The 131,907-nt window shown below is 41.7% G+C and overlaps 6 protein-coding genes across 14 annotated transcripts; 4 read left to right on the top strand and 2 right to left on the bottom strand.

Annotated features, from left to right (window-relative positions):
• Nucleotides 1-25,965: 25,965 nt before the first annotated feature.
• On the top strand, nucleotides 25,966-39,617 carry SLC13A5 (solute carrier family 13 member 5). Of its 2 annotated transcripts, XM_068210806.1 has the most exons (13): nucleotides 25,966-26,070; nucleotides 27,245-27,352; nucleotides 29,714-29,842; nucleotides 30,624-30,760; nucleotides 31,171-31,385; nucleotides 32,670-32,841; nucleotides 33,977-34,099; nucleotides 34,640-34,852; nucleotides 35,567-35,688; nucleotides 35,969-36,087; nucleotides 37,239-37,400; nucleotides 38,399-38,536; nucleotides 39,177-39,617. In XM_068210806.1, exons 2-13 carry the CDS (start codon nucleotides 27,248-27,250, stop codon nucleotides 39,303-39,305), a joined length of 1,764 nt encoding a protein of 587 aa, XP_068066907.1. In that variant the 5' UTR covers nucleotides 25,966-26,070; nucleotides 27,245-27,247; the 3' UTR covers nucleotides 39,306-39,617. The 2 variants fall into 2 exon arrangements, with proteins under 2 accessions (XP_068066907.1, XP_068066908.1); XM_068210807.1 differs by lacking the exon at nucleotides 34,640-34,852.
• Nucleotides 39,618-47,501: 7,884 nt separating this feature from the next.
• Nucleotides 47,502-49,854, top strand: MED31 (mediator complex subunit 31). Its single transcript, XM_068210808.1, has 4 exons — nucleotides 47,502-47,578; nucleotides 47,968-48,045; nucleotides 48,652-48,748; nucleotides 49,490-49,854. The coding sequence occupies exons 1-4, from the start codon at nucleotides 47,569-47,571 to the stop codon at nucleotides 49,680-49,682; spliced, it is 378 nt and encodes a 125-aa protein (XP_068066909.1). The 5' UTR covers nucleotides 47,502-47,568; the 3' UTR covers nucleotides 49,683-49,854.
• Nucleotides 49,855-50,783: 929 nt separating this feature from the next.
• Nucleotides 50,784-52,973, bottom strand: TXNDC17 (thioredoxin domain containing 17). Its single transcript, XM_068210810.1, has 4 exons — nucleotides 52,795-52,973; nucleotides 52,004-52,085; nucleotides 51,656-51,731; nucleotides 50,784-51,069 (listed from the first exon to the last, which is right to left on the bottom strand). The coding sequence occupies exons 1-4, from the start codon at nucleotides 52,934-52,936 to the stop codon at nucleotides 51,001-51,003; spliced, it is 369 nt and encodes a 122-aa protein (XP_068066911.1). The 5' UTR covers nucleotides 52,937-52,973; the 3' UTR covers nucleotides 50,784-51,000.
• Nucleotides 52,974-53,283: 310 nt separating this feature from the next.
• KIAA0753 (KIAA0753 ortholog) lies at nucleotides 53,284-65,708 on the top strand. Of its 2 annotated transcripts, none has more exons than XM_068210817.1 (15): nucleotides 53,284-53,475; nucleotides 54,273-54,885; nucleotides 55,383-55,489; nucleotides 55,776-55,838; nucleotides 56,664-56,879; nucleotides 57,959-58,169; nucleotides 59,246-59,442; nucleotides 60,558-60,727; nucleotides 61,494-61,583; nucleotides 61,758-61,845; nucleotides 62,055-62,225; nucleotides 63,263-63,344; nucleotides 63,973-64,093; nucleotides 64,233-64,457; nucleotides 64,558-65,708. In XM_068210817.1, the coding sequence occupies exons 1-15, from the start codon at nucleotides 53,386-53,388 to the stop codon at nucleotides 64,673-64,675; spliced, it is 2,562 nt and encodes an 853-aa protein (XP_068066918.1). In that variant the 5' UTR covers nucleotides 53,284-53,385; the 3' UTR covers nucleotides 64,676-65,708. The 2 variants fall into 2 exon arrangements, with proteins under 2 accessions (XP_068066918.1, XP_068066917.1); XM_068210816.1 differs by having other exon boundaries at nucleotides 53,285-53,475; nucleotides 59,243-59,442.
• Nucleotides 65,709-66,815: 1,107 nt separating this feature from the next.
• On the top strand, nucleotides 66,816-119,436 carry PITPNM3 (PITPNM family member 3). Of its 5 annotated transcripts, XM_068210812.1 has the most exons (20): nucleotides 66,818-67,267; nucleotides 74,643-74,848; nucleotides 75,646-75,741; nucleotides 80,994-81,101; nucleotides 93,946-94,022; nucleotides 96,013-96,248; nucleotides 100,186-100,375; nucleotides 103,163-103,282; nucleotides 104,324-104,505; nucleotides 105,773-105,942; nucleotides 107,449-107,619; nucleotides 108,687-108,881; nucleotides 109,657-109,805; nucleotides 111,411-111,527; nucleotides 111,824-111,940; nucleotides 112,358-112,506; nucleotides 113,532-113,681; nucleotides 114,510-114,693; nucleotides 115,053-115,181; nucleotides 115,561-119,436. In XM_068210812.1, the coding sequence occupies exons 3-20, from the start codon at nucleotides 75,681-75,683 to the stop codon at nucleotides 115,867-115,869; spliced, it is 2,814 nt and encodes a 937-aa protein (XP_068066913.1). In that variant the 5' UTR covers nucleotides 66,818-67,267; nucleotides 74,643-74,848; nucleotides 75,646-75,680; the 3' UTR covers nucleotides 115,870-119,436. The 5 variants fall into 5 exon arrangements, with proteins under 5 accessions (XP_068066915.1, XP_068066913.1, XP_068066912.1 ...); XM_068210811.1 differs by lacking the exon at nucleotides 74,643-74,848; XM_068210814.1 differs by lacking the exons at nucleotides 74,643-74,848; nucleotides 108,687-108,881 and having other exon boundaries at nucleotides 66,816-67,267.
• A 3,585-nt stretch (nucleotides 119,437-123,021) lies between these two features.
• PIMREG (PICALM interacting mitotic regulator) lies at nucleotides 123,022-127,752 on the bottom strand. Of its 3 annotated transcripts, XM_068210819.1 has the most exons (5): nucleotides 127,423-127,752; nucleotides 126,276-126,607; nucleotides 125,434-125,529; nucleotides 124,548-124,594; nucleotides 123,221-123,343 (listed from the first exon to the last, which is right to left on the bottom strand). In XM_068210819.1, the coding sequence occupies exons 1-4, from the start codon at nucleotides 127,711-127,713 to the stop codon at nucleotides 124,564-124,566; spliced, it is 750 nt and encodes a 249-aa protein (XP_068066920.1). In that variant the 5' UTR covers nucleotides 127,714-127,752; the 3' UTR covers nucleotides 123,221-123,343; nucleotides 124,548-124,563. The 3 variants fall into 3 exon arrangements, with proteins under 3 accessions (XP_068066919.1, XP_068066921.1, XP_068066920.1); XM_068210818.1 differs by lacking the exon at nucleotides 124,548-124,594 and having other exon boundaries at nucleotides 123,022-123,343; XM_068210820.1 differs by lacking the exons at nucleotides 124,548-124,594; nucleotides 125,434-125,529 and having other exon boundaries at nucleotides 123,022-123,343.
• Nucleotides 127,753-131,907: the final 4,155 nt, after the last annotated feature.

Consider the following 131,907-nt stretch of genomic DNA (forward strand, 5'->3'; position numbering starts at 1 on the left):
TCTGGCAAGCTGACAGACAAATCTTAGTAAAAGACATACTTGATAAATATGCCAGGAGAAGTACTTGCAGTCTTGTTACAAAAAGAAAAAAAGAAGTGGGGGGAAAGATTAGGAAAGGAGCAAAAGAATAAATGTAAGAAAATACAATTTGCTCAGCTGCTCTGGCTCCATGGATAACTTCTGGAAAAGGCAGTGAGGATTAGCAAGAATGACAGTTTCAACAACTGAGTTAATATCTTCCAGCAGATACAAGATCTGTTGGCTACTGAGTTCAACTGAGCCTTGACTTGCACAGCCACACAGTGCAACCTCACTTCAGCATGGTGAGAAAATGATTGATTGATTGCCAAGGCTCTGGTACTGAACTTTGTTTTCTCCCTACAGTATTCACAGCAAGGTAAGCTACGTAAATAAATGGCCCTGAGGTACATTAACTCCACTGAAAGGAAAACACATGATCCTGTCGTAAAGCATTCATCCAACAATTCTTCAAAACCATAAGTGAGGCTGTAATTTGCTGTCGCTGTAATCCAGACATTCATTTACTTCTCCAAAATTGTTCTTTCCACAGAGATCATTCTGCCTCCAAAGCAAAACTCAAAATCGTATCACCAACCTGTTAGGTTTAGGTCTTAGTTTTGAGGGTTTTTGTTGTTTGATTTTATAATGAGAGGGATTAAACACTTCAAACCCCAGTTACCCCAGTAAACTCTGCATCTAAAACACCCCCAACAGGGTTAAACTTCTCCCAAGGAGTAAAAAAAAGGCAAGGTGAAGAGGGATGTTTCCATGAACCACACTTTTCAGGAGAAAAAATTTGTGACTATATAATTTTGACTGATTTTTTTTTTAACCACAGCTACTTAGAATGTATTTTAATAACTACTGAACCTTTATGAAAAAATTTAAACCCTGAGCAATACTTCCTCTACCATACATGCAGTCAGCAATGCTTCCCTGTGGCAGACTTATTCAGAAATGGAAATTCATTTAGCTCCTAATTGATTGATCATTATGCCACAGCTCTTCAACAAAATGGAATTAAGGGGACCCATGTAATATTGTTATATATTTTCCTTGTGGGGAGCGGAGTGAGACATCTCAGAATTCATACTGGTTTTTATTACAATGTCACTTGTTATTTGCAATTTGACTCCTTTTTAAATTGTTTTTTGGCATAGGATTTATTCATTGTATCATTGCAATTCCAATGGCCCTGTAGTCAAAGCAAAGGGACAGGAGTCCCTTGGGGAGAGCTGGCCCCACTGGCACGCACTCTCTGCAAGGACTGGCGCAGAGACACAGAGCCAAGTCACCACACCTTCCCTTGCAAAATTTTCCACAAGACTGTCAGATAAGGCAACCCCTCCAAGGAAATTTTTTACATATTATTCAGGATTATATTTGTGTTAATCAAGAATTTGTACATCAATGACTTTAAAAACCTTTAGGCTATAATTAAGCACCTGAAATTCACATGAGAATCAACATGGAAATTAAAACCACTTATATTGCAAAATAACACTGTGCCCTTCTGCAGTACCAAAAAAATCTTGTATTGAAAGAATTAACTCTGATTACAAGGGATTAAAAAACTCAAGATACCCATACAGTTAAATTTAATGTGCATAGTCCTACTGAATTTATTAGGCTTTGAAATCAGGTGGAGGGTTGCAGAGCCTTGGGATGGGCATGTCTCCCCTTGACCTGCTGAGATTCTGCAGGTTTGGGATCCATCCCAAGCAGCTCTGCCAGACACCATGCAGCCAACAAGCAGCAGCTTTCGGCTGCTGCACTCCTAAGATCAATGTTTCCCCTGTAAATCCTGCCATCTCACATCTCCCCTTGGATGTAGTATTTTAAAACATCTATTACAAGAGTTGCACAGTAGCTGTTCAGCATAAATCCAGACATTTCTCCCCTCATTTCACAGTAAATAAATTACATTCCATCTTCTCAAAGATTTTGAAATCTATTTCCATTTAAAAGTTCCTGTTGCTGGAGAAGTCCAACCCTGTTACAATGAGGACTATGTCTGAAACACTACTATAAATACATATTTTGAAGCTGCAGCAAAATGAAAGAAAGAGCACCACTACTTATCTTACAAAATCATTGAGTGCATGTGCATTATCTTCTGAAGACATGGCACCTGAGAACACATTAATGCTAAGTTCCTGAGAGAAGCAGAAGAACTTAAAACCAGCCAGACCAGGTAATGGGTGAGTGTGGGAAGTCACTCCAGTAAAAGAACCTTCTCACAATGACTGAAACCAGTGGGGGAAGCCAAATACCCCACTCCTTCACAAAACAAAACAAAACAAAACAAAACAAAACAAAACAAAACAAAACAAAACAAAGCAAAACAAAAAGGCAAGGTGAAAACTGGAGCAAGTGTCTAGAGAAAAGAATTGCTACTATTGCATTTACACATCTGGTAAAAGCCACCTTCTGCTTAAACTGTTTTACTTTATGCTCTTCATTTATGCCAGAAAGAAAAAGTTTAAAGCCAAAGCACTCCTAGAAGTTACTGCTGAAGCCCCATCTCGGCTGGAGCTTGTCCACGTTTTGTTGGGAGTCATTGTTGATACCAGCATGGAGCAATTACTATGAACCTCTTCAGTACCTCTTCAAGTGACACAAAAACCTACCCCCAAAATTAACCCCAAATGATCCTCTCAAGAACTGGGGAGTGTTCCTTGATTCTGGGCTGCTGTAACATGTGCCCGCTGTTTGCAGAGATAATACTCAAAGGCTTCCCCCCCTCCCTTTGAACCTTCAAAAAGAGACAATGTCAAACAAAAGGACAGCATGTCAACATCTCCTCGCTCTGGTGTCAGAGTCCACAGCAGCAAAGTGAGCAAGAATGACACCAAACATGTAAAGAGGAACTTCTCACTTTTTCCAGAGGGCTATGTAAGATACTCTAGGCAGATGCTCATGCAGCTAAAAAAAAAAAAAACCACAATCAGAAAATCAAGTTGGAAAGATCAGAAAAAGAATTTGTAAGTTTCTTTGTGTGCCAAGCACATGACTAAAAAGCTTCTAAAGGACCTTGCAACGAAGTGCACTTTGCTTCCTCAGGCTTATCACTGAAGTCCACTACCAAGCAACAAGAGATTCAGCTTAAATAAAGGTGTAAGAGGCTGGCTTTAAGAGTTAATTCTGGTCCTCATTTTTCAGTGTTCTGTTTTACATCACTGACCTTGAGCCAATGCCTTTACACAACAGGTGGGTGCATTTTCTACTTTTTCCAGAGTCAGCAGTCCTGCTGAAATAAACCTTCTGGGTTTTGTTCTCCTACAGCCTTCAACAGAAATTCATGGCAAACATCCCTCCTTACTGTCTTTCTGAAAATGAGGTACTTCTGTCCGACATTTTTCAGCTTCCCCAGCCACTAGCAGCTACTAAAACTGAAAAGTTGGATGCTATATAGCAGTTTAGAATTAAGATGCTAATGAATTCTCTGAAATAATTGAATCTAAGATTACAATCGATGGCACTAATTGTCTCAGGGATAGGCTATTAGAAAAAAAAGGATAATTAGAATCACTTCTGCAAACAAAATCCTTTGTTATTAATTAAGGTTAAAATTAACTGTCAATCATGTTTACCAGAAGAAAATTCAAGATTTACCTGATAATGATGTAATATGCATTCTCTCACTGCTCTAACAGGATACTGAGCAGACATCTCTGGGCTGAAGTATCCAAGCCTGCCACTTTTGAGACAATACACAGCAAAAGCCTAACCTTTAGCTGAGATCAAGAACATGAGTCATCCTAATTTTGATTGTTCAGTCAGTACAAATTGTATGGTTATAAATTTACAAACTCTATCCTAACCTTACATCTTGAAAAAATGCTAACTTGCAGGAGATAGGATACCTGATACCCATGTGTTTGCTAGCCCAAGTCACAACATCGCTGACACCAATAAAAAATAATCTGCAGGTGAGAGCAGAAGAATTTGATCAAGTCAAAACCATCTTCTATCTGAATGTTCTAAATCCCTGTCTGTCGTGAGCAGTCTCACATCTGTCACAGGAGCTTCCTGAGAGCCACAGCATGAGGCAGCCAGGGGCTTGCTCAGAACCTGCTGCTAGCAGAGCACCGGGTCTTGCAGGAAACCCTGGGAGTAAATAACCTTTCTGGGTCATACCCTGGCATTGCAGTCTGGATAAATGCATCAGTAGGAAAGCATTCATAGCAGTCCTTACTTCATAACCATTCACCTGGAAAACCTGGCAGCCCACAGCTTGGACAAGTTGAAGTAGCTCCACGGCAGGGCCCAGAGAGTGCTGGTGAATGGTGCCACATTCAGCTGTCATCCCCTGCAGATCAGCTTCCCCCCAGTGTCTCCTAATGCCCACCCTGCCTCTTCTCCCATGTTCAGCAAGCACAAGGGCTCCATGATGGGCTTGCAGTGGTGAAGCACCTCACTCAAGGTATCCCACTGGAGTACAGTCCCTGCCTCACACCCCACTCAGCAAACACATGAGCTCAATGTGCTATCAATCTCTAAACCTCACAGAAGAAACTTGCATATTAGACTTTAGCTTCAAGTCGCAGCAAGGTGTGAATTATTATCCCACAGTGACCATCTAAATCTCATAATAGCAATATGTGATGATAATACCTACACTGCAGATCCTTTTTCCAACAATAAAAAGGACATAATGATCAAATTAGTAGGTATAAGCCTGATGACTCTGCTAAGATTTTCAATTTGTGAAACAAAATTGGTATGGGTGTGCCCGTACTTCCTGACTGCTTCAAGTACAGGATTTATTGCTCTGCCTTATGTTTTTAACTCCTGCTATGGTTGGAGGAGGCATCTCTTACTTGGAATATGCATTAATGTATATTCTCTGCCTTTGAGCTTTCTGGAAAACAAGATGTAACTGCTGGAACCATTCCTTACTCAGTTTCACCTAATGACAGGCAGTGTTTCATAGATTATTCCAATGCTGGAAAAAGAAGAAGAATGAAGAATTTTAGTGGATGCCAGGATACAAAACACAGATGGCTATTAGTGGAAAGAGCTACTGATTCCCTTGGGCAAATTCAATGGCATAATTGAATTGTCTCTGTGACAAAAAAAAAAAAGCCTAACAAAAATTCCCTGCAAAACCAGTCTCAGAAGAAAGTGTCATGCTTTGATATAATTGTTCAAATGCAAGTATAGACTTAGACCACCTGCAGGCTCTGCTGAGTTTAGCAAGAGATAGATATTAGTTCATACAAATGAGAATTAGATCCAAGGATCAGCCAAGTGGCCAGTGGGAAGCAACAGATAGAGCCAACGTTTATTCCTCGAAATTTTAAAAATGTGAATCAAAGACCAGTGAAAATAATGTAAGTCCAATGACCTCACTGGGCTTTGCCAGGATGTTCATTTCCACATTGCTCCATACAACTTCTGAAGTACTGGTTCCATCCCAGAAACAGGGCCCTGGAATAAGTTTTCCTGAGTTTGAAAACAAGTTAGTATTTTTTGTCAGTTTTGTTTTCTTTGAATTTCATCAATAGTAAGTTCTTTGTCTGTAGGGAAATAAACAAATACTCTGAGTATTTGTTGTTTCTAATGTCTCTGGGTAAGACACTGTGAGAAAGCTGCACAGACCATAGTGAATGACCTGATGCATATTGCCTTTCCTCTTCCTCCCTGCTATGTTACCAGAGCCTGGCCACTCTGGCTGTACTTGGAGTCACTCTCTTAAAATGTTAAGTGTCATCTGGAAAATGGGTCAACTAGTTGCTTTAGGTAGACATTACTCTGACATTACTGAAATGTCAAAAAATATTTGTGTAAGTATGAAGTGTAACTTGTGGAGAGCCAGTAAACAGGGGCAAAGTAAAAGTTCAGGCTCAGTTTCAGACCCCAGCTTTCAATGAGGTGTTTAAACGAGAGACACTTGCATTAGTGCATAGTTCCCTCCTACTGTGTTAATTGACTTGAAAATTTGATGATGTGACTTTGTGCTTAGCTGAGCATTGAGTGGTTCTGAAATTCCAATTGTCCTGCTACCCTTTGAAGCCTTGGGGAATAAAATCACAAAAATCCCTCTGTGATGATTAACATCTTCCTCCCTGGTTTAATGGTCTTGAGTCACAGTGTGCAGCTGGCACAAAGACAACCCATGCTGGTACTGACACTGCTTGCGTCCGGGTGATGTCACTAAAGCAGCATCCGTCTGTGACTGAAGTCATGTTAAGGAAGAGCAAAGCTTATCTTCAACTGGCATGTCTTTGTAAGCAGGAGATTCCGGTGTTCACATTTGTTTTTAGACAACACAAGCCACATCACCAGCTGCAGGCTGTGGTGTGCTTGGAGAAGAGCCCTCCATGGGGGTGTGGAGAAGTGCTGAGGTGGCTCCATCCTTTCCATGGATTTCTGTTCAGAACACTGACTGGTGATTTGAGGGTGCTCTCAGCATAAGCAAAAAGTATCTGAATTTGTCTTGGATACTAATTTTTGCAGTAAATTGCAAAAATTATTAAATCAGCTGTGGCTCCATTTCTGTGCCTTCTTGCCCTTACCCAAGAGCAATCAGAGTTCCTGATTACTCCCAGTACTGCACAGAAAAATGGGGTTCTTCAGCCTACCAAAATACTGCTGAATCCCTACCCCCAAGGCACATCATGCCATGGTCCTGTTCTCCCCTTTTCATGAGCAGGATCAGAGGGGTAGAAAAATTAATTAGCTTCCCTAACCCTTCCAGAACAAAACCAAGCATAAAAAAAGAGACCAGGAAACATTGCCTCTTTACATACATACTTGGAAAACTAAAGAATGCTGGTGGAATTGCTGTTTCAGATGTTCAGATGTGACATTCACACACACCTTTCTGCCATTTGAAGAGTAGTGGCCCATGTCTAGAACATTATCTCCACCAGCAGAACAGAGTCCCTGGTGGAAGGAAAAAAACCTCTAGAAAATACTCTTACTCCTGTGTGACCAACACTCATGGGCTGCCTTCTCCCAGTTCCTGAGCTCAGGAACACTTCAATTAAAGCCAAGTGATATGCTCCAAGAGCTGGGTTTACTAGAGCAACCGTGGCTTGCCCTCTAAAACTAGTTCTTAGATGTTGTCAGCTGTGTGTATACAGATACAGGAAACTTCATGTGGCAAACCACTTGCCAAATACCCTGTGAATTAGCTATTTTCCTTGTGCTGAGATAATGCTGGCATTACCTGGTTTTAAACTTCAACACATCTGTATGACAGCGCTGCAGATAAATCCTCAGCTAAAAGTTCAGCCTTGAAAGCAATTCTTTGGCAAGCACATTTATGCTGAACACAAAGGACACCCTGCCTAGTATTTCTTTGCTTTTGAGGATCACAAATCAAAGCCACTCTTCTGCTCAGCCACTGCTATTTTGGGAACAGCCCTCTTCCTCCTCTGAGGAGGGAGGTTCACAAGGAGGAAGAGGCAGGAGGTCACATCATCCTGCGTGGTACAAGCAGGGTGTCTGGGAACATCACACTTCTGTAACCAAATTCCTGTCTTTTCATTACCTGCAATGCTTGACACGGTAAGTGTGTCACAGGCAGAAGCATACAGGAGATACAGAAAGTCTTGTCCATTATTCACTCTGGATCCTCTTAAGACATGGATAATTGCCAGCCTAAACCCAAATGGTGCTGGGCTAGAATTGTGGCTGAAGCAGCACTGATAGCACAGGGGCATCTCAACTATTACTGAACACTGAGGCACAGCACCAAGGCTTTTTCTGCTTCCCCTGCGGCTCTCAGTCAGTCAATAGGGAAAAGGCAAGAATAACAGGCTGGACAAACACACTGGGTAAGAAACATGTCTGTGCAGCATCCTACGGGAAGGAATCTATCATCATCATGGATTATAGACAGAATGTGAATCAACTCATGATGTTGCAGCAAAATATCAGCTGCAGAGAGGAATGATCTGAGGTCCCAAAATTGTTTAGGAAAACCAGATGAGAGAACAGTTTAGTCTAAGGAAGGTCACACTAAGGAGATTAGGTACAGATGTAACAGAGGGGAAAAGCAGTGAACATTAACATTATATGGCTCTTTTCAGAGGCATTTAGACGTGCTAAATATCAAACTCTGTCAGGATTATGCTCCAAGTCACTCATCCTACTACTGAAAACAAATTCATGTCTTAAATTACAGCTAAACACTCACACAAGAAAATGGCTTCTAGAAAGTCAGAAGCATCATCTCAACAGAAGAAGCAAGCTTCTGCTCTATGAACAGACTTAAATTCAGAGCAACTCAAATCAGACCTCGAGATCTTAACTCCAGTTCAAGCCACGTCTATGCAATTGATTCCAACAGGACTGCTGCATTTTATTCAAATGAAAAGAACAGAACATTACTGCTCACCTGCAGCAAGAGGCATTATAGAGTATACATTCCACATCAAGTACCTCTCAACAACTTACTAGAATATGATGGTTAAAAATTTGAGCAAGTAGCTGTCAAAGAATTTATCATTCTGATAACGTTTGAGGTACAGAAGTCAAGCGTTAATAGACCTGCTACAGTGTAAAAGAGCAGGAAGTCTCGGACCTTTCAGTTCAAAGGGAATAGTAACTCAAAGTCCTTTTGATCTGGTGATGACCTGCAAATCTGCACTTACCCACTCATTCTGCTGACTCCCAAGACAGTCAAGCAGAAAAACCTCATGACAAGCGGCTTGGCAAAGCAGATGTTACAGGATACACAATAGAAAAGCCACACAGCTGTAATAAGTTTATAGTGATCCCTTCCCAGTATGTTTCTTAATAATTGCAACAGTTTATCTTTTTCTTGATGTTTCAATTAGACCTGATCCCAGAACTAGTGAAACCAAGGAAAATATTTTTGCTGATCTCAGGCACTTCGGACTAGTTTCTCCTGGTTTGCGTTTCATTTGACAATGCAGGTTAAATTTGCGTTAATCAAAGCACTGGTGACACTATCAGAAAGACAATGTAACTTTCCATGCCATTCCACCACTGTAAAAAAGACTCCATGAAGAAGCTGACCTTTTCTCAGTCAAACTATAAATGCCAAAGTTGTGGTAATCTATCTTTCAGTTACTGTCACCTCGATAGTGAAGAATGCTCTAAGCGCTACACTGAAAACATTACCAAGACCATATGTATTTCAAAGGCAGTCTTCCCTTTCAGGGTGGATTCTCCATTTCTGAAATGCAATTAATATTATGCAACTTTTGCTCACAAATGTGACAATACTGGGGATTAAGGCTCACTTTAAAAGAGGGAAGGACTATGAAAATGCTGGGGAAGGGCAGGAGCGCCAGGCACTTGCCTGACTACAAGGAGGGGCTCCTGGCCACGGGCTGGCTGGGGCAATTAATGCCCCTCAGTCCGGCAGAGATCAGAACTCAGAGTCCCACCACATTGGCAAAGTTTCTGCCCGTGCTGTAGGGAATGCTGTCAGCCAGGGGCAGAAGGCACAGGCATCAGCAGCAGGGAAGAGGGGTCCCTACTTCCTGGGGATCAAGCGTCTTTCTTACCCTCTTCCCAAGGTTCACACTTTTGCCAGAAAATATGCTTCCAAATGAGTTCCCTAGGAAGCAGAAAATAACGCTCAAAACCGTAATTTTTAAAACTCAGCCTGGAGCAACCACAGAAAAGTTCTGGTTGAGAAGGAATGCTGTAAGGAATAAAATGCTGCTCTTTAAAGACATTTTTCCTTTTGCTTTCCTTCTCCTTTGAACTGAATGAGGCTACAAGTCCAGCTTGTCAAAAGAGTAGTAAATATCACTCTTGAAACCTCACCAGAGCTGAAACTTTACACAGGTTCAATTCTATTTCAGTTCCATTTGATATTCCAGATCAGGATTCTTCTCTGCACAGGTGAATGTCAAGTATTTAATTCATCCCTCTGTGTCACTGTATGTCTATCTCATTATCCATATACCCATGAAGTTACAGGATATTCACAATCATGATATATGAGCCTCTCCCCTTCAGGGAAAGGATTGCTACTTTTTAACATTGAGTTTTGGCTCAGAAAAAAAAAAAAAAAGTTAAAAAAAAAGTATTTATATCAAAGTGTATGAAGATCCCTAAACTTCAGTTATTGCTTCCATTTCCCAAAGAAGGCACATACTTGCAGTGCTAAGTGACAGCATAAAACCCTTAGATAGATTCATAATAATTTACTAATTACTTCTAATATAGACAGAAGCCCTTGGACATAGATATGATACAAGGAAACTGTCATGAATCACCCTCACAGATCAAGAAACATCTGGTTTTTTGCTTCCTCTTATCACTCATTCCATCTTTTTCATTTCCTATTCTTTCATCTCATGGTAGCAATGTTGAATACTAACAAGAAGTATGTATTTAACTGTGCTCACTCATTTCCATGCTAATTAATTCAGGCTCCAATATATGCATTTTGCACAGGTTTGATAAATCCTTCTTAAATTGGTAATTTGAGCCCAAATCTTCTTGCAGGGCAGAGAGAATCATTCAGCTTCCAGCTATCTCTGCATATGATGTCAGTGCAGGGATTATTTTAATTAAAATATAAGTGAGAAAATCAACCAAAAGATAAAAAACAGGCCAGATCACATATTACCTGTAGCCAGTATATATATATATATATATATATATATGGGATTGTAATCTAATTTATGAAGCTTTCAAACCAGTAAACCAATTAATTTTAAAATGCGTTTCAGTCAAGATGAAAAACTACTTTGTCTTGTGCTTTGTTTTTTAATGACACAAATGCAGTGATTACTCCTAAGTGATATCCATCAGAAGTCTCCTAGCAGTTTATATACAGCTTTAACAATAGTTAAAGTACCTCAAATACTTTGAGAGTGGTGTTAGCAGACTGTTTTTCCCCTGTTATTTGCTTTCATTCCGACACATTAAACCATGAGACAGAGGAATCTACTATGGTCCCACTGTGCTGTCCTTGGTGCCTTGCCACTCATAGATGTCAGAGGCTCTGAAAGCCTCCAAGGGAATGGTAAATATTCAGGAAAATATATTGAAATTAGTAGATATGGGACCATTATGCAAGTACCTAAAATACAATTACCTTACATCAGGTATTTCACTGAGCTCAAGACTGTAATTATTGTTTTGGGTTATGTTACCATTAAAAAAAAATAGGAAAAAAACAGTGATGCAGCTTAAAAAGCTCTTCACTATGGAGAATTAAGTGAAAGTTTTGAAAAACAGGATAGTGTGTAATTAGACATAACATATATCCAAGCAGATATTTACAGTCTTCAGGACAGTAAGACAAACAGGAAGCAAAAACCTACCCAAATACAGCAAAAGTCACCATCAGTTTGGTGTACCAGAGGGTAATTTCATTCTGCATCACCAAAAAAGGTTATTCAATTGTGATATATTCCGTTCTTCTGAGCATTTTTTCCCAGTTTTTCAGTTTGCTTTTTTTGTCAGAGAGAACAAAAATAGAAGAAGGAAGGAAAATGGGAACAAAAAAAATTTCTGTCTCACCCAGCATAAAATGTGTTTCATAGTAAAAGCACTCAGGAATCAGAGGAGAAGAAAAAGAATTCCTATTTTTATGCCAAAGCTATATCATAAAATAATAGTTTAAGAACTGCCTGTATTCATAACCTCAGTTTCAATAAAAATGCTGCATTCATAAAAAGAAATATAGGATGGTAGGGCTGGATTTATCACTGGAATCTGCACACTGCCATAAAGCATGTCCTCTATTAGTGACAACAGCTGTTGGTTTAATAACCCTAGAAAAGACCATTAAATTCCTTCAAATTTCCCATAAACAGATGGAAGAAATGCAAAAGTGTTAAAACATACGGGAGAACATATTGGAATTCAGCAGCCTCCTGGAGCGGCCAGGAATCCCAACAATGCAGCCTCCAGGCTGTCACGGGTCCCCCCAGAGCACTGGAGGTGGCTTTGCTGTGGAAATGATGGAAATGCTGGGAGGTGATGGAACAGGCTGGATGTCCAGGGGCAGAGGTTACTCTGACAGTTCATCCTCATGGCTTCTGCAGGCACAGATTTCCTTCCCACTCTTTTTCCTTGGGAAGTTCTTTGCACCCAAAACTTCAGGACATGCAAAATTTTAACACACAGAAGAACCCTCTTCCCAGTAGCTGGAACAAACCTGTGACTGTGGATCACCTCTGCACTTCCTAGAACAACAAAAAATTCATTTTAGGAAATGGGAATTTCCCAACAGCTTGAAAGAGAAACCACAACAGGTCACAGATTAAATGTTTCCTGTGAGGCGTTTTTGTCTTGCGCTGCAGTAAATCCCTCAGGCTGGGAGGGACCCCCACGACAGAGTGCCCTTTCTAGAGGCATTGGCATTGAAAACAAGATAAATTAAATCCTTCCTTGCCAACCAGGCTGCGACTCACTGCATGTGGCCCAGCCAGGAAAGCAGGAGCACCACTTCGCTGACCTCACTCAGTGAGTGTCTGCATGCCGTTATACACAGAAGTCTTTACATTTTTTACTCTTTATATATCATCTGCAATGGATTTTGCGAAGTTTTTATCTTCCCAGTGAATGTAATGCCCACCCAAACAAGCTGACAGGCAGTTCATGAGCCATCTGCAGTATGCTGCACCTTCCTTGTGTACACAACTAACGATAAGTTCGCTCTTTCAAAAGACTTTTTCTTCAGCAAAACCCAGTTACAATATTAAGTCATAAATCTAGGTCTTGTCTCATTGCTTATTTATGGTAAATTTAAATAAACAAATGGTTCTTGTCTTCTCTAAATTGACAGCACAAAATGAACAAGTTTATCAAAGTCATTCCAAACTCTATATAATGTAATCATGGTTTTGTAAATCCAAGTCAGGCACGTAACTATTGCAAATAATATTTCCTGCATTACTCACTTGAGCAGAAAGGCATTTCAGTGAAATTTTGGCTAATAATTGACTGTTCTGAAAATTCATCATTTCAACTCAAAAGAACACATGCAAGTTGATATGTTTTATTTATATACACATACTTCTACTTGCCATCTCACATGCCTGCCTACCACAGAGTACATCACCAAACCTGGAAATTCAATGGTTCTCAGTTCTATCCCAGAGAAATGTTAGAGCTTGAAAGGGTTTACTCCCTACACCTTTTTTTTGGCTTTTGGTTTTTTCAAAGTGCTGCCAAGCAGCACAGTCCTTGCTAAGAATTTCTGGCAATAGAACTAGAAATAGTTGCTCTCTTTTTTGAGCCCAGTACAAATGCCACCAACCCTGCTTTCTCCTTCTTGCCTCTTGCATTCCTCTCAGTTCTTCAGACCTATATTACAAACCTAAGTATTCTGTGACTTTCTTTTTGTAGTGATGACTTCATATTGGAAAACCAATTTATCATCCAAATCAATTGCTTGTGCATTCTTGCGGAGCAGGCTTTCAATACACCAGTAACAGATACAGGTGAGTTACAGCTACTGCTGTGCCTCTAGACCCCCAGGATTCCCAGCACCTGGCCAGCTGGGAAGCCAGACACAAATCTTTAAAAAACGTGAAACAGATGCACAAGATGCTTACTTGAAGGCCCTCATTCAGAATGGCCTTAAATTGTCATTCCTTATTCCTCCATAGCAGATGAAACCTAATTTATCTTTGAATGAAAACATCTGCAGGAGACCTAACGTGCTTTAAAATATGCATAGTGACCTCACATTGAGCTGGACCTCCTTCAGCTTTCCTGAGCACTCATGCAGAGATCAGCTGCAATGCAGGGATTGGAACTGCATCAGGAGCCCCTCTGACCTCCACTGCAGAGCCATGGGACAGAGAGATGGAGAGGAGCTGTCAAGGACTGCCTCCCCACAGAGCTAAGCTGAGACAACATCCTCCAACAGACAGAAATACCTCTGCCTATTTTAGTCAATGACCCAAAGAGACACTTCACCTATGGGCTGACTCTTGCAGTTTTAGAGGGAAAAAAAGTTGGTCCAAATAGGGCCCTTGAGCTGTGCCTGTGCTGAGGCTGAGCACAGTAGAGACCAGGTAAGCCTGGTGCCTCTGTGAGTCATGGCTTTGCTTGTTACTGATGCCAAATCTCCAATCCCTGCTTCCTGTGAGGCCAATTGAAAGGAAAGCAAATAAACAGAAAAACAACAAACAATTTTTAAAAAGTCAAAAAAAACCACAAACAACCAACACAAAAACTTCCACACAGAAACAGACTTTCCTCAACAGAATTAGCTAAAAAAGAATATAAAGGCACTAGGAGTTTTACTGAGTTAGGCTTCAATCCTTATCACAAAGTTTATCAATTATTGAATAATATTTATATTAATTATTTAGCGAACCTTTTATTTAAACAGGCATTTGGTAATAGAGAAACTGGAACAAACCATTTAAATCCTCAGCTTTATAATCTAAATAGGTAGGCTTAGCAGAGATAAAAGTCACATTTTATAGGAAAAATCCATTTGCTGGACTCATTTCACCTTCCAAATTTGTTTCCACTCCTCAGAAACAGCACGAGATGAAGTTAAAAAGCACCTTTGGTGCCTGGTGTGGAGCATGATACCCTCCCCAGCACCCCACAACCTCGCCACAGCTTCCCTAATAGTGATGGCAGAAGAGGCCAGTGGCCCCTGTGCAATCACCAGCACCATGGGGAGGCACAGGGTTTCTGCTTTGCCCCAGCCCTGCCCTGCCAGAGCAGAGGCTTAGGGGGTGGTCCTCATCATTCAGCTAGAATGAGCCTGCAAAACACAGCTCTCTTCTCACTCAGAGCCAGGGGCAGCTCTCACAGCTGCGCCTTTCAGCTCCATGGCAAACATTCTGATGGGTCCTCCACAGATCTTGCAGCCGCTTCATCCTGGGGCTGCAGGACCCATCCATTCACACAAAGGCGATGACTCCCTGAAACTGGAAAACTGAGGATAAGCCTGTAGAGCATTGTGACCAGCAATTCTGTCTTTCCAGTCAATATTTAAACCCCGGCAGTGGAGTTTCATGAGGGAACTTGCCCCCCAAGCTCCCTTTGAAAGCCCTTTGTGTGCCTTTCCCAACCCAGTGCTCTGCAGCCAGCACAGGGCTCCTTCAGTGCACAGGCTGTGCTGCACCTGGGCTTTAGGAGTGTTATCCTCAGGTGACACTGCAACCTCTGTGTGTGTGTGTGTGTGTGCATGTGTTAAAGCTCACCTTTCTCAAAGCAATCAAAGTGGTTTAATTACTTTAATGCTCTATATGCACAGTAATAGACTAGAACTGTTAAAGCTGAATTGTTAATCATTTGAGCTAGATCAATAAATAATTATCTGTGCCATACCACTGTGCTCATAAACAGAACCTTCCAGACACAGACACACTGGAAATAAACAACAGCCACACGGACATGTGCAAGAAAGAAGGAAAACAGACATTCCTCACAAAAGCTACTTTTCTTTCCTAAGTGTATAATAGTGACATTTGCAAAGTCCCAGAGCTGTGAACTGATAATTTATTCCTAAAACAATTAGAGGCTTTTGAAAGTTTTAGAACATAAAGAGGAGATTAATAATTATCATATCTAGTATTATTTCTGCACTATAATTTTAAAACTGACCAGACATGCACAAGGGCACACAAACATGAGCTAAGTGATCATGACATGCCAAGGAGCAGTGATGGGGGTCTTGACCTGTGTAGGAGTTTTATGTAAAAAAATTCCTGCAATAATCTAAAAGTTGTGAGAGAAGGGGGAAACAAAAGTAGGCATACAGTCACTGCCACCACTAAACTCCATTTTAATGCTCATGACATCTTGGAGAAATGCCTATTTAATTATCTCCTAATTAGGAGCCCTCCCACCCCCTCACATCTCTGCTCCCTTCTTCCTCTCAGATATCTCTGGGAACTGGAGAAACAGCAAGCACTGCAAGATTTTAAATAAAAATTACAAGACTTGTCAGCCCTGCTACTTGAGTGTTTTCCTGTTTTCAAAACGGAGCCCTATGTGCTCCACCAAGGTGCTCACCACCAGACAGGACATCACAACCAGACCCAGTATCCCAGCTCTCACGAACCACCCCTGCAATGTCCCTTTTCAGTCTCTCCAGAGACACAAGTCCTTTTTTCAAGAGGAACCTTTCTCTAGTTTCAGCATGTTTCCAGGTGTGAAATTCTTACACAAGATTAAGAAAACAAAAGTAAACAAACAAACAAAATAATCCCAATGCTTCTCTACTAAAATCTACATAAGAAAATGCAATTTTCATAGTGCATGAAAATAACAATAAAGATTCAAGTTCTTCTAGAAATCAATGATTCTCCTATTTCAAAAGCTTCTGTGCAAACAATATTTCCTTGAACTAATACAATACATCGAAGTAAAAGTCATAATTTTACTATAATTGCATCAATAGAGCATCACATTCCTCCATACAAAATTCTGAAGATGAAATTTTAAAGCATGGTTCATAAATACAAGAAGAGAGAACAAAATAACTTATTTTTTGATAATTAAACAGCAGATAAATTGCATTGTAATTGATTGGAAAATTGCTTTTTTAATGAGATTTAGTCATGAGGAAATGGCTTTTTTCTTCAATACATCCTATGTGCATTGGGGTAATTTTAAGAGCAAACTGGCTTCCTGGGCTCTCCCACAGAGATTGAACTTTCCCTAAGAAGAAGAGTCACATCACCCAGCAAAGGAGTCCCAGCCCTGCAGCTCAGCTGTGCTGGGTATCAGACACCTGCAGGGCAGATGCAGGAGTGCACTAAGGGCACGGCAGGTGCAGGGGGTGCAGGTGGGTACTCCTCACTGTCCCAGGAAATGCACTTGCGCACTGATAGCTCTGCTGTCTGTTTGGCTCATGCTGGAGTGGATTGTGAGCAGTGCTCTGGGGGAGGCCCCAGCCTGGACAGTCTAAATAGACAAAACAATGTGACAGAAAGTACTGAGTATCTTTTTAAAGACATATTATTTCAGACCTAATGTACTACTATGATTAATACAGTGCACAAAAAAGATAAAGTAGCCTTTCTTTGACACCAGAAAGGCCATTCAAATATCTGTTTTCAATGATATAGGAAACAGTCTAAAATAAATCCTGTCCAGCCACCTTAAGAGCACTGAGTACGCACATATTAAATGTAAATTATTATTTCACAACCATTAGTTACAGGAATTTTCCAAATGCTACAGGAAAAGAAGATTTCAAAGAATCCTGGTTATTGCAAACAACCTATTATGTACAACAACACATGCATTACACAGTTAAGTCTGATTTTTAGTGTTTAGTTTCCCAGATTTCTATTGATGTGACTTGGACTGCAATATAAACAGCAGTGATCGCAATCATTTGTTGCTGCCATAGCAACAGAGAAAATTAAAAGGGCAAACATTGAAGCTGAAGTGGCATCACAGTTGTAGCTTATAATTGCCTGACAGTAAAATGCTGTGTGCAGGGTAGCAGCAGCACTTGCAGGTATCTGTGAAGCAGGTTTGCTTGCAGAGATCAAAGTCATTTAGGTCAGGTTCTGAAATCAAGAGTGAGCACCAGCTCTCATTTTTCTACAGTTCCTTCTCTTTCTTTTTTTTTCTCTCTCTGTCATGTAGGTAGATTTTTAAAAAGGAGTTCAGAGCAACCTTATGGAGATTTAAGCTGTGTCTCCATTCTTCAGGCTTCTAATTTGGAACTCCAACGTAACTATTATTTGCCACTTCTGTTCTGGATTTTAGAATGTAGTGGAGAACAGAGTCCCACTATTTATGCAGATTCCACAGCACAGAGATGAATTTGCTTCTGCTTTGCTGCCTCTGCAAGGTTTGCTATCCCCTGGAGACATTTCTGCCTTAGTCCACTCACTGTCCCCTGCTGCTTACTTGCACTTTTACTGCATTTCTTTCTGAATTTCAGGGACATGTGTTCATATACTATAGGAGAAGATGGTGCTGGTCATCTATCTAATAGTTTACTTCTTGGCAGTTTTTTTTTCTAAATAATCAAAAAAGTACTTGAACTCAAGTTTCTGCCAAATTTTATCCCAATGTGACTTAAGACACCCAGAAAGACCTTCAGCAGCAGATGGAGAGATGTCAGTTATGAGGTACTACACAAGTTACATAGTTGAGTATGGTTCATAAAATACATGCTGTTTGTTTTAACATGCTGAGGCGGTGTGGGGGCCTTGTGTTGGCTCAGCAGATGACTTTTACCCTCTGGATTATTGAAAATCCACTCTCATAGAAGACAACAGTAAGACAATGAGATCCCGCATTGCCTTTTGCAACAGAACCACTGAGAAGCAGCAGTGGGCAAATTCAAAAATAGGTCATTCAGCTTCTCCCCATCAGCTCACTGCAGGGTATATTGTGAGTTTAATTTCCTCATTTAGTTCCTTCTGCTTCCCATAACACTGCTTTTGAATCACAACAGTGTTTGGGAATGGGATATGCCAGCTGGCTTTGCAATGTTTTGTGTATACACAAAAATCCTGCCTTCAAATGAGATTAACCTTTGAACAAAATTAATATACACACAGCACACAGCATAGTGAGAGGCAGTCACCAGCACATAGCACCTAGGAAATGGAGAAATATGAGGTGTCCTTCATCCTGGTTCCTCGGAGATTGGTGTTAAAATTGTCACCACAACAAAGGGTTATTTAAAAAAATACTGTGTAGAGAGGCATGTAGGTAAGGATTTACTAGGGAAGGAGGGTCATACAGAAATGGATTGCCTCCCGCCACTGCCAAAGTATAAAAACATGTCTTAAGCTTCAAGGTAGAACACTGAAATCCCAGAGTATGTGAAACTTCAGCAGTGTTTCAGGAGTATGATGCCATGTCCTCTGAGTACCTGTCCTGGTAAGGCTGAGCTTCCTTTTCTTGCACAGATATACATTTTTAATCTGATAATAAGTAAATACAGCCTTTTTTTGCACAGAAATACATTTTTAATCTGATAATAAGTAAATACAGCCTTTTTTTTTCGTTTTTTTTTTCTTTTTTTTTTTTTTTAGAAACAGGCAGTAACAAAACAAATCGTCATTACCGAGCAGAATGACGGCACACTTAAGTTCTTGGCTTCTCTAGTACCTTCCAGTTCTGTCTCCTGGGGAAATCCAGGCCGAGCTCCTCTGCTGCCCAGGGAAGAGCACGTTGGGTCTTCATTGCCATCTAGTGACAGAAGCGATTTGGAAACCGACAAGCGCTGCTTCTCTCTCAGCCTGAACTTCGTGGTACCCTGTTACCTGCATCCCCTACGGACCTTGGGCCTCAGGGTTGCAGACGTGTGGGAACTGCTGCTTTCATGCAGTCCCGCCGCTCTGCAAATGAACCGGCCCTTCACCCTCCCACCAGGACCAGCCACTTTAGACAAAGGCCACTCACAAAAACAAGGAGCCTTGTTTTGTCCCCAGGGAACATACCGAGTTGGGAGCACGAGGCCCAGAGCGTCACCTGGGGTGGCATCAGATGGTAACAGCCATCTCCTCACCCTGGGAGAAGTACAGAGACAGGTTGCTTACAAGTGTTTTGAAGATGCATCAGAGATGTGTTTTGTTTTGGAGGTTCTCTTAGGACTGACACAGACTCCTGGCAGCTGGTACACCTGCACACAAGGCACCAGAGCATGCCGGGGGGCTGCAGAATGCTCCGGGCCATGGACACCTGGATTGCTACTCTCTTTTTCCAGGTTGTCTTTGACTCAGCTGGGACCTGACGTTATGAATTACCGAATGGTCCCGCGCCTGGGCTGTCCAGGCTGCTCCCGGCTCTCCTCCTGCCTGAGCCCGAGCGGCGGCCCCCGCGCGGGGGAGCCGGTGCCGGTGCCACCCACAGGCACACGGTGGCACCCACAGCCGCACGGTGGCACCCACAGGCACACGGTGGCACCCACAGGCACACACGGTGGCACCCACAGCCGCACGGTGCCACCCACAGGCACACACGGTGGCACCCACAGCCGCACGGTGCCACCCACAGGCACATGGTGCCACCCACAGCCGCACGGTGCCACCCACAGGCACATGGTGCCACCCACAGCCGCACGGTGCCACCCACAGGCACATGGTGCCACCCACAGCCGCACGGTGCCACCCACAGGCACACACGGTGGCACCCACAGCCGCACGGTGGCACCCACAGGCACACACGGTGCCACCCACAGTCGCACACGGTGGCACCCACAGTCTCACACGGTGCCACCCACAGGCACACACGGTGGCACCCAGAGCCGCACGGTGCCATCCACAGGCACACGGTGCCACCCACAGGCACACGGTGGCACCCACAGCCACACGGTGGCACCCACAGGCACACACGGTGGCACCCACAGCCGCACGGTGGCACCCACAGGCACACACGGTGGCACCCACAGCCGCACGGTGGCACCCACAGGCACACGGTGGCACCCACAGGCACATGGTGCCACCCACAGCCGCACGGTGGCACCCACAGGCACACGGTGGCACCCACAGTTGCACACGGTGCCACCCACAGCCGCACGGTGCCACCCACAGCCGCACGGTGGCACCCACAGGCACACGGTGGCACCCACAACCGCACGGTGGCACCCACAGGCACACGGTGGCACCCACAGGCACACGGTGGCACCCACAGCCGCACGGTGGCACCCACAGGCACACGGTGGCACCCACAGGCACACGGTGGCACCCACAGCCGCACGGTGGCACCCACAGGCACACGGTGCCACCCACAGGCACACACGGTGGCACCCACAGCCTCACGGTGCCACCCACAGTTGCACATGGTGCCACCCACAGTTGCACATGGTGCCACCCACAGTCGCACACGGTGGCACCCACAGGCACACGGTGGCACCCACAGTTGCACACGGTGCCACCCACAGTCGCACACGGTGCCACCCACAGCCGCACGGTGCCACCCACAGGCACATGGTGCCACCCACAGCCACATGGTGCCACCCACAGGCACACGGTGGCACCCACAGGCACACACGGTGCCACACACAGGCACACGGTGCCACCCACAGCCGCACGGTGCCACCCACAGGCACATGGTGCCACCCACAGCCACATGGTGCCACCCACAGGCACACGGTGGCACCCACAGGCACACACGGTGCCACACACAGGCACATGGTGCCACCCACAGCCACACGGTGGCACCCACAGGCACACACGGTGGCACCCAGAGCCGCATGGTGCCACCCACAGGCACCGAGCGCCGAACACCCCGAGGGCCTTCGCGGAGGAAACGCCTCTCTAATAGGCCAGGTTTTGCCACCCCTCCAAACGGAAGGGCTGGAAGGCTAGGGCCTGGCCCTGTGACCTGAGGCAGTTTTGTGGCTCTTTTCAGGCACAGTCACCTTGGTCCTGGTGCTGCAGTCCGAGGTGTGACCCCATGGGTCCCAAAGGTTGGGAGTGGCAGCAGAATGTTGCAATAGTCACAGGTCACCAACATGTCAAAAGACTGAGTCTTTAAGAGCTTGAGGTGATGTGGAACGTGTGGCATTAGAGTCCCTGGGTTATTGTAGTCTCTTCTAGGAGAGAAGACTACGTTCTAGGAACGTAGCTTCTTCTAGGAGAGGAAAAGCTAAACATCTTTTTTTTTTGTAGAGTTTGTCCAATGGCCTTGCTACTATTCAAGACACACCAGGTTCTGTGATCCTCATGGCCTCTTTCAGTCTTCTGTTCTATGAGAGATGGCCAATTGCCCTGAACAAATAAACAAATGCTTTATCACTTAATTGCAAACATAACAAGAGAAAGAATCATCAGTCATGGAGGGAAATTGAGGCAGCTGCCGGGTTTGGCATGGTCCATGCACTGATTCCTCTCTCTGCCAGATACTGCAAAGTCGCCCATAGTGGTATTCTGGAAAGAGAACATGCAGCAGGAGAGAAGGCTGTGAAAGAAACCTCTGCACAGCAAAGTAGCAAAAGAGCAGGAACTTGGGAATGTGAAATGCATACAAACTACTTTTGTTTCCTACTCAATGGCAAGCATACTCCTGCCGTGTGGTTCTTCCTCTTCTGCCTCTCTTACAGGAGACCTAGATAACACTAAGGAAAATCCTAGAAACTCTTGAAATCCCCCCTTTGCAGGAGTGAAGATCTCTTGCCAATTTTTGCACAACTTCCTCTCTCCTGACATTTTTCTTTTTCTTCTGCTGGATATCCTTTCTTCGAAGAGCAGAGAGGGAAAAAACCCTGAAACTGAAAGGCTCTGTTGCAGTAACTCCACCCCAAACAGCTGTTTAGCCAAAAAAAATTTTTAAAGGAGAAACAGCAGTATTGCCAGATAAGTATTGGAGTTTGATTTTCAGTGACAGTTCCATACACAGATTAATTTGCTAATCCTTAGATAAACTCTGGGATCTCAGTTTCCTTCTTTCCCATATATGTTTGGTTTACATTAACTGGTTCAGCAGGTGGCAGGGGTCCTCTACCCCACCCCTGGCTGGCCTCTGCCCCCAGCATGCTCCAGCCCCGAAGCAGAGGGAGCCTGTGGCACCCCAAGGAGGGAGGCATGGCAAGAGAGGTCCCTCCAGGCTGCAGGGCCTCAGGGCTGGCTTGTGGTGAGCAGGAGGGTAAGGGCATGCTGCCATCCTCTTCACCTCTTGAGGGATGGTCATGGTAGTATTCGGGCCCCCAAACCCACCTTGGCCTCCCTGGGGCAGAGCTGCTTCCCTTGGACAAAAGCCACCAGCTCATGGGAGGTGTCTTTCCCCCATCTCCACCTGGGAGAAACCCAGCGTTGGGCCCCAGCCTCTCGTCCCCAGGCGCACGTGGGCTGCTCAGCTATTCCCAGCACATGCCCAGGCCTCACTGGTTCCCCAGTGACCCCTTGGAGCACTTCGGGACATCCGAGTACATTCCAGGTGAAATCTCCAACCTGCATTAGCCTTTCCTCCCTGGGGACACTTTGCTGTGATTGGGATGGACTGACAGCACAGAGGCCCCAGGAACAGCACGTCCTGTCTCCTCTTGGACCTCAGCAATGCATTTGTAAATAGGAAACTTCAGAAGATATATAAATTAGAGAGAAAAATGAACAGAACTTCATGTTTTCAATGCCAAGAAGTTTCAAGACTTTCTGAAGGAAGGTCGAGCATTTGGGTACCTGCTGCTACAAGTGATCCCTTACACCTGTATGATGCAAGTGGTGTCTCTGATGTGACAGACCCTACCCATTGTGGAACAATGGGATGCAGGAGATGCAGAAAATATTAACTAACCTTAGTCTTTCAAGTAGGGGCACTAACATTAATTCTTTCACTTTGCCAGAGTATCAGAAAAAATCATTCACTAGTCTTTGCAAAATGTATCATAATGTCATAGACAACAGCTGCCACAGATGTTTCTCAGAAATTGGTGTGGTTCATTTCCCATCTAAACAAGCCCCTTCTGTCCCCCATTTTTCTCTGGGAAAAAAAATGAAAGAAGAAGAAAAAGGAAGCGCAGTAAGCCATTATTTAGATCTGGGAATAATGAATGTTTATCTGGATTTTGTAACACAAATTATGTAATGAAGCAGAGAAAAGGCTTTTGAATAAATATGTTAATGAGATGGCAGCTAAGGGAGAGGTTACAGAGCTGCCAATTCTGAATCAAACTTTGAACGTGATTTTCTTTGGAATCTTTTTTCTTTTGTAGTCGTTAGCCTGCACAGCATTTGAATGGGCTTTAGGGCACAAACTATATGGGAAACACCAATTCTAGATCAAGAAAGACTGATCAGCAACATATACTGACTGAGAAAACCCCACGGACTCAAAATTCATAATGAGGGCTTTTATGTAGAAAGTTGTTGGGCACAGGGATTGCGCCGAAAGGACTGGTCATTCAGAGTCTTGAGAGCTTTTCCTGGAAAAATATCAGATGCTGCACTGGGAACTTAGTTGAAAGCTACTCCTGAAGCAGGACAGTGGACTGGCAGTAACTGGGAAGGACCGACTGGAGAGAAAATGGAGAGCAATGAAGGAGTGGTTTTCTCTGAAAGCTGGTAATAACTCTTTCTATTTAAATTCTGTGTAAACCTTCCAGTGCATAGCATTACCATACAAGACCTCTTCTAGGCATCTTTTGAAGGCAAGAATCATGTAGAGGTAAGTTCTGAGCTGGTTATTTTTTAAATGTGACTTTCAAAAGCCCAAGTAGAAAACATTCTTTTTTGACTACATCCTAGAATATCTCAGGGTCAGTTGTTCTAATTTGTGTTTCTCATTGCCAAGTATGATTCGACTTACAGTCCTTATTTAATTTTATTTTGTTAAAACTTTTGTACCGCTGGCTGTTGCATGGAACTTGCAACATGAAAGAACTTAAAAAAGAATGTGAGGAGCTTTTGTCTCGAAGGAGAGTAGCAGTTATCTAGGTCAAATGGACTGTTTAGAACAAGCAAACTGTACTTGTGTGCTTGGGCAGCATTTGAATTAGAGGCAGAAAATATGTGTGTCTGTAATTAAATGAACCAGCTTCTGCCTGTAAATCCACCTTTTTGCAGACCATTCCTATCTTCCAATAAGTGGAGTAACTGGGATAATTGCCTTGTAGAGAGTGCAATATATCAGAAAAGCAGCTTCTCAGGAACAAACTAAACTATAAAAAAAATCTATATTTTACATTTATTTTATATTTTTCCTACCTGGACTGACCCTGGAAATCCTACTTTCTAAGTGGGATTGTTTTTCAGTCCCTTTCTTTATGAAATAATACAGGTCAACCTTTCTTTACTAGTCTTCAGCGGTTCAGGTGCGGCTGCTCCTGCCACAGCTGTTCCTTGCCCAGCCATAACTAGCCCAGTCCCTTGAGCTGGCTCTAGTGCTCACTGAACACTTCACTGAACCTATTTAGCTCACAAACAGCAGAAAAATATTCTGCTTTCTTTGTCAAGTTAAATCAAATGAACCCCAGAGCCACCAGCTGACAAACGTTGCAAAGGCCAGGGAAAGTTGGTGGCAGTGAACCACAAGATGGGCTTGGCTCTGTTACTCAAACCCTTGATTCTTGACATGCTTCAAAATGCCTGTGTTTATTAGGACAGCAGAACAGCAAATGTGAGAAATGGTATCTTGCAACCAGGAAAAGGGATTCCAAGTACAAAAGACCTCGTTCAGCTCCTGGTTCCACCTCACATCACCACCCATGCCTAAGCCTCTTTGTAACCCAAAAATTCGAGTTCCTTTGAAAACTGATTTGAAACTTACTACCAAGAAGAACAAGAACAGCACATTATTCAGCACTAGGGTATCTAAGGATGCTACAGTCTTCTGCTTCTAAATTACGTCTGCAACCAAAACCTAGTTTTACCCACTGCTTTTAAAGCACTATTTAAAGCTATTGCTCTCTACTATGTTCAGAGCCATACTGAGATTCCTTTTTCTTGAAGGTGTGTAGTTAGTGCTCAATTAGCATGAGCTGAATTTCAGGCTGTGCGATGTTTTTGTTTGAATGCTCTTTGGATCACCTAAAACTCCTCCTGGATGTTTTGCAAGTGCTTAGGCTCTCTGCAGCTCCCTTCTATCCAGCTGTCAGACCGGTTCTGTAAAGCAAGCAGCCAAAACTTTGTCTTCTCCCTGGTACAGTGAAAAGGAAGCTCATCATCAAATTATATGAAGGCAAGTTTGCAATAATTCCACACAATAAGGGAATATTGATTCCCTTTTCTTTATTGACAAAAAAGGACTGAGGCATGAATTAGCTAATTTCATTGCCCATGGAGTCCCTTGGGCATTAATAACCCATTAATAACTCTCTATTAATAACCCATGTCTCATCCCCAGGTACAGCAAGCAAGTCTCCTTTCACAAGATTAGTCCATCTAAATGGACTGATTTAGATATTTTTTGTCTTTCTCTTTATTTTCTTTTTTCTTCACTGCATCTTATTGAAACAAGAAGACAACAAATCATATTTGCACTGGTCTATCAGAGTTAACTTTAGAACAACACCTTTAGAGTGACCTATTTGCATTTTCTTATTTAAATGCTTCTAGTTTGTTTTTTTTTTTTTTTGGTTTGGGTTTTTTTTTTTTTTTTTTTTTTTTTGACTAGGAACCATTTTTTCATTGGAGACAGGCCACAGGAATTCAAGTTTTGGCCAATTCCCCACTTTCTGCTAGACTTTGCACTGGTGTGAAGTGTGTTTCCTCTGTGTTGGTAAGTTACCCAGAGGGACTGCTCCGAAAGGTTTGAAGATTTGGAATATGTCCAGATCCGGTTGGGTACTGTTTTTCTTAGTGGGCATTCACTGCTTTTATAAATGAAAAGTAACATTGGAGTGTCTTGTTTTGAACTTCTGTCACTCAAGTTCCTCTGGTCAGCAGAGGACAAAGAGTGCAAGCTGTAGTCAGAGCTCCCTCATTGCTTGCTGTGGAATCTGAAAATCTTTATTTCTGTGAGTAACTGCTTGGTAAGAGTGTACTAAGAGACTGCAGGATCAAATTGTTGAGATATGATTTATGCTGATTTCAATTTCAGGTGGCTGTTGCCACCTGAAGCAAAACCAAAAATATCAACAATTTGTTTGTCCTCTGTCTAGCTGTCCCTTTCTGCCTACTCAGTCGTGCTGGCCACCATCAGTAGGGCTGTCCCTTTGGATTCCAAGGCTGCGCTGTAGACAAAGTCACTGAAGTCAACAACGTCAAAAATAACCTTTCAGGTTAACCTTCCTGGGTTATTTTTAACCCAGATCCAGAGGCACAATGCCTCTCAAAATAATAGCGAAACACAGCCATGCATGCCTGCACAGACCTTTGTTTTGGGGAGATCCCCACTGTGGTTTTAACTCTCCATCTCCCTGAAGGAGCTCAGTCCTTCCCCACCACACCACGGCGTGAATGAGCGAGGGACGATCCTCCCTTGGCGTCCCCAGCACCTCCCGAAAGTCCAGCTCCCGAAAGGGGCCGAGGCGGCGCCCCGGTCCCTGCCCGCGATGACAGTCCGTGCTTGCCGGCACCTTTCTGTGGGCTCTGCGAGCAGGGAGAACGTTCTTACAGCGCTCTCCGACCGGTGTGGTAGCTGGTAGACAGCCATTGAGCCGCTTTCCTTGGCACGGCGGTGGCCGCGAGGGAGGGGGTACGGGACCGGCCCCGCGCCGTGTCCCGGCGGCCCGGCAGGGAGGGCGGGTCGGAGCGGGGCCGGGGCGCCCCGGGAGGCTGGTGGAGGCTCGTTCGCTGCCGGTCCTCAGCCGCGCCGCTGCCCGGGGCGGCCCCGGCGGGGCGGGCGGGACGTGTCGCCCCCGGCCGGGTCCCTCCCGTCCCTCCCGCCCCGTACTTAAAGCCGCGGCGGCGGGCACTGCTCCCGCTGGCGCCCTGACCGTGTCACCCCACAGAACATGGCCCCGACGTGCCTGCAGCCCCTGCTGAGGTACCGCTCCTTCGCCATCCTCTTCCTTACGCCGCTGCTGCTGCTGCCGCTGCCGCTCGCTGTGCCCACGCGGGTAAGTGCCTGCGGGGCCCCTGCGGGGCCCCTGCGGGAACAGCCCGGCTCCGGGCCTGCTGCCCCCCGGCTGTCCCCGCTCCGCCCGGCTCCGGCCCTGCTCCCGGTGGCTCCCACGCATCCAACGCACCGTGCCAATTAGATGCAATTCATTCTGTGCCAAGACAAACCCGTCTGGACTTGTCCTGCGTTATGTCGTTGCGATTGGACTGGGCTGAGGGGCAGGAGTCCGTCCCCCAGCTCTCTGCTGAGGGTCTGGTACTCCCAGCATGTTGCTTGGTGCCATTCTCCATCCCGATGCAGTCAGCGTTGTGCTGTATGAATTGGTCAGGATTTCAAATGCCATGTCCTCCAATTCATCCATCTTACTCCAGGGGCGGCGATGGCACAACTCCTTTGAGTTCAGTGGAGTTACACCAGCATAAAATTGGAATAACCCAGGGAACTTTGGGCTTTAATGCCTTGTAGCCTTCTTGACCAAGTGGGAAAGCTCAGTTTGCAGTATTTTAGCCTACTAGAGCTTTGGTGGCTATTCTAATGCCAAAACCAGCCTTTCTACTGAGCAACTTGTATCGCTCTGTCTGTTTTAAAGTACAGGAAAATTTTATCTGTGTTTATAAACCAAATTGCCAACCCTTCTTGTTTACCTAAGTTATACCAGCCTGGCCTTTCAGTTGAATGGTGGTGCTTTATATAATGAGGAATTCCTGATTGTTAAACTCTACTTTGATCAAAACTAGGAAAGATAATTTCCAAAAAAATTAAGCAGGTCTTCAGTTTGCCAGTATTTGTAGGCATATTGTGTCATTAATCTAACCTAAGAAATTACAATATTTTGCAATGGGAAAGCAATATTTCTGTCAGTGACTGCTTTTTCATCTCTCAGTCAGGAGGCAGGTCACTGTGTTTTGTGTCAACTGTACAGAAACACCAAGGAGACATTCTGTGACTGTTTCCATAAATCACAGATATATAGAGGCATAAATACAAATATATATTTAATTCCAAATCTTTGGTTGTTTGAATTGGCCACAGTTGTTGGAGTTAAATTATAAGCATGGTTGTGTTTTTGAACTTCACATAAATTATTTACTCTCTACTCTCTAAAACCAGTGTTTTGAATTTTATTCACTTACAGTTGTTTATCTGTCTTTCGTACTAGCAACAGATTAACCACAGTCAGTTTTACCCCTGCATTACTGCAGTACAGCATGAATTGTATCATGAGCTGACCTTATATTTATAAAGGGAAGAGACTTCAACAGGATCTGCCTGATATCTTCTAGTCTGAAGAATTTTTCTTTTCAAAACTTGTGTTCTAATTAATCTGGAAACTTGAGGGGAAAAAATTCACATTACTTACAAAAGGTGTTTTCTGGTTCTTAAACTTCTCAACAAAATTAACGAAAACACAGCCCTACTTACTAATATCACCTGATGTCAGTTTCAAAGTGTCACTGTCACACCATTTATTTCAGCAATAAAGTCACATTTGTTGTATTAGAGTAAAATCCTATAAACACATGCCCTAAATAGGGGCATAGAGTGAATTACAGAACACTGACTTCAGCTCTCAAACAGTTCACTGTTAGCTAATGAATGCCTGCTTCTCCTGTCAACTTTTAGAGTACAAACCACAGAAGGCTGGGATACAGAAATGCCTGGTCAACAGCCCAAAAAGACAGGTTGCAACAATTCTAAACTAGGGAATCCCCTTTGCAGGTAGGGGCAGTATGATTTGGGAAAGTAGTTTAATACCTCTAATGTGCTTAGTCACCAAAAAAAAAAAAAAAAAAAACCAAAAAAACCCCAAACAAACAAAAAAAAACACACACGCACACAAAAAGAGTTTTACTTTAGGAGTTACTTTAAAAAGTGAAGAACTTTTAAATTATTCAGTGAAATATTTTCTGAGCTCAACTGTGTTACTGGACATCCATCAAGGACTTGTGAATTTCAGGCAAGCTCATCATCCACACTGGGAAATTTGGTAATCCATTTAAAAAAATTAAATCTATATTGCTGTTCTTGGCTCCTAGATGTAAAATCTGCTGACCTCAACCACTAAGAGGTACTTGCACACAGCAAAATGTGCACTTACCTAGTGGTGGAAGATTTGTTTTTCTCACAGCATTTATTTTATGTGGATGTATTAAAGCAAGCACTATGGTCTTCTTGGTCAAAAAGATCTTTTTATACAAGTGACTTCATAATTTAAAAGCACAAGTTTAAGTCCTCATTCAGCATAACTTGTTAAGCTACAGACAGTGGAGTGTGTGAGCCACTTGTAAGAGCTACCAATGTGTTTTTTATCTTTAAAAACAGTTTCTAATGCTTAAATGTGTCTTCTATTATGTTGCAGGAGGCCAGATGTGCATATGTCATCATCATCATGGCTGTGTACTGGTGCACTGAAGTGATCCCCCTGGCTGTCACCTCCCTCATGCCTGTGGTATTTTTCCCTCTGCTTGGAGTTCAGACCTCTAAAAAAGTAAGGAACTTGTGCAATCCAGGTCTGATACAGAGAAATCCAGTGCTCTGATCCCTCATCAATATTTAGCCAACAAGTCTGTATTAGTGTTCAGGGTTCTTATATGGGAAGATGCTGAACTACATACACATTTGCCCAAGCTGTTAACAGTGGGGGGCTTGAGGTGGTAGAGGGGAGGGTCTGTTTTGGGCATGGATCCTGCTGGAGAGCCTCCCACTAGTGCCAGCAGTTTGTGTGTTCCCAACCACAAAGAGAAAGAGGAAAGTAGAGCTGACAGTCTTCTGGGAGATCTCAAAATGCATGGGACAAACTTGTGAGAGGATAGCTGGCATGGTGCTGGCAGGTCTGCTGTGTCCTCCCTAGATTTCTGCCTGGGCTGTTTGTGCTAGAGGCACAAGGCACTGGCTGTGTCCAGATTTTGTAGCCCAGGTTCACTACTGCCTAACAAGCTGGTAAAGGCAGGTGTGGTTGCTGATGGTACTGAGAAAGCCCTTTTGGAGCTCAATATTTCCAGCACCTTCCATACTTTGAGCCCCCAGCTGCATTTTAGGAAACTGGAGTAATTTTGTACAATGATGCACAAAGAGCTCCTGCACAGGCAAGTCAACAGTTACACAGGAGATCAAGGGTTCAGGAAACTGCAGGGAGCTCACAGGCAGCAGCTGCCTCTTGTTCAAGTGTTGGTTGGGGCCTGGTCCAGTCCATGGATTTGAGAGGGTGGTAGGCAAAATGTACTAGTGAAGCAAGTATTTTGGCCTGACTTACCTTCTCTGTCTTTCAGGTGTGCTTGCAGTACCTAAATAACACAAACATGCTCTTCTTTGGAGGGCTGATTGTTGCAATTTCTGTTGAGCAGTGGAATCTTCACAAAAGGATTGCACTGAGGGTCCTTCTGATTCTTGGGGTGAAACCTGCACTGTAAGAGTATTACATTGTTTTTTTTATTACCTCTTGTTAGTTTAGCAAAGGCCTAGGGATGATATTTAACAGTCTGCAGAGAAAGGATCCTTCAAGAGCCAATTTAGCTGTACTTTTACAGAGTTTCCAGAAATGAAGTCTAGCAACAGGAGCAGTTTATTTGTACTTTATCCAAAACTAGCATCTGACTAAATTTTAGAGGCTTGCCATTGGGGACAAAATTATGACAGCCCTGGGATTCCGTCAGTGAACATGGCGGAGCTGTCCTAGAAGGGAGTCTGGCTCTGCTCTGTACTAGTGGCTGCACACATCCCTGCCTGGGCTTTGCTCTCCAAATTGCAGTGACTACAAAGCCTAGCAGCATCTGTTCACTTTCTTCCTCTCTCCTCTGTGTCTTTCTCTCTTTTCAGCCTGATGCTGGGATTTATGATAGTCACTGCCTTCCTGTCAATGTGGATAAGCAACACAGCCACCACTGCCATGATGGTTCCCATTGTCCAGGCTGTCCTGGATCAATTGGACAGCACAGAGAATGATGTGACCATGGTGGAACAAGCAACTGGGCAAACAAATACAGTGATTGAACTGGAGGAAAAGAGCATATCAGAGTCCACTGCAGTGCACGGTAAGGGCCTGCTCACCAATAAGCTGATGCTACTGAACTTGCTACACTCAGCTCCCCAGCCTAGGAGTGCTGTGTACCCTTTCCAATGATAGAGGATGGTAACCCGACTGAAATCCTGTAAATAGAATTAGGTTTTACAAAATAGCTTTCAATTTTGTTGGCTGGTATTTTGTATGCTAGTGCTAGATCCCAGACGGGTTGTTTTGCTCTTTCCTTAGAGCTGGAGTCATCCAGTTTCCCTAGACTTAACCACCTGTTTAGGGAACTGAAGAGCATATCCTGTGGGAAATAACCATCCAAACCCCCATCATCCCACTTTCAAAATCTTGTGATTATCAGTGGGGATTCAGCTTCTAGGCCATGTAGGACTATTTGAAAAAATTACATAAACACACTCTATTTTGGCTTTAGGGTAATAAATATCTCATTATTTACTAGATTGCACGTGGAGGTGGGGAGAAGAAAGAGGACTACTTTAAAAGCCACATGGAAAAGAGGAATTGGTGTAATTTGACTCTCAGTAGACAAACTGTTCTTGTGTGTGGTCTTACCCTGATGTTTGATTCCTCAAGGTCCTCTGCCACTGATGTGGTTCTACAATAGGTTTCACTTCATTTTAAATATGTACACAAAATCAGACCCTCTCATTTCACTGCTCTGTGGTGCTGTTACACAGGGCTGTATTATTAAATATGATTAAAGATCAAATTCCAAGTGTAGTGAAGATAATAAGTGTTCAAAAAATACCCTTTGATATTGTTGAGTTGGTTGTAATTGCCATAAATTCTTTGTCCTGCTCCATTAGTCCAGGCAAACTTCAAGATTAGAGTGTTAACCTCAGAGAACAATGGACACAGCAGTAAAGTTTCGTGGTTATTTTAAATTGACATCATGCCAAGCAAGGATTTGGGTTTCAGTGGGGGTTTTTCCCTGCCTATATTTAAATCTGTTAAAGCTAGTTGGGTTCTCACTGTGGAATTGGAATGGTTCCAGTGACTACAATATTTGGCTGGTGGTAAGCCTCCCTGTGAATCAAGACATTACTGAAGAGGAGTTGTGGCACTGATGTGGCCAACAGCATCCTTGGATCATGTAAACCCAGTCCTTCAGCCTCTTTCTTCTGCTCCTCATGAACATTAGTCTGAAGTATTTAGGGAGATATCTGTGGGGTTTTAATTAAAATAAAAGGCACATACAATCTGGAAGCGCTAAGCCTACAGACTCTATCCTGAACTCTCTGCCTTTCCAATTTTACCTGAGGCAAATAATTTTCTTTCTGTCTAGTTGTAATCAATGAACAAGTCACTGATGACCCCAAATCTTCTGAGGAAAAGAAAATGAAGAAGCGTATATGCAAGGGAATGACACTTTGTGTATGCTATGCTGCCAGCATTGGAGGAACTGCAACACTTACCGGAACAGGACCAAATGTGGTACTGAAAGGCCAGATGAATCAGTAAGTAATTTTTGCTTCTTCTTTTAGTTACACTGTCATACTGTTTGTGTGACCAATCGACTGGTCTTAGATGACAATTTCAGGTGTGAACTTCAAGCAATTAGTTGAGGAACTGAGACTGAGAAATGTGTATGAAGTGTTGGGCCTCATTTTTTTTTGCTTCAGCATCTTTTAAAAGGAAGCTATGTGATGGAATTAAGGTCTTCTGAGAAAATTGGAAATATTTGTTGGCAATCGACATGCAAGTGGTTGATTATGAGATATTGGTTCTTCTGTGTCCTCTTTTTCAACTGAAATGCAGCACATCAGAAGAGGAACTGCAGTAAAGAGCACCAGAAAAATGTAGATTAACTCTACTCATAAGCCCACTGAAGAGAGCTAGAAGGAACTTGGCCCCTCCTGTAACACTTGTTCCTCCATGCTGTAGCTGTGGAAACTGCAGTTGTGTTGCTCTGTCATTGCTAAACTGAGTTTGGGAACTGATCTACATGGAACCCAATCTGCAGTGGAAATGTTTCCAACATTGCTTCCTTGTGTTGCAAGTACTTCAGCCTTAGCTGCTACATTATCTGTTGGTTTTAACACCCAGCTGGAAGTTTGCTATTGATATTTTTCCTCCGATCATTATTGGCAAGCACAGACAATAACAAAAATTGCCTTTCTTAAAACCCTGTCTTCAGCCTTTCAAGCCAGCTAGCAACTTTTTCATCTGTTGAAGGCAGCAGAAGTACAGGTATTAATTTCAGGAAAGACATTTCTTGCTGTCTTACTAGAATGATTTGGGAGGAAGAAAAAAAATTCCTGTCTTGGGATAAATGAACAGGCATGTTAGAAGTGAAAGGTGTCTAGAATGTATGGGAGATCTTTCAGCCATACTTGTCTGACTGAGACCTAAAGTATCAACATAAGCTCCTATATGCATCAAAGTAAAACACAGGGAAAACTGACAATCATTTAAGTTCTGCTCTGAAATCAGGCTGCCTTCCCCCATGACTTAAATTAGGTGTGGATATTACCTGTGGTTGCTTGTAATGGTTGTCCTAGATTTACATGCATAACTGTCACTAGCACACATTATAGGGAGACTACATTACTAAATATTTTGACATTCATAAAGAAAATAATTTCTTTACAGGTTATACCCCAACAATAATGATGTTGTGAACTTTGCTTCCTGGTTTGGATTTGCACTCCCAAACATGGTCCTGATGTTGGTGCTAGCTTGGCTTTGGTTACAGTGCTCCTTCATGGGACTCAAGTGAGTATTTATCTACAGGATATTGTGTAACTCCCTCAGTAAGTTAGTGCAGATCAGCTTACTGAGCCATCTGGCTAAAACAAATGCACTGACAAGTTACGAATTTTGTAGCAGAGAGCAGGTCCATTTCACAGAAATTTTGAGGTCTGGAAACCTTTTGTGTTCATGGGAGGCATATTAAGGCAAAAGCTGTATACATTCTTAATCTTCAGACAGAATTGCCTTTTTATTTTTCAATCTCTCACCTGTGAATTTCAGCCCTAGGAGAACTGGCATAGCTACTTTGCAACCATTGATTCAAACCTGACTTTTTCATCCTGGGTTACTCCAAATTGCCATCCTTTGATAGACCCACATTCTTCTGTGAGAACTGGTGTGTCCCCACAAAATACTTTGTCACTGTTGTAGTTTCTTTATTTATGGCCTCTTCTTTGGTCTGTGTCTGTCCCCAAGAGGGGCAACTTCAAAGTGATAAGGATGTGAGATCCCTCTAATATGTTTGTACTTACAGTATTTTTTTCTCCGTTTTATTTTTCAAAGCTTTAAAAAAAGCTGGGGCTTTGGGACAGAGAAAACTGCCAAAGAAAAAGCTGCATACAGTGTGCTGAAGGCAGAAATGAAGAAATTAGGCCCTATGTCTTATGCTGAATTAAATGTCCTCCTCTTGTTTGTCTTGCTGGTGCTCTTGTGGTTTTCCAGAAACCCAGGCTTTGTAAAAGGCTGGGCTGCCAGGCTCTTCCCAGGAGGAGAAAAGTAAGTTTTTTGGGTTTTTTTCCCATCTTTTACCCTCTTGGTTATTAATCAGATTCCCTTGCTTATATATTCAATTTTGAATGCTTGTACATGACACCACCAGTCATCTATGATTTGACAGTTTGTACTGCAGTGAAAAGGCTGGAGACTGAGACATGGAGCAAGCTGAACTTCCTAAAAGAAGAGAAAATTCTGTAATGTTGTTCTCAGTCACACTGACATACACCTTGGTATTTTGTTTGTATGAGTTCCAATCAGTTGCAATGACATTTGAATACTTGGTAATATCACCTTTAACCAATACCTTAGAACTCACTGGAAAATTGATTTTGTGCTTTGAATGGCTTCTTTGCATAGTGTTCATGCATGACCTGTTAGGAACATAAAATACACATTGGGACTATGATCCAGGCCATTTCTTTAGATGTCTTTGAGATACAACTGTTGAATCTTGGCTTCAGCACAGAGAAGGAACCCTGCTCCAGCAGGGATGAGTTGTCCTCCAGGACTCTATTTATTAATGTGTATTGTAGCTTGTTTCTTTTATTATTATAAATTATTGCAGGTCTGAGAGACTTCAGACATCATCTAACGACCCATTTTACTCAAGCCCCAAATGGGATGGCAAAGATCAGTGACTAGAGTGCTGGAAGGCAGCCCTTTTCTAGGAGAAAGGTGTCCATTTTCTAACCTGTATTCGCTTTTCTTCCTTAGGTATATCACTGATTCTGTTCCTGCTGTGTTTATTGCCCTGTTACTGTTTATCCTTCCTGCTCATAAACCCAAATGTATAGCCTGGAATCCAAGCATGTCTGACCCTGAACAGACTGAAGAAGGTATTTAAAAGAGGGACTGTACTACTGTGAAACATCTAACCCACTCAGCTAACAAGGCAGAAACATGCACTGGACTTGCATGCAGTCCAGCATTCTTTAGAGCATCTCATCTACATCCCTTGTTGGGCAGGGCTGGGGCACAGTCCATGTTCATGTGTGTTACCCTCACCCTGTGCAGGTTTCTCAGTACTGTGCATCTGCCCACCAGTATCTTACAGAACAGAAGACAAGGTGTCTTCGCTCTCCTAAAACATGTTCTACTTTTCATTTCTCACTTCAGATAAAAAAAAGCCATTTTTATCAGCCCCGCTGCTAGACTGGAATGTGGTTCAAAGGAAGATGCCCTGGAGCATTGTGCTGCTGCTGGGAGGAGGTTTTGCTTTGGCTGATGCAAGCGCAGTATGTCCTAACATCTGTTTTTCTCTGACTCAAAGGCGAACTTTCCTGGTTTGTTATCTAGTCCTGTATTACTGGGCATGCACCCAAAGCCAAACCCAGTAGCAAAGTTCAGATCTGAAGGGAGATCTAAATTAGCAAAAACCAAGGAGAGGTGAATGCTTGTGAGTCTTCTCCAGGAATTTTTGTTCTCTGACCAACTTTCTTTAATTTATCTTACCTTTTGGAGACTCCCAAGTAGGTTGGGATCTTCGCTGTCTGGATAGTCCAGAAAAGCATCCTTTCTTATTTCTGTAATCACCTCAATCCCTGCCCTGGCTAGAAAAGTAGAAGTATAGATAGCACTTGTCAGATTTTCAGAACCATTTGAGGTTTGTTTGAAGGCTATATATCTTCAGACTTAAAGTAAAACCACTGCTGAAATGGTTAGAAAGAAAATCCTGGATTGATGCTGTGAACATAAATTCACAGAAAAGGCAGCTAAATTCCCAGAACAGGAAGGAATCTTGAGGTGAACCATATTGTTTCTTTCATCACTGCTGAGATGCATCTAAATCAAAGCAAGCATTAGCTATCAATAATGCCATACTTTGGGGAAAGTCATGTTCACATCTAAGTTTTGTGGCTAATTAGGTTTAAACCATGGGGCAAGTTAAAGCTCTGGGCCTGACATTCATCTACCTACATCACACATAGATTATTAAAGTTTCAGAGCATTAAAAACAATCAAGTCAGAGATTTTGTAACCTGTTTGTATCAACTACTGCCTGTGTTCCTACAACAGAGCATTCATACAGAATCATAACCTTCAGAAACCTTAGAAAAATGTGCCAAGAAGCTTCTGGGCCGTTAAGTATTTGCAATGGCCTCAGAAAAACTTTCTTGTTCAGCAAGAAAACCAAAATTTTGTAACCTGTGTGTGAGCAAGTATTTGGTTTCCAGAAAAATCAGGAAAGTGGGATTCAGTGTTATGTCTAGTTGGCAAGGAATTTTTTTTTAGTTTTTGTAACAGATAATTGTACTTTCCTGGATGGTGTTTGTATAATTCAGGACTCCTTTAGTATTATTTGACAGGAATGTTGCCCATAACATGGCTTCCCTGTTTGTGAGTCAGGGGTTCTAAACCTCACTGAAACCCACTTTTTTCCTTGCAGAACTCTGGTCTCTCAGCTTGGATGGGTCTTCAGATGACTCCACTGGGATCTATCCCACCATGGGCCATTGCAACAGTGATCGCCTTTATTACAGCTGTCTTCACTGAATGCACCAGTAACGTGGCCACAGCTACCCTCTTCCTGCCTGTCTTTTCATCCTTGGTAAGATTGCTTCTGTCCTGTTACCCTGTCAGCTGGAGAATCAGAGTTAAACTGGGTGACAAAGTAATACTATAATTATTGTCTTGGATGTTGCTCCAGTGTACTTAAAAGGAAGCCAGGTCATGTCTTCTGTAAGGTGTGTGCCTTGGCCCTGGAGAAAGTGAAGTGACAGTCACTTTTTCAATACAGATCAGCAAACTTCAGTTACTTGTGGTCATTTTGAGCCATCAACTTAGAACTGGAAAAACACACACACACAAAACCCAAACCAAAACAAAATCCAGCACTTTCTGATGATGCCTTTGAATTATTAATCTTGACATTTTGTGCTAAAATACTCAAAGTAGTAGACCTAATTTTTAGAAATGTGTAATTTCTCATAGGAACCCAGAACAGTTTTAAAACTTAGGGAGGAAAACCTGATAAGTTTTGCTGCCTTTTCTGAGCAGAATCGAAACTGTGGCATAAAGAGAAAAATAGGTTACTTTGGTCTTTAATTAGAAAAGGACAAACACTTTATTTTAGACTATTTCATCAAAGCAAAATTACCCCAATCAAGGTACTGAGCTATTAATGACTTAAATTGGCACTTAAGTTTTGAGAGCCACAGAGTTTATGTTAAGTCTAAGAGTGTCACTCCACGTGCCTAGTAATTATAATTCCCATTCCTGGAAAAAGGGTGGTCCAAGGTCAAAGAAAAGATTGTTGGATATATTTTACCAGAAATCTAAATTATACCATAGAGCAAAACAAACAATGTGAAAGCATCAAGCCTTGTTTTTAAGTATCATTGGGCAGGAAACAACAGCAAGTTATCTTTGAGCACATGTGGATTTCAGAATAAAATGTTTATGAATTATTTTGGTGATGTAATACAAGGAAACAAAATAAGCCTATTAATCTCATTGGTCTGGGGTAGATTGATCCTTTATGCTTTTCTTTTCAAACACCCCCATTCTCTCCCATATTCATCCCATATTCTCTCCATTTCATTGCAGGCTGAATCTGTCAAGATCCACCCTTTGTATATTATGCTGCCTGCTACTCTCAGTGCTTCATTTGCCTTCATGCTACCTGTTGCAACACCACCAAATGCCATAGTGTTTTCTTATGGCCACATCCATGTTTTGGATATGGTAAGATAATTGCCTCCTCTCTTATCTGACATTCTCCATTGCTTTCTTCCTGAAATATGGTGAGAGGCTTTGGCAGAAATACAGGTTGGCCCAAGTGAAATGAAAAACTGACAAGTCATAAGTCTCTGAAACCTGAAGGGTTAAAGTCCAGGCATGCCCTGCAGTGTTCTGGGGCTTTGGTGAGTGTCTAAAGCCTTGTCTCCACTGGAGCTGAAAGCAGAAGGTAGCAATCAGTAGCCCTTGGCTCTGGTCCTCTGATTTTCTGCCAGACCACACAGGGCAGGTTCTGGGTGGAACACACAAACATTACTGGTTTTCTAACTGGGTACTTGAAGAGGGCTTAAGCTGTTCTCTAACTAATAAGAACGACTTGTTACACATGCCTTAAAGCTCCTTGACTGGTTGTATACATAGCAAAGCGCTCAAAGACTTTGCACAGTGTGTTCCCCGGTATCTCCACCTAAGCAAGAGCAGAAGGCAGTGGATACAATGGCTAATTCTGTGATTTATTTGACCATCTTTCTTGTGTATGTACAAGTAGGTCATGCTGCAGTTTGCTGTGCTGGTGTTTGGGTGTTGCTGGCTTGGACTTGCTGTGCTGATGTCTGGTTGTTGTTGGTTTGGATTTTTTTCTTCACAGGTTAGATCTGGAATTGTGATGAACATGATTGGAGTCTGCTGTGTCACACTGGCCATCAACACATGGGGAAGACCTATGTTTGAGCTGGACACATTCCCAGCCTGGGCAAACAGCACAAGAAACCAGTGAGCTGTGAAGAATTTGTGTGTTGAACAAGGAAAGTACCCTTAGTACTCCCTATTGCCTAAAGTCCTGTATAAAGTCTCATCACCACTTCAGATCCAGTGCTGGGTGTTTGCTGCCTTCCAGCAATCGCACATCAGTTCAGATTTGAACCAACCCAATCTTCCTCCAGTTGTGCTGGAGCCAAAAGCGTTTGCAATTATACAACCTCTGTCAGAATCATAAGTATGTTTGAGTGATCCATTGTGCCTCCAATCAAGGTCAAGAATTAGGATTTATCAAACTTTCAATAAAGAGAGGGGAGGCTGTTGTATCAAATGGTTTGAACTGTTATATCACTGGTATGTACTTGTAAATCATTAGCATTGAATATTGCACTCAGGCAGCTGTGGAACATTCCTTACCTATTCCTTATATCTACAAGTCAGCAACTGTACAGAGAAATCCCCGTTGTCACTTGTCTAGTGAAGAAAGGGTACGTGATGTTGTGCTGTGTTATAATTTAGTTGGGCCTCAGCCGTGGGGTGGGATCCTTCCAAGTCAACATCCAACACACTTTCTCTTGCCTTGTTTTCACTCCCAAGTCTCACTGCATTTAGACACCCTTATTGAGGGTTGAGATAACCTAATTCCATGATGGTCACGATTCAGCTGATCTCTCAGACAATGATGCACTAAGGCTGGCACTATGGCAATTAGAGGGCAGGGAGCCTTTCCCTCAGTCACAGGTGTGATTTCACATGCCAGCTAGTGTTTTCCGAGTGCCAGCCTGGAGATGACCAGTGGCCCATGGGACTTGACATCTATTGCAGAAATTCCTGAATTAGCCCCTGATGTGCCTTATTAATTAACTCTGGAATTTTTGAGTGAAGTCAAGACATGAAGAAGGCTCTAACTGATGACATGAGAAAAATGTAGAGGCCCAGATTTTAGTGCTTTTGCTGGCTGACAGCAGTGGGAGTTGTCTTGTGTACTTTGGAATCCATGTCTTGTGAGAAAAGTAGTTTGTAACCTAATTATGCCATTTCTGTTGTAGAAGTAGTCTACAGAATGATTGGTTGGGCTGGGTGTATATGGTCAGTGGTACATGCATACTTTTCTTTCAGCCCTGGGGATGGAGGTGGGCGGGAGGTAAAGCAGTGTCTTACAGTGGGAAGATCTGTGGGTATGACCTGGGATTTGCTTCCAGACTTGCCATGTATCCCCGTGCAAGTCAGTTCACCTCTTTGTGCTTATTTCCCCTCCTAAAGAAGATGTTATGGAACCTATCTACCTCACCAAGTTGTTGTGAGGACATAAGGGTCAAATTCTGCAGCCATAGTGATTTCCCACCTCATGACAAGGGATACAAGGTGTTAAGTTATAGAATCATAGAATTCTGTGTAGAAGATCTGGCATATAGCATAGCATTGTGTTTAGGATATTCAGTAGTTCTGTTATTAATGTGAATTTCCTTTATGGAACTGGAAAAATACATTTTTATCTAGAAGTGAGGGAAATATTTATCCACAAAATGACCAGGTGCTTTTTTTTGAGCAGAAAACTGCTTTAAGAATTGATTTTCATGCTTTTATCTTTTATGCTCTTTCACAGTACTAAGCACCATAAACTGTCAGCTGAATGTTGTTCCCAAGTGCCACCAATGGCTCCCTGATTCCCAGCTGGCTGCATGTGGTGCAGCCTCACACTTCTTCCAGGGAATGGTGGAGCATGTGGATAAACACTCTTCCACTTGCAGAGTCTATCTAAGGAAGAGGCCAGTCCTAGTGCCAAGAATTGGCAGATGAAATATTGCTCACAGATATTTGTCACCACCTGAAACTTATCACAGTATTTTTTTTTTAAGAAAGTGAAACCAGGAACAGTTGAGCACGTTCTGTCCTTTGGCAGTCACCACTTAATGCTGATTGGTATCTCTAGGTATCTAAAGGCATTTGAGAAAGAGACTTTCTCTGCTTTCTGATGGACTTCACAGTGTGAGAACATGTTATTTTTGCCAGATATATGGTGCTTGCTCTGCTCTGCCTGACAAGTAAGACACAGGGGAGCTTGCATGGGTAGATGATACTGAGCTTGGCTATCTCAGTTCATGCAGACTGAAACTCCTCTAAAACCAGTTCCAGCTAAAAGCTGTAGGACAGATAGTTCACTGTGCTGTTTGCAGAAAAGAATGTTCTAAAAGTTTCTTGAAAGGAAGAGATTGCTCTCACCTCAGCTAGTGAAGAGCTTCACTCTGTTGCTGGACAAGAAGGAAGCAAATGCTGTTTTCATCAATAGTCACACAGGGTGATTCATGGTCAGGAGTGCTGGGCCAGGGAAGTGTGCATGTGGGGTAATAAAGAGTGTTGAGTTTATTGTAACTGTGAAGTATTGGATGTGTCACCTCTCTGTACTGTTAGTAGCAGTTTCTTTTTGAGAGACTTCTATGATATCCTGTGATTGATTCATATTTAATTTAAATGGGTGAGTTGCATAATTAGAGCCTGGCAAATAAAAACTTTCTAGAACTGTCTCCCCTGCTGTGTAACATAGTGGACCACTTGTTTCTGCATTAGCTTCCACTGTAGCACACTGTTGCCCCAGCCCCTGTAGGATCCAGGAAGGTACACGCTGTAGTGAATAATGCAAATCAGAGATTTGGACACCACTTTTAAGTGTCTTCAGACCTGAATATCGCTGGTTTCTCTTCTTTCATCAGCTAAGTGACAACTCAAGTTTGCATCTCTGAAGATGTTCAGGTGGGACCAAATCAGGTGGCATACCCTACGAACTGTCTCATTCATTTCAGAGTAAAGGATTGTAAGAATCTAAGAAACACAACCAGTTTTTAAGAATTAATGTTTTACAAACTTTCCAATATAACAGGCACAAATGAGCTTTTCTTCAGCAGCAAGCATGCATGGTGTCCTGTTCCAGTGCCCTGAGTAAATACACGTTGCTTGCAGTGGACAATGCAAGGAGAATTGCTTTGTGACTAGATCTGGTTTACAGCCCCTTCAGCTGCAGACAAGTATCATAGAAACTTACCAGACATGGCACTGGTTTTGTTGCTCATCAAAGAAATATTGTTTTAGATGCAGAAGTTGTGATGGTCCTACGGTAGTGGCATAAAAGAATCCGTTTGCCCCTCACTTTAAAACATGCACCCCCAGCACCCGCAGAAAACATGGGAGGATCCTCAGTGTGGGCTTTGTCAGGGTGGGTTATTCAGCCACCCTGAGTGAGCAAGCAATTCCCATTTTACCATATGAGGGCAGAGTGTGATTCTTTGTGGTCAGTGAGTCTGTCAGCTGGCCAGCTGGCAGTGCCGCCTCTAAGGAGCTAAATTAATGCTTTCTTATTTTCTGCCCACTCTCTATGGATCCTTGGCTTTTCCTTTCTTCTCTCAAAATACCAATTTACCAAAATATCAAGTTGCTAATGCTGTTTCTGCAAATACTGAGTGTCCTAAACCTGCAGCATTGTGATCTGGGCTGCTGTTGCACAGGGTTCCTGCCTGGTCATGTACTAGTGTGCAAACTTGTTCCCACAGTGTACTAGTGCTTGGGAATGGTCTCACAACTGTGAATGGGTTCATGAATTACCAAACGACAAGAAAACATACAAGGAGAGAACAAAGGTATTTCCTGCCCATATGTTGAACGTTTAGATCTGTGAAATAGAGAAGAAAAACCTTTCAGCATTGTCTACATGATTAGAAGAAGTCCCCAAGATGAAGAGTGGTTCAGATTTGTTGGTGTCATCCACTGAGTTCAGAGCAGCGAGTAGTGCATTCCAGTTGAGTTCTGATCTCATTTGAACTCAGTGTTTGGCTTATTCAGCCTTTGTTTTCCAGCTCAGGTGTGTTGCCACTTGAAATAGCAATAACCTGGCTGTAGCCAAACCCAGCATTTGCTGACAAAGTTGGAATTGGACAGTTGGTGAAAATCAGCCCAGAAAAAGAAATAGAGCACTGAATCAGTCTTAGCCAAAATGCAGCAGTGGTTTCTCTTCCTTTTTAGTAGTGACATATTGTTTACATTTTTACATACTTCACATCATTTTTTTCCCCTGAGTGTCTGTGCTAAATATGTGAAGAAGTGGGTGGCAATGAATCCTGATCCCTTGGATCAAGTGACAGAGTTTTCACAATGTTTTCCAGCATGGGTGAATAAATGTGTGACTTTAGACAAGTCTGATCAATCTCTTTGTGCCATTGAGAGGTTTTCAACACTTCTTTGCCTTGCACCACAAGGCCACCAGTCTCCTGCAAGATTTAGGCTCAGCATTTGTCTGCATGGTTTAATGGCAGGGTGCTGATTCTCCTCTGCCCAGAAGAACCATCCCAGTGGCAGCTCTTCAGTGTCAGATCAGACCTCCCCCTTTGTGTATCTGTGCTGGCCCCTGAGTGAAGGGTCTGTGGCACAGAGAGGGCTTGCCATGCACTGCAGACTGCCTCTGCTTGGCAGAAATTCTGAGGGAAATACAGCCCTTACCACTGGGAACACAGAGTAAAGGTAGGCATGCCATGCTGCCCTGAGGTGATTGGGGACTGCTTAATACAACGTTTGGTAGTTATTTAAAAATAGAGCTGACTATACTGAAGCTATTTTTGCCCATTTAGGTTTTTCTAGAGCACTTAGTCAATAGCTGCCCATTTATTATGGTGTAAATGTAGATTTACATTTACTGTAGATTGTGGCCTGAAGAAAGAGGCTCTTTCTTCTGTCAGAGAAAAGATGTTATCCTTCCCCAGTTTACTTCAGTGCTTTATTTACCCACACAAAATTATTTCCCAGTCTTATTTGGCACATGGCACTTCAATGAGTTTTCATAAGCTGCTTCAGTTAGTGTGAGCCTCATTACAATGTTCATAAAACTTTTTTTATAGACAAACCGTTTTCTTGAAAGAACTGAATGTTCCATATACTAAATCTAATTTATTGTCGTTTCCTTTGTAAGCTTTTCTTTGAGAACAATAACGTGGGTTGGGTCTTAGCAAATATTTTAGAAAGCCAGCTGAAGATCAAATTTCCACCAGAAACAAAGTTAACACAACCTTTCAATTAAGGAATTATTATTCTGGAGGAAATTTCTATTTTACTTCAATATTTTGCCTTGGGTATACGGTCAGAAATCAGAAACATAGGAATGTATATGACTCCTGGCAAATGGCTGACTTCAAATTCACCTGCTGTCCACGTGTCCTAATAGAAGCCCTCACATATTTTTAACCAACTTATTATCGAAAAACATAAAATGCTTTCTGACACATGACATTTAATCTTGAATTTATCTTTGAATTCTAGTGTTTGTCTGAAGCTGGAGGAGTATCACAGTCACAGAAGTACATGTGCCAGTGCCTTCAATACACCAGTCGTTTCACACTATTTCATCCAGTTTGCAGCTTGCTTGAATGGTATTTGGCATCTGCAGATGAAGTGGTTGCACCATGACTGTTACTGGCTGCCTTCTGAAATGCACATTACCTGCCAGTTTCTTGACCTCAAAAAAGAGAACTTAGTGAAGAGTTAAGCCTTTAATTAAATATGTTCTGACAATTGTTTTAGTCACTGAAAACTATGATTTTGTTTCTATTGAATTACAATTATAGCATTGGAGTAAAAAAATTGCAGACTTTGTGCTCGCTTGTTATATATATAACATAATGCATACTCTGCCCTCTGTTATTTAACCATATTTGAAGCAGGATGCTCTCCATCTACAGGAGCTATCTTGCATTCTGTGGGTAAAATCCTGTCAGATGTCCATGTTAGTATCAGTTTGCATTCTGTTCCAAAGCATTGGGTAAATCGGGGTGAACAAGAGGGGATGTCTTGGGTTTCATGCACTGGTGTAAAACACTTCCCTGTTTCATCTCACTTGATCAGTTTTCAGTGATGAAATTGCTGGACCTTTTTTCTCTCTGGTGCAAATGCACTGCACTATGGTGTCACAGAGGAATCTTTTGCAGCATTTCTCTTCCTCAGTGTTAACTTTCAAGATTCAACAGCATGCCAGATGAGACTTTACTTTCTCTTGTCTCATAAAACTTTGGTGCTTCAGGTCCCAGAAGTGGCTCAATTTAAGAGCTGTGTCTCTATGCCAGTTCTAATGAGTCAAGATAAACTTATTGTCCTAAACCATCACATTTCTGGGCAGGCAACAGCAATGACAGCAGTCTAGTCTCTATGAAAGGAGAAACAGAGGCAGCATTGTCATCCTTGTTCTATGACAATAAGACAAATTTCTGGCTCGCATTTATATTACACACACCCTGCAAGTTTGGCCCACCTGACATTTAAAAACAAAACAAAGCAAAACAAAAAAACCCTCAAACTTCTCTTAGAGAATGCTCTCATATATAAAATCCTTTATTCTATAAAATCTCATATACTAAAATCCTGATTTTCAATTTTGTTCCTAATTTTGATGGACAAGAATTGAGATGTTTGACTCAACTCGGGCAAACCTACATTGTAATTTATTTTTGTGACCAATCCTTTTTTAGGATTCTCTCCTCTGAAGTCACTCTTGGGAGAGAAATCCTGTTCTAGAATAGCAATGCAGACACGTGGGATCTATTTGATCTCTTATTTTAGCTCAAAGTCTGTGTTTACTGGGGAGTGACTTGTTATGTTTTGATATAGTAATAGTAGTATTTCACAACCACTAAAATGTTGCCTAAGAAAGCAACCTTTTTTTATTAAGAAACAACTATGCATGAATCCTTTTTATATGGTTTTTGTAAAGCAATTCCCAGGGAAAAATTCATACTGCATAGGAAAATATAGTATTACAGAAAATTGCTATGTTGGATGCCAAAAGTACTTCAACAAATGAAAATTGAAAATAATTAAAACAACAAAAAAAAGAAGAAATGAGAAGGATTTCAGGTAAGTCTGTAGAGATTGCTTCCACTGCTGCTGCTCACTCATGAAGCATTTGCTTATTAGTGTTTTTACTCTGAAACAACTGTGTTTTAATTAATGAAGAATTAAGTGCAGAGGTTGACAGAAATCTCCTTGGCTGACTGTAAAGTCACTACGAAAAACAAACAAACAAATAAACCCCGCAAAGCTCCAAACTTTGTCCAATATTTACCATTAAACTTTAAATACAGGTTAGTGTTTTACTGTCGATTCTCTCCACTTCCTTTTGCTCTGGAAGTGACGAACAGTGGCTTTGTCTAGTACAAAGCTAAAATGCATGTTCTGCAAATACAAACAAACCTTCATCCTCTTTATCCTTCCCAGCTGAAGGGTTTTCCGGGGAAAAAAACATGCCTGGAACACTGACCCCGAAGCCACATTCTAATGGCTCTGGGACTGACTGGACTCTGTGGCAAACGGACAAAACACTCCCCGTGTTCCTGTCAGAAGGAATGTTCGTGTTCGGGAAGAGCCGTAGGAGCTGCTGTCCCAGGAATGTCACTCTGCACGTGCACTGGATCCCCTGGCACAAGCAGCGCGTGTGTGACCCGGCTTTTTTCACTCGGTGAAATCCTGCAGGGCTGGAGGCTGCCGCAGGAAAAAGCGATTGATGTAAAACGGAGTGCTGGTTGTTTAGAAATGCCTTGGTTTGTACTTTAATGATTTCTGAGCTCTCTGGGCTTTGCCGTGAACTGCAGCAGGGCACCGTGAGAAGGAAGGAATTTGTACAGTGCCATATTCAGTGTGGGGTTTATTTGGATACTCTTTCCAAGAGCAGCTGCTCGGTGCCCTGCTGCTGTATCCCAGCAGGAGCTGCTGTTTGACCGCGGGAGAGAGGGACTGGCGTCGGCTGTGCCGAGCTCCCCGCTCCCGAGGGCTCGCAGGCTGCTCCGCCGGGCAGCCACGGGGAAGGGCTGCGAGCAGCGCGCGGCCCTGGCGAGACCCGGGAGGCCGGGAAACCCGGCCCGTAAAACGGCCCGCAATGTCAGTGCCTAGGGCCGAGTGCGAAGGACTCTGTGGGGCACACGGCCGGGATCGGGACCGGGACCGGGAGCGGGAGCGGGACCGGGAGCGGGACCAGGACCGGGACCGGGAGCGGGACCGGGACCGGGAGCGGGACCGGGAACGAACGGTGTCTCCAAGAGCCGCCTCCAGCGCAGCAGGGACGCTGCGCACAAGAGACCATTCCGCATCCGCACCGTGTCCGGAGCGGAGGCCGGCCGCGCCAGGCCGCCGCCGCCCCGGGCCGCCGCCGTTGCTAGGCAACGGCCGCTGCGTTCCCAGAGTGCTTAGCGTTGCGTTTCGCCGGGCCGTCGGCAGGGGGCGGGCTCGCCGCCGCCGGTGTGCGCGCCGCGGACATGGACGCAGGTGCGGGAGCGAGCGGGGCCGGAGCGGGGCCGGGAGGAGCCCCGGGAGGAGCCCCGAGGGGAGCCCCGGGAGGAGCCCCGGGAGGAGCCCCGGGGGGAGCCCCGTGGGGCCGCTGTCGCGGCCGCCCAGGCCCCCAGAGCGCCGGGTGTGACGGGCCCGCGCAGGCCGAGGGCGGCCGCCGCACGGCGCGGGGGCCCCTCGGAGCCCGCAGCCCCAAGGCCTCTCCCGGGCTTGCCCCGGCCAGGCCGGCCCCGCGCGCTGTGCGGTTCGCTGCCGCCGGCCGCGGCCCTCGCCCACCCTAGCCCGCTTTGGCCCCCGCTGACACTCGACTGCCATTATTTTCAGTCTGTTGTGTGGGTCCAGTTCTTACTGGTTTTTTCTCGAATCAGATGATACAGGAAATCGACTTCGATTCCAGTTGGAGCTGGAGTTTGTTCAGTGTCTGGCAAACCCAAATTACCTCAACTGTGAGTACTTAAAGGACCTGGATAAGTTAATAATAGTGTAATGATGTTTATTGTTACTGGTAATGTTTAATATGGAGAGAGGGCTAAACAAAGAAAAGGCTTTTCACAGCATAAAACTAGCCTGTAAATAATTTGTTTAACAGGTGGATTTTTTTTTTAAATGCAAAGTCTTTTGTTGGTTGGAATGCAAAAAAAAAAAAAAAAAAAAAGCATTTATTTGATGGAGGAAGAAAATAACAAGTTCCAGTCTGTTATTAAAAAGTAATGTAAAGTTAACAGCATTCCTTCATCTGAAAACAGAATTGTACTAATGTGAATAGTTTTAGGTACTATGTATAACTCATTGCTAATTTTGATGCTAAAGTCAAAATTTTTGTATTTCAAAAAGCTGTTCCATTCAATAAAAGATACAAACTGTAAGGGGGATGAGACCAATCTATTATTGTTGACATAAAAATCTTATTTTGACCTGTGGTTTTTTAATTTGCCAAATATAAATTATTGAAATTTGATTGTAATGAGAAAGTTTTGACTTTGTGATTTTTTTCAAGTGGGCTGATATTTTACACCCATCTGTAACTGTCTATTCCTTATTTGTCATTTCAGTTCTTGCACAAAGAGGCTACTTCAAAGATAAAGCTTTTGTAAATTATCTTAAATATTTACTTTATTGGAAAGAACCTGAATATGCAAAATACCTGAAGTAAGTGCTAAATTCCCTTAAGTTTCTCCATTTTAATGGTTTGGCATTGACCTCATTTTACACACTGTACAGCAGCACGTTAGGATTTCATTTTTGCCTGTAACGTTACTTTTGTCCTCCCTGCAACATAGATTATGCAAGATTATGGTCATATGCAATGTAGATTTTCCTGGTTCCAGTAGTCCACATGTAGCAGCAATGGGCAAATATATAAAAATTTCATGAGTTTTGCATAGAATCTTCCTTTAAAAGCTTAATCTGCATTTTCAATGGGTTTAAAATCAAGCTATTGAACATTAGGGTAAAAAAGCAGTAAATGCATTTTAAGATCAATTTTGCATTATTGATGCTTACATGAGACAAAAGATGATTTTGTGTTTTTGCAAGTGTGCAAATTCCTTCCGCTTTTGGGAAAATGGTTTTGGTCGCCTTTCATTGGGCTCTGGAAAGAGGCCTTGTAAAGCCTGTTGGATGGATGGACGGACGGATTTGGTCTATCAAACCAAGCCATTGGGGAAGCTACTCTAAGTAAGCAGGAATGTGCATTTATTACTGGGATTGGATTCCTTGTTTCCTGGCCTGATGCTGCAGTTACCAAGTCACAGTGTTCATGCTGAAGTGGTTTCACACTTGGGTAAAGCACATACCAGTCAAAACTAACGACCCACAGAAGTACTGGAGACTCTAGATTTAGCGTCCCTTGTAAAAACCTGTATTAAAGTGTGTTTATTTTTAACCCAGGTATCCTCAATGTCTGCATATGCTAGAGCTGCTCCAGTATGAACATTTCCGCAAAGAGCTGGTCAATGCTCAGTGTGCCAAATTTATAGATGAGCAACAGATCCTCCACTGGCAGCACTATTCCCGGAAAAGGATGCGCCTCCAGCAGGCACTGGCTGAGCAGCAGCAACAAAACAACACCTCTGTAAAATGAAAAGCACACGGAGTAGTGATGATAAGGTGTACTTTGTGTTAGTATTTATAGGAGATGAATGAACTCTTGTGCAAGTTTGGCTCTGGCTCTGTCCCTTTTATTTGAATTTATCAAGTGACTGGGGTTTTTGTTTCATCAACTCTTTTAAAAACTAATAAACATCTGCAATTTATTTTATAGCATGGACAATTTTGTAAGAACTTTACTACAATAGTTATCAATTCCTCTTGATTTTGAAAACAAAATCTAGATTTGTCACTTACTAACTATCTACACAGAAGTGTAGCTCTAAAGGCTGTTCCTAGGAAGCCTTTTCCCTGGAGAATAATGATGTGTCTTGAAGTGTCACTAAGAACTCCCTACTACTTACAGCTCTGGGACAGGCAAAGGTGAAGTGATGATAGACAAAGTCAAAATTGTGCAGTTTTTCCTTGAAACCAAGCTGAGCTATTACATGTCACTTCTGTTTCCCTGGCAGTCATTGTTGATGGAACTTTGTTTTCCTTACAGCACATTGTACGGATAGAAATCAGGGGTGTACACAGTGGAGCAGAGGTAAGTGCTGATAAACTCTGCAGGATAGAGAAGGAAGCAAGCTGTAGCTGTCTCTGTTCTATTAAACTCAGCTTCCTTGAAGCTTGGCCTCTGCCTGTGCAGCAGTGGCTGCTCTTGAGTCTCTTTACACTCCATGTAACAAGAACAGGGTGTGTGGGGAAACGTGCCATTGCTTGGAGTGTTGGAGAAACACTTACCATTTATTCCTGTATAGTTTTTTATTCTAAGAACATAGCTCTTGGCAGCTGCCAGGGTATTAATTTTCATATTTTCAGACTGTATTTCTGGTGCATTCAAGTTGTATTTCATGTCCTTGTAGGAGTAGGTACTCCAGCTGTCAGCCATCACATTATCACACTTGGACTGAACAGATAAGCCATTAAACATCTTTGGCATTGAAAATTTATCTTAACAGTTTCAGTAATTATGTGGTCAGGCTTAGGAAGGCAGTCTTTCTGTTTCTCCCCTTCCTGCTTACTCGCTGTAAGTGTAACTTTGTAGTTATACTTCAGTAAGTGCAGGCTAATCTGAGTTTCTGAAAAGAGGTTGTTCACAAACTCAAGTTTATTTGGACGTGAAAGGAAAGATACAGTTTTTCTTGTAAGATTTTAGTGTAAGGTTTGGACCCAGAATTTCAGGACATTTATCTTGACTAGTCCAAAGTAATTAATCATTAAAGTTTTAACAAAGGTCAGTAATTCCTTGAAAGGACAGTGCAGTAACTGAGACTACCATCTTCATCAATGATTGACTAGTGAGGGCTTTAGTCTTCGGTAAACAACATACGCACAAGCTCTGCTTTAAAACATTCTTCTTCAACCAGCTTCTGAGGCTGAAAGAAAAGTTCATAATTAAAAATCCTGCTCTAGCTGAGAGCCATTTGTACATACTAACATTAGCCACATCCAGCAACTTTGTCCTGGGAAGTGAGGTAGTGTGGGTGGAACAAGAAAGGTAACTACAACTGAAACATTCCTGAGGGTCTTCTGGCCTTGGAAGAGGCATTTCTAAGAAAGTAATTGCTAATTTAACTAACATGTACAAGTTACAACTTGAGCTGCAGTCTGAGTCTCACTCCCATAGTTCAGTGTTTGGATTTTTCAAAAGTTGAGCTGCAAATCAGGAACAGTAACAATATGTAGCTAAGAAGTTTCTCAACCCCTCAAGCACTATGAGCCAAGTGCACGTGTTCCCTTTACTGCATGTTTATTATAGACATTACATAATAACCAGAATGGTTCTCTCTTGAGGAACTGTTTGAGTGAGGACCAGGGAGCAGAAGAGCTGTTTAGAATGCTCTGGTCGCCTTGAACAAGAGAGGGTTCTCAGAGAATACAAGTGACTAATTCATTTACAGCACTAAATTCCTGCCAGGTCCCCATCTCAATGCTTGTAGATCCAGAACATAAATCACTTACTGTTCCATATTTAAGTAGCGTTGGCACTCCTGTTAGTTTCAGATTCCTCCTGAATTCATTGTTGGGATCTTTCCAGCTGTTCAGAAAGAAGGTGTTAAGCACAGCTTGTAGAGGGGCATTTTTAAGTTAAAATAGCTTCAAAATTATTCAAAGGCCTTTGCCGCACATCTTCCCAATGCCCTTCTCAAAACAAGCATGCAGATAGGTTATGTCAGAGATGGTGAAGACCTCAGCAAATGATTGACTCTTTACAGAAAAGGACAGCTCAGCCAGTTTCTTCAACAGGTTAACCACCAGTCCACCAAGAAAACAAAGTCATCCCATTTGTCAGCATTCAAAGGTACTTACTAGGGTCTATCTCCTACTAGACAGTAGATGAAAACTGACTCATCAGGCAGGTTATGAAGTTCCTTCCTCACAACTGGCTCAGCTACAAAATAATTTAAAAAATCTGTTAGTACTAAGTACTCATGCTACAGAATCACATGGATATACTTGGACCAGCAAGGCTGCTAATTAATGTTCTGTCTGCTTTAGTTAGAGATCTGTATTTCGCTGCACCTGGCTAGCCACAAGTTCTTCAGAGTTTATTACATGCTCGAACGCTGACTGGACTTGTGTTGGAGTGAAGGCCAATTTCTTCTCTAAGACGAAGAGAAACACTCGTTCTGTCCTGCCCTGGGTGTGGTAGCCCAGCACAGCGCCCTTCTGCAGGGTGACGGTTCCATAACGCACCTTCATGCCTGCTCAGACCCGTGAAGCCCAGGCAGTTCGGTGCGCTGATTTCTGAGAAGGAACCGCTGCCGCTGGACAGCGTCGGGGCGGGCACTGCGCGCCGCGTGCAGCACAGGTGACACTGCCCGCAGGGCTCACGGCTGTTTGCCTGCTGGGCCGAACGGCCTTCGCCAACAGCCCGTGCCGTTCCCTGGGGGCAGCGAGACGGGCAGCGCGGCAGCTGCGGTCACAGCCCGCCCGGGCCGTTCAGTTCTCCAGGGGAAACGGCGCCTGGAGCCTGGCACCGGCACTGGCACTGCCGTGCCCGCCCGGCACTGTCCGGAAAGGCACCCGGGGCCTCTCCGGCTTTCTCGGGACCGACACGGCCCGTGCCGCAGGCAGGGCGCTCCCCCCACGGGCCTCACCCGTCACGCAGTCGGGACACCAGCTCCTGCCCTCGGCGTCCTTATCGCCGCAGAAGAGCGCGAAGATGGGCCGGCCGTGGTAGCTCTGCGCCGTCCGCACGAACTCGGCGTACCCGCGGACCTGCCTCTCCTCCCAGCCCATGGCGGCAGCAGCGGAGGCTCCGCCCGGCCCGGCCCGCGCGGCCGCCGTAGCTCCGCGCGCTCCCGGCGGCCCCTGCGGCGGCGGGACCGGGTTCGAACGGCGCCGGGTGCGGCCCGGCCGCCGGCCTGCCTCCCTCCGGCCCTCCGGCCCTCCGGCCTGCCTCCCTCCGGCCTGCCTCCCTCCGGCCTGCCTCCCCCCTGGCCCTCCGTCCGTCCCTCCCTCGCGGAAGCGCCCGGGGCCCGCCGGTGCCGGCCCGGACGCCGTGAGGGCCAGGGGCGGTTGATTGCCGAGAGGCCGTCCCAATATTCTGTCTGCGGCTCCTGGGGCGGGTTCTCCCTTTGTTGCTCACGTGGCTTTTGCGAGTCTGAAATAACGGTTTATTGTTCTCGCATTCAAAGCTGTGATCACAAGCAAGGGATAATAGCGGGATTTGCTCTCGAGCCGATGAGATGGTACCAAGCAAGACAGCGGTGGCTCGTGATGCGTTTGACTTCACCACCCAGCGAAACCGGAATGAAGCTAAAGCTTTACAAACACAGGTACCATTTGCCGTCTGTAGCGATACTGAATTGGTTTTCTTTGTGATTGTAAAAAAAGATGATTCTGACCCACTTCATGAGACAACCCAGCAGGGAGTGTCATACTGGCTTTCCTCGTGCTGTCACACATTATCTTGGCACTGTCCTTTAGTAAGGCTAGAGATCACAAACTGTATGTGTAATTATTCTTGTCTGTTGTGGTTCAATCCCAGTAGGCAGCTGAGCATGCGGCCGCTTGCTCACCCTCTCCCAGCTGGGATGGGGAAGACAACTGGAAGGTGAAAAGTATGAAAAGTTATGGCTTGCGGTAAAGGCAGGTTAACAAGGAAAGCCAATGCTTTCCTGTTTGTGTGCACAAACAAAGCAAAATAAGGAATTAATTCTCTACATCCCATCAGCAGGCAGGAATTCAGCCATTTCCATGACTTCAGCACATATAACAGTGACTTAGGAAGACAAATCCTATCACCAGTCTCCCCTTTCTCCTTCTTCCCTGCAGCTTTTACTGCTGAGCATGATGCCACAGGGTATGGAATATCCCTTTTGTCAGTTGGGGTCAGCCGTCCAGTTGTTTCCTCTCTAGCTTCTTGCCCACCCCCAGGCTACTTAGTGGTGAGCAGGTGAGGAGCAGAAAAAGCCTTGACCTCTGTGAGCACTGCTTAGCAAGAATGAAAACATTGGTGTGCTGTTAGCACTGTGTTCATCATAAATCCAAACCAGTGTCATAATGACAGAGATGTATCACTTGTGTGTGTAGCATTCTGTATAACATCAGGGTTTTTTTACACTTTTAACAGCTCCAGTTTAATAGAAATGTTCCTGCAGTTCCGGAGAACTTGGCTGTCAGATTCTCTCACCCCCGTCCAATTATAATAGAAAAACTGAAGGCATCCAGTGATCAGAGAAATCTTGTTGGAAGTGAGGACCTCAGCCTGAGAAGCTCTGGGATGTTCTCAGTGGTATCTGAAGAGAGACTTAAATTGGCTGTTCAGCTGGCCAAAAGGGACATCAAACAAAGACGTCTCAAAGAGCAAGTAAAACAGCAGGTGTTTGGAGATGTCTTCAGCACACCGTTGCGGACTCAGAAATCACAACCGCAGAAGACTGAAGTACTTGCAAGTCGAGAAAATAAAAATACCTTGAAGTCTCAGACTCACTTGACGTGTCAACAGAGGCTCGACCAGCCTTCCCGAGGGGAATCTGCCAGCTCTGACGCGAACCTTTACCTCTGCGTAGTTAAGGAAGGGAAGCTAGTACCAGCTGTTTTGGACTCTCCTCCCACCCGTGACACAGGACCAGACCCCAAGCCAAATTTAAATAAAAAAGAACATCAAAATATGCAGGAAGTCCAGCGTCTGCAAAAAGAATTGAGGAGATATGTTCAGAAAATTGAAGATATTATTAAAAAAGGTGTAAGACTGAACAGTAATTATGTTATATAAATGTACACTGGTTTGTTGATATTTTTCCCCCTTTTTTTTTCGGTTGGATTAGAATTTGTATTTATGTCTGGACATTTGAGAACCATCTATTTTTTTGAAAAGTAAATAAAAGAATAGCTAGCCAGCTTAAGCAGTTGGTTCTTTTGTAATAACTAGCAGGAGGTTTAACCGTTCCTAATTTTGACTGCTTTATCTGCAACTTTGTCATAAAACTAAGGGGTCACATGATGTTTTAAATAACTAAGGAGCTATATTGTATTAGACTGTTTAGTCAAATTCTAAATAGAAACAGGATGTAGAGTTTACAATAACTAACTTGCATTACTGTTAAAGGAACCCCCACAAATATGTGGTTTGGTTCTGCATGGAAAAGGCTTATTACTAAATTATGTCTGTGGTCATGGCTTAATTGGCATTTTCACAGGTTAAATTAAGATATAAAACTTTACATTCTATGCTTTTTAGGGAGAGATAGAGAACTTCTAGATCCTGAAAAGGAGCAGCGGCTTTGCGCTAGGAGACGGCAGCAAGCTGCACGGTCAGCTCGGATGCTGTACGTGCTCCAGCAACAGGTAGGAGCCATGATTTTAAACTGGATGCATAAGAGCTTAGTTTGTTGTGATGAATTTGTCAGAAACTAACTGAAACAAGAGAAAGCCAATTGGGTTATCTCTGAAGTTCCATGGCATTCTAGTTTAGATCTGAATGGTGTGACTGATTTCCCTCATGGCTGGACAGAGAGATGAACATCACTGTTGGAAAATCTCAGATGCTACAGTGAAGATCTATTGTTCATTTATAGACAGGGAACTAATTCTGACTGACTTGCTCCTCTCTGTCTACTTTCTTGATTAACAGGTAAAAGAAATTCAGGACGATTTAGAGAAACTGAGTCCTCATACAATCAAGCATACTAAAAAGGTAAGATGTAATTATTCTTCAGGCTGTAAGTGACTTATTGACAGAGTTTTCTGGATAATTGAGTTTGATTGTCTAAGCCCTCTCCGGAATGGAGATTTCCTTTGTATCTTACATATTTCATCTCATTCTCCGAGAAGTATGGCTCACTTGGCCTGATACTGCCTTTGCTGCTTCTCTCAGGTCTCCTCTGCAGTAAATGAGAGGAAGGTGATTGGTCTTCTGCATTCAGGTGGCTTCTAATTCCTTCTTCATTCCAATTTCTTTTTGCAAGGAATTAATATGTTCTACTCTTGACTACTTTTTTTAGACTTCTGGTTGATGACACTCAGCCTTACCAGCCTTCTTTCTGATTTTCTTCTCTGACCAGCACCTTTCAGAGAGACAGCTGTGATTGTGCCTACAGTCTAGCCAATGTTGCCCTGTTGTTCTCTTGTGTTTTTTCGATCGCCTACATTTTCTTCTGTAACAAAACAAGGAGGATTGAGAATATTCTGTTTGTGCAATTGTTGCACATTACTCTCCAGCCAACTGTAGATGGCTACAGTTCTGTGTTGGCACAGGTAGTAGAAAACGTCATGACCTGCTATACCCAGGCTGTTTTACCTGAAGCCAGCATGACATTGACAGGAGTACTCTTGTGAGGAATCTTGAGTAAATTACTTCAATGCCTGTTTTGTTTTGTCTCACAAATGGATTAATATCAATTAAAAGTATTCCAAGCCTGAGTGCTTCTGCATGACATTTCAGCAACAATTCTTCCAGTAGTATTAAGTATCCATAGAAACTATAGTTATTAAAGCATTTATTTATTTTTCATTTTTCCAGTCTCAAGCAGTATCCAGGTTGGCAGCAGCACACAGAGGAGCTGTACGAACCTTGCAGGCATTTGCCAATCAGTTTACAGATCAAACAGATGAGCAGATTCCTGCCCATTACAAGGAACTGGGCAGTCTCATTCGTCAACTGTCTCTCTGCTCTGCCAAACTAGAAGGGGATTCTTCCATTTCTGAAGCTATCATAGACATTTTGCTGCAAGTTGAGGTAGGAAAAAAACATTTGTTTTTGCTAAGGCAGGAAAGAGGTAGTGAAATATGAGATTGTGTTAATGAAATGGCAGAATGTATTACTGGGTTTGTTTTTATTTTTTAAAGGCCATATTTTTTAATGTAAAAATGTACTTCTAATGTACTTCTAAGTAATGGTGGTCTAAAAGAGACGTGCATACTAAACACTGAAGCTACCTACTGCTGGTCTTGTTGATGCTGTTCCTAGCTTTCGTGGCTGTCCTGGTAGAATGAAGACTGGTAGTGGTAGTCGTAACAAAGCATCAGTTTCTAATTCATTAGTCATTTTCAGGACAGAGATAATTCATTTTATACTTAGGTGTGCATTATGTGTTTTATTACTCTGGATGCATGCTTCAGTCATCAGCATCAGTGGTGAGCACCTGAGCATCTCATATGGTGATGCATGCAGAGTTGTCCAGGCAGAAGATAAAGTTGTGGGTACAGGAGTTACTTGGCTCTGTACCCTTCAAATATATTTTTTGCTGATATCTGATGACTTGTACATGTCATTGGTATCATAGAAAAGGTCTGATTCATGTTGCCTGCTGCACAAATGAAAAAAAAAAGCAATACTTTCCTTAAAATACTGTTAAAACTGTAAGAGCTATATTTTTAATTTTAGTTTCATGACCTCCTTATGAGAACAGTAAGAGTGCTAACTGCCTGGAAATGGAAAAGGAGGTAGTTGTTTAAGTTTGGACATAGCATTGGAAGAAGTGTCTGTGTTACCATAGTCATGTGATGGTGAAGTTTTTGTTGGTCTGTAGCCCTTGTGTTCAATTCTTTTTGGGCATTCTGTAAGCAAGTGGTTTGCTGGAGCCAGTTGTAAATACAAGAAATGTAACCTTTTCATCAAGATTGAAGTTAATAATGTGAAAAAGCTTCTATATGAACAAGGTATCAGTCTGAAAAAACCTGAATGTTATCGTCTGAAAAAAAAACCAAAACAAAACTAGACCAAAAAAGCTCCTACTGCTTAGAATGTTTTGAATTTGCTTTTCATTACATCAGATTTACTGAGAGAGTAATTAAAACTCTAAATATTTGGTGCAGGATCTGAATTCACTGCTGGAAAACAAGCAAACACCAAAAACAGTGAAGAAATGCATTTCAGCTTCTCAGGCCAAATCTCCAAGGAACACTGAGACATTCCCAGGCAGAAAGCACATTCTGTCTCCAAAAGGAGAAAACAAACCTCTCACCTTAAAGGGACAGCATGGACAAGAGTCTAAAAAAACTCCATGTGCCAGGAGTCTTTTGACTGGTTTGTATTTTGAATTACTAAATACATTTTTATCACTTAACTTGTCATCTGCAGTTCAGGTTTTTATTGTGGTATTGTTGGTCAGAAGTTGGTTAGATGTTAGCAAATCAGTCTAACAAAAACCAGGCTGTGGTTGTTTAACTGTTCATACTGAAAAGTTATTCTGTGTCTTTGGCTCAGAATTCCCTTGGCTGGTACAATTTCTCTACTTCTGGGAGCAGTAGCTGTTTTATCCTGGCCAGTTCATTACTGTTAATATGTTTTGCACAACAGTCACACATTTGTACCTAGAGACACATGAACTGATGGTTAAGCTTGGGGGTTTTCACCACTGTTTTGCAGTGCAGCTGTTTGGAATTGGCTTTCTATATCATTCTTTTGCTTTGGATATGAAAGGAAAGGAACTTTATTCTTTCTCACGGTGTTGTGAGATAAATATACCTGAAGTGTTTTGGCACCTCATGAAAGCCGCTGTAAGTTCTTACTTACATTGTTATATAAACTATATTAACTGTTTTTCTTCTTTGTGGTGACATTCTCATACCTCAGGCTGGTTGGTACTGTAATACTAAGTATTCCCTATTGCCCCCAGGTAGCAAGAATTCCATGTGCCAAATTCTGGCAGTCCAGGGAGACAGTATATAAACATCTAATGGTTTCCATGTGTCTTGCTGCCTAAAAGAGGATGCTTTGTTATCACTGCCTAGACCTCATATAGCAATTGCTCCCAAAAGGCTTTCCCATGACTTGCATATATATGTATATTTTCAAATATCTCTGTACATATAAATATGTGTATGTATACAAACACCAAACCTTCCTGTTCATCAAAACAATGTAAGAAAGACAATTTCTTTAATACTTGTCAGGAAATACAAGGCTAGATTTTTTCATTTTGTCTTTCATTTTTTTAAATTATGATAGCGCTTAGGAGTTCATGATAAGGCATACCTAGCATAACAGAGATATCAAATGTAGAAAAAAAGACAATTCTTGCCCCTTTCAATTTACAGTTAACAGTTCATATGTTAATTTTAGTGTAGATAAACACTGACATGTTGCAAATATTTCAGCAGTTCAACAGGCAAACAGTTGTGCTCATGTATTACAAAATAAATACCAAGAAGAAAATGGCCCACCTACTTCAGAGAGAAATGCCACTTTGCAAGGAAGCACAGATGTACTGGTGAGAGCTAGAGCTGTAAAAAAAGAGTCTGTCATTGAAAGTGGTGCTTTGAAGAAGAAAGTTGTGTTGTTGCCTGCAAAACCACAGGTATGGAAGTGATAAATCATTTATGCTGTCTTCTACCCGTTTTCTGGGATTTGTTGTATAATATAAGTCACTGTCAAAGCTTCACACTTCCTCACAATATTGCTATTCTGAGCTAGGAGACATAGAGGGATAAACTATGTCATCTGCCTGATATTTCTAGTGGTTATGGCTATTTTAGCAAATGTTTTTTGAAAGCAGTGTTTGCTGTTCCTTGGAAATACACTCTACAACTAGAAACAACAACAGAATTGATAAGGAAAATGCTCACTGAATCTAGTTTCATCTTTGAAATTAAGGTGTTTTTTTCAATTTGAAATTACAGCTGAAGTATCTTCCTCCTATGGTCATCCTCTATCCCAACAAATGCACTCAGCAGTAATGTTGTGCTAATGTTAGTAGGAGAATATAAGTTACTCAGGCTTAATTGATAACAGATATGATAAAACTTCACTATACAAGTTCTGGTTTCTGCTAAGTCCTTGCAACCAGAAAGAAGCTCCATAGTGGAAAGAAAATTATTCTTAAAAGACTAGGGCTATGTTTTGCTAAGGAGTGTATTTTTCTTTTATTCATTTCTCAGAGTATCACTTTTAACTAGAAAAATCAAATCTGAAATAGTAACATAGATATATGCCTAGGTAACTTTTACTGCTTCCTATCCCTGTGGATCAGTGAGGATCATGGGCAGGAAGGTTAAGCATTTCAATAATTCATATAGAGGGGATGAGCCTAAGTGACCTTGTAACAGATATAAATGTGGGAATATTATAGTTTGTGGCTGAATACAATGTTACCTTGGAAATCTTCTATTTGGATTTATAAATAGTTAACATAGAGTCTAATTCTGAAAAATCAAAAGTGAGGTTTTTTCCCCATGAAGAGAAACCCTGGAAAAGTTGGAACTGTTTGCAAAAATAATAGTTGCAGGATTAAGCATATGTTCTGTTCAGGCACAGCTATACTTCCCTTTAAAGCACTTGTAAATCCTTCACATACATAACTGCAGCAAAGTCAGTAGGCTTGATTTCAAGATAAAGTCTGAACCAGAATGCCAAATACTTTAAAAATTCAACAACTGGAATATGTGTTTTTAATGTGATCATGTTAATTTTAAGGGAATGCTGAAATCTTCAAAATCAAGACGGGCACACCCTCCAGGAAAACATGCTCGATTTCAAGAGCCAACTATAGCTTTCCAACTAAAAGAGAGCAAACGACCTGCTAAGGAGAGCAAAATGCCTGGACTGCCTTCAAAGCCTCCACCTCGGTCTTTTTCACCTAAGCAGTATGTTTGCAGCCCCTGGCACCTACCTTTGCCCTGCTTCCCAGTGGAAATGCTTCTGCATCTGTGCTAGTGACTAGGATAGAGTTGGCCAGGCTTCAGTCCAGTGGCACAGCACAGCTTGCTGTCACATAGCTCCTCTCCTTTCCCACTTGGCCCTGAGCAGCTCCATTCCCTAAAGCCTAGGAAGAGCCAGGGCTTTAGTCTTTTATCGGAGTTGCTGCCTGGGAGTCAAGGGCAAACTGTGCAAGGTGGGACAGTGACAAAACACAGGAGGAGGAGTGGGTGTTCCCAGCATTGCATTAAGAAGGTAAATATTGTCTCCCTGTTTCAGAAGGACAAGATACATATATTTGTCCCAGACAATAATAAAGTGCAGATTTGTTTACTCTAAACTCTATTCAACATACTGTTAAGACACGGGTCTCCAAATTTAGTTTGGTCTGGGACTGGTGTTTGTGGCATTTGAAGCAGCAGATCCAGGTACTGGATCCGTACTAGGCAGTGTGCACAGTAAGGTGAGGAGCTCATTTTTCTGGACAGTATTTTTGGATAACCATCTAGTTCCTGTTTGCCAACAGCAGAAACATGATTCAAGATCCCTCATTCTCAACAGAATTTTCTGGATTATATGGTTTTAAAATCTATTAATTTTCTCTCCAAAGTTTCTTGTAACTCTTCCAAACTAATACTGGAAATCACACTATTTCATTCTTCAGTTGTTAGAATGTACATTTTGTAACTCTATGCTACTGTGCTATTTTTGAAGACTAGCAAGTCTTGAAGCAAAAAATTCAAGAGGAGTGAAGGTTCTAACTGACCTTTGCAGGGGAAAAATTGAAAAAATACAGAAGTTAAGGTAATGACTTTCTTTGAAAAAATCTCATAAGAGGTGTCAGATCTGATATGAGCTTCTCCCCACTCCCAACAGTGGGAGTAAATATAAAAATACATTTATGTAGTTTGGTGTTTTAAATTATTGTTGGCATACCAGGTTTGAGAATGGCATTGTCATTTGTTCTTCTTTGTGCAGGTCACAAACTGTTTCTCCAGGCCAGTGTGCAGACAAAGCTGGGAAGGAGATACGGGAGTGGTCAGAGCCTCCATTAGACAGGACACAGGTAGTAGAGGCAAGCTCATGCCACTGGGTGAATGATGCCTTGAGAGCTGTCAAACATTTCTAAAGGGGCAATAAACAATTTACTTTCAACTTAATGCAAGTCACTTTTGTTTTGGTTTGGGGTTTTTTTTCTTTCTTTCTTGTATTGGGTCTATGTCTTTTTATTTTCTGTAGCATTTGTTTTTGGGATTTGTTTTTTTTAAGTAGCAGGTTGCAACAAATGCAGATATTCTGAGTGAAAAGCTATTGGATGATCTTTTGGAAGATACTGCTCAGGAACTGTGGAGCATGGATCAGCATGAGAGACACCAGGCTGAGGCCCTACCTGTGCCGGACACTCGTAGTCTGGAGTCAATGCTGCAAAGAATGGAAGAAATTGAAGTAAGATTTTCGGTCTTGGTTAGTCTCATTATTGTCAATTTCTTATTTACTGTCCATAAATTATTATATCTGTAAGTATGTACATTCTTAAATGAAGCAAGGTCTGACTGGATCAGTGTCTGAGATCAAAGACCTGAATGGAGTTTGTGCTTCCAGAAGACAGTATAAAAACAGAAGCAAAGTGTTTGATTAATCTGTTGCTGTAAAGTTGGCAGACCTGAGTTTGCATCCCATCTCAAGACTTTGTGGCTTAAATCTTTGTGTGTGAATGGGAGAATCAGTATGGTGATTATGTTGATATTCTAGCAGAATGGAAAGTATTTTAATATTTATTTGCATTTTTCCCTTTTGTGTGCTGTAGAATCTCAGTATTCTAGTAGCATGACCATCTTGAGGAAATATGCTCTGGCAATCCAAAATATTTCACAGGGCAACATGGAGAAGTCAGACAAATACCTGGTTATCTGTGCTTTTTATTCATCTTTCTATATAGATATTCTTAAGGTTATCATTTACTTGACTTGAGCTTTGTCATATATTGCTTCTTTAAAAGTTTTCTTCAATCTATTTTTTCATAGTTTCTGGTTTGAGTTCTATTTTGACCTTCCTGTTCTCTGAAATTTATTGTGACTTAGAACTACTCAGTTTAGCGCCATTTACTCAGAGAGATCTGTTCATCAGTTGGAAGTGTGAAGTTGTAGTGTCCTTGTCCCTGGGGCACTGGAGCACACACTGGGATTCACTGTTGGTGAGGCAGGAACAGCTTGAGGGCCCTTCAGTTGTTTGGCTAAGGGCTGTTGGTCTGAAATGGGAGGAGTTCCCATGGGACTAGCAATTAGTTTTGTATTTGAGAATGACATTTTGAACAAACGAAATGTCTGTGTCAGCCCCCCACCCCTTTTCTATGTTGTGTTACCGGCCAAAATAAGCCTGCTTTGCCCAAGGAGGATCATGACTTGCTTTGCTGTTACTGATAATCAGTACAGCTGAGCTGACAGGTACATGGCTGACTGACTGATGTGTGTGTTCTACCACAGATGTACCGGGAGGCTGTCCGCAGGAGAGTCACCCAGATTGTCTACAGTGACTGCCAGTTCTGGGCCCAGGAAGACAAAATGGGTAATTGTCTTTTTTAATACAACTTGTTTTCCCTGTAATTTGTAGGTTTAAATTCAGGTGTTTTGAAATCAAAGTAATAGGATTGTGTGTGATCAAATAGTGCCACTAGGACACATTTTTTACCATAGGTGCTTCTTGAAACGCTTCTAAGATGTAGTTCTTAAATCAGTACTTTATCCTATGGTTTGATTGAGTAGCACAGTGAAGCTACATTGATTTTCCACTGGATCACATACATCTTTACTGAAACTGTATTGTTTAACACAAGTTGGAAAATTATCAAGTAAGACTGGTGAAGATTTACCCCAAATCTTTATAGATTCTTTTTCCGTGTTTTGGATTTTCCACTGAATTTGATAGACTGTGCTATTTTTACAGTGGTATTTTCTGTCTCTTTGCTAGAAATACCCACTGGCAGCACAAATGATTTATACTAAAGGTAGTATTTCTAAAATGCTCAGCATTAATTCACTGAGCTGTATTTATGTTTTTTCTCATTTTGAATACTTTACTTACCTAGAGGACTGTGCCTTAAAAGAAACAAAAGTCTTTGTGAGGACTTAACCTGCAGTAGATGTAGTTTTTCTCTTTCAAAATCCAATTTAAAATAGTATTTTCTTCCTTCTAGAACTACAAATGGCATCAACAGCTAATAAACCTACATCTCTTCATCCAGTTCAGATAACCAAATTAATCAGACATGGAGAGCTGGAAACAGACATTGTATTTGAGAAACCTTTTGACAGCACGTAAGTGGAACACTTGGCCTTACACTAAACTGTGGTGCATAAGATCTATGTGACTTAATTATAGTGTTTTCATACACTGACTCTTCAAAAAGAGACTTAAAAATTTAGTTCTGTCTTGATGACTATTTTATATTTCCAGTGATATTGATGAAAATAAAGAAGCAGGGGAGGAATTGCAGACTGGAAATGACATTCCGCAGCCCTCGCCTCTGAATTCTCTACAGAAAGCATATTCTGTGTCTCTCTCTGTGCCAAGCAATGTGCTCCAGAGCATCTTGGATTATAACAGCAGATACAAGCATCATTTAAAGCTTATTTCCCATGAGGTGGTGGGCAGTTTCGATCCATGGCAGATTGCTGAGAGGTATATGAACTATCTTTGTGGTTTTGAAGTGAAAGACTTGAATTTGAAAGCTGACTTTCTGAACCTTCTCCTTCTCCTTTTTTTGCCCTCTCTCCCTTAGTCTTGCAGAGCAATTGACAGAAGAAGCCCTGTGTGACGTGGCAGCAGAGCTGCAGGATGTCTGTGAGGACTATGCAGAAGCTGTATTTACGTCGGAGTTTTTGCAGCCAGTGCAGTGAATTCTTTCCCACCTGTGCCATCAACATCAGCCTCAGCTGATTTTCTGACTGGATTTTCTGCACTGGATCTCCATCAAAAATTCATCTTAGTTTTTTTATAGAGCCATTATAATAATGTTTTCCTTTTCAGAAAGGACTTCCTTACTTTTCCTTTTATTGGCTAATCTCCTTAGCACGTGCTACACTGGAGTGAGTTCTTTTGGAGATGTAGCAATCTAGTGAAGGATTCTCATGGCACAGCAGAAATATGCAAACACTTGTCCTGGCTGTACTTGCAGGCTTGCTTGGGCTCTTGCCATTGGCTTCAGAATTGAGTTCCTGAGTACCTCTAGTACATAATGCACAGGTAAAACGAGACCTTCCAATAGAAGCACGTGATAGAGATCTTACTTTCTTTTTCTTAAACTAGTCTAAAGTGTTGCATTTTTATTAGCATTTAGTGAGTGATTCAACCCCACATTCCTTTCTTTTAAGAATCACATTGAAATCAAGAACAACAAAATAAATGAGCAATTGACATTTCTGCAACATTAAATTAACTTGTTTCAAGTAATCAAGGTACTAGTTTGGATTATGTTTGGAGTCAGAGCAATGATTAATAATTACTTACGTAGTATACTAGGGAAATGCAAATTCAACCCTTGAGGTAACCCAAAGAACATATGACAGTCTGTTTCCTTTGTCAGTTTTTTTCTCTGATATTGTTCAATCTGTAACACATTCATTTTTAACCTTCTAAGATTATTTTTACTTCCTCCAATTAGAACATATATTTTAAAAATAATTTAGTTTCTATGGAAGCCTGGTTTACTATTTCAATCATCTTCAAATTTACATCAAATATAATGATGTAAAATGTTACTGCTGAAGTGGGACTTTGCTGATATGTGATTTCTGTAATTTAAACCAGCTGATTTCTAAAATTATAAATCAAAAATATTAAAGCAATAGTGTCTCTATGTGTATATATGTGTGTGAAAGTATTTTGAAGATGTTTTATTTTTTAATAAACAACAATTGTTTATTTTCACTGCACACAGTTTTAATTTAACTTCCCTCTGAATCCATTGGAATAGCGCAGCATATTCTATGATTCTATATATCCATGGTCTTTCTCTAGGATTGCTTTCTTTGATGGCTTAATGACATTGTAGCACCTTTGGGAAAGCAATTCTTGTCAAATCTTTTAAACAGGACTTGTGTCCAGCAGCAGAGGGACACAGCAATGTGGCTCGAGGGCAAACTACAGCATGTACTAGCACTGTCACCCACAGCTGGGGGAAGGTGACCCATAGTTTACTTGCAGCTGGCTCTGGAGGTGGGAACTGCTGGGTGTTCTGGCTGTTCCACTTAAGGCTCAAGCAAAACCACTTAGCTTGCCATGTTCTCAGGGGTATTTGCTGTGGCTCTTGAATGAACTGCTAAGCAATACCCCTAGCAAATCATGTAATTATACCTACCAAGTTGGTGTTGGCACAGAGCTTGTAAGTTGCTTTAGGACTTGGTTGCATTATGTTTGCTTGGTTCTTTAATTGTAGGATTTTTGGGGCAAAACTTTTGTTCACTGCCCTTTATTTAGTGGTGTTCTGACACACTGTAGTAACATACAATCCCCTCCTAAGCTCTCTGCCAAAACTCCTCCCATCGTTTCTACAAGAAGTGCTGTGACTTAAGACATTCCTTAAGATTAATTTCTCCCGGTTATTGGGGCTCCTGGAGAAGTTCACTTCTCTACTTTTAGAGACACGCTGCTAGTGAGGCTCTTGAAGTGGGACGAACCCTGTAAGTTCCCGAATTCAGCTTTCAGCAGACTCTAAGCCACTTGTCTATGGCTGACTTAAAAGGCGGTTTTGTAGTTGTTCAGCCACTGCATTGACACGGGGCTTGGCAACACCCGGAGGAATTTTGCTGTCAGAATCCAGAGCAGCCTCTCGCAGGAGCGGCTTGGCAGGGGCAGTGCCGCAGCAGCAGCCGAGCCGTGCGCGCCCCAGCCCCACGGGCCGGGGTAGGGGCAGCGCCACTCGGTCCCGGATAGCCGAGGGCGGGAGCCGGGCACGGTGCGGGTCTCGGCCCCCTCCTGCTCTGCGTGCTCGCAGCTCCGAGGGGCCCGGACGGCGAGAGAGCCGCGACCCCTCCCCGGGAGGCGTGCCGTGAGGGCTGCGGGCGAGCCGAGCTCCGGGCGGAGGGTCCATGCCGGCAGCGGCGGGGCGAGACCTGCCGCCCGGTCCCTGCCGGGGCGGGGGGCTGCTCGCACCTCGCGGCCGCTCTCTCCAGGCTGTTTATGCGCAGCCACGTCCCCGTGCTGGCCCGGCCCGGCCCGGCCCCCGCTCTCCGCGGAGCCGCTCACTGCGCCTTTAGCAACGGCGGCTGCGCCTTTAGCGGCGGGCGGGCGGCACCGGGCGGCGGCGGCGGCGTCTCCCGGCCGCGTCTCTCAGCGCCGCAGGCAAGGGGGCGGCGCGGGGCCTCTGCTGAAAGCCGATGGGGCGCCGGAGAGCAGCGTGCCGGAGCGCCCAGCGGGCGAGCACCTGACGCGGCTGAGGACGGCTTGGCTGCGAGCAGGCAGCCCTGAAATGGCGAAAGCTCCACTCCCAGGTAAGCGCCGAGCCTGCGCGGCGCGATGGGGCCGTCCCGAGGGGAGAGCGGGACCCCTGGGGCGGGATGGGGCGGCCCTGAGGGGAGCGCGGGGCCCCGGGGGCGCGGCGGGGGCGAAGCTCCGGCGCGTTCCCCGCCCACCCGCGGCTCCGTGGGTGCCCCGTCTCCGCGTCCTTCGCCGTCGGCCCCGCGGAGCGGTGAACGCCACCTCGTGTGAACGAGGCGCGGGTACGTTTGACCTCGTCGTCGTTACCGAGCACGGCCCGCTCTGCCTTCGGCGCCCGCATCTGCCGGTGCCGTGGTCAAGGCACGGCCGCGCGGGTCTGTGGGGGCATCGCAGGCGCCCGCGCCCATCGCCGCTGCCCGGCCTCCTCCCCGCGCTCCGCCGGTGCTGCTCTGGGAAGGGTCTCTCCCAGTACCGGGGAATTCCGTGGCTGCGCCTGGTCGGGCCGGTGCTGGCTGCCGCCCACTCGGGAGGAGCAGACCGAGAGGCAGCGGCCGTGGTCAGAAAGCAATACAGGTGTGCGGTTGGGTGGAATCTGACGAAAGCCTCCGCTGCGCCTTGCCCGTTCCCGTAACTCGTGCTTCCTCTGGAGCCTGAGCAGTGCGGAGGCTGGAGGTCGGTTGGCTGGGGCCGAGACCAGGGCTTGGGGATGCTCAGCAGCAGCAGCACCCTGATGTCCCGTGCCCGGAGGCAGATGCAGCCTAAACCAGGTGGCATGTGTTCTGTGTGCACGAAGACAGAACAGATGAGAGTGCAGTTGCTGATGCAGAAGTGGTTTTCTTCTAGGTTGCACACAGAACCGGTTGCTGCTGCAGGTGAAGGCCTAACTGCTATGACTGAATGGTCAGTGTGTGACACTTCTGGTGTTTGGTGCCAGGTCTGGACACAGCTTTACAGCAGCATGGCAGTATTAAAGCTAAATCCAAAAGGGTGTTTTTTCCAGCACTGTTTATTTCTTCACTCCCCCAAAATAAACATGGATTGGTGGCAGCCCAGAGATGTAACACTCAGGAACATGAGAGCATTAATAATTTCAGAGGATGCAAATATAGGACTGAACTAAATGTTTCTTTTCCATCTTTGGAAGATGAAGAAGTAATCAAATGGGTGAAAAGTCTTATGGCTCTTTTTTTTGGCATTAGCTTGCAGTTCTTTTAGGTTTGATAGGAAAATAAGAGGGCATTGCTTTTGCTTTCTGTGATACATGAATAATGCAGCCTGCATACATACTTTGCGTGTTCAAGTACAATTTTGCAAAAGAATTTTAAAGCATAGTACTTGTCTTTGATGTGATTTCACTGAAAAAGTATGTGTTTTGAAAGAAGCTTTGTGATTATCAATACTTATTGCAAAGAAAAGTAAGAGACCATTCACAAAGAAGGTCTGGAAGAAGCTATCTAGTCTAGGCATAGGGAAAATGTGCTGCTTTTATAAATTGAGCTTACTGAGTTTATCAATGTGAGCTGCAATATGCACAATTATTAAAAAGTTGTTTTGCTTGTATGTATCCTACCTTGCAGCCCCTGCCAGTGCTTTAGCCTTACCTCAAATAGAAAGGAAGACCAAAATTGTAGTGAAAATGTGCTGTTTTTTCACTGTTGAATAACAGGTGTGCTTGTAAAGGGTTTTTAGGCGTGGTCCACACTTGACTCATTTGAGTAGCCAGATCTCACCTGGTTAACTCCAGACCCTAAGCATTTGAAGTAGTCCCTGTGCAGACATGCTTGGGTGTTTGCAAGTGTCAGTTGTAAAACCACATAAAGACAATTGCAGATCAGCACCTGGCATGTCCCTGTGGGAGTGGTAGGGTATCTGCTTTTCAGCTCTGACTTCATTTTTAACAGATCGCAGTGACTCAAAAATGCCAGAGCCTCCTCAGAAAGCCAGAATCTCTGCACTATGAAAAGAGACTTTCAGATGTGTTCAGGCAGTCCACCTACAGTCATTGCAGGAAAAGATTGGAGAATATTCATATCTTCTCTGGCTTTGGGGAGTCAGTTTGGAGGAGGTGATGACACTGCTGAGAGGGAGGGTGAGGTTAATTTCAGCTGTGGGGAAGCTGGCATCTGAAACATCAAGAAACAGCTCTGGGAGATGTACGATGTTTACAGGAAAGTTTGATCTAGGATTTGAAGTCTGAACAGTCATGTTAAACCTCTTTTCACTCTTCCTCCACCTCACTAGTAATCCTGTAAAGTGCAAGACTGCAAATGTCACTGGTACCTTAAAATAGGGGCTTTAAGGCCTGCATGGCTTAGTTTCTTGATTTGTTTTCTGTACTCAATATTCAAATACATGCCCATCCTTACCATCTGCTGCAGAACTGCCAGTTGAGGGATATACAGAGTAGACATCCAGGGATTTCTCGCTGTGAAATTGCTGTGACATGAAAGACACTGTGACATTCCTCACTGAATGAGGAATGGGAGAGAGGAGCTGGTTGTGTTGGCCACTTCTGACCACAGTGGCCATCAGTAAGGTCTTTCACTTCTTGACAAGAGAACCTGCAATTTGTGTGGACCTTTTTCTGTCTGTAACTATGTCTGGCTTTGTCAGCTGTGTATTTTGACAAGGGAGCTTGACATCTTGACTTGATCTTCCACTTTTTTCTTCCCCATCCTCTTTGGCATTTTATGTTCTCTCTACCCTCCCTCTCACCTCCCACTGTTATTTTTCTTCCTCTCCTCCTTTAGCTTCACAGTTTTATAGGCCTCCCACTCCATGCCCCTCCTCAGCCCCTTCTGCTAAGTGTGTTCCATTTCAGCTTCAACTGATTTCATTTCAGTTCCAGTCTCTGATGCAGATTCATTCTGTGGTTTTGGATGAGTTCTGTGTGGCCCTGCTATCAGCGATGGCATATATGGTCCAACTTTTTTGGTGGTTATTGTGCAGGCAAGGACTTCCTCTGGTCAGCATCTCCCCCTGTCTTGTATGAGCTCCTGAGTCTTAGGAGTGCCTCCAGCAGTTAAATTCACATACTTGTAACATACGGCTTCAGTTTTACGTTTTCCAAATAAAAAATAAAACATAACTAGGAAATAATAGTGGGTGAACTTGGCCTCCAGTAAGTCTTAACTTCATAGTCACTAGGTAACACTGTGTGGGTAGCTCAGTTAAATCACTTAATGGGTAGGCAAGAAGCATCTGAAACCAGCAAAACAGAAGGAAATATTATTATGCAACAACAGTCAGTAGCAATAGCAAAGGTCATTCCTCCTACCCAGCATTTTTATCCAAATGGAAAAATGACTTGTGCTTTTGAATTTTATTAGGACAAGTGCCCCTGAATTCAAAATGGTGTGCTTCTAAAACAAGTATTGACAGGTGGAAATTTTTAAATCTCTGTAATAGAGCCTATTTATTTTTTTAAATTGAGATTAATTCAGTCCTCAATATTTGATTGTGTAAAAGACTGAGTTTCCAGTAGCCATGAGAACACTGTATGCTGTTTTGTCTCTACCTAGGTGTGGTGATAGTATTTAGGGGTGCTTTCTTTATGATTGCCATTCTTCTGGCATGTGCTTATGTCTGGGCTTGATTGGAAATTGGAAAATGTTACCAAGCAAAAGATGTAGAAAAAGGCTGGGCCATCTGCAAAGCTTGAAATCTCTGATAATATGACAGTAAAGTAAGTAATATTGAATTCATTTTACAGTAAAGCCCAGTGCTATAATTGCATCCAATGAAAACTGCTCCTCTTACCCCAAGCTGCTTGAATGCATTTTTCTGTCAAGTCTGGTGTGAGCACACCTGAGCTGGGTTGGCCTCTGGAGCCAGCCTGTGATGCTGCCAGTACACAAGGGGCTGTTATGGCTGGCATTTGGCCATTTGGTCAAATTTGGCATTTGGACAGCCATTTGGTTTGTCCTGCTTGCCTGACAAGGTAGCCAGTGATACATGCATTGGTAAGGAGAAGAGGGAGATGCTGGAGTGGCTCTTAAACTGATGCTTCTGGGCTGAGCCTACTGTGCTGCTACTCTGCCCTCACAAGTATGTTTCAGGAATGAGATCACCATACTCTTTCATTCCCAAAGAGTATGTGCTGCTCCTGCCCATGAAGTGCTTCTGTAAACAGTGATGTGATGACTCCAGTAATGGGGGGTTTTTCAGTTGCAGTAAGTGTTTTTAAAAGCTATTTCAAAATGAGGAGAAGGCAAAACCAGTGAAGAAAGGTAACATGGCTGTGGTTTCACAGCAGGGCTTATTTCCTGCTATATTTGAAAATTAATTTTCTGCTCGTTAGATCCAGTAGCAGATTCAATCCCTGGGCCTTGGTAAGGTGTGCTTAGAGGAGATCATCTCCACAGGAAAATGTTCCTTCCTTTTTCCAGAAGTTATTCTTGTGCTCTCACACCTTTCACCTCTAGGTGTATGCCACCTAAGGACCTGGGGCCTGTAGTGTATGGTGTTGCTTTGTGCAGTCAGAATTGATGCCAGTTACTGGAATGGAAAAGGAAAGTGGATGCCTTTTCTTTCTCCAGAATTGGTGTGCATTTTGAATACAATCTTTGCTTAACAGGTAATATTGAAACAGTATTTTTGGTACTGGTAGCAGAACATGTGCATACTACTGAGTGACAATGGTGAGCTGTTCTGTCTTAGGATGCTTGGGACTTCTATGATGAATGTGTTTTAGACACCAGGCCTTCCAAAGGATATAAGAAAATTATTAAAGTTGGGAATCAACAGCATTAGCTATTCAGTTTTCAGAGGAAAACCTTTTATTCTTACACTTTTTCAGAGCCTCTTCAGCCTTACTTCATTTCTTACCTGTTTTTCTGTTTCCATTTCCTTAGTCCTGAGAATGCTGGCTAATGACCAGTAGGGTCACTTTAATTCTTCTTGTGTTTTTCCTTTTTTTTCCCTCTCTTTTAGAATCACCCTCATATCACATGTAATGAAGTGTGCTCATGCACTGCTTAATTTTCATATCATTGCCAGCTTGTAAAAATAAGAGACATCTTTGGAAAGAATTTGGGTTTATGCCCCCTGACCAGAGGAAGCTAGAGCTGATTCTTCTCTTATATATACTTTTCAACTGCTGTTGATTTCTTATAGAGCTATGGTAGAATGAGCCCTGCTGGTGTTTGTGGGTGAAAGTAGAATTGGCATTTTCCATGACTGTTCTGCTCCTTAGGTCTATTTGTGGAACATATCAGAGATTGCATCATTTTAGTGGGTTGTTCCTTCTCTGGATGGACAGCATTAGAAGCTGCTGGTATGTGAGTGGGAACTGTTTCTTCTGCTGTTTGCTGGAATTATGTACACTCACTAAACACCAAGGATTAAATTTGCCTTGCATCTGAATTAGGATGACGTGTACAGAGGTGCAGTCTGACTTGCCTTCAACTGAAGTGCGAGTGTTGCATAATAGAACGTGGAACTATTTCTGTAGCAGTTTTTACTCAAATAAGATCCTCGCTATTTTGCTGCTTGTCACAAGAGGTTGCAGCTGATTGTGATCTGTGGCTCTTCCCCTTATGGAAGCTGTTAATCAGGATGTAGATTTCAGTTGTGATCCTTATACATAGTAGAGGTAAGGAAATCACTATCTAACATGCAGCACAGCACCTCCATTAGTCACCAGATCACTGATGCAGCAACGTACCAGTGAAATTCCAGCTGTTCTTTGTTGAAGAAAAAAAAAAAAAAGACTTTTTTTTTTTTTTTACTGAGGAAAATCCCTGATTGTAATCTTAATTACAATTACTTACAGTTAGTGCTAGCCTAATTAGAGCACTGAGCCTCTGTTCATAGTGCTGCAATGATGACTCTGCTCTTGTCTTCTCCCTAGCTTTTACTGTGGCTCTGTGCTCAGGGCAAGCCCCTGCCAGCTCCCTCTGTGACAGGTGACTGTCACAGAACTTGGCAGTTCTGTGCAGAGAGAACAGGTTAGATAGGAAACTTTACTTCTGCTTCTTCTAGAAGAAAAGCACCTGTGCATTTCTCTGGGCTCTCCTTCCACCTCTGGGAAATGTTACTCTTATATCCTGCTATCCCTCGTGGTGCTGCCTTGGCAGCTGGTGGGGAACTAGTGTATGTGCTTCCAGTTCAACTATTGTGACTCACAAATTGGTCATGTAGTGCTCAAGGCATTTCTGCATGCTTTCCCCTTCTTTGGTCAGAAAGTGTGATACTGAACAACTGAAATGAAATAAAAGCTGCTTCCTGGGTGGAAAAATTTCTGAAATCTGACTGCTAAGAGTCAGCTGACTGATCTGATAAAGGGTAGGTTCACTGCCGTAGAAGCATAAAGGGTCATTACCGAGGAGCTCACCTGTGTTCTGAGGTAGGGCTGGTCTTTTCATTCTCTGAAACAAAATTATAAAATAAGATATGCAGCAGTTGACAGTATAAATCAAATCAGTGAGTCCAGGCAATGCCTGTGTCTAATAAAATCAAGAAATGTTAATAGAGTCCTCTGAAGGTGCCTAATGCTAATCTGCTGGCACAGAAGGAAGCAGACTCAATAGGACCAATGTGTTAGGGCAATGCAATGCAGTCCAGATGTGGAGAGCTGTTGCAGTGAGCTTTACACATATTTATGCTGCTGACTGTGGTTATGTTTAAGCTGCTTCTAAATCTAGAAGCATTCCCAGTGCAATATAATAAAACTTATGCTCCCAAGATCTTTTCTCATAGCCAGAATTTATGCCTGGATATTTGTGACAGTTTTCCCTGCCCTCTCTTCACATTCTACATCAAACTCCAAGGTCCCTGGAACCATGGGCTTTTTTGTGGGGTGAGTACTATTATTGATTTTCAGCCACACTAGTGGCAGCTCTTCTCCAGGGAATTGCTATTTGCTTTGGAGTACCTTTGAAGTTTTTACAATTTTTTTTATTTTTATAGCCTCCTCCCTCCTTTCGTTCTTCCTTCCTCTCTCTCCCCCTCCCTCACTCCCTCCTTCCTTCTGTCCAACCCTCAATTCATCACTGTTTTTTCTGTGGTGCTTCCACCTTGTGCTTTTGGAATTTTGGAATGCCTGCTCTTCCAAGCATTGATCCAGTGCAGACTTATTTTCATTTGAAGTTCAGAATAGTGTTCTTTCTACCACTGCTTTGGTGACTGTAGTGATGCATTTTAGGATAGATATATATCTGAATGGAGGGGCTCCAGTAGCTGCCAGATATCACTGGACACATTCCCAATACATGCTGTACTCTTGTAATGAATACTGCCTCTTTAATAACCATTTAAAAAAACATATTAAAATGCTATTAATTGATTATTATTTTTATTTACTTCCTAATAACCAATTTTTTAAGCCTATTAAAATGCTATAAATTGATTATTGTTTTTACTCACATCTTGGCCAGCCAAAATCTGCTGCTTCTTACCACCCTTCACTTATATTTCTGATTAATTCAGCTGTAGGTGGAGTAAATGAAGAACAAAAGGCTGTGACCTAGTGGCATGTTTTCTTCAGAATAATACAGAAGGATGCATCCTCTGTTTGAGTTGCTCTTTTACTGCTGAGAGAAGAAGAATGCTTTTGTGGCCAGGGGCTCAGGATATTAGAATCAGGTCTGGTGTCATCATTTGTGGAAATGAATAAAACGAAGGACACTATTCTGGTGGGTAATGAGTGTCCTTTCTACAATAGTGTTGTTAGGGGTGTGGTGGATTTGATCCCTGCTTCTCCACTGATTGTGGAGAGACTTTGTTGTTAATATAAGGAATATATTTCACTACTTCTTTCTAGTGTTGGGTTGCTTAGATGTAAGGAGAATTCAGATATTTAAGCAAGTCTGGTTTACTCACTGTAAATTAGTTTGAGTACGATAATCCATTAGGACCAGCTAAGCTGTGACTATATCTGTTACTGTACCTATTCTAATGTGGTTTTCCTTTCCTGTCTTCAAATGGCAAGCTTCAAGTGAAAGCCCCAGGCCCCAGCACAGCAGAGCTCTCTGATGGAACCAGTTCAGTGAGTGAGAAGTAGCTTGTGTGCAAATCTGTGTGCCAAAGAAGATGGCACTTATTTTAGGAGTTAAGTTGAATTTAAGTGGGAGCTACTGTCGTGTCCTGGGGAAATGTTGCTTTGTGTCTTAGAAACAATGTGCAATTCGAATGTTGGAATGGAGCAGTCAGATTAATTCAACAGAAAAGACTTTATCTTTTGAGGTCACTGCATTAGCTGAATGCAGGCTTATCTTTGACACAAACTTGATTTAATCACTTTGGTTAAGTGGAAATATTTTTTTGCCATCCTGAGAGCTCTGGCTGGCTGACAGTTGAGATTAAAGTGTGCATGACAACCATCCTCCTGAGGCACCTACACAAACTGTTCATTAATGTGTTGGGTCAGGGTCTTTTCTGGAGCAGAGGTGAACATTCCCTTGTGTTAATGTGAGTCTCATTGTATTTCCAGCCCGCCCATGCCGATTTGGTGGCGCTCAGCGGCACATGCAGAGTGTTCTCAGAGACTCTGTGGAGAGCTCCGACGATGAATTCTTTGATGCACGAGGTGAGTACACATTTTTGTCCTCCACTCCCCATTTTTCCCCCAGTTTTGCAAGAACTAAGTAAACTCCTTCATGGGTGAACTGACAACATTGTCTTTATCAGACAAAACCTCCATCAGTTCTTCTATCCAGGATTTGTGAATGGACCTAAATTTACAGGAGTTTGGTGAGGTGCTGGCGTGGATGAGTGAGCTGCCCTGAGCAGACTCTGGCATCAGAACCAGCAAGACACCACCAGTGCAGACCTCATGGGGCCTGACCCTGGTCCTTCCCAGCTCAGACGGTGTTTGAGGTTACAATGGGGGTGTTCTTGTTCACAGTTCCTGTTGAAGGCCATGAGTGTTCATATTACTGATGGCCAGCTGTTAAGACCAATGTCTTAAGTTTTCCACTCTATCAAAACTTCCTCTGGAGGGACTGGAATCTCTGCTTGTTCAAGGAGCAGTATTTGAATGCTTGCGGATTTCATCACAGGATATTCTGACTTGGAAGGGACCCACAAGGGTCATTGAGTGCAGCTCCTAAGTGAATAGCCCATAAGGGGATCGGACCTGTGACTATGGCACTGTGCTCTAACCTGCTGAGGTAACTGCAGCACTCCCTACGTCATCTGTGAGACCCTGAATCTTGACATGGTTGGTAACATGCCAAGTTTCATTCTGAAGTGGGAGAAGAATTTGTAGGTTGTGTACATACACAATCTCCCACCTTGAGTGGGAGGCTGGGGCTCTGGTTTTGATTCTGTTTCCAGGAACCAAAATTTACGCTTTTCTGACACATTTCACTTGCTTTTTCTGAAAGAGCTTTCTTTAAATACTTAAGTTTTAACATCATAATAGTCTATGTAGTCTGAAATGCTTGCAATGACAGTCGCTATCATTATTATAATGGTTACTTGAAATAAAAAGTCACTGCTATGTAAAGATAATGAACAACATCTGTTACTGAGTTGTTAATCCCCTAATAATGGACTTTTAGTGAGAGATAATAATATGTGATAAATTGTTTCTGTGGATCAAAATTAAATGTCCATGTGAGCATGAAGAGAATGAGAGATGGTGATCTTTTCTCACTGGGTATTCAATGAGAATAGGATACCCAAATTGTTTAAGCTGCATTTAAATCTTAAGCTTTAGTGAATGGAAGAGTTGGAAATAGAAAAGAAATATACCGTATGCTGATCTTCCTCCACACTGCCTTTGTGCTTTGCAATGTTCTACCATGTGCTTAAAATAGCTGTCTTGATGATTTCAGCAATGTTTCCAAATTCCGTGTGAAGCTGCAGTTGTAACTTGGAGCACCAAATCATACTTCAGATTTTTTCTCCATAAAGAGAACTAAAATGATGATGTTTCAGACATTCTAGATGGCATAGTTTTCTTTGATGGGAATAGATCAAAAGTGTGACTAGATTCTGTCTTTGGGAGTATGATCACTTACTGTGCTTGATGGAATATTCTTTTGAATCATCAAGATCTATTGTTCAGTAATGCTTTGAAGGTCAGTTTGATGCCTGCATTTTTGGAGCTGGTGAGGCATCACTGTAGACTAAGAACAAGAAATGCACTTTGAATTTGCTGGACGTAGTCCATATTGAGTTGACACAACTATTTCCAAGTTTAGATTACTTGATAGTTATCTTGCAAAAATGCTCTTCAAATTAAGTTTTGTTTAGATAGATTTTCATTTCTTCATATCCTGTCACTGGTCACCAGAGAGATATCAGCAACTCCCTCTCCATGGCCCACCTTGAGGAAGTTGCAGATTGCAATGAGGTCTCTCCTCAGTCTTCTCTTCTCCAAACTGAACAAAACAAGGGACCTCAATCGTTCCTCATAAATCTTAGTCTTGAGGCCATTCAGCATCTGGATGCTCTCCAATAGCTTTAGATCTCTCCTGTATTATGGCACCCAAAACTAGACACAAGGCTCAGTGTGAGGTTGCGCCAGAGCAGAGTGGGGCAGCCACCTTCCTTCAGCTGGCTAGGCTGCTGTGCCTGGTGCACCCAGGACACTGCTGGCCCTTTTAGTTGCCAGGATGCAGCGTTGACTCATATTCAATTTGCCATCAACCTAAACCCTCAGATCTCTTTCCCCACGGCTTCTCTTCAGCCCCTTCTCCCACCGTTTGTAGGTCTAACCAGGATTTCCCCATCCCGGGTGCACAGTCCAGCACTTGCACATGTTACATTTCGTATGGCTGGTGATTGTGGTCTATTCATATCTCTCTGCAAGGCCTCGCTAACCTTGAGGCAGTCCATAGGTCATCCTAATTTAGTATCATCTCTACTTTCTCCCAACCAGCCTTTCAGAAATAAAGTGTTTAAATGTCAGGAAAATAAATGTACACAGAGGTATAAATACTAGCAAAAGAGGCAGAAGGCGTTTCTACACTCAGAAACTCTCTTGGTGATAAGGGAGCTTGTGTCTTTGGTAGAGGAAAACATGTGTGTGGGCTGAAGTAATTGGCATTATCAGTAGGTTAAATTTAGCACCAAAGAAACAAGAAGAGTTGATTTGTGCTGGAGTGAGAGAGACCTGTCCAGGACAGAGACTGTGGCTTTCACCTCCTAAAAATGAGGTAACTTGATACCCGTTTTCTGTCTCCAGCATAAAATTTTGTGCAGTGTTTCTTACCTATGTTCCTCACCCATTCTCTGTTACTTATACAGAGCGCTTCATCAATGTTTGATATTCTTGCAGCTGCACAGTGCAGCTGGAGTTGAGTACTATGGAGTTTCTTCATGGGAGAATTTGGAAGCTATCCCACATCTACCCATGTGTAATTTGTACTTCATGGACAGCCTGAAGTAGGAAACAGTGGGCACAGCAGTTGGCACCATTAAAACATAACATTAGTGATCTGCTTTTGTATTCTGAAAAACAGCTGGGGTCAAATCTCAGTTTCTCAAACAAAGAAGTTTCTGGCTGGCAGCCTTGTAAACAGAGAATCAAGCACCTGTGTTTGAGATGAAGCAGCTGTACATGTTTTGACTGTTGATTCATCTGTCATGGCTAACTACTTAATTCACTGAAATCCATACTGTAAGGGAGAAGTAATATTTTACTGTTTTAGATTGCCTGGCTTTCCTTTGTTTCTTGCTTTCCATGTGACATGCCATAATTTAGGCAGGAATTTTACAGTGTCAAAATGTAAAATTATATTTGATGTGGGAAACTACCTTATAATTTAACTTCAATGTACCGCTGATCACAAAAGGTGAAAATTACACCTGAATACATCATCACTAAATTGTCAGAATATGAAATTCCATGGTTGACTAACATTTTTTCTCAGATTCGAAAAGCTGCTCAGAGAAGCCTGCACATTCCCATTTGTCTGTTTTATTAGACTTCCACAACAGACAGGCAAACACCCCCATACCGATCTCCCCACACCCTTTAAGCTGAAAATAGATCTTCCATAACACAGCCCTGGAGGCACATGTCTCTCATTTGTTTTCAGTTCTTTTCACTGGTCTTCGTGCCTGCTGCACACACCTGACAGAGTTTAGGGCCATCAGCTGTGCTGCTGCTTGGTCTTCCGATGCCAACACTGGACTTTGCTCAAGAAGAACAAAGCAGGAAAACAAAATCTATAGTAGAAAACCATTATCTCTCATTTTTATTTGTGGGTAAAATGTTACACCTGTCTGCCAGACACTCACCGCTGCTACGCCCTAAGGAGGTCTTGAGAGCTGTGTTTGTTCTGTGCTGCTGCTATTTTGGGCACTTTTCCATCTGTATTTGTGCAGTTGTGCTGAGGGGCTGGTGTGAGGCTCAGGGGGGAAAGACACTTACTGACACTTCAAAAAGTTGGCAGGAGGAGCAGCAGCAGTAAGGACTAAGCACAAAATAACACTGAAAATGCCCATCATAGTCAGATGGATTTTTAAACCACTTGTTGCAGGGGGGGAGGGAAGAGACCAAAACCATCATGGCTCCTTCCTTTCCTCCTTATAGAACTTTAAATAGATCAGCCTCTGAGAGAAAGTCACAAAAAACTGAGCAAAATGCTGTGCTAAGTGGTTGATTCTTTATGCCTCAGCGAGCAGCTGAGATTGCATCAAGTCTCAGGGGGCTTTGCTGGATCCAGCTTATCTGATAAATGACGTTTATCATTGTTTATAAAAGGTATTACTTAGGGAGAGATAAGATATGATGGCGGCTGTGAAGTGATTTATGCAATCCTTCATACATATCCATGTTTCTCCTTCTCTAGTACCAAGATCTTTCTAAATGAGACAGGTACATATGAGAGAACATGAACGAACATAAATTTTTAAATCATTTAGAGGCCTCCTGCAAGGTAGGCGTTTGAAAATTATTATTTTAGCCAGAAATGTCCTGGCTAAATTATTCTGTTTTTTCACCCATATTAGAACCTATCTCTCTACGAAAGACAGTAAGAGAGGACAGAATTTGACCCATTCTCTGAATCTGCCTTAACAAGTAAAGAACTGTTACTACTTATTTTACTTGCCTTTTTTCTGCGTGTTTGCCCTAGGTACAAAGACCATTCTGGGTTGTATCCAGCCACTTCCCGGCTGAAATGCTTTGAGTAAATTTATTCAGTAAAGATTGATGTACCCTTCTTGCCAAATAGCTGTTAAATTGAGGGAAAATATTTTCCTACAGTTTCTAGGCCTGTTTGGTTTTGGGTTTGTTTTTTACAAAAGAGTTAATATCTATCTGCAGATTGTGTTTTGTGCTTTCAGTTTTTCCTACCCCACTTCCTGGGTGGGATCTCAGTAAAAGAGATGGTTCTCTGTGCTGTGGGCTTGGTTCCATTCCATTGTGTCCCTAGGTGAAAATGTAAAGCTTTAGGTAGCACAGGTGCCTTTGATAAAAGGAGAAAAGTCTTGAATTGGTCTGTGTGTCTACGCTTCCCTCGTCTGCCTTTTGAATGTTCTTCAAATAAAAAAAGTTAAAAAAAAAACCCAAACCAACCAACCAATCTAACACTCAAAGTGATTATTATAGACTTTGTTTTGCAGTGGCTGCTCAAGAGACAAAAGCTTCAGACAGTCCTCTCTTTTCCATGTTTTTCCTGTACATAATCTATGAAGCATATAGGATTGCTGTAAAGCATATGAGTAGGCAAGAAGCTTTCCTGGGTAGTCCTGCATAACCTGTTATATGTTCCCATTAGGGGCTCTAATCAGTGTTTATTTATCTCTTGATTACTAGTTCTCACCCTGTCTTTTTTCTCTTGTTTGTCACAGCAATTTATTCTGTTCTTTTTCCTTTTACAGAAGAGATGGTGGAAGGAAAAAATGCTATTCTCATAGGCATGAGCCAGTGGAACTCAAATGACCTTGTTGAGCAGATAGAAACAATTGGGAAGCTTGAAGAAAATCAAGGTAACTTTTGGCTTGTATTACGTAGTGCTTAAGGGTTAACAAGAACATCTGACTACTGAAGCAATTACTTTTTAGCTACTTTGTAAATGTTCTACAGAAGTAATGTCATTTTACAGCATCCCATAGTTAAGAGATTTACGTAGATGTGTAAGTGACATTTTAGTCCAGAGAAATGAATTGCAGTGATCTCTTTCAGGAGAAAACTTTGGCAGACCAGGTAATACAAATGTATTGGCTTCAGTGGGAAGTCAGTGTTGGTCTCAGCTGAGCAGCAAGATAGATTACAAGACTAAAACTTATTTTTTCTTGTATTCAATGTGTGAGAGACTTCTTGTTGTCACCAGGTTATTTTGCTCCTGAAAGTCAATGAATCCTTATCTGGAATTTCTATGGGGACACATACTTTCAGGTGTATTTGGGGCCATTTTTATGTAAATATGTATGTAACTGTGAACCACTGAAAGGAGTGGGAAATGGGCACTGATACAGCAGTAAGAATTTGGGACTTAGGGTAGAAGCCTAAGCAGTGTTATTGTTTCTTTGGCTCCTAAGTTGCATAGTTGTTTGAAAATTAAATTACCTTGTTGACTTCAGGGAGAGAGAAAGACCTAGCTTGCTTCTCCATCAGTGATATGGGGCTCAGGCATAATGGTGCTTGTTAATTAATCTAGTTTTAAAAAGAATTCAATATACTTGTCCATTTTAGGAGGCTTTTCTTTATGGATTTTCTACGTGTAGTCAATCCTGAAAATATCTGCAAACAGGTTTATTTAAGTAAACGGGTATATATAAAAGTAATATTTATCTGAGTCACAAACTTCTTGATTACCTACCATGAGAATAATTTTTTTTGTAGGACTTAACTGACAGGTAGACACAATACACACAGTGTATTTACAGCTGTTAAATAGGTAAATAGAGAAAAAAAAGTCAGTTTTGCATTTGCTTTTAACATGATATCAAGGCCTCATTTATGTTGCTTGCTAATTTATTCAAGGATTCAATGGCAATTTTTAAGATATACTATAGATGTTATACCTGTTGTAAATATGGCATTTTCTATGCTACAAAGTGCCAAGAAAAAGTAATACATTATTATATCAATTATGAGTTAGTCTTCTAAATAGCTAGCCAAGAACCATTTATCCTTGAATTCTTGCAGGAATTTCTCTACTTCTCCCATTCCTGGCAAAGATTTAGAACAGGGCGTTTTTTCACGTTAGCACCTTTGTATGAGGATGGGTTTGTTTAACTTTTTTCTTCCACAGCGCCCTTTGTGCTGGACACTAAGGAAAGAGTTGTAAGAGACTGCTTTTAAGGTTTTCTGCTGTTCAGAAACAAGGCTGGAAACGGCATGGAGTTTTTTTGCATTATGCAGTTGAATAACTGTCGCAGAGAATGTGAGACGCAGGGTTGCGAGCGAGATGTGCACAAACAAAGGAAGCAGTCCTGAGTTACACTCCATCCTTCTGCATACAAAGGGTTTCTATTTTCATTTAAGCTAATTCTCTGTGATGTTTTGCAAAAGAAAGAATTTTTTATCTGTTCTTTCCTTTTCTTAATTTCTTTTCATACACGTCTGTTAGAAACTGTAGAACCAGAATACCTGACTTGGAACAGCCAAGGAATTAATGTATGCTAAGATGTATCTGCATTCTGATGCCGTGTCACTTGTGCTGCCAGTTGGGTCACAGTTCATTGTGCTGAGCTTGACTGTCCTTAATGGCGATTCCAGGCAAGGACTGAAGTTGGTGAGAACTTGGGCTAGCACAAGTCTGAGCTAATATTACATGTACTCTATCTTGTTAAGCCAGAATGTGATTTCACTGTTTCAGCAGTGCAAAAGAAACCAGAGTTCTGTCTGTAAAGTTGACCTGACAGAAATCTTCTTTGATGCACCCTTGCTAAATACAGAAAACAACACAAACAGCAATCAAGCTGAATTAAATGTTCACGAAACTGCATACATTATGTTGATGCAGATGCCTTTCTTGTTGTAGAACAAAAGTATTTTCACACATCATAGTTACACATTTAAATTCACTCCTGGTGCTAAGTATTCTGTCTGTTTCATTAAGGGAAACTGCATGTACTCACCACTAGGAACAAATTCAGTCTGGTGGTTTTCAGTCCTCCAGCTATCTTGAGATCACATCCTTACTTTTAATATATATTGCTAGTGTTTCTAAGTTTGAAGTTATTGTTGGTTTGTTTTTGTATAGTGCAGTGTAGGTAAGTTGACGTAAGGTGAAGAAGATTTTTCATATACTTTGAATTTAGTATATGCTTTATATTGCATTACTTGAGTTTTTTGTGGTGGGAAATGAGATTCCTATACATGTTAACTTATAAACCAGGCAAATACTTGTTTCAGAAAAAAATGTCATTCAATTCAAGCTAGTAATTGACATGTAAACTTAAACCTATGTCAGCATTTCAAAGAGTGAAATCCTGACAAAAAATGCTGGAGTATGCATTATCCATGAGGTCAAGACATGTTTGTTTTGAGACCAAACCTACATAAGACTCCAGATAAGGTCACGTGAATAAATACTAGGGTTATCCTCTCACCCTCAATTGCTATCTCTTGTTATATTGGCCTTTTGTAAATTTGGGCTTGAGAGCTGGAAAGTATTATGAAAGTTTAGCATACCATTTATTTTTTTCTTTTTCTTCTTCTCTCAAACATGCAAATTAAAATATGAGAGAATCCACAAACATCTCAAATGAATGAAGAACCACAGAGCTTCATAGGGAGATAATAAATTCCTGCCAGTGCAGTTGGAGTTTATCTGTATTGTTATGATTCAATCTCCATATACAGCCAGTAGGCTTTTCAGCTCTTCAGCCTTTATTTTGTCACCTCTTTCCCCACCTTCCCTCAGTTCATTTTATTTTTCTAAAGAGTAGAAGAAACATGAAGCTGCCAAGGAATGGGCAATGCAGCTCGATGCCAGGATACCTTGGCTTTGCCAGCTGACCAGTGTCACACATCCATGGACATGAACCAGCTTTAATTACCCTGAACAACAGTGAGAAAAAGGCTGAGTTGTTCTGCAGCTTTAGTAGATCAGACTGCCCTTCCTGAGCTGGTAACTTCCACATTAGGGAATTTTATTTACTTCTGCCTTCCTAACTGCTGAGCAGAAGCAGTTGGCATTTTTTGGGTCATTTTCATAGACATAACTGCTGTATAACTTTGTGCAAGCTACATTGCAACATCATACCTCCTTTTTTCATCAGATCTAATAAAATATACAAGCTTGGAAGTTTTTCTTGTATTGAGCTTCTCTTTTTTTCTGTGACTGTCTGGTTTTCTGCCTGTCCTCAGTGAACCAACAGCTATTGCTGGACAGCTCTGATTCTTGGACATTTTACTGGAAATGATAGGACGGGTTATATTTCATTACAGTTGCTGAATATCCCAGAACCAAGCTTGGCTTTTGCAAAGCCAAGATTTCAGAATTTAGCAAATGCCAACCTTGAGATCTTAATGTGATCTGCATCAATTTCCTTTGCCTATTTGCCCCAACACACTGGTTTTAATTACTTAGTAGTGTGATAGTAATGGATTGTGTATATCAGGTTTGCTTACTGTCTTTGACATGGGTAGAAAGAGAGCTTTTGTCTTTAGCAGTGGTGGAAGACGTCTTGGAGGAAAGTTTGTCTTGCTGTGAGGAGAAAGTGCTTGTACATCTTTCTTGTCTATGGATAGCTTTTTCCTACAAAAGCTTCCCTTAGAAATTTAGAGAGATGTGAAGATGATCTTCAGGAACATGGATGTATGAGGAGGAAGGTTGAAATGGTTGGTTTAGAATATGTATTAAAATCACTGTTGCTAGATATTTGCCGTAATGTGAGTTTGTGGTGTAGTTGTGGGATAATTAGTAATTGGCATGTTTTTGTTTGGTTATTTCTTTTAAGGAAAAGAAATATATATCTTTGTAGTATGTGACAGAATTAGATAATATCTGAAACTTGGTGTGTACAGTCTCTGATTTTTTTTTGACTGTGCATTCTTGTACAACTCATGGTTCTCAGGAGCACATAATTTCTGTCTTTCACCAGAAGGTGTAATTAATCATAGAGAGATTTGGGTTGGAAGGGACCTTAACACCCATCTCATTCCACCCCCTGCCATGGGCAGGGACACCTTCCACTGTCCCAGGTCGCTCCAAGCCCCATCCAACCTGGCTTTGGACACTTCCAGGGATCCAGGGGCAGCCACAGCTTCTCTGGGCAACCTGTGCCGGTGCCTGAGCACCCTCAGAGGCATTAATTTCTTCCTAATACCCAAACTAAACCTACTGTCTTAGGTTTAAAGCCGCTCTCTCTTGTCCTGCCACTGAATGCCCACTGGCCTGCTGAAGAGAAAAATCAACCAGGCTATTATCCAAGGTCACAAGTCCTGCCAGAAGCGGGCTTCTTTCCCTGGGCCCCGGATCACAATATTTGTCACAGTGTTTCCTTCTGCATCCAGTAAAGGATGGAGATTCTCCTTGGCCCTCTTTTTGTGGCTGACATATTTGTAAGAAGCATTTTATTTTGTCTTTTCTAGCAGTAGTTTTAAGACTAAGTACTTGTTGGGCTTTAGCCCTTCCAGTTTTCTCCCTGTGTAACCTCACAACAGCCCTGTAGTACTCCCCAGTTGCTTGCCCCTTCTTTCAAAGGTGATGTGCTCTCTTTTTTCCTCTGAGTTCAAGCCAAAGCTCTCTGGTCAGCCAGGCTGGTCATCTTCCTTGCCAGCTCAGCCTGCATTTTCCAAAATGTTATTGTCACAGAAACCCACTCATGCACACGCAAAAAAAGTGAAACAGGCAAAGCCCCAATGAATCTTGACTGTTTCATTGTTTTAAAACTTAATTTATTAAAAAAAAAAGAGGCCATATTTGGTATTTTTGTAGAAAATAAACAAGCAAGCAAAGAAATAACAATGTAATTTCTGTAATAAAGCTTGCCACAGATTATGACTATTTATTTAATACACCCTAATTAAATTTTAAAACCCATTAGTCGATTTTGTCAGCAACATGCTACTATTTTACTCTGCAAGTCCAGTTAATTGAATTAAAATGCTTCCAATTAGGATGAATTCTCAGGTATATTGACAAAATACAATTTAATTTTTAGTTGTTTAAAACATAACTGACTGTAAAATGCCTGTGAAATTCACCTTTCCTGTGCTTCATATGCCACACATACAGACTGATGGATTGCTTTACTGGTTACCAGCAAAATATTTGGACATGGTCAGCTTTCACAACTGGAAATTTTCATATCAGGTGAGTGAAAGGCCTTTCTTTGTCCCATTGCACAAGACTAGGTTACACAGATATTTTCATCTTTTAACAAATTGATTGTCTATCTGGAAAATAGCGCTGGCAGGGACATTGTTTTTTTTTCTGGGAGTCATTTGAATTGCCCATATAGATCAAACTTATTCTTCATATCCACCCCATTACAAGATAGTGGCTTGGAGCTGGAAGATGCTACTGTTGTGCAAGTTGTATTTGGTATGTGTATGGAAACGTGCAATTCCTTCCCTTTCTGCACCACCTAGGATTAAGCTTTTTGATTCCTACTGATTTTTTTTTTTTTAATAAATACAAGCTTAATGTTTCTCAGTGGACCATAAAGTGCTGTTGAATTCATGACATGCACTCTGACTCCCCACTACTCCAGCTGCTCTTCATAATTTCCCTTTAAGAAAATATTTCCTGAGATTTTAGTGCAGTAAATGCATCACTGAGTGATAATTTTTTTTCCTCTCTAATATAATATCTTTTGGATCTCATTTTTTCCCCGTCTAGATTATGGGGGAAAAAAAGATTGGTTTATAAATGCAGCAGCCAGTTTCTAAGAATGTCAGGGACAATTTCTTGTTCATTCCTTCAACTGCTCTTTCTGTTCTCCTTTCATAATATCCACAAGCCACTGAACAAAACTGGAAGACTAGAATCATGTTTTTGGTTAAGTTTGATGTACATCTGTGGAGTAAGCTAATTTGTAAAATCATAGAATATCTCAAGTTGCAAGGGACCCATAAGGATCAAGTCTAACTTCCTGCCCCTCACAGGACTATAAAGCTAAACTATATGACTATGTGGCAGGAGCTTAGAATTGATGTATTCTGTTGTGTGCACAAGGCTGCTAGAAAGACTTAACTTGATGACAGCGGTTCTGTTTTGAGAAAGTTTGGTTTTGTTTTGAGCAGACTGCAGAAGGAGTAGCTTTTCACAGTGCACTAAGCTCCCAGAAATTGTATTGAGCATTTCAGAGCATTAAGCATGTATGAAAATGCCTTTTTCTTGTCCCAGACTTCTTGAATTTCTCGTTAGGCCAAAGTAATGCACGAGGTAAGATGGTGCTAGTCAGAAGGGTGGGATACACTGACAGCTGCTACAAAAATTTACATGATCTTGCCCTGTACAGCAAGGTAGAGATAGGAAAGTGAATGAGAAAGTAATTGTTATTTTATTACTTTATAGGACATGAACAATTTGGCTGTGGAACAGTACTGCTTTGTCTTTCCATCAAATTAAGAGTATAACTATTCTGGTATTATGGAGAAGCATTACTCTGAGAGAGAAGTAATTAATTAACTTCAGGAGATTTTTCTTCATCAAATATTCAGATGGGTTGTTGGACAATAGGTGCAAATCTTATGTGTAAGAGGAAAGTTTACCTACATAATTTTTCAGGTTGATGTTTTTGCAGGGGAAAGACTTTGTAGTCTTTCTGAAAACCATCTTTTGTTTTCTTGTGAAATAAAATTAATCCCAGTTTAAGTCAATGATAAAGGCTGTACAGTGTTTAAACGTGTACATATGGTGCTTGGTTAGGAGCAAAGCAGAGCCTGCAGCTCCCTGTGCAATGGTTAAATGCAGTTTTGTCCAGGAGTGATGCTAAGGTGCTAACAATCAGCCCTGAGTTAGCTGCCAAGTATGACAGAAATGCAGCTATTAATTTGATCTTTAAGGTAATTTTTTTTCAGGCAAGATTGGATTTTTTTCTCTTGTTCTTCTTCCTTGTATAATTTGTGTATTTGTATAATTTCCCTGTATAATGATGTGAAGTTTATATATTTATTTCTCACTTGATTCTTTCCTGTGTATAAAATAAATCAGCAAGACCATGTTGGTCTTGTTTTGTTGAATTTTGCAATTCTGATGTTTAAAAACAGTTAATTACTAGGTCAAGGCAATAAAAAGAAAATATTTAGATATACTAAATTGGGTGTGAATTAGGATTGCCCACTTTAGTGGGAAAGGTTAATTTTTTGCGTTGCACAGTTTACATATTTTATTAAGCGACTTGTTGTGATGTGGGTACTAACCCATAGTGTCTGAAACTATAAGCTGTTGACTCGGATCCATTAAACTCCCACAGGAGACCCGTGCTTCTGTGCAAGACTGGTGCAGACTGTGGTGTCTTTAGTGAGTTCATCTGGTCTCATTTTTCATCAGCTTACTCATTCAGTCCCCATTGTTATACCTGCCATGCATCTCAGAGGTTCTCCAACATCTGTACAATAGTCAAAACACTCAGTATAACAGAAAAATCTCTACACCCTCGTGACTGCTGTGAGTTTTACCTTGTGCTAGTGTTTCTTCCTCTGTCTCTCTCGTCTGAGGGCTGCCTTGCCTAATTTTGTCCACATTGAATGTTCTGTGTAAACAAACTGCTCTCTTCCTTCCTTCCAGCAACATGTGATCTCCCCCTCCTCGTCATGCCCTTCTGGAGTCACATAATTAATTAAGTGGTGTTTTTACATAGCTGACTGTAGTGTTTATGCTGCTATTAAATTTATTGCAATAGCATCTGCTGCTGCCTATTAATGTGAAGAGTGGCAAACAGAAAATTTGGCTTAATGAACAGTAGAAGGGAAGGATGGAAACTACAGTAGTCATCAGGATCCCAAAACACATCAGATTGCTCATATAAAGAGCAGATTTTCCTTCTAGCTGCTGGTTTTAGAGAGAAGGAGTGGATTGGATTTCTGCAAATTGTTGGTGGTTTATAGTAGGGCAGTTTACTAGTGCTGTGCAACTATGGTAATTTAATTTTGTGATGCTGTATATTCTAGAATACAGCTAAGAAAATGCATGCAAAATGGAGGAAGCTTAACCTACCTCCTAAGATATTTTGTAGCTGAGAGCTGAGTTCTGCTGCAGAGAGCATTGCTTCCCTTGCAGTGTCTCCCTTTTCATTTTTCTAATCTGTATGAGATCCGGTCCACATGCTGAAATCAGCATGTGTTCTTGCATCATATTCATTGAGCCTAGAGTTCCCTGGCTGCCATTCCCATGGAGAGGATCATACCATCTGTAGGTATATCGCCTCCTTTCCTGTCCCTCTGTTTTCCCAAGTTTGACATATCTATGCTCACAGTAGTGTTACATTTGCTACGGCATTTAAGAAAATACTTAACAGATTTTTCTCTTCAGAAGTTAATTTTCCCAGGATTCTTGCTGAAGTGAAAGTCATGTTCTAAAGAGGAGCATCAATGTTGCTTGTTTCGGTGGTATGGTTATGTTGTTACACAAATTCAGATTATTAGAATGCAGAAAGTCGTGTATACCATAAAGCTTGCTGGCACTTTTTTGGCCAGTATTTCAAGACTGGATGTGTGAGGGAAGAAAGAAGAGAACAATTCCCCTGGTATCTCCTTGGTGCTGAGGCACATTACTCTGTTCTCCTGTGCTGTCCTCTGATGCCGAACCCATTATTGATGTAATCCCAGGCGAGAGCAAAACAAGAGTCAAGAATTGTACAAAATGCCCTCTGACATCTCAGGAGCACAGCTACATGGATGTGTAATGGCTACAGTCCACAAATCTAATGTTTGTGTAATGGCTATGTACCACAGCGTGACACTTAAAGGTAACTTTGTGAATCTTATTTTTACCTGCAGCTGCTTTCTCTGAAGAATAGATACGGTTATTTCTACTGGTGTTACCAATGTCTTGTGGGAAAATAAGGTGGCTTCTATTCTGATTTCAACACTGCCCAAAAAACACCTTCCTGATTTTTTCTTACTTTATTTTTCTTAGTAGCATGCAAATAAGACTAATTGCAGGTCATCCTTCAGTTCTGGGTCAGAGAAATGGCATTTTGTTCAGAATATGTTAAATTTACTGTGTGATGAAAAATAAAAAAAGTAACTGCCTGTTTCTTAAACCTACCAAATAAAAATTAATTTTCATTCTGTAGTGGACGTGTGTCTTCAGTTTCTATCAAGAGTTGTTCTTTTATGATGGAGGGTTTCTATCTGCACAGCCACTCAAATTCCTTCCATGGGAAGGAACTGTCTTCATGAAACCCATTGTTTTACATGTTGTCATTTGTGGAATTGTGTATACAAGCCCTCCAGAAGGCTGGTCTGTGCCCTTGGCATGGAGGTCTGGTTTTTGCCTTTAGCTCTCACATTCCTGTGAGCTTCACACATTGTTCCCACGGGAGTGATTGACGGCTGCTTTGTCTCAGCAATGCCTCTCTCTATGAGCTCTTGCAGTTAATATTTCTTCCCTAATAAGTTGAAAGCAGGTAGCAGTTGTGACCCAACTTCTTTGGCAGAACAACAGTCTGTGAATTGTCCTGGCAAGGAACTGTAAATGAAAGAGATTGTATATGAAATTTGAAAATATGATTTTCATTCCTCAAAGGTAAGGCATGGCACTGTACTGCAAGTACAGCTTGCACAAAGAATGGACTAAAGGAGATTTCTTTGCTGTATATGAAAAGCCTGTCATTTTTTCTGTTCTTTTTATTCCCTTCAAAACCAAATTGTCAACTGTGATAGTTGGAGCACCTGAAAAAATAGAGAATAGTTGCAGAGCTCTTTCTTTGTACTGCTGCATCCATCTGTGGAGTTAAACATTCCTATTATTCTTTATGTATTAACTCTAGTTGGATTTAGCATAACAGTATTTTTATTTCATGAGATTCAGGGACAGTGCTGACAAGTTCTAGAGTCTTCTTAGGCACTAGGCAGAAGCTTTCATTGAACACAAGAAAATCAGTGGGCAGGCAACGGCAGCACGTGCAGTTTTACTCACGTATCACAGAGGTCCACCACCTTCCCTGGTCCTTGTCATTTGCTATTCTGTTCTTTGATACCAAACACATGCCACAGGATGTTGCCTCTGTTGTTGAGCCAGGCTGTGCCCCAGGAGCAGCGTGCTATGTCTGTCGCATGTGTGAATGTACTCAAGTGGTAGGTAGGTTCTGGGAAAAAAAGTAAATGTTGCCTGCGCCTCCGAAGAAAGAACTTAGAGAAGGGATTGAGAGACCTGTATTCTTATCCCAGCTTTGAGGGTAGATGTAGGCAGAGGTAGGGTGATACCTTTGGGTTTTGTCACGGTCATATGATGGCAAAGGTGTTTACCCTCCATGGTAGTGCTGGCCAGAGTGCCATAGGGGCACTATATCTATAGGAAGGCCTTTTTCCCTATATCCTTATGTCGCTGTATATTAGGTTTTTGAATTTAGATCTGAGTACTTGCAACTTTCCTTGGGTGGGTGGACTATGGGAGGGAATGGAAGGACAGAAATATTCTTTAAACAGCTGCTAATTAAATATTTGTAATAAGAATCTGGTTTGTATTACTAGGTAAGTTATGCCAATTCTTAGTTATTAAGAAATTCAGTGGATAATTCTACAGGTTATCAAACGGATTCCTACCTACATTCCTCTATCAACTAGATTCCTCCCTACCTACGTATATGTTTCATTGCTTATGATACCTTGAAATCAAGAGCAAAATCTAGCTTCTAGCATAACCATTTTGATTACTGGATTCCAGCAGTTGTCAAGTGTGTCTGTGCTGATCTATTCCCATGGAAGCTAATTGGGGGTTTTGGAAATCAGCCTAGTAGTAGTCAGTTGCAAAATATTTACAGCAACACAGGAGAAAAAGTAAAGGACTTGATGTTCATGGAAAGAAATTTTAGTTTACATTGTGGTTTCTTTCTTCTGCAGGTGAAGAGTCTGCATTTTGCTCATCTGGCTTTCTACAGGAAAAACAACGTGAGTTGAAGTTGTTCTCATTTTGATTTGTACCAAAGCTATTCAACAACTAGAGACGGTAATAGCACTTGCTAACTAGCACAGGTCTTGTTGTATGTTACACTGAGAAGAGAAATGCATGTGGAGGGATCACGATTCTTTAAAATTTTCTTTTAAATTTGATTATTTTCAGTTTATTATTTCAATTTAATCATTTATTTTATGGATTATTATATTGTACCGGGAAAGTGCCTGTGACATGATTTAATGCATTAGTGGCTTATAGTGTTGGCTGGAGTGGTGGAGGTAGAGTACTGGAGGGTGGAGCTGTTGGTGTATACCATAGCTCACACAGGCCAGTACAACATGGCTCAGTTTGGAGTGTAGGAGCCTTCAGTGCTTTGTGCTCTGGACTTCCTTCTCCTGTCTCTGCTTAGGGAGGTGCAAGAAGTGTTGCTGTTAAAATTTCTGAGTTCTGTAAGAATGAAAAGTAGTGCCAAGCCTGGCATTGCTAGGGTTCCTTTGCTGCTGGTGCCCAACTTCATGAGTGTATTTACATGTGGCTCTGCTTTTCATCTTTCTATGCTTTTGCATTGCTTGCTAAAGAGCCGGAACTGACTTACAAAAGTCTGTGGTGTTAACAAGGGTGTTTCCTTTCATCACAGTTCTCTCTGGGGACACTGTCCTTTACCTTCCTGGAGTTCACAGTGAAATGTCAGTTCTTTATTCCTGTAGCTGTGTTCATAAGCACGTTGTCACTACGTGCCAACCCCTTCCCTTTTGGAAATCATACTTTTCCCATCTGGCCTGGTCTTTTAACTGGATTTGGAGAGCATTTTGAGTTGAGATCTGCGGCAAAATCCTGTGTGTTTCTTCTTGTCTTGTGCTCTGTAGTAGTCATTTACGAGATCTGGTGGTGTGTGTATGTGTAAGACTCATTCAATGAAGAAACTGTGGAACTCAACACAGGAACTATCTCATGCTGTGATTTTCAGAGCAGGATTGGACTCAGTGATGCATGCCATTATTTTCCTATAAACAGTGCAGTCTGCAAAGCTGCATCTGCAGTATATTTACAGTATTCTTTCTCATTTGTTAATAGAAAGCATATGTCACAGCCTTCATGTGAACATATTTCTTATGACGGATTTGTCATTATGAAGGGCTAGCAATAGTGAAGCAGATGGCAAGAAACAGCATCATTTCTCATGAGAGTGTGATAATGGAAATAGCAGCTTTCTTTGGGGACTATCACCTCTTTATGCTTTGTAGCCAGCACAAGTTCTCTTTTTTTTGGTTTTTTTTCTCCTCTAAATCTCTCCCTAATTAGCATGGCAAAATATTAGGGGTATTTGAAATGGTCTGTGTAATAAAAAAAAAAGAGGACCTGTCTTGGTTCTTAGTTTGGGTTCGAACTTTACCTCATGATCTCAGAAGTTTAGGAATGGTCATACAAATTGTCTTCTCCTAGATTCAGGGTACAAGCTTTTTTTTTTGGTCATATATCAAACCCATGTCTTTCATGCCTGCTTTGGGGTGTTGAATCACTCAGTGTTTTTCCTTTCACCTGGCTTTCGTCTTGTGGTGATCTTGAGATCTCATGTACTCCACATGAAGAGACAGGGCAACAAGTTACTTCAGGCAAAGCTAGAGATGTAGAACTTGCTTAGTGTCTCTCTGAATTGCTGGAGAACGTGTATTGTTCTGTTTGTCTGCAGGATTTCCTGTGAACAGAACTTTCTGTGTTGAAATCAAATGTGCCTTACCTCCACAGATGTCTGTAAAAGATGTAACAGACCAATATTTATATGACTAATACGTCTCTTTTCCTTTCAGGTGAATTATATAGAACCTCTTTAAGAAAACAAAGGTTCCCTGCACAAGGCAGTATTGAAATACATGAGGACAATGAGGTGAGATTGTTTCATAAAACAAGCTGTGCTGATTTTCAAGGAGTAGATGTGTGGAAATACTCTCATACTGTGTTATGTAACTGTAAACTCATCTGATGTCTTAGTGTGTTTTTCCCTTGTTTAGTAGGTGCACGTGCAATCACTGAAAATCATCACAAGATTTTTAGACGTTACTTACTCAGGTGGAAATAGGACTCAGTTTTCTGAAGAGAAATTGTTATGTCTGTTTAGTACTTGACTGGAAATTCAGGTTTTGTGAAGCAGATTCAGCAGCAGTCATGAATTTGATAATAACAGAATTGCCTTTTTTTAGAAGCAGGAAAGAATCTCAACATGTGGTCCTTCCAGAAAACTGATTAAGGTCCTCTGTCCACACATAGACAGGTAATGGAAATGTCTACCATTTTCGAAGAACTCAGTCCTACAGCCCCCTTAAAATTATGACAGTTATTGATTGACTCCAGTCAATTAGTCCTCGAGCACCTTGTCTAAGTCGTGGCTGAGCTACTACTGAGAGACAAATTAATTTTATTCCCTTGGAGTCTTCCTGTGAAAGACACCAGTTAAATTAAGCTGAGAGTCTTCTCATACCAGCGACTTCAGCAATATTAACCCACTTGATTTTTTTCTTTTTGAAGCTTTTAGTTCCACTAACTCCTCAGCAGTGCTGCTTATTTTCAAGCAGGCGTTGTCCATGGAAGGAACTACATTTAGCTTTTAAAGGGAATTAAATTTCTCTTCTGAAAACTGGAATGAAACCTTATGGAGAAGGAAATTGTAAATCAGTGCATGGAAAAGTGGAACCAGAAAAATGCTTGCATGATTCTCCTGTATTTAAGCAGATACAAGTCAGGTCAGCAAAATGCCTTCAGAATGAATACTTCTACTGGGTAGTAATATTCATGGGCTGAACAGAGATAGGAACAGGGCTGAACAGGAATAACCCACAATTCTCTAATTTTCAGTCATTTTCTGTCACCATAATACAAGTGCTAAAGTTACCCATTTCCCTTCATTCCAGAACTTAAGATTAAACTGTCCAAAACATTGCCTGATTCTGAGTAAATCACCCAATCTAGCATTTAATGATCCTTAGACAAAAAACATTACTGTTGTTTTTGCAGTGTGTTCATATTTGGTCAGGAACTAGAAATCTTCAGGAATCCTGTCATCCAAAGTGGAGAAGAAAAATAGCAGTCAAGATTTAACAACAAAAAATCTAATCTTTTAATCTGTTATTGAGTTCTTGGAGTGCACATGAGTGTCAAGGGGTAAAGAGGAAAAAAAAGGTGAAATTGTGAGACATTCAAAATGCTTTTCTAGTTTCAAGTAGGAAACATCTTGGTTATTGTACAAAACATGCTGTTTATTGTCTGTGTATGCAACTATTCACATATTCATAAATTTGTTTGTAAGTTTTATGGATATCAGCAATGATGCATTTTTTTTACTTTTTCAGTAAGTGTCTTTCATTTTTATAAGACACTACCAGACTCAAAAGTCTGAGATATCATCTGCTTTTGCTGAATGTTTTCATTGGCTGAGGAATTTGTCTTTTTGGACTTGGGATGATTTTAATGAGAACCTTGCCAGTAAATGAAGCAATCACTAGGATACCTAGACAGATAATTGCTTACGCTGCCTGTGGAGTTTGGAATTTTTATCCAGTCTCAGAGTATTTAAAGTAACTTCTGATGTACACAAAGCTGTCTTAATCTTTGTTGATCTGAAACCTGTATCTGTGCTGCACAGGGTTTCTGTCAGAGCATAGTGGGCTCTATGTGATTCAGACATACTTGAATTAAATGGAACACAGAACACGCGCACGTGCACACACATGCCCCCACCCACTCCAGTGAAGGCAAATGTCAAAAAATTATCACGGTGGGGGTGGCAGAAAAAAAAGGATCACTGCTAATGTTGACACCAAGTAAACTAACAAAGTCCATAAAAATGCCTCCTCCTTTCCTATTTTGTGTCTTTCTCACAGGAAGGAGTTCAACACCAGAACTGCAAAACTCATGTGTTAATTTTGATCCTACATGGGGGGAACATATTAGACACTGGAAGTGGAGACCACAGCAGCAAGCTGGCAGACATCAACACCTTCACTTCTGTGTTTGAGAAAGTGACCCGAGCCCATTTCCCTGCCTCTTTGGGCCACATCTTAATGAGACTTGTTCCCTGCCCAGCAATTTGTTCAGCAGCTTTCTCTCTTGTTTCCAGGTAAGTTGATTTGCATTTCCAGGTGTTTGGTTATGTATTGTGTTTTTGAATGGTTTTCTGTGACCTGTATATTTCATAATGAAATTTTGTGATTCGTTCTTAGTCTTCTGCTGGCTGGAAGACTTGCAATGATCTTTCATCCTTTTCTAAGTGGATGAAGTTGTTTTAAAATACATTCTTATTGGGTGTATCCACTTCAGAAGTGGCTCTTCCTCAGCTGCTTTTTCAGTCTTGAAATTCACTCATTGAATGAGAGAATATTTTCAAGTAACATTACTTTCCAAGATATAAATATTTTAAATGGCACAATAGAGAAAGATGAAAGAAACACATACTCCTGTGTCAATTTTTCTGCACGTGCAAACCAGGATTAACTGTTGAACTCTGGTGAGGGGAGGAAAGAGTCAGATTTTCTTGATTTCTGTTTTTCTAAGCAAAGAGACACTTCTCTTGGTTTTGTCTGGGGCTTCCCTAAGTGATAGTTGCTTTTAGAGTCTTTATTATTTCAGTATAGTGCCCAGGGCTACATTTGAAGCTCATGTAGAGCAGAAAACCCTACAGAAGAGTTGAGGAGGTCTACAACCATATTTTGAGCAGTAAGATGAAGGAATGGTGATGCCTACTGTCCAGATGGCAGTTAGAGAGGAGAGATGGGAAATACATTAAAGTTCTGAAATACTAGCTGGACTTAAACCTGTGACAGGCACATCAGAAGAGGAGGTGGCAGGGTGCAGACCAAACTGGTGGAAGTTGTGCCTTACTGTTTACATCACAGAAACAACCTCATTTGCATAATTTGCAATGTGGAAATAAACCAGGAAAGAAGTGTGTATATATCCAAGGTGCTGCTCTGTAAAGCAAGAGGTCTGATACAAGAAGAGGTGAAACATCCAAGAGTGTTTGGAAGGTCATCTTTGCCCATTTGGGCCATTGGTGAACAGGGCTTTTTCCTCTTTACCCCTTGAGAGTTATGTGCACTCAAAGAACTCAGTGCCTACAAGTCTCAGCTATCTGGAAGAAGAGCTGGTAGAGTAGAGAAAGAATGTGTGCTGGCGGCCCAAATGAGCACAACTCCAACTTTCTTTCTCTGTTTCTTTATTTCCTCTTCTTGCAGCACGCAGTATTCGCCCAGACTGAAAAATGCCAAATGGGATATTTGAATGTTCTATAGAATAATTCTGAGCACTGGTATAAGATTAGTATTGCAGTGATATGTTCTTGTGTGTTGCTACTTGACATGTACCTGTTCGGGGCTGACAAAAGAAGAGACAGTTCCCGACTCTCACATTTCTGTAGCTTCTTGCCAGCAGCTTTCATAGCCAGAGCTCCAGAGTTCAGCTGTGGAACATAAAGGTGTGATAAACATTTCATTTAGCAAACTGTGGTCGAAGAAGGGTGGTTTTAATTCCTGTAGTGTTTAATTGAGGATGAGCCAGATAACTGACTAAGCAGTGGTACAAGATTTCTTATGAGCTTTGAATGTAGTCTCCATTTTCTGAAGGTGCAGGCAATAGTGCGTGTTAAGGTGGTCCTGAAATGATCTCAGTTGATCAGAGCATGGTGCTACTAATGCCAAGACGGTGGGTTCGGTCCTTCAATGGGCCATTCATTTGAGAGTCGTACTCAATGACCCTTCTGGGTCACTTCCAGCCCACTGCTAGTGTCCCCCCAGGTACCTCCCAGCAGCCTCTCACCAGCATCACGATGCCCAGGTGCTGAGGACGTGCCCATACGCCTCTGTCTTGGGCCCACAGCAGAGCAGCGAGGCCATGGTGAAGCCTAGGGGGGCCCTGAGGGGTCAGGGCAGCAAGGGTGTGTTGGGGAGTTTTTCGAGTGCAGATAACCAAACCATATCTGTAAAAAAGTATTACATGGTAGTTATCCAAACAAGTGTTACCATATAGGTGACTTTCCCCTCTGCTTTCTCCTCACCCCCCTCTCAGTTATTTCTGCTGGAAATGCCACTGCGCCATCAGTCCCTTCTTCCCTGAGAGCCAGGTGTGCTCTTACCCGAAGATCAGACCTGGCTTGTAGCTGAGTCATTTGCTGCCTTTCATCAGGGAGGTGTTAGGCTCTAGCACTGGTGACTTTCTCTCTCAGGCGCTTAGTGATTTCAGCTGCTTCTGTGTGATTTCAGTCTCCATCTCCAACCTTTGTGCAAGTCTTCGATGTTTGCAACCTGATGATTTTCAAGATAACAAGATTTGTGCTCTTTTCAGCTTCAGCACTAATACTGATATTTTGCCTGTTTGTCTGAACTTCAGCACTAATACTTAGCTTGTCCCCTGTGACAGACAACTTCATCTCTTTCATACATTTTTTCGGTGGTATGAATGTTTCTTTCCTTTGTGTTGTGTTGGCAATAACAATGGAGGTCACCGTGGCTAAACCTTTACAATAAAATATATTGGAATTAAAAAACCCAAACCCTCACTTCTAAGCCATTTAACTGTGTTTGATTTTCTTGACAATAATTGCTTTATGTCAATTTTATCTACATTTCTTTAGCTATGGGGATAAAAATCCAGTAAATTGCCAGCTATTTATTTTTCCATTGGCACTGGTTTGTATAGTTGTCTTGTGAATATTGTTTGCATCTTATTTTTATTACAAAAACATATGCAGGTATTTTTTTCTATTTCAAGCATTCATTTAATATGTTGGATTTTTTTCTCCTGGATTCCTTCCTTTCCCTTTCTGAGGTGTAATCTACCAATTTTATTAGCAAATTAGGCTTTTTATGTAGATTTTGAAGGTTCAGTTTTAATTTTTGAGTTAGTATTCATAAGGATGTATCTGCTGTGCATTTGGATGATCTAATCAGCTGGCAAAATGAACCTGTGTTAATTGGTAAATTGACACAGCTTGGCAGACCAGCTGAGCTCCAGAACCTAGAAACTGTTTTACTACTTTGGATGAAAAATACCAAGTCACTGGAGTTCTTCAGCCAGAGGCAAATGTGAAAATGTCCAGTAAGTCTCAGAACATGAACACAGACCAGAAAATTTTCTGTTCTTCCTCTATTACCCTGGTAATAGTCTCAAGGATATGAGTTTTAGCAAAGATATAGACTAATTCCTTTTCAGGCAGCTTGCTTTTAAATACTGTGATAGTCCACCAAGTTCCCAAAAAAAGGAATACAAAATACTGCTCAAGTTCTCTGTCTATGACTTTTGGATGGACTTTAGATGTGCTGCATTATCCAAAATACTTCTGACTTTTCTTTAATCTCTAAAGGACAGTCAATTTACTCTAAAAGAATCTGGCACACACGGATGTGCCTTCCATCTTTAGCTCTCTGAGTAGTTTTCCTACTCATCAGTAAAAATCAGTCAAGACATGATCGACAGACTTACTGAGAAACTTGCAGGGTGCACATCCACTAAAGCTGACATTCTATCGAATTTAAGGTTGCATTTTCAATTAACTAATCTCCTTTTTGCCAGATGTTACTGTGCAAACATTTACTGTGATTTCAGAATGTGTGCAGCTTTGTTTAATCTATTTGAAAAGATTGGACACTGGTAAAAATGTTTTAATATGCTTTTGAACAATACACCTGTCACACTTGTGTTCTAGGAAACTATTCCATTGTGATGGTTGGATTCTGCTCTCTGGTGTAGTGAGTTATTATATGGGGGGGGGAACAAAAGCTGAAATGTAATCATGTCATTGCCATTTAAAATTATGTCTAGTTGTATGTAGAACAATTGCAGCAAGTGTGTTTAACTACAGAAATGCCTTCTAGTTTGATCCCATTCACCTAAAGCAGTAATGCTTTTGTTTTTTAAGGAGTTGAATTCTCTGAGAAAATGATCCTTCCTGTGTTTGCTCATTGTGAACTGCAGTGGCCCAACCCATTTCTGTTAGCAATTGCTCATTCTCTAATGCTGTGTGCTGCCTCTTACAGTTTTCCTGATAACACGTCCTTTTCTAGCCTAAATCCCTACAGCTATGATGAGAGCTGTCTCAGCAGCAGTGAAGACCACATCCCACTGGCTGCCTTGCCTTTGCTGGCTGTTTCATCTCCTCAGTACCAGGATGCAGTTGCTATGGTGATCAGTAGAGCCAATCAAGTTTATAATGACTTTCTCAAATCTACTGATGGGGCTGGTTTTAATGGACAGGTAGGACTGTTTTCTCTTATACCAAAGTAACATTTCTTCAGAGCAAGGCTGTTTGGTTTCAAGCCATTATGTTGACAGGAGTTTGAGTTATGAGTGTGGGACACTACAAATGTGATGAATAAATGTTAGCATGGGATCACCTACACAAAATGCCTTCTCCATGCCCAGCACAAGACAGGCACTTTTGGAATCCTGTGCACTATCTCACGTGGATTTACTCAGCTGGGGAAGATTATATACATTCTCCCACAAGCATTTTGACTCCTAACCTCTTCCTTTGCTATGGTACAGTAAGCGAGGTACGTAGTGAACAAGCATGCCAGCCTGAGACAAATTATTATCTGTGTTAATGAGTTCTTCAGACACAGCTGGTGGAAAAATTGGGACACCTTTAAGATCCTAAGAAATCCAATACTGAACTATTATTTCTTCTTTGCCTCCATCACTGTAGTAATAAAGCAATAGAGGAAAGATAGAAGACAAATACTCAGTTGCTAGCAGTGTTGCAGATTTCCTGTCTAATTCTGGGGAAATAATCTGATTTTTCTGCTGTGACCTGCACACCAGTGAAGTCACCTACAGGTTTCTTTCAACTGACAGTAACTGTCAGTTGCTGTTCCTGCTTTACCACCTTTAGTCTACAAAACCTCCTGCTTCTCTTAGAAATATGATATTGATACCCTATGTGAGTTACTGATACTATTTTGTAATGGGGCCATCTACAATGGCCAGAAACATGCACTTCCTTTAAGTACAGTGGCCTCCACACTTCAGAAAAAGAAGAAAATACATTTAATAGAGTACAGTGTACTCTTACTACACACATTCCTTTCCATGGCACAAATAAGATTATGCTGTGATAAATCAGTATTTTTAAACTAAAATTTGGTTGGAAGCCATTTTTTACTATGCATACTAAACTGTTCTTGGTTAAAGCATAAAACCAGCCCAGCTGCAGTGACAGAACATTATGAAAGGTGAAATTATGTAAAGCACAATGATACCAGTTACAAAAGTAATAGGAAAACTTTCTCAATAGAACTGTAGTGTTACGATATTTCCCTTGACAAAGCTACAAAAAAGTCTCTCTCTTGTGGTTTACAAATAAGATATGTTCCTTACTGTGGAAGACTCTGCTTGACCTCGGTTGCTCGGTTAGAGCGGCCCTGGGCCTGGCCAGCGTCATCCATGTCCCATTTCCTCAGTGACCTCATTGATTTTCCTGAGGTCATGGAGCGACCTCTGTATGTTCCACAGAATTTTTACCATCAACTACCAGCACAGCTAAAATGGAAGTGACTTCTCTGTGCTCTCTAAAGTGCTTTGCTTTCTTCCTTAGATAGAAATTTCAGCTCTGACTCTGAATAAGCCCTGTACTGATTGAATATCATGTATCCTGACATGCACCCCGTGTGAATCTTTCCTTTCATATTTTTGTCTCTTCTGTCAATTTGCATTCCAAGTTCATTAAATCAGAGATTGCCTTTTTTGATTTTATATATTATGTGGAACAAATGAACTCACCTTAATGCTAATAATAATGAGGATTAGAAACACAGTAGTAGTAAATCAAAGTAGTTACAGTAGTAAATTGGAGAAGATATTGCCAACTCCCTACAAAAAGTGCTGTTAATTTTATTAAGGTTACTTGTATCATAAGATTTTAATCTTTTTGTGGACTTCATTATGCAGCAGAGGAATTTGAAAATCAAAGAGTGAATTGGCATGCTGTTCAGTTGTATACAACTTTAGAAACAGAAATGCCTTAGGGTAGATATCGCCTCAGTGTATTTTGATATTTTATTTTATTTTTTAAAGTGTTTTTTTAATCAGTTGAGTATAAGAAATGTAGTCAATACAGGAAGAGTGCTACATGGATATGCACTCAGAAGAGTTTGAGATTTTTCCCTACCTGCATCTTGAAGAACTTGCTTTTCCTAACATTCTTCACTTTAGAGAAAACATGCACAACATCCTGTATCCAAAACTTGTAGTTCAGTGTTGTAGTCAAGCTGAATTAAGTTTAGAAGTAAGTTAAGGTTTGTAATATCTTCTGTTATGCTAATCAGATTTGGGAACAACAGATTAGACAATTGCTTCCGTTTGATCATCATTAGGAAAGGCTTGCTGGAGCACGTTATCAAGCTGTTACTCATGCTCGGACATGGACAGGGGAACAGGGAGAAAGAATAATCTTGTGTGGGATGGGGAGGTGTTCAGTGGAATTGGCTTGTGAGGGAGATTCTAGTGTATCATAAAATTACTCCTGAATTCCCAGTTTTAGTAGCGTATGTATTTTGAATTGTCAGATCCATACTTTGAAGGTAGCTTCTATGTTTATATTAAATGTGAAGCAAGAGGGAATCTCTCTGCTTAATACCTCATTTTAAAGTTTTGTTCCCTTGTCCTCACAGGGGAATGCCAGTCTGTAAGGTTCTCTCCCCTGTATGACACTGAAGGAAACGTTAAGAGGCTTGAAATCTTTGTGACACTGGTTATTCAATGATCTGGTCTTATCGAGCCAGAATCTGGCTGCAAGCAGCTGGAAGAGTTCTAATCTATTTGGCCGAAGTCCCACTCATCAAAATAGTCCCTGGGACAGATATTCTTCGCACAGGGCATATTTCTGGTGATAAAAGAAAGTAGCAAAAGCAGCTGTAATATAAACCATAGTGTTAAAACCAGTAACAAGGGGATGAAGTAAGAAATTCCTCTGCAGTACTGTAATGTTTTTTGTCTCTTTTGAAAACACTTGCTATATCTCCAAAAAAAAAATCTTTTTTTCAGGTGTGTCTTATAGGTGACTGCATTGGAGGAATTTTGGGCTTTGATGCCATCTGCTATAATTCTAATACAGCTTATGAGAGTCGGAACAGTAGCAGGAGAGGAAGCATCAGCAGCATCCAGGTGAAGAGAAAAAAATTCACACAGCTGAAACCCTATAGATGCATTCCATGGAGGAAATCAGCTTCATATAAACCAGAGGAAATTTAAGGATTTGGTAAATTGCCATGATAGAATGGGATTCTGCCCATGTATCAAAAATTTGCTGTTAAAAATGTCAGCTTCAGTTTTATGATATACAGAAATCAATAGTGAAGGCTTTACCTGTTAGCTTTTAAAGTAGGGTCTTTTCTTTTTTCTTTTCTTTTCTTTTTTCTTTTCTTTTCTTTTCTTTTCTTTTCTTTTCTTCTCTTTTCTTCTCTTTTCTTCTCTTTTCTTCTCTTTTCTTCTCTTTTCTTCTCTTTTCTTCTCTTTTCTTCTCTTTTCTTCTCTTTTCTTCTCTTTTCTTCTCTTTTCTTCTCTTTTCTTCTCTTTTCTTCTCTTTTCTTCTCTTTTCTTCTCTTTTCTTCTCTTTTCTTCTCTTTTCTTCTCCTTTCTTCTCTTTTCTTTTCTCCTTTCTTTTCTTTTATATACTGGTGCAAGCTGCAGAAGTGCTGGAGGAAATGAAAAATAATGTAATAATTAACAATAAATAAATAATCTTAAGGATATACTACCACCGGTCTCCTCTTGCATCCTGCAGAAGCTAACGTTTTTAAAAAGTCAGATCCCATATCCATGGAACATGATGAGCAAGGTCATTAATGTTGTAATGTGCATTTTGTGTACTCAGGTAAAACCCCTTCTGATTACCTTATGATATTTATCATTCTCTAAGAATGATGAAGTCATGAGAGTTAAAGCTTTTGTATTACTACTTCTTTCCATCCCTCACGACTGCTCTACCTTCAAATTCCTGATTCTTCTTCTGACTTTTATGCTATTATCTTAAAGGGAAATTTAGTCTTCATCTCTGTCCTTCTACTGTAAAGAGAAATTTTTAATCCCTTCCACCCTTTGTTGGATTAAGTGAGGTCATATGTATAAGTGCAGGCATTTTATATAAGCTCTTTTGTATTTTGTTATCTGTCTAAATCTTCCCTTTGCTCTGTTCATTTTCTGAAGGATAATCCACTCTTAGCAGAAGACTCCAGTCTGGGTGACAGCAAACACCTGAGCAAAAGCAATATTGACATCTCGGGAATCGTGGAGGAGGAGGAGCAAAGGCCACCACTGCCTCGGAAACAGAGTGACTCATCCACTTACGACTGTGATACCATAACCCAGCATCATGCCTTCCTGTCCAGGTAACCAGTGGCCAATGCCTGGGTAAAAGAAATGGGCTGGCCGTTGAAAGGAACCTGTTAGCACCAGAGCACAGGGGCATTGTTATTGGATGTGGTATGTTTCTGGAGGTTTGCTTAAAGTTCTTGTCTCTCCCTCAAAGAAAACTATGGATTTAGTGGGTCTAGTATGAACATACATCTGGAGAGTTTTTTATTTAATCTTTATTCAGTTGTGAGGGTTTTGAACATGCAAAAGTGAACCCACAAAGTTCTATTTCTTCAGTACAGCCCACTCAAAACAAGATGGATAAATACTTTATAATTGTAAATTTCTGTTGTTAATTTATTTCTAACAACCCCTCTGACTTCTCTTTCAGGATTTTTATTATTCCGTAGTGAGATAATTGCTTTAGGTGCTCCCATTGGTCTATAAGCTATTCCGATCAGCTTTAAAACAACAACAAAAAAAAAGACCTGCATAAACATTTGGCTTAAATGAGGAGGGGACTGGGGGAAGAAGTTAACTTAGTTTTCCTTTATCCTAAAAAGCCTTTGAAATACATGGGATGGGAACATAAGCATTCCCTTTGTCTCATTGTTCCTGCTGGTTCTAAGCTATTTGTTTTTTTACTTACCTGAACTATTCAGGCTTTTGTTTCCTCTATCTGTCGTCCTATTTCCTTTATTTCATTGTGAGTGATGCAGAGGAGGAAGACTTGCTGTGTGTTGAAGTTTCAGTTCTGCTCGAGTTGAGTATAGGCAGACTTACTACTGTGCTTTACTTCAAGTCTGGCATTTTTCTTAGTAGCAGATTAAGGTAATTCTATAGTTTTGCTTTGACTGAATGTCCTTTGTTTTCATTGACTATTCTGCATTCTTTTTGAAACCATTGCATTTTCTGGATATCAATGTGTTGTAGATTGCTTTTCCTCTGAGACAGAATGATTGTTTTTCTCTTGTCTGCAACTGAAAACATGAAGATTTGTATGGTCAGTCACTTTTAGGTTCTTTCATTGAAGAAATACTGTGTTATATTTAAAACAGTAATCTTGAATATTCGTGGTCCTTGCAAAGCTTTACCAAGTATTGTGTAGAATAATTGCAGGAAGCTCTTGTATGTTGAAGGCAGTAAATTACTGAATAGCCACACTGAAAATCATGGCTGCTATACTGCAATATAATTTTACAATTTTAAGGTGTGTTGCTTTCTAAGCATCCTGCTTTGGGAATGTTCTTTTCTTCTGAATGCCCTCTTTATTATTTTTGATTCAGTATTTTCTTTGTTCAGCATCCACTCAAGTGTGTTGAAAGATGGTGCAGACCTTCCTCCTGTGGATTCCAGTCTCTCAGAAGTAAATCTGGGCCGATTTGAATTTGAGGTGTCTGATTTCTTCCTTTTTGGATCACCGCTTGGTTTGGTGCTGGCCATGAGGAACACGGTTCTGCCTGGTCTGGATGGTAAGTTCTTCTTGACGTTAAAATACAGGATGCATAAAGACCTTTGTAAACAAAGAGGCTCACACAAAAGAGGTAAATAAAGGAGCCTAGTTAAAGTCAGGGAGTGAGGTAAGTTTCCTCCTTTAAGAGATGGGAATGTTAATGTAGATAGGGATTGAGGTGATGAGGATTGCTCCAAGGATGTCACTGCTCACTTACAAAAGTGTATGGTAAGTTCTGCTGTTAATTATATGCTCCATGTCATACATCATGAAGCTCACACTTCACCAGGGATCAGTCCTTGAAGACAATACCAAAAATAACATCTCTGCTTGGTTCAGCATTACCTCTTGTTCATGTCTGGCTCCGTGGGTGGGTTTGGCCCTCAGGTGTGTTGCTTGTGAGCCGTTCTTCCTCTCTAGTAACAGAGCCTAGTGATCAGACAGATCACTAGGCTTAGACAGAGAGGATTTTTAAAATTTTATTTCTAAAGCATCTGGATTTTTAAAGTTTTTCAGTTAAAAGATTACTTTTCATTATTCAGCACATGCTTTGTCTCTTCACATGGTATGAGCTTTGGATAGCACGGCATCTTTATAGGAAATGACGCATTCATTTATCAGGCGAGGGAGAAAATCTGTGGCAATTATGAGAAGAGACAATTGAGAACTACAAGGGTTTTTTTTTTTCCTAGCCAGTCCTTTCCCCAGTCTCTGCTCTGCTACCCTCCAGGCACTTTGAAAGGAAATTTTCATGTTAATTACTAGTATTTTAAACTATTTTCTTCAAATTAGCTCTCACTTCCATCCTTCCTCGGGTATCCTGCAAAGGAGTATGCTTTGAAAGCAGCTCAACTGATGGGCATTTCAAACACATTCTGAGGTGAGCAGTGTATACTTGAAGCATAATTAGTCTTTAGAGGTGCATATGATAAAAGAATCCCCTTTTAAAGTGATAATTGTGACACAGTTGAGAGGAAAACAGACAAATTTAAATCTATCATGCAGACAGTTGGAAATTAGTTGAGGTGTCCTCTTTACTGAAATGAAAAGTAGCAAGCTACCTGAAAATGTGACAAGTAAAATTCAGATGTATTTATTTATTTGTTTTGTGAGAATCAGTTTTTATAATATAAGGGAAAACCTATGCTGTCCCCTAGGTTTAAGTCCTTGGGATGACACAAGCCCATCAGACTGTTTTGCTGGTATATATTTGAAGTGCTGAGCATCACAGCTGTAATGCTCAATATATTTACAAGATTGAAAAATTCTTTTTCATTTCTTGCTTCCTTCTGTTTCTCTTCTGCTGCTCTTCACATTTCCTGTGTGCCTGCATATCAGATTGTGATGTCTCTGTAAACTCCTGTGCAGTGAAGTGTTCTTTACATATGAAATAGGAAACAGTTCAATTTGGCCAGCTGTGTGCTAATCTGGAGTTTGCAGAAGACCATTTTAACTATGTTTCTGTACAGACTCCTTGAAAATTGTAAAGCACAATACTGACCTCTTTGTCTCATTCTCATCCAAGTATGCCAGGTCCGACCAGCCTGCAGCCAAGTCTACAGCTTCTTTCACTCTGCTGACCCCTCTGCCTGCAGACTCGAACCATTGTTGGAGAAAAAATTCCATCTTCTTCCTCCATTCAGTGTCCCACGGTACCAGAGATACCCACTAGGGGATGGAAGATCTCACCAGTTAGGTATAGTGCCTGATTTCATAGCTCTCATTGCCTGTAGTTCTCTTAAGTGTTCTCTCCTTATACAGCTCAAGAGAATTTGAAGTAGTGATGTGCCAGCATGCTAAAAACTCATCTGGGACTGAGTAGCACAGACATACTTAGCAAGTGTGGAACCAAAGAAGATATCTAAGAAAAAATTATTCTTATGCATGAGGTTTATGATACTAGTTGTGTTAAAGAGGAGTTTGAAGGTAATACCACTACTCTAGTTGAAGTGTCACTTGGAAAATTCCATGTCTTTGACTATCATTTTAAACAATTTATTTTTGCAATTAGCTGACCTTTGCCTAGATCTTCACATGTTGTTCCTTTTGGTCACTTGTGGTTGGTTTGTTCTAGATATCTACTAGGACAAATCAGACCACTGAGCAGTCTTGACTGCACTTCTCCTAGGTGGGTTACTAAGCAATAGTTATGTTGGTAATAAAGATTTGAATGCAGGGAAAAAAAAAAAACAGAAATAGATTGATTTCTGGGGAAGAAAGAGGAAGGGGTGAATGACCAAGGTGCTAGTAGAAGGAATTGTGCTTTTTTGATTTAATAGAAAATAAGGAAAAATCATCTAGGCATGAAGTATCTTTGACTTGTCACATTATGCAAAAAAGGACATTTTGTTCATGTCAGAAAGAGGACCAGAGAAGTATCACAGACTCCCAGGGCTATGTAGTTCTTTTCAGAAAGTGACTTTAAAATGAGTAGGGTTGAGTGTGAAGTAAAATAGCATTCCAGCATCACTACTGAGTTTGGTAGATCCAGGCCAAAAGCACCCAGCTGCCATTGCATTTTCATGGCAGTAGGGTGTGTGCTTTCTCCATATAGTCATGCTATGTAATACTATTTTCACGCTGAAGGAGGAAGTTTCATCCATGGGCATTAAATGTGATATTATTCAGGAAAACGCTCATTAGCTGTGCATTTAAAAATAAATGAATAAACAAAGAAATAAGATACACACTCAAACACCAGTTTCAAAACCATGGTGTGCATCCTTTTTTTTTAATTGTTATTTTCATTTTTGTAACCTGCAGGTGATGCTCTCCATAATCACAGTGGTCTGTTCCTTGAGAATAGCTCTTTGAACATACCTTTCTCTCAGGAGAGTCCTGAATCTCCAAATACTTCTGATCAACCACAAGGGAAAACTAGAAAGTTGAGCTTGGCCAGCACAAACAGTGAAAACTCCGGGTCAACTGAAAGCTTGCCATCAGCATGCCTCACCAACAGTGAGTAAAGCTTGGTGCCATGTGCTACTGGATATGACAACAGCCTTTCCCTTCACATTTTTTCTGTGAAAAAGTTGATTAAGAAAAGAAAAGATATCTGCTTGGAATTTGGGGAGAATGAGGATAGGCCAAGTTTCTGCAATTTTTCATAACGCAAGTTATCTTTATTTTCTGTTTGTAATTAGATAGATAAAGTAACAGAAAAGAAGTCACAGTTTTTTATTATGGTGTTACTCATAAATAGCCACAGGAGTTTCATAGTAACAGGGGTTTATGATCATGTTCCAGGCATGAAGCAGTATAGGTAGGTAAGATTTGTTACTCAAAATTAGAAGTGCTATAAATCATTATATTGCCCTGCTATGGACTATAGTCATACGTGTGTGTGTGTATATATGTATGTATGTATATCTCTCTCTCTCTCTCAATATTTGCTTCACTGTTCAGGAGGCCTTTGCCATTCTTACCCTATAACATGATCATAAAAGTAATAGTCTTTCACTGTACGTTTTCCATGGACCAGAAAGCAGTGGGGATCATGCTGAGGTGATTTCTGTTTCCCAAAACTTGGACCCATAAGAGCTCTTTAGATGTCAGGCAGTTAAGTGATGATGCAGTCAGTAAAAACTGTACTTTTGTGAATGATAGATACCTTTAACAGACTTAAAATGTCAAGATTAAGAAAGCAGAAAGCCTAATTCCATTATCTAGCTTAAAGAGAGCAAGAAATTTATTGATACAGAAATGTTATGCTATTTTGTTTCATTTTTTGTAGTTACTGCAAAGTGGTGGGGAACGAAACGAATAGATTATGCCTTGTATTGTCCAGATGTGCTGACAGCCTTTCCAACAGTGGCCCTGCCACATCTCTTTCATGCCAGCTACTGGGAATCAACAGATGTTGTGGCCTTCATCTTAAGACAGGTAACGGATCTTTTTTTTCTCTCTCTGCAGCAGATAACCTTGTGATTGTTAATTGCATTTTCCAAGGGTCAGTCTTTAAATCTTTAGGTCAGTTAGATGGCTAAGTGTGGATGCATCACATACAAGTGCATTTAGGAGTGACAGATCTGGATTTATTGGAGAGGTAAAGGGGACAGTGAACCCACCATTAGCACTGCTGACTTTGTGACCAGTAATATTGTGCCTTTATGCATATCTCACCCCTCCTGTGCCCCAGATCAGTCTAACCCTGTATTATATATTCATTTTGTGCTGTTTTGTAAGGAATATGCTATCTCCAGCCTTACATAATTACCTATCTCCCTATTAAGTATCAAATTACTAGCATACATCTGATAGTAAACCAGTTTGAAAGTACTGCTTCTGTAAGAAAGTTGAGTCTCTCCTTTACAGGACACTTTCCTAGCCTTGTAAGCACATTGAAACTTTTAGAATTTAATAAGCCTTTCAAGCATTTAGAACATGTCTCTAAAGCAGTATGTGAGTACAGAAGATCCAGTACAGTCTGGATCTTCTGCCCATGTTGGGGGTTAAGAATAAAGACTAATGGCTCCTGAATGCCCCGTGGCTGCATACATTGCCTGCACATTACCTCTAGCGAATAGAATTTATGCCAATTTGTTAAAAATCATGCTTACTTCTCAACATTACTGTAATTTGTTGCAAGCCAGCTGCTTTGCTGACTCTGATTGCAGCATGATTTTACTCAAGAGACTTCATATAAGACATCTTTTGAAATGGTTCTAGACCACTCTTCTAACAAGGGCACCGAGATTGTAAAACTTCAGCACAGAAAAGCAGGTGTTCAACTTGAAAAATTTGCTAATCTATTTCTCGTTCAAAATAGCTGTTTGTGATTGTAAGTACAACCCACAGATTTCAGTGAGACAGGGCTTCTGGTTTCAGTTGCAATGTGGCATAACTCACACCCGGATTCTGAATTCTGTGGGTTGTGTCCTGAAATCTGAGTTGGACACAAAAGTTTCTTGGTAAATGTATGATATTTAGGTTGTAAGAATGTGTATGACTTAATAAAGTTCTGCATGTTCATAAGTTGGATTTCAGTGGGTCCTTGTGGGTCTCTGCCTATCACCTACTGAAGCAGTAGTACTCAAAAGGGATGAGAAACATTCTCTCTGAGTAGATGTGTAGAAAATCAATCCAGATGAAGTCAGGAGTCTGATGTCTGCCACATAAAGGACATTAAACAATGCTTCTGTGGTTTTATGCTGCTTTACTGACTGTGCAGACCATAATCAACACAATGTGACTTATCACTTGATACCATCCTAATGTTTTCACCATTTTCTCTGGAGGAATGTGCAGGCTCTGCTGTGAATGAAAAAGCTGTTCAATCAGTATTTGAAATTAAGTGTTGGCCAACAGAGTGAAAGCAGTTTCTTTGTGCAGTTTTTGTGAACATATGGCGTTACCTGTCTACTTCCATTGTGCTTTTGGCTCTGCAGTGTCACTCAACTGGGGCAGCAGTGTAACTTCTCTTTCTTTGCCAAGTACCGGGACTTCCCAGGCTACACACTATTTATTAAAATATTAATATAATTTCAGGTGATGAGGTATGAAAATGTAAATTTCAAGGAAAATGACAACCTGGATCCAGAAACACTAAGTCCATCCAATCCCCGAGAAAAATGGTTACGCAAAAGGACACATGTCAAACTGAGGGTAAGTTTAACTCCAAATATATATGGCAGCTATGGAACATGGGTTTGGCAGAAATTTAAATGGAGTTTGATCTCCCCGAGTAAGTTTACATAACTGAAAATCACTAAAGAGCTGAAAACTGATAACTTAATCCAGAAGCAGGCAGATTAATGGTTAGGGAATATGGGCAATTTCATCTTGGTTTATCACATACTGTCCAGGACTGTGTTTCTCTGTCACTGTTCATAACAAAACAGAGACAGCAGCCTTGTGACAAAAATGAACAGTACCCTTCCCATCTTCTGCTCTTATTTCAGAATGTGACTGCTAATCACCGAGCTAATGATGTCATTGCAGCAGAAGATGGTCCTCAGGTACTAGTTGGGCGCTTTATGTATGGACCTCTGGACATGGTGGCTTTAACAGGTGAAAAGGTGAAGTCTGAGTAATCCATTTTCTTAGTTTTACTTGAAACAGTTGTTGAATATAGCACACATGTACAATGCCAGAGAAAGCCTTACAGTGAGGGGAAATGTCACTAGCCCCCTACTACTTCAGCAGAAATATACTATAAAGTGGGCTTTCCTGATAGCTGACCTTTTTCTGAGCTCTCATATCTCTTACCTGATTATGGCTATCTCCTTTGGTTGGTGGTGAGTGTGCTGTGCAGTGATTTCTGAACCTGCCATCCAGCTGTACCACCTACTGGAGACAATTAACTTTCTGAGGAAGAAGGAAAAATAATTTCGTAGTAGTTGACAAAGCACTAAAAGAAAACCATGTATCATCCTATCCAGGTAAAACAACTAGATAAAAGACCATACTAGATTAGTGTTTCATTGGTTTTGCAGGTGGATATCTTCATAATGACTGAACCATCTTCGGGTAGGTGGGTGTATTTTGACACAGAGATATCCAACAGCAGTGGACGAATATCCTACAATATACCTGAACAGAAGAGACTGAGAGTTGGTGTGTATCCCATCAAAATGGTGGTCAGGTAATAACTCCAAGCTGGAAATAAAACTGTGATGGGTTGTGGTGATCAGGAAGGAGCTTCAAAACTGAGTAAAAACTTCATTTGAATCCCTGCTTGGGAGATGAAATCAATGAAGAGAATTTAGCTGAAATAGAATGTGTTGTTACCCATCAGTTAACAAAGTCCAAAGTCAGCTTACAATCCTATGTAGTGCAACTTGAGAAGGAGAAAATGTTTTACCTTGGTTTAATAAAAAAGGCAATCAATTCAAGAAAATAGGTACTGAAACGCAAATAAAATTATATTAAAAAATGAAGCTTTAGTGTGCAGGAGTAAGTTTCAAAGAGGAACAAAATAAATTGTCCTGTCTTTGTTCATTAGGCTGTGAGCACATATTGTAGGAATCTTCATCACCAGACATAAACATGGTCTTTAGATTACAAGTTTTAGGGAACAGGAGGTGGTGGGATGAGAAGAGCTTTGGATTTCCTTGTCATGTATCCATTTTTTAACATGCAGTTCTCTTGGGGAAAATGCATCATAAGGAAATGGTTTTCATATGTCCTTCCATGACAAGAGTGATGTATGACTGCATTGGTTTTTGGTTGTTTGTGTGTTTTTGGTTGGTTGTTTGTTGCTTTTGTTTTTTACTCCTCTCAACTGGCATTCCCATTGCAAGGGGGGATATTTGCAAGAATAGAGGGTGGATAATGTCCATATTACCAATTGTTAAGCTTATGGAGAAAGTTTGAGTAGTAGTTAGAGTACTTCAAGCTGGTTTGCAGGGTTTTTTTCTAATTCTTTTGGTTATTTGTATGCATGTGATTTCTTATTAAGATCAGCTTCCAAATTTCTCTTTGAAAAACTTTTACCTAAAAGTGTAAGTTTTGATTGTCCCATGTAAGACTGAAATCAGAAGCCATATTTGACAGTGAGGTCAAAGCTGTAGGTCTAGAAAGATCCAATTTCAAATCTTAACTGAAACATGCAGAAAATACATTCTGACATTTTGCTTTTTAAATTAATTTATTGCGTTGACTCTGCAGAGGGGACCAGAGCAGTGCAGCAAGTTACCTGACTGTACTGCCCCGAGGAATGGAATGTGTTGTGTTCAGCATTGATGGTTCCTTTGCAGCAAGTGTTTCAATTATGGGAAGTGACCCCAAAGTCCGAGCGGGGGCCGTTGATGTTGTCAGGTAAATGATGTTTGAACACTTCAAATCTCTGACTTTCTGCTTGAACACAGTAGGAAGGAAAAGGGTTGTTATACTAAACAGACAGCAATTTTCTAAGGGCCAAGATTCTCTGTAGATACATTTCTGTATTTTCTTGCACAGCACATCTGCCTGAATTTCAGTGCAATATTAGAATGCTGTGGATTACATTGAAATTTGTAGTTTAAATTGCCTAGCGATAAAAAGTTGCTTCTTGGGAATATAATCTTGAAGTGTGTGCAGTGAGTTAATAATGATTCCATGTGTATTTTGTGTTTCACTAATTTCAAATAAGGACATATTTGTACTTTAAAAATATCAGATGTCAGGAATGCAAGAATGTTGTTTGCAGCAAAAATTAAAAGGCCTTTTAATTCATTCTTGCAGGTCTGTTAATGTTGCACTGGATGGGAAAGGCAGTTCTCATGTTGGAACTTGCATGAGAACGTAGAAATGTCAGTTTTCAAGGGTTTCCATTCCTTATAGCTGAAATGACAGGAAATCTAATTAAAGATTTCAAAAGGAGCAGTACCTGATGTGTCGCAAGGTTTATTCTAAGTATATTTTTGAATGGCTCTGATATTTTAGATAATATTTTGCATAAGAGCGTCTCTTGCTTTCTTCCTTCTCTCCCGAAGTGTAGACATTATTACTTAGTTTCTTGATTGGAGCAGAGACTTAGGCATGCTGCTTTCCACTTGTTGAAGGATATAATCTAACTTCTAACTGGTCTGAGAAAAGATGCTGACCTGACCTGTGAGTATTCTTTCTCTTTCTGCACTTATATAATTTAACTGCTTCTTCTGACAGGCATTGGCAGGACCTGGGATATCTGATTATCTACATCACCGGCCGTCCAGATATGCAGAAACAGCGTGTAGTTTCGTGGTTGTCCCAACACAATTTCCCACAAGGGATGATCTTCTTCTCAGATGGACTCGTTCATGACCCACTGCGACAAAAGACTATATTTCTCCGGAATCTCATGCAAGAGGTACTAGAAACCTATTTATAGCCTTAAAACCTCTTTACAGGGAATGTAATCCAGTAAAGATCTCCCTTCTTTCGGAACAATAAGTCTTACTGAACATCACAAAGTCTTTTTGCCATTCCTAACTTCTTTTCTCACTTTTTAAAGAGCAAGGAAAGCTGATAAGATTTCCAAAGGGACCTCCAATCATGACAAATCAGTAAATGAGCTGCTTGTTCTTTCCTGTATGCATAGAAAATACTATCAGGTTCAAAAATTGTTAACAGGGAACTCATATGCTGCTTTACTGCAAATCAAGCGCCAGCCTTGTAGTTGCATGGTGTTCAATAGTGCGCTCACTTTGGAAGTAATGTTTGTTTCAGTGCCACATCAAAATCTGTGCTGCATACGGTTCCATGAAGGATATTTCTGTGTACAGTGTCTTGGCTCTGTCACCATCCCAGATCTACATAGTTGGACGATCCACAAAGAAATACCAGGCACAGTGCCAAGTAAGTAATTCTTGGTATTCAGTCAGGAAGTCCTAGGGAAGTCAAGGCAATGCATGCACGTGAATGCATGTGCAAACTCACAAATACACAAAGCAGCAACTGTATTTCAAAGAAAGGCAGTTGGGGTTACAAATGAGGCATTTTCTGGAAGGGTGAATAGTAAAGACAATCAGGTGGTTGTGGGCTGTATCTACAAGTGCATGCATTGCACATTTCTGAATGACAGAATGAAATGGGTCACTTGAAAAAAAAATGGAGGGGAGTATTAGTATTTGTAGGTATCTAATTGGGATGCCAGTGATCAAAACTTAATATCTCATAGCACTCATAGGTCAAGGCAGCAGTAATTTGTCACTCCCTTCTTTTCTTCCTATTTCAGTTCCTCAGTGAAGGTTATGCAGCCCACTTGGCCTCACTGGAGTTCAGTCTCCATTCACGACCCAAAAAGAACAACTCTCGGATGATCTTGAGAAAAGGCAGCTTTGGTCTCCACTCGCAGCCTGAGTTTCTGCGCAAGAGAAACCACCTCCGCAGGACTATGTCTGTACAGCAACCTGACCCGCCTTCTTTAAACCCCAAGCCAGAGCGTGCTCAGAGCCAGCCTGAATCGGACAAAGACCATGACAGGCATTTGCCTTCCATTGCTTGGGTTCGAGGTGGAGTTCACAAATTTGAATCTATTCCCTAGGAGGATTGGGAATGTAGATCTTGGATGCACCCCATAAAACTTGTAGGCATGCCTGAAAGATAGTATTTAGGCAGCTCCAAATTAAGAGAAGTGGACAGGAATTTGTACCTTGGAGTCTTCCCTGTTCTGAAATCTGCCTTCTTACACCAACTGGGGCACTTCCAGTCTCTTCCTCTTATCATGTTTATTGGGGAAGTTTTAAACAATCTAAAACTACCACAAGTTTATCATCATAGCAACAGGTTATTTTTGAGAACAGATGTAATATTTGTAATAAGAGGAAAAGATACTGATTTTGCTCAGAAGGATTGTGGTATCAGCTAATTAGCTGCACCCAAAACAGCATCAAGGGTAGGTCCTGTAGGTTACAGAGGAGGTTTACACTTTAAACATTAAGTAGTCATGTCTGTTTCCACTTCACTTTTCAATAAAAGTGATAAAGGGAAGCAGCAGTGGGAGCTACAATAACAGGTGGTTAGGACTTCTGCAACAAGATGCTTTCTGGGTGCCTTAAACCCAAGGTTTCCTTTCAGCCTACAGTGTTGGTCAGCAGACTCCAACATGGGCACTCATGTTTGTGTGAGGCGCTGGACAAATAAATGAGAAAACTTCACTTGTGAACCAAACATAAAAACTTCATGTTAAAAATAAATGTGTCAGCCACAGTTTGAACACAGTTAGTGTTGTTGTAACCAAAGTAGTGTGCAACTGTACAAAGATCACATTGTTTGTGGAACTTGATGACTGTGCAAAAATGTGTGGACTACTCCAAAGAAGATGGCTCTGATGATCTCAGTCCAAGAGTCAGATCCTAAGAGGGCAAGCTAAAAGGAACCGTTTTACTAAGGGATCTGCAATCTTCAGTGCAATTGCTTTTTTAATTATTCAAACTAGAATATTTACACTGGAGGGGAAAGAAAAAGTAATTAAGTAAATTGATAAATTGTTTACCTTCTCATGCTTCACAGCAACTGCTGCATTAAGACAATCTGTAGCATTCAGAATTATAGCATTTGAGCTTCAAAGAGTGGATATGCAAAAATACAGGTGCCACATAGACATTTCTCTACTGATTTAAATTTCTCTCTGATCTCTCAATGCGCTTACTAGAAGTAAAATGTGTGACGTTTTCCCTAAGTAGTAATATTTCTAGAGCATTATAGTTACTTTAACATAGTAGCAGTATGCAGATACTTCCAATGAAATTCATCAAGAGAATTTAAAGAGTGAACTGACACATGTTTTAAAACCTGCAGTCATGTTACAAGTGCACATAAAAACCCCTTTTTTTAGAGTTAAAAACATACTATTGACACTGAGAAAGCTTGAAGTCAAAAGAACATTCCTTTTTCAGGTTTGTTGTTTGTTTTTTATTTCAGGGAATTAGGGTGGAGAGGGTGTTGTGCCTCTCCATCTCCCTTTCAGGTTTTGCTAGACAAGACAAAGTCTCTCACCAAGTTGGTTAATGATTTTGAAAGTTAACATGTAAAACAAGAAATCCAATGGAAAACTGTTATGACAGTGCAGAAGTAAAGTCTACTTTCTGTTAACCGTGAAGTTTCAGTGGGCTTTTGGAAGGGCATAGGAGTGTAGCTTTTGCCTTAAGAGGCAGCAAAATAGCTTGTAAGTGGAGATGTTTGATTTCTTTTTCAGACATTACTTGGCAAGATTGTCAGTTACCTATTTCAAACTTCTGAAATATCTCTGGCACATCAGTAGTTGGTTGTTTTGGGTTTTTTTCCTAATGCTTCCTTTAAGGGAAGGGGTAATCTCTGCTGAAGATTAAGGAAAGATCTAAAACGTTTGGTAGCAAACACTCTTTGGGAGCAGGAAAATATATTACAAGGGACTAGGGTTTTGTGCTCTGTTGCTACAATAGCTAAATGAATGATAGCTTGCAAACTACATTGAAACACTCTTGACATTTACAAATGCTTTCCCAGTAATATCATAGTTCTTGAATCCATGAAGGTAGAGGAATTATTCCATGTTCTGTTTCAGCCCACTGCATGTATTCATTCTAGTCACATAGTCCATTTCTTCTCTGCTTTGCATTATGATGAGGTTGCATGGATGCACCAGCATCCATCGCCTTCTAGTGAATTTACTGTTGGCACGCTCCTGCTTGTTAGTTTTAAATAGGCATGGGAATCCAAGGCTTGTGAGAGAGGAACTTACTAGGAACATTTTAAGTTTGATGAGGGGTCTAAAATATTGACGGACCAAAAAGTTTTTTAATCTTTGGATGTTGTTTAGCATGTCTCCCGACTATAATCGCTATTCCTGTACAAAGCTACCATTGTTTTAGCCATCTACCTCTATCACCCAAGAGACTTGAAAACCTATTTTTTTGTTTTCAATTGCTGTAGTAGAAAGGTCTACTTCCTTTCAAAAGAGTGATCTGTGTGTAATTCTGTGACTATATTGAAGGAAATAGTGTCTGAGTACAAGGTTAGAAAAATCTCCTAGGTTATAAAGGGCTGTCTTTTACTCTTGGAGACATAATGTCATTTTACAGGGTTCCATGTAATGAAGACTACGATTTTATGTATTTCTATTAATAGCTGGGTCATCTTTACAGTAGTCACTGTGCTGGCTTCCCTTAAGAATATTAGGAGCTAATAGCAGTAAAACAAGTGTGCGTGCGTGTATGTGTACGATTTAGTGAGGTAACAATTTCAAAGTTTCTACACATGGTATTAAAATCAAGCTGAAAATATTCTCCCTAACTTTGTTTTCATACAGTGTATGAGAACTTATATGGCATTTGCATAATTCCAGCACTGCTGATTACTCATGGCTAGAATGGTTTATCTTGTGATCCCACACTCCAGCGGTGCACTTTGGCAAAATAGTGACAGAGGCTTTTTAGTTACACACTTTGTCCGCATGAAACTGCATCCAGTCATTCACAGGCATTCAGCTTGCAATTGGATTTCAGTTCTACTTGTGTTTTCATGGAAGATGAGTCCCCTAGGAAGCCATTCGCTTAGGGTAAGTTTAATCCTACAGTCATTCTTGATTGCAAGTCCTCAATGCTGCAGTTTCTGTGCAGTCAGCATTAAACTATACGGGCTATGAAAGTGTTTTAGCATACACGGAAGGGAAAGGGACAGAGAACTCAGGTGGGTGTGCCCACAGAACGTACATCACACTCATCAGTTGTTACATTAGCACCATCAGTTGTTTAGTGCCTCCAGTGTGTAACAGAAAAGCACATTCTTTTAACATGCTGAATGGAGGAAGCATAAATGAAATTGTAAAACACAAAATTGTTACTCCAGTGGGTGCTAGGGGTACAGTACAAGTATGCCACAGTTGGAAGCATTTACTTCTTTGTCCTGTTGATATGGATCCATTTTAAATTACTGTAAAAAATGGCTGTGATGAATAGCAGTGGTAGAGTTATTTGAGATATTGTGAAAACACACCATCACAACTGTGGTGCTTTGGTTTTGTCTGTGTATATGTGTGTATAGCTACTGGAAGACACTTAAGTTTTGGTTCTGCTTTCACAGCAAATTTGTAACCAATACACATTAAAAAAAAAAAAAAAAAAAACCAAAACCAACTCAAACACAGCAACAGTGGCTGTCTGTTCAATTTTGTTGTCTAGCTAGGTAAGTTTGGAACAAGATATCATAGTATAGATTGCAGAATTGAATAGTGATGTTAATCCAAATCTGCTTATTTTGAGTAACATTTTTGTTTGCATACACTAGTGCTCTTGGTATAGATTTTTGCTTGACCAAAGTATTCCTGTTTAGTTTTGTGGCATGGTTTGTATCTATTCAGCACAAAATTCTGTTAGGTGTAAAAATGACAAAGTACTGGTAATTCTTATTCATTGGGGTTCATGAGAGCTGTCCTTTTTATTTGTTTACATTAAACTAGTCTTAATTTAGATTACTTCACTTTTTCCTCTAGTATCTAGGGAAGTCACTTCCAAACAGCTAAAACTTTCACTGTTTATATAGAAGTGGAACTATCAGTAAACTAGAGGAAAAAAAATTACAGACCTTGGTCTATGCAGAACAATGACATTTTTTTCAGAAGCCCCAGCCCCAGTATTCTGCAAAATAGCCTTTGTTTCCCATTACTAATGAATAAGTTGTCCTGTTTGCACATTGCAGTCTTTCTTTAGCCAGGACACTACTATTGCATGTATTTAACAAATCCTCAATACTTAGGTATATAATATCATCATGTCCTTCATGGAATAAATTTAGAAAGGAAAAAAAAAATTTCCCTTTTTTCTATACCATTTCTCTTTTAAATTTGCTAAAGGCTTTTTTTAATAAGCATTTAAAACAATACCTGAAACCAGTAGGTATTTTACGTTTAAAATTGGTAGGTCCAACAGTTGTTACTGAACAAGTAGGATTTTCCTGGTTTTTTTTTTTTTCCCCCTCTTGCCATCTAGGCTGCAGAAAGGTGAGTACATCGTCATAGGATTAGATGATTGGAGCATGGGTATCATTTTAGTAAACTCATTGGCTTGATAATGGAGAGATGAGGATTATGCACCAGAATTTCATGATTTTTCTCATTAGAGATTGACGTGTGGCATCTGAACTCAGGATCTCTGCATTGAATTGTTCATGTCGAGCATGCAGGGGAGAAAGTGGCACTTTCATCCTTATCTGGAGCTGGTACAGGATAGAATTCCTATACACAGAAAACCTTCCAGCCTACCTTCTCAGCTTCTCTGAGAGCAGTGGTTCCTCATGGTTTGTGCTCAAAACTTCAGCAGAAATTTTGGGTTTGTCAAGATTATTAAGACTTCCATTATGTTTAGTCACACAAGGTAACTATATGTTCCTATAGATGAGTCTAAATTCAGAACCCCTATAAAAATGGAAGTAATAACACATTTTTCTGGATGAAAATACCTGGTTTTCCAGAAATAAGGCCTGTAACAGCTAGAATCCTGTGCATGGACACTGGAATTGAAGTCATGAGTTGGCTCTTTCACTCATTTGAGGTCAAGGCCAGACAGGGAGTATTACAGTTTACCCACTACTTGTATGAATCTCAATAAGCTACCCTTGAAACTGAATGGAAATTTGGGGAGTTGGGGAAGATAAATTTCACAGTTCATTTGTCATTTGTATGAATGTATGAACATAGGAGGGGGAAAAGAGAGAGGCAGGTTTACTGTGACACGGTGGGAGATGGTATACTAGAGACTGCAACATTGAAACAGACAGCAAGTTTGGAAAGTAGTGTTATTTCTGGATGACTGGTCTACAGCCCAGAATGGCAGTCCTCTCACAGAACCCCAAGTCTTATGCATAACTTGTTTTTCTATTTGTGGAGGTGAAAAGGGGCAGTCCCCTTACAACTGAATTCACACAAGGAAACTTGAAATTGTAGGTGTTCTTTCAGTCTATAGTTTTATTAAGTGCATAATTTTAAATATTGTCAGTGAGAAGGTTCTATTTGGTGACAAATGTTTATATTTCTTATGGCTGCCTTGTAAAGATTCAAAAATGTACAATAATGAATTTCTTAATATGAAATAAGGAGTAAGATTTCTACAACTGCTATAGATTTTGATGTGAGCTGGTTTTTAAAATCTTAAAACAGATTAGCCACTTAAATAAAACCTTCCTTGCCTTTAAACAAACAGTGTCACTGATTTTTCTTACCAGTAATTTAATAAATATTGGATCATGATTGTACATATCTGAGTAGCTGCTGGAAACATTATAAATAGAGGCTGTTTGATTTGTCTGAAATAATACTTAGATTGGAGGTCAACTTTTCAAAAACCTCCAACCCTCCTTCCTTTTCAAGAGTCATAGAAGGCATTTCACTGATGAGACAACATCTTTGTGAAAGCTTTATAGAAGTAGTTTCAGGACATACAAAGAACAACTTGGAGATACTATACTTTTCTATACTTCCTTATAGAAAAGTTGTTTAAAAACCCAGAAAAGACACACAAACACTACATCAAGAAATAACACAAGCTAAAATTCTCAGTCATCTGAAAGTCTAGAAGTCTTCAGGCTGGAAGGGTTGCTTTCATATTTCCAGGCCTCATTAACTGTTTCAATGTTTTAAAATGGGTTCATTTGACAAGAAAAAAAAAAATTGTGAGCAAGTTTAAAAATCAATAGTTATATATAAATCATCATTGAATGCTTTTCATATTTACACCCAATGCCATTAAAATTTCAGTAACACTGGAACTACTAGGTCACATGCCCATTTAAAAATTATCAAGTAGAGCAAAGTTTCCCAAATCAGTCTTTTGTTTGAAAGTTCATTTTAGAGTGAACATAATTGGAGAAGCCTGCACAAAGCTTACCATGGAAAACAATCCTGCTGTTGAACTCTAAAAACTTGACAAATCTTTGCTTTCATGTGAAAGACTAAACTTTGTTATACTGAATGACCTACCAAAAAAGGCTTGTCAAATTAATGTAATTTTTTTTTAAGTAATTAGAAGCAAAACACAAGTATCAAATGCTAAGTATACATAATCAAAATATTTCCACTATGATATTAGGTAATAACAGTACTTGCAAGAGGTTACATTAATTGTAGTAACAAATTTCCATGTATAACTAAAAGACAGATGCAGCACAAAAGCAATGTTTAACACAACTGCCAAGATGCTATCTAAAGCATCGGTAAGAAATGACAAAGTTGCTCTCATTTGTCTGGAGCCAAACTACCTAAAATAGACTTAGTTAGGCTAACCCTTAAGGCCATGAAGTAAGAGTCCTGAAATGGCTCTGTTCTTGCGGCATGAGTGCACAGAATGCTGTTGCTTTGGAATGGCTGTTTTGCTTAGAATTCAAAGAAGTAACTGTTTTAGTAACTTTAGTAACTGTTTTAGTAACTTTCAGCTAAATGATAAATAACTTTAGTTTGCTAGTAACAAAAAAAAAAACAAGTTAGGCTTTCAAAATAATAGACCAATCTTTTTCATGTGGAAAGTATTTGTGCTAAATCTCGTGGCTGCTGGACACCAATTTAAGCACTACTCTTACCTAGGATTACCCTTCATAAGTCTGTCATTAGCCCTTGCTTTGGCCATTCTTACTGACCAGTTCAGCATCAGTTTCTGAGTACTTACTGCCTCATGAGAGTCACTTTCAAGATGGATCCCTCAACTCAGAGGGGATAATACCACTCTCGTTGGTACTGTTTTGATTCTCTTTTTACTTGAAAAGAGAAAGCAAGGGAAGTCATGAGCTGTTTCATTAAAAAAAAAAAAAAAAGCGTAGCGGCTCATTTAAGTGTATAGAGTGCAGCCTTTCAGGTGCTATTCAGACCTTTCCTTTATATGTGCTCACAAACTTGGAAACATGAAAAAATAGTTACAACCATCTCTGTCTAGGTACCAAGTGCTTGGTGGAGTTTCTTTGCTTGTCTTCTGATAGCTTGAGATGGTTTCAGGGATCGATGTACAGACTGTGAGTTTTGTGCCATTAGATAGTAGTTTGATATTGCTTGTTGCCTGCAGAAGAACAACAGGACTAGCATTAGCAGCATGAAGTCAGTTGAGTTAATCAACTGGTTGTCACACAAATTGCTGGAAAACAGATGGGAAAAAGGAAGAGGTCTGGTACACTTTCACTGTGTAACTGTTCTAAACACTAGCAATAAAATACTTTGTTATCTTCAGTGAACGTAAATGGCAAGTACACAAATTACATACTGTAATATTTTAACTAGCAACAGGAGCATTTCTTGTGATATAATCTAATTAATTAAAATGCAAAACACTAGAACAATGCTTTGAGTTGGAAACAATCATTTGAGATCAAGGTTTGCTTCATCCTGAAAAAAATGAAAAGGGAGCGCTAGCATTAAAACTCATGGCAGTTGGATACCAGAACAGAAAGTCTCATGCAAGACTAAAGGCACCTCCAAAACAGTTCATTTCACAATTATTCCAGTAGGCAACTAGGCAGTAAGAGAGCACATTGTGTGCAGCTAACACATGCAGGGGTACTGGACCAAATTGTGGAAGCAGTACAGATCACTGCTGAAGCCATCAGTCCAGCATTTGAAACTGCTCTCATTTTTCTTGAAAAGTTACAACAAAGTGTCTTGCACCTGTCTTTGTTGCTAAAATAGGACATAGTATTCAGGATGTACCTTTCCTTCTAACAAAAAGAACACTTCCAACATAATGGGTGAAGATATTAATGTCACATCCACTTGGGCACAATTGCTGTGTTTAAAAATACCACCAATACAGTTATGAGCTGCTGTTAATTGTGATAGCATAGACTCAACTGCTATGAAAATTTGAGGGATGGAAAAGAAAGGCTGTAAAATCAGATAGCTCAGGATAATGGTTGGTTATCTCATGCTTTGTCATCATCAATAACCAGTGAGAGCTGAACTTGAGTGACAAAAAGATTAGTACCAGTAATTTTTTGGTCTGGAGTGAGAAAAGCTGATGTTTGCATAGGAGGTTCATTGTGAACCCATAAGGACTCACTAATCCACGATTTAGAGGTGAAGTTTTACAACTGCACAGTGATCTGCTGTAGCAGAGATGGCCACAGAGAATATGAAGGAAGAACCCTGTGGTTCTGCATAATACTGCCTTAAAGCAGCACGAGATAATAAGCCTTTCTCTCTATAAACAGCAGGTTTTCTCCCCACAGATGCATGCAGGCATAGCCAAGGTAAATGAACAACTACTTTACCTGGTTGCTACTGTCCTCAGTTACGAATGAGAGAAACTGTCATATCACTAGCAGATGGGAGAATATTAGGAGTGAGATTTAGTGAACTTTCAGTGGATATCATATAATTAACTTGATACAAGTTTTAACCTATAGTTATCTAGGCATGGTCCCACTGGTACAAATTTTTGCAATTATCTGGGATGTTAAGCCCTTACCTCTTTGTAGGTAAAGTACTTGATGCTAAACTCTCTCTAGAGAATTTGAGGTGCATGACATTTAGTTATTGAATACCTGACATGCTCTAAGAGAGGAAGAAGTTTAAGGAATCACCCTGTGACAAGATTTCTGACCCTTAATTTTTACTTTCTTAGTATGTCTAATTCAGAATGACATAACTTTCACAAATACAGCAGCCTACCTACCACCTTGTGGATTAATCAAGGTGTTTTATAAAAGGCTTCTTCATCTGAGTACCATGGACTGTTTGGTAACATAATGCTACCTAATAAAAGGATTTTTTAAATAGATGTGCAGACATCAGTGACTGTGCCAGTACACTGGAATTTTCCCACCTCCTCTCCCAGCCTGGATTGGCACCTCTTTTAGAGAAGAGTCAGGGAGGTACTGTTCTCACACAAGGTCAAAGGTAGGCTCCTTCTGATAAAAATCTAACTTCCACAACAAGGAAACTGAAGACAAGTAGAGCATTTAGCAGGTTTTAGAAGCTGCAAATCCAACTGGAGATTTTATCTTCTCAAGTATCTTTAAGAAAAAATGGATATACTACATTACACCTGAAAAATTTCTGCAATTATTCCTAATCCTGAGTTACAGGGACTATTTGGCCTGCAATTGGCTATGTTCAGGTGGCAGGTAAAGTTGAGGGATACTTAGCAGTATTTACCTCTCCTCTTTCTCAATGGCATCATCAAATGCTTGGGAGATCCGCTTCAATTGGCAAATCCCTGAGGAGACCAGTTCCAGCTCGCAGTCAAAGTCTCTGCAAACAGAATGGTCATTGCTATAAATCAAACAGGACAGGCTGACTAGGTGACAGTACTCAAGCCTCCATCCCTGCAGTACCACTCTTGTTACCTCTAGACTTTACCCAGAGAAGTTCAGGGTGGTGGCAATTATGCTCTTAATTCCATTGGCCAATAGCTTCACGTCTCCATTCATCCCCCAAACAGCTATCTTCCAACTCAGACACAAGATTCAGATTCACAAGGCTTGGATTCAGCTTCTAGCTTTAACCTTTCTTGTGACTTCGATCAAAAGAAAAACCTGTGTGCACATTATTAAGTATTTCCCTAGCTCACAACCCTTGATCTAATTTGTGTTTGCTTTTTGAGGCAGGAATTTATCTACGTTCTATAAAAAACTCAGCATAAACAGAGCTTTATCTTTGGAATACAAATAGCAGCTTTGGAAAAGCTACAGTTAAATCAGAGTGAGATACAGAGCATTTTCCTTTACCCAAAAGGCACCAGCAAAGAACTCAGGTATGTCTCTAAGAAAAAGCTACTTTTTATGTTTCAGCTTTACACATAGCTCAGTCCCTGTCTATACAGGGAGCTGGAACTACTTTCTTAGATATTCAAGCAGCACACACCTTCAGGGGAATAGGACAGAAAACTTCATACCTTGCCTTTCACTTTACCAGATACTCTAATCAGAGTAATAAATTAAAAATTTAAAAAAAAAGTAAATTAAAAAAAAAAAAGTTTACAAAATAATGTGACTTACATCTTTCTGCTGGAAGGAGCAGGAGATGAATAAGGGCTCTTCAGTGCTGCTGCTCTTCTGGATCTCCGGAGAGAGACACCATTTTTTCCAAGCCAAGATGAGAAATCCCTCCATTCTCTATGTTCTGACACCCTTGTTGGCCCAAGCAAGGCCCTTTTGCTGGACCTTGGAGTGTCTTTGGAACTGGCTGCTGGAGTAACACTCTTATAGCAAGGTGTTCGAGGCGTACCAGTTCTTTTTTTGGTAGAACTGGTCACACAGCTTCTGCTGATCGATTCAGCTGGAAAGGTCACCATTGAGCGTACTGGGCTTTGGCAAGACTTCTGTATTTTCTGAAAGAAGCATTAGACATGTTAGGCTAAATGAACTCAATTAGCTGTGAGTTTGGAACTAGGAAGACTAGGAATATTTGGGCTGAATTACTAGCTTCCATTCTCATATCAGGTTTCAACTAACATGAATGCATCTCAACCTCTGTACTCATTTGCATAGGGAGTCTCTTGCTTCCCTAACTCTTGGCATTCATCAAGGACTTCAGAGCAGGCATTGGAACAAAGCTCCAGCTGCTCTTATGCTGGAAAAATTCAGGCTCCCCAACACAGAACTCGTGCATTTAAAAATCTGAGGTTTCTAAGAAAGGGAAGTACAAGCTTGAATCTGCTACCCTGCTATGTTGTAGCAGGTTTTGTCAGTCTAAATTTAAATTAACTATAATGGAGAACATGCTAGTAAATAGTATGGGTACAGGAAAATAAATAAAAGAAAAAAAATCCAAAGTGCTGCACATTTCACAGTAATAATTCTTTGCAAATGATGTCAATCTCTACCCAGTTTCCTCTGTGTAAAGGTTGCTCTGCCATATATGATTAAATACAGTAGGGAAAAGCTCTTATTTCATAACAAAATAAAATAAACTGTTTTCACCTTCCTCCATGTTCTGCCAGATACATAATTTACCTGTCTATACTTTAAGAAAAGATATTAAAGATTTTAAAAGTTAGTAGCTATGAGACAAGTACTAAGGTGTGCAAGTGTGTGGGAATGGCCTCTCTGGAATACAGCACTCAGTACAGAATTCAGAAATCTTAGTACTGGAATTGAAGCAAAAACTAAACTCTATCTGTGTTCTACTGCAAAGACAAAATACCTGGGACATGGTTCCAAAAGCATATTTTGCTGTTCTTTTAATAGTCTGAAGAGTTTGGCACCTCTGCCTTGGTTCCAGACTTTCCTTAGCTGGGGTTTTATGAAAATTCAGCTTGACTTGCTTTAATGGTACCCGTTTCCTTAAAGACATGCGAATAGTATTGAGAGAACTCAGAGAGGCCCTTCTCTTGAATTTGTCAGGCACAGGACTCTCATTCTCATTAAGGTCAGCTATGAGCCGGTGTTTCCGCCACGCCACTGTTGCTTTGACATTTTGGAGCACAGATGCCATCTTGTTCCAGTTCTTGGTGAACTTTATTTCTAAAACAGTGAAAATGCGAGCAAAGCTTAGGCAGAACAAGGTACAAAGTAGTGTAAAATTGAGAAATGGCAACTGTTACAGAATACATTTGGTTACAATTGCCTGAAACAGGAAAACCAAAGCTGAGCAGACTTTTACTTGGAGTCTTGAAAGACAACAGGATTGATTTTTACAGCTATTTATGTTTGTGCAAGTCCACAAAGAAGCCTTATATTGCAATTCCACTGCGAAACTCTAGTTGGAGAGGGAGAATGGTCTATGAGGAGTGCATTTTTTTTTGTTTGTGTCTCAGATCAAGATCTGATATCCCAAATTTTTGCCTTCTTTAATCAAAACAACCTTGCAAGACAAGTTTACGCAGATGCTATTGTCTCCTGCTGTACTTGCTAGCTGAAGGCTTCTGCTTCAGTCCCAGTTATGATTGCGGATACATAAGTCCTGGAACAGACAGGATTATTACTGGCAGAAGACTTTGGCAGGAAGGGCTAAAATGCTAGTTATCTATATGACAATTTAAACATATATACTTTTCATTCTTGATTTTTACTTGCTAGCAAGTAAGATTGAAATGACCCGAGAGAGCCGCTGCTGTCCCACGGTTACAATGATGTGTTTATTAAGCGGGTATTGCACAGGACAGCGCGGTGCCCTCTTTCTTCTGGAGGCCACGGCGGTCTGGGGTAGCCCTAGGCCGGGCCCCTGGATACACCCAGACCCAGGCCCAGGCCCAGGCCTCGTCCGAGCCGCTCTCGCCGCAGGAACCCCGTTCTGCTGGCACTGGCCGTGCTCTCCGCCAACAGCCGCGGCAGATCCGCCGTGCCGCCACATCGGGCTAACGGGACAAGGGGGAATGGGCGGGACCAGCCAGTGCCGTTCTTGCGCCCACCGGGAAAGTAGAAACAAGAGCGAAAAGTGCCGCCAAGGCCTGAGGAGTGGGGCTCGGGAAAAGGGAGCCGCGACCGGGCCGCTCTGGCAGCTGCTCGGGGCAGTACTCACTCAGCGCGCCGGACGGAACCGGGACGTGGATGCGGACCGAGCTGCCACCTCCCTGCAGCAGCGCCTTTGTGCGCCGCCACCGCGTTTGAACGCCGCGCCGCCCGCTGCGAGCCCCCGGATTGGCGCCGCCGCCGCCCGCCACCATTGGCTGCGCCCCGCGCGCGCGGCTGCCGCGACTGGGCCGGGCCGGGGGGAGCGGCCCGGGCTGGGGAGAACGGGCCGGGCCGGGCCGGGGGGAGCGGCCCGGGCTGGGGAGAACGGGCCGGGCCGGGCCGGGGGGAGCGGCCCGGGCCGGGCAGGGCCTGGCTTGGGGGAGCGGCCCGGGCAGGGCCGGGCCGGGGGGAGCGGCCCGGGCAGGGCAGGGCCTGGCTTGGGGGAGCGGCCCGGGCAGGGCCGGGCCGGGGGCAGCGACCCGGGCAGGGCAGGGCCGGGGGGAGCGACCCGGGCAGGGCAGGGCCGGGGGGAGCGGCCCGGGCAGGGCCGGGCCGGGGGGAGCGGCCCGGGCCGGGCAGGGCCTGGCTTGGGGGAGCGGCCCGGGCAGGGCCGGGCCGGGGGCAACGACCCGGGCAGGGCAGGGCCGGGGGGAGCGGCCCGGGCAGGGCCGGGCCGGGGGGAGCGGCCCGGGCAGGGCCGGGCCGGGGGGAGCGGCCCGGGCCGGGCAGGGCCTGGCTTGGGGGAGCGGCCCGGGCAGGGCCGGGCCGGGGGGAGCGGCCCGGGCAGGGCCGGGCCGGGGGGAGCGGCCCGGGCCGGGCAGGGCCTGGCTTGGGGGAGCGGCCCGGGCAGGGCCGGGCCGGGGGCAACGACCCGGGCAGGGCAGGGCCGGGGGGAGCGGCCCGGGCTGGGGGGAACGGGCCGGGCCGGGCCGGGCCGGGGGGAGCGGCCCGGGCTGGGGAGAACGGGCCGGGCCTGGCCGGGGGGAGCGGCCCGGGCTGGGGGGAGCGGGCCGGGCCGGGCCGGGCCGGGCCGGGGGGAGCGGGCCGGGCCCGGCGGCACAGCCGCGGCTCTGGCGCCTCTGCGGACTCGGCCCAGAGATCCGCGTCAGCTGGAGTAGTAAAAGGACTCGGGCTGGGTTGCCCACTTGGGTATCCAAGCCACAGCTCCTGTTACTTCTGGTAATGATCCGTCAAAGTCTTAGAAGGTTTTTGTTTGTTTGCTTTTACTCCACGGGCTTCTGCAGCTCTTGTTGGAGGAGGCAGCTAGTGTAACTATCCGTATGGGACCGTAAACCATCCGGGATGCCCTCTGAAGCAAATCGGGCAGCAAAGCGGGCAAAGGATGTATGGATTCAGCGGTGGGAGATTTTGTTTTGATTTGGTGGGGTTTTTGTTTTGTTTTGTTTTGTTGGGTTTTTTTGTTTGTTTGTTTGTTTGTTTTCTTACCCGAGAGGCAAACAGGACATGCAAAGTATTCATTTATATTTAAATGACTTCTGCCTGAAAAAACTGCTCTAGAAACAACTGTAGCAGCATCTGGTTTTTTTCCAAATATTTGTTTTCCACCTGCCAAATTAAACTCAGAGCTGACAGCTGAAACACCTCCTTAGCTATGACTTGGCTTATAGTGATGGGGAAGCCAACCCAACACTGCAGGATGCCTCTTGAATCTCACCACTGGCTTTTTACAAATGCTTTTTACAAATTCATAAGAACTCTGATTTTAAAAAAGTTCCACACAATGGTGTTTGTGCCGCTTTGTATTCACACACTAATGATGAGTGCAGTGTAATAAACATCTTTTGTTAACAGATGTGTTTCTATGTATTACAGCCCTATATTCTGTTCTGCTTTCCTCTGTCCATTGACTTCAGGGCTTCCAGGTAGCTGAAGCATTAGACCTCTTCCTCTGTGTCCTCCCCACTCTCAATTTTTATAGCAAAATTTCAGGTTCTTCTCATTAGCAAACTGGATCTTCAGCCACCATATTTTAAGACTTGGTTTGGATTTTTGGACATTGATCTAGAGACCTCCTAAAACAAAGAGCTCTTCTTGGGGGTACAAAATACAAGAGAGAGAGAGAGAGAGAGTCAGGTAGTAAATCAGACTACATGCTCAGTTTCTAAGGGTTATCTTGATAGCTGGGGATGTGTGTTGGTACTTTGGTAAGAGTGGGCAGAGGAATCCCTAAGAATAGAAACCGTGCTAATTGAAAACAGGATGTGTACAGGCAGAGAGATTTTGTGTGACGTAAGAACTGTAGGCCAAAAGACAAACAGCAGACTGAAGCTTAATTGTGCTATTAACCTGTTTTTTCATGCCTGTTTTTAAAATTAAAATAGAAATAGCTGAGCCTTTGTAGTTGGAAACAGATTCTCAGGGATCTGCATCTTTTCTTCTTCTTATGGTGCATTTCTTGTTTCCATAAATTTCAACTTTTTTTTTTTTTTATCCAGCCTTAATCTAAGGCAGGGTACTAATTGTCATGGAATGGTACCCCAGAAGACTATGAAAAGTCATTAGTGCTAATTTTGCACTGATGGTCCCATTCAAATGTATACAGCCCAAAGAACTGGGGCCAGGCCACAACTGTAGCGATGGTAAACCATGCTGACATGCTACTTTCTGTGCTACAATCTGAATTCAGTAGGTCCTCGCAGATCTGTGCAGATCCCAGGGATGCATCAGTTCTGGGGGTATAAAGAACCTTGTTCTTCCTGTCTGAGTCAGCACAGGCAGACAGCTGGGACAACCACAAAACCACAACTAAAAGACAAAGAGTAAATTTACTTCCCTTCATTTGCTCACTGAGGCATCCCCAAAGCAACCCCCAGGCAGACACAGACAAGTGGAGATAGAGGCGCAGTTAAACTCGGTCCATGCCAGAGGATCACTGGCTGGTGTTCATACTGGGTGATCAAGGGCTACTCCCATCTGCAAGGTCACCTGAGTGATTTACAATCCTTTCTAGTCTTCCGCTATTTAACCCATTCCTCCCAACACCTCCCAAAAATTCTCTGGCAGGAGATGATGTTCTCAGTCAGCTGGGAGTGGGAAGAGAGTAAAGCCTCAAGACTCTATTCTAATTCAAGGAATTTTGCTTCTCCAGATTCCTTATTAGCCACAGACGCTTCTTGTAGCTATGAGCTGTAATGGGTTGAGCTACCTATATCTGAGAGACATGACTACTGTTTGTGCACACAGGTCAGGATTTATACAGCCCAAGATGACAGCA

This window comes from Anomalospiza imberbis, chromosome 20 (assembly GCF_031753505.1).
Source record: "Anomalospiza imberbis isolate Cuckoo-Finch-1a 21T00152 chromosome 20, ASM3175350v1, whole genome shotgun sequence".
NCBI lineage: Eukaryota > Metazoa > Chordata > Aves > Passeriformes > Viduidae > Anomalospiza > Anomalospiza imberbis.

Bases quoted from the DNA above. Each gene is read 5' to 3' on its own strand.
- PITPNM3 (XM_068210811.1), top strand. From the start codon at position 67,246: ATGGCGAAAGCTCCACTCCCAG. The intron at 104,506-105,772 runs GTAACCAGTGGC...TTCTTTGTTCAG, and splicing joins CATCATGCCTTCCTGTCCAG to CATCCACTCAAGTGTGTTGA. The intron at 112,507-113,531 runs GTAATAACTCCA...TTGACTCTGCAG, and splicing joins CCCATCAAAATGGTGGTCAG to AGGGGACCAGAGCAGTGCAG.
- KIAA0753 (XM_068210816.1), top strand. From the start codon at position 53,386: ATGGTACCAAGCAAGACAGCGGTGGCTCGTGATGCGTTTGACTTCACC. The intron at 62,226-63,262 runs GTAAGATTTTCG...GTTCTACCACAG, and splicing joins AAAGAATGGAAGAAATTGAA to ATGTACCGGGAGGCTGTCCG. The intron at 63,345-63,972 runs GTAATTGTCTTT...TCTTCCTTCTAG, and splicing joins GGCCCAGGAAGACAAAATGG to AACTACAAATGGCATCAACA.
- MED31 (XM_068210808.1), top strand. The intron at 48,046-48,651 runs GTGAGTACTTAA...TTGTCATTTCAG, and splicing joins AAACCCAAATTACCTCAACT to TTCTTGCACAAAGAGGCTAC. The intron at 48,749-49,489 runs GTAAGTGCTAAA...TTTTTAACCCAG, and splicing joins GAATATGCAAAATACCTGAA to GTATCCTCAATGTCTGCATA.
- SLC13A5 (XM_068210806.1), top strand. From the start codon at position 27,248: ATGGCCCCGACGTGCCTGCAGCCCCTGCTGAGGTACCGCTCCTTCGCC. The intron at 27,353-29,713 runs GTAAGTGCCTGC...ATTATGTTGCAG, and splicing joins CGCTCGCTGTGCCCACGCGG to GAGGCCAGATGTGCATATGT. The intron at 38,537-39,176 runs GTAAGATAATTG...TTTTCTTCACAG, and splicing joins ACATCCATGTTTTGGATATG to GTTAGATCTGGAATTGTGAT.
- PIMREG (XM_068210818.1), bottom strand. From the start codon at position 127,713: ATGGCATCTGTGCTCCAAAATGTCAAAGCAACAGTGGCGTGGCGGAAA. The intron at 126,608-127,422 runs GTATTTTGTCTT...TGCTTCTTTCAG, and splicing joins CTTTTGGAACCATGTCCCAG to AAAATACAGAAGTCTTGCCA. The intron at 125,530-126,275 runs GTAAGTCACATT...TTCTGTTTGCAG, and splicing joins GCTCCTTCCAGCAGAAAGAT to AGACTTTGACTGCGAGCTGG.
- TXNDC17 (XM_068210810.1), bottom strand. From the start codon at position 52,936: ATGGGCTGGGAGGAGAGGCAGGTCCGCGGGTACGCCGAGTTCGTGCGG. The intron at 52,086-52,794 runs GTGAGGCCCGTG...ATTATTTTGTAG, and splicing joins GTGTCCCGACTGCGTGACGG to CTGAGCCAGTTGTGAGGAAG. The intron at 51,070-51,655 runs GTAAGTGATTTA...CTTTTCTTTCAG, and splicing joins CGCTACTTAAATATGGAACA to CCTCAGAAGCTGGTTGAAGA.